Here is a 144,179-nt window from a genome sequence, read left to right on the forward strand (position 1 = left end):
ATGGAAAAACTGGACAGCTACATGTAAAAGAATGAAATTTGAATATTCTCTAACACCATATACAAAAATAAACTCAAAATGGATAAAAGACCTAAATGTAAGACTGGATACTCTAAAACTCTCAGAGGAAAACATAGGCAGAACACTCTTTGACATAAATCGCAGCAATATTTTTTTTGGATCTGTCTTCTAGAGTAATGGAAATAAAAGCAAAAATAAACAAATGGAACCTAATTAAACTTAAAAGCTTTTGCACAGCAAAGGAAACCATAAAGAAAATGAAAAGACAACCTACAGAATGGGAGAAAATATTTGCAAACAATGCAGCCAACAAGGGCTTAATTTCCAAAATATACAAACAGTATATATAGCTCAATGTCAAAAAACAACAACAACAAAAACAAACAACTCAATCAAAAAATGAGCAGAAGACCTAAATAGACATTTCTCCAAAGAAGACATGCAGATGGCCAACAGGCACATGAAAAGATGCTCAACATTGATAATTATTAGAGAAACGCAAATCAAAACTACAATGACGTATCACCTCACACCCATCAGAATGGCCATCATCAAAAAGCCTACAAAAAATAAATGCTGGAGAGGGTGTGGAGAAAAGGAAACTCTCCTATACTGTTGGTGGGAATGTAAATTGGTACAGCCACTATGGCGAACAGTCTGGAGGTTCCTTAAAAAACTAAAAATAGAGCTATCATATCATATGATCCAGGAATCCCACTCCTGGGCATATACCTGGGAAAGATGAAAACTCTAATTCAAAAAGATAATGCACCCCAATATTCATACCAGCACTACTTACAATAGCCAAGACATGGAAGTAACTTAAATGCCCATTGACAGATGAATGGATAAAGAAGATGTGGTACATATATACAATGGAATACTACTTAGCCATAAAATGAATGGAATAATGCCTTTTGCATCAAAATGGATGCAGCCAGAGGTTATCATACTAATTGAAGTAAGTCAGACAGAGAAAGACAAACACCATATGACATCACTTATATTTGGAATCTAAAAAGAAATGATACAAATGAACTTATTTACAAAAAAGAAATAGACTCACAGACATAGAAAACAAATCTATGGTTACCAAAGGTGAAAGAGGGGAGGGATGAAATGGGAATTTGGGATTAAGAGATACACATTACTATATATAAAAATAGATAAACAACAAGGACTTTCTGTATATACAGCACAGGGAACCATATCCAATATATTGTAATAACCTATAATGGAAAATAATCTGAAAAAGAATATGTGTATATATGAATAACTGAATTACTTTGCTGTATACATGAAACACTGTAAAACAACTATACTTCAAAAAAAGAAAGAAAAAAATTATAACACACAGATCAAAGCAGAGCTTCAAGAGCAGTAAAAATTTTTTTGGAACAAATTAAAATCAAACTATAATGTATCACCAGGGAACTGCAAACTAAAACAACGAGATACAACTACATAACTATCAATATAGCTTAAAAAAAACCTGACAGTATCTATTGGTGAGGAGGCGGAACTACAGGAACTCTCATTCATTGCTGGTGGGAATGAAAAATGATACAGTTTTGGAAGACAGTTCGGCAGTTTTTTACAAAGGTAAGTGTACTTTTATCATACAATCTAGCAATCACTCTTTTTTTTTTTTTTATCTCTCTTTTTTTTTTCACACACACACACTGTATTTTATTTTTACAAGGGATAAACAGACTGACACCAAGTATTGTACATGGATGACCACAACAAAAGCAACAATGATTGCAATTACCAAACATGAAACACACTCATACTATGTCATAATATTTACATTCAGTCCAGTAATCCTCCACTGTAACAGCTCCTTTACTTTGCAGTGAAAATTGATTTGTATATTCTTTGCCTCTGAGTCCTTGTGGGATTTTTTTTTTTTTTAATTCAGACAGAAAGTCACAAAAATTATACTCATCCTCATCAGTTCACTCAGTCCCATGTAATTAATTTTTTTTTTCATAAGTTCATAATAATGCAGTTGACAAGAAAATTAGTTATTTCTGAGATATACATTTTAAAGTAATAACTAGGATTATTACTTATAACATTATACCAGAACATATAAGATTTTTAGAAATTTCATGTAATGTCTGAAACATTTATATTAACATATTTCCATACATATTTCCATACACATACAAATATAAGATTTTTAGAAATTTCATGTAATGTCTGAAACATTTATATTAACATATTTCCATACAAATAACCCAATGAAAGTTTAGTATTAGTTGTTTTGTTTGTTTTTTTATACTGCAGGTTCTTATTAGGCATCAATTTTATACACATCAGTGTATACATGTCAATCCCAATCGCCCAATTCAGCACACCACCATCCCCACCTCACCGCAGTTTTCCCCCCTTGGTGTCCATATGTCCATTCTCTACGTCTGTGTCTCAACTTCTGCCCTGCAAACTGGCTCATCTGTACCATTTTTCTAGGTTCCACATACATGCATTAATATACGATATTTGTTTTTCTCTTTCTGACTTACTTCACTCTGTATGACAGTCTCTAGATCCATCCACGTCTCAACAAATGACTCAATTTCGTTCCTTTTTATGGCTGAGTAATATTCCATTGTATATATGTACCACAACTTCTTTATCCATTCGTCTGCTGATGGGCATTTAGGTTGCTTCCATGACGTGGCTATTGTAAATAGTGCTGCAAGGAACATTTGGGTGCATGTGTCTTTTTGAATTACGGTTTTCTCTGGGTATATGCCCAGTAGTGGTAGCAATCACTCTTTTAAGTATGTACATAACTGAGTTGAAAACTTGCCCAAACGAAAACCTGCATATGGATATTTTAGCACTTTTAATCATAAACACGAGAAATTGGAAGCATCCAAAATGTCCTTTAATAAGTAAATGGATAGAGATTGGTTCAAGATGGTGGAGTAGAAGGACGTGCTCTCACTCCCTCTTGCAAAAGCACCGGAATCACAACTAACTGCTGAACAATCATCGACAGGAAGACACTGGAATGCACCAAAAAAGACACCCCACATCCAAAGACAAAGGAGAAGCCACAATGAGATGGTAGGAGGGGTGCAATCACAATAAAATCAAATCCTATAACTGCTGGGTGGATGACTCACAAACTGGAGAACACTTATACTACAGAACTCCACCCACTGGAGTGAAGGTTCTGAGCCCCACATCTGGCTTCCCAACCTGGGGGTCTGGCAATGGGAGGAGGAATTCCTAGAGAATCAGACGTTGAAGGCTAGTGTGATTTGATTGCAGGACTTTGACAGGACTGGGGGAAACAGAGAATCCACTCTTGGAGGGCACACACGGAGTAGTGTGTGCATCAGGACCCAGGGGAAGGAGCAGTGACCCCAGTGGAGACTGAACCAGACCTACCTTCTACTGTCGGAGGGTCTCCTGCAGAGGCGGGGGGTGGCTGTGTCTCTCCGTGAGGACAAGGACACTGGCAGCAGAAATTCTGGGAAGTACTCCTTGGCGTGAGCCCTCCCAGAGTCCGCCATTAGCCCCACCAAAGAGCCCGGGTAGGTTCCAGTGCTGGGTTGCCTCAGGCCAAACAATCAACAGGGAGGGAACACAGCCCCATCCATCAGCAGACAAGTGGATTAAAGTTTTACTGAGCTCTGCCCACCAGAGCAACAGCCAGCTCCACCCACCACCAGTCACTCCCATCAGGAAACTTGCACAAGCCTCTTAGATAGCCTCATCCACCAGAGGGCAGACAGCAGAAGCAAGAAGAACTACAATCCTGCAGCCTGTGGAACAAAAACCACATTCACAGAAAGATAGACAAGATGAAAAGGCAGAGGGCTATGTACCAGATGAAGGAACAAGATAAAACCCCAGAAAAACAACCAAACGAAGTGGAGACAGGCAACCTTCCAGAAAAAGAATTCAGAATAATGATAGTGAAGATGATCCAGGAACTTGGAAAAAGAATGGAGGCAAAGATTGAGAAGATGCAAGAAATGTTTAACAAAGACCTAGAAGAATTAAAGAACAAACAGAGATGAACAATACAATAACTGAAATGAAAACTACACTAGAAGGAATCAATAGCAGAATGACTGAGGCAGAAGAACGCATAAGTGACCTGGAAGACAGAATGGTGGAATTCACTGCTATGGAACAGAATAAAGAATGAAAAGAAATGAAGGCAGCCTACGAGACCTCTGGGACAACATTAAATGCAACAACATTCGCATTATAGGGGTCCCAGAAGGAGAAGAGAGAGAGGAAGGACCAGAGAAAATATTTGAAGAGATTATAGTCAGAAACTTCCCTAACATGGGAAAGGAAATAGCCACCCAAGTCCAGGAAGCGCAGAGAGTCCCAGGCAGGATGAACCCAAGGAGAAACACACCGAGGCACATAGTAATCAAAATGGCAAAAATTAAAGACAAAGAAAAATTATTTGAAAGCAACAAGGGAAAAACAACAAATAACATACAAGGGAACTCCCATAAGGTTAACAGTGGATTTCTCAGCAGAAACTCTACAAGCCAGAAGGGAGTGGCATGAAATATTTAAAGTGATGAAAGGGAAGAACCCACAACCAAGATTACTCTACCCGGCAAGGATCTCATGCAGATTCAATGGAGAAATCAAAAGCTTTACAGACAAGCAAAAGCTAAGAGAATTCAGCACCACCAAACCAGCTCTACAACAAATGCTAAAGGAACTTCTCTAAGTGGGAAACACAGGAGAAGAAAAGGACCTATGAAAACAAACCCAAAACAATTAAGAAAATGGTCATAGGAACATCCATATCGATAACTACCTTAAACGTGAATGGATTAAATGCTCCAACCAAAAAACACAGGCTCGCTGAATGGATACAAAAGCAAGACCCATATATATGCTGCCTACAAGAGATCCACTTCACACCTAGGGACACATACAGACTGAAAGTGAGAGGATGGAAAAAGATATTTCATGCAAATGGAAAGCAAAACAAAGCTGGAGTAGCAATACTCATATCAGATAAAATAGACTTTAAAATAAAGAATGTTACAAGAGACAAGGAAGGACACTACATAATGATCAAGGGATCAATCCAAGAAGAAGATATAACAATTATAAATCTATATGCTCCCAACATAGGAGCACCTCAATACATAAGGCAACTGCTGACAGCTATAAAAGAGGAAATCGACAGTAACACAATAATACTGGGGAACTTTAACAACTCACTTACACCAATGGACAGATCATCAAAACAGAAAATTACTAAGGAAACACAAGCTTTAAATGACACAACAGACCAGATAGATTTAATTGGTATTTATAGGACATTCCATCCAAAAACGGCAGATTACACTTTCTTCTCAAGCGTGCACAGAACATTCTCCAGGATAGATAACATCTTGGGTCACAAATCAAGCTTCAGTAATTTAAGAAAACTGAAATCATATCAAGCATCTTTTCTGACCACAGCGCTATGAGATTAGAAATGAATTACAGGGAAAAAAACGTAAGAAACACAAACACATGTTGGCTAAACAATACGTTACTAAATAACCAAGAGATAACTGAAGAAATTAAAGAGTAAATCAGAAAATACCTAGAGACAAATGACAATGAAAACACGACAATCCAAAACCTACGGGATGAAGCAAAAGCAGTTCTAAGAGGGAAGTTCATAGCAATACAAGCCTACCTCAAGAAATAAGAAAAGTCTCAAATAAACAATCAAACCTTACACCTAAAGGAACTAGAGAAAGAAGAACAAACAAAACCCAAAGTTACTAGAAGGAAAGAAATCATAAAGATCAGAGCAGAGAGAAATGAAATAGAAACAAAGAAAACAATAGCAAAGATCAATAAAACTAAAAGCTGGTTCTTTGAGAAGGTAAACAAAATTGATAAACCATTAGCAAGACTCATCAAGAAAAAGAGGGAGAGGACTCAAATCAACAAAATTAGAAGTGAAAAAGGAGAAGTTACAACAGACACCACAGGAATACAAAGCATCCTAAGAGACTACTACAAGCAACTCTATGCCAATAAAATGGACAACCTGGAAGAAATGGACAAATTCTTAGAGAGGTATAACCTTCCAAGACTGAACCAGGAAGAAACAGAAAATATGAACAAATGGATCACAAGTAATGAAATTGAAACCGTGATTAAAAATCTTCCAACAAACAAAAGTCCAGGACCAGAGAGCTTCACAGGTAAATTCTATCAAACACTTAGAGAAGAGCTAATCCCCATCCTTCTCAAACTCACCTCACACCAGTTAGAACGGACATCATCAGAAAATCTACAAACAAGAAATGCTGGAGAGGGTGTGGAGGAAAGGGAACCCTCTTGCACTGTTGGTGGGAATGTAAATTGATACAGCCACTATGAAGAACTATATGGAGGTTCCTTAAAAACCTAAAAATCGAATTACCATATGACCCAGCAATCCCACTACTGGGCATATACCCAGAGAAAACCATAATTCAAAAAGACACATGCACCCCAATGTTCATTGCAGCACTATTTACAACAGCCAGGTCATGGAAGCAACCTAAATGCCCATCGACAGACAAATGGATAAAGAATTTGTGGTACATATATACAATGGAATATCACTCAGCCATAAAAAGGAACGAAATTGGGTCATTTGTAGAGACGTGGATGAATCTAGAGACTGATACAGAGTGAAGTAAGTCAGAAAGAGAAAAACAAATATTGTATATTAACGCATATATGTGGAACCTAGAAAAGTGGTACAGAGGAACCGTTTTCCAGGGCAGAAATTGAGACACAGGTGTACAGAACAAACATATGGACACCAAGGGGGGTAAGCGGCGGGGGGGGGGGGGGGGGGCGGTGGCAGTGCTCTGATGAATTGGGAGATTGGGATTGACACATATACACTATTATGTATAAAATGGATAACTAATAAGAACCTGGTGTATAAAAAAATTAAATTAAAAAAAAAAAAGTAAATGGATAAACAACCAGGATGCATTTATACAATGTAATCTTATTCAGCAACCGAAAGAAATAAGCATTGCACCATAAAAAGAAAGGAAGAACCCTAAATGAATATTGCTAAGTGAAAGAAGCTAGACTTATAAGGCTACATACTGCATGATTCCAACTATATGACATTCTAGAAAAGGACAAAACTATGGAGATAGTAAAAACACCAGTGGCTGCCAGCAGTTAGAAAATTGGGAGGAGAGGAGGCAGGTAGGGAAGCGATACAGAAGTGAAGTACAGGGAAATTTTTAGGGTAGTTAGACTATTCTGTATGTCACTGTAATGGTGGATACACAACAATATGCAGTTGTTAAAACCCATAGAACTGTTAAACACAAAGAGTGAATCTTAATGTAAACTATTGACTTTAATTAATAGTTACGTACCAAGATTGGTTCATTAATATAACACATATGCCACACTAATGCAAGATGTTATTAGAGAAAACTGTGGGGAGAGGAGGTATATGGAACTCTCTCTCTATACTAGTTGCTCAAATTTTCTGCAAATCTAATAGTGTTCCAAAAAATAAGTCCAATAATTTAAAGATAAAATAAAGGAGAGCTATATCTCCAGTTGTTTTACAACAACTGTTTCACAGCAGAATCTTTCTTGAGATAGTTGTTATTTTGACATTACAGTCTTTTGCCCTAAGCCTTCATGACTAAGCTCCATAACTCCATGAAATTTCCTGCCCTGGGTGTCTTTATTTTATGCACCAAAGATTCCTGTCCTTAGCATATTGTCCGCTGACCAAAAGTTTAATCATGGAATGTTTGGCAGTATATTTAATCATTCTTGACACGGTTACAGACAGTCTTTCCGTATGTTTTGAGTCATGGATAGGCTTAAGAAGAGTTGAAAGGCAGGACAGTGCTCTTTCTTCTTCTTTCCGAGCACGGTGCTTGTTATTGACACCTCACTGCCTTTCTTCCCTGAAATCTTCTTCTTTTCAGTTGTGGAAAAGGACATATTTAACACGAGTGAATTGACCTATTTAAAATGCATCAAACTATAAAATCTTTAAATTCTTGTCAAGACCAGGCTTTCCTCAAGGAAGGTACTTCATGATCCAATGGTTTTACTGCGGAAACATTTTTTGTTTTAACCTGAATTTAAGCAGCATGAATTACATGCCATTTGACCTGCCTATTTCTTTTTTTATTCGAGCACTGATTCATATCCTTGGTTAGCTCTTTCCTGTGTGGATAGAGTCACTTTGCTCTTAACTGAATACATATTAGCATATATTTCGAAGAAAAATATTTTAGTTTCTTCTCCTCCCTGACACTTTTTTCTTCATAATTTCCGATTTTCTAGTTCTTTCTCATAAGTTATACAAAAAGTCTGCCAAATCTCTCTCAAAGACAACAAACAAATACGCTATATCTTTCTCCTTGAACGGTTAGATGGCTTTGAATGTGACAAATCATAAGGCACTGGAAGTACATTACTACAGTGTAAGTTTATATGCTAACTTGATTGGATTTATTAAAGCCAGGCTCAAGCCGGGCCAAGTTAAACCAGATAGTCTCTCAGCTGAGGCGAACTGGGAACAAGCACCACTCAGAAAATATAAAGATAACAATCATTTGGTGCTAAAATGTGTACAGACCCAGTTAGGCCTAGATGCTGCCACATTTCTTCCCTAATCACTTATCAAATTATATTGCAACTGTCTATTTTTCTGTCTCACAATCATTAAGCTTCATGAGAACAGAAATCATGTCTATCATTTTTACCTTTTTATTCCTAGCACCTAGCAAAGTACCTGGCTATCTTAGTTGCTCATTAAATAATCGTGCAATAAAGTAAGTAGGTATGCAGACAAGATTAAGCAAATTGCACAGATTCTAGCGGTGTGCCAGGGAATCATACCCTACTGAAGAATCTCCTCTATCCATTCACTTCCAAGAAACCCTCAAGCAAGCGTAACTAAATATTTCTTGTTGTTTAAAAAGTATCTAAAACTTTATTAAAATATTCTGAAGCACAAAAAATGTCTCATTGATCTTTCATATTTTTTCCACCTTTACTTTACCTCATGTGCCCATTTCTTAATAGATCCACAGTCCTCTCCTAACTCCCTCTATACTTGTTTGCTAGTATATTCTGTCATATTCTTTCCAAGGGGATACTGTATTTAGGCAACAGGGTAACAGAAACTAGAAATCAGGAGTTTAGTGCTGTTAATGGCAAATATCTTGAGAGAGTATCAGGCAACTCTTAATACTAAGATCCCCGGAAGACTACCTTTGTTGTTTTCCTTTCTGAGTCCTTGGTTGTTCAATTTTTCCTTCAATTTTGTGTTATGGTTCAATATCCGTCTACTAAATTTGCCATTTTCTTTAAGATAAGCAGAGATATTTCCTTATTTATAACCTTATTATTATAAACACTAATAAACATCATTTAAAATAGTTAGCAGAGTGGACTGGTCCAATGTCATGAAAGATATTCCAGTATTTGACTTCTAGGGTCCTTATTTTGCCCACTGCTTTTTCTTTCCTCATACTCTACTAGTGGATAATATGATATCACTTATTTATTTAAAATATATAGGCAGGTTTATAGATGTGTTTTGGGACAAAGCAGTCAATTTTTCTGCCAACAGTCACAAGTGGTTTGATTTTTGTTTAGTAAACATACCTGGCAATTATACTAGAAGCACAAGATGGTGATTTTGTTCTCCCAAATAATGTAAGAAGAAATCATTCAAGAGTCCAAGTTAAGAAAGGAACAGGAATAAATAAAAGAAAAAAAGAGTACTTGGAAAGGAATTATATTTACCAAATTATGTTTATTGTACTAATAATTTTATGGGATATTACTTGGTATACCAGGAAAAAAAAGTATCCCTTAATAATTAAGCTGGAGAATTGTTGAATTAAACCAAGTTCACAGATCACTCTAACGCTGATCTTCTTCGAGTCTTTAATATTCAATGCATAGTATGAATCTCCAGTAAGCAGACAGTCTACAGAAACATTCTATGAAACACTTTCCTTGTGGAACATTGGGAAGGATTAAGGTTCTGATGTATACGTTTTGTGGAGTGCTCTGCTTAGGAGATAAGAAATTACTGAAGTTCAGACTCTGTATTCTCCTTACCTTTGAAGAACTAAGTCCTGGAACATAATGATGGATAGTAATTGTTGAAAAAAATGGGTATTTGAGTTAATATAGTTAAATTGATATCATAATGATGAGAAGATGTGACTATTTGATTGTTTTTAGCATTTACATCTTTTTAATGAAAGTAGTTGAATGATTAGAATGTATGGGTACTATACAAGTATTTGTAAGCTTTATCAGTATTAACTCATTTAGACCTCAATCAAAACCCTATGATGTAAATATTACCATGATTTCCCATTTTACTGATGAACAAATGGAAGCTTAGAAAGTTTAAGTAACTGTCCAAGGATACCAAACCAATAGGTGGAAAGCAAGACTAAAAACTCAATTTATTCTGCCTCTGGATCCTGCATTCATAACCAGCATGATAGTATCTCTGTGCTTGTCTAAAATTTTCTGGCATTTGAGAAAACTCTAATAGGTATAAGAAATGAACAAGCCAGTTTTTCTTTTCTTTTGGAATTGAGGTAGAAAATCAAAAAAACAGGACCAGAGATTAAGTGATATCTATCCCTTACTTCCTGTTCAGTGAGGCTGAAAGGTATAGTGGAACACCTCTGGACAGGAGCTAATGAAAACTGGACTCTATCTCTGAAAACTACTTGACTTTCAGTTTCCTCATCTATAAAATAGACACAAGGCTTACTTTAGAGAGTTGTTCTGGGGATTAAAAAACCATACATATAAAGGAACTCTAGAGCCAGACTACCAGGATTTGAATTCCACCCCTAATATTTTCTAGCTGAGTAATCTTGTGCAAGGTTTTTAACCTATCTCTGCTTAGTCCCCTCTTCTGTAAACTTGATTGGCAATAGTCTCTACCACACAGGGTTGTTGAGAGAATCAAATGAGTTGATATACATAATGTACTTAAATCAGTGTCTCACTCATGGAAAGTACTGTGTACAGGTTAGTCATAGCAGGTAATATGCAAATGGTACCTTTTATATGTGTTTGTCCCACCAGCATGTGCAAAAAAGCAGGAGGCTTTGATAAACTTTACTGATCACAAGCACTGCCATTACTAACTATATGACCCTATCAACTTGTTTAATCTTTCTGGACATTAGTTTTTTCTTTTGTAAAATGCAAACAAAAAAAAACTATGTCACAGGGTTTTCAAGAGGATTAAATTACTCATCATATGCAAAGCCAGGTACACAGAAGTTTTCAGTAAAAATTAGTATTTTACTTCCTTCCTTTCTTCCTTCTTTCATTCATTCCTTCCCCTCTCCCTTCCTTTCACAGTAGTCTTGATCTTTGAATTTTAAATATCACATACAGATATATCTTCAACAATTTGTGGTGAATCTTTCAAAGACAAAATCACCAAGCACAATAATGCTTTCAAGAGGGCTTTGGATATTAATTAATTTAACTCTGATACTGTGATTTTGAAATATATCAAAATATTTCTTTCTTAGAGGCATATATACTTTTTTCAACTGGTATATTATATTAATAAATTTGCTCCTTGCCTTACCAGGATGCTTATAAGTGGTAAATAAAGACCTGAGAGAACTAGGTAAATATTCCCCAAATCTTGAGAATATTTTAGGGGTGGCAAGAATCTGGTCTTCATGATCAAAGAGTAGATTTTCTTCCAATCCTCTGATTTAATCTAAGTCTAGTGAGGCAGAAAAGTCTTGAGTCAAATGATCTCTTATTAATTCTAAACCTCCAGGGTCCTGTGAACTTACAGATGGCTTCACGTACAATCCCCAACACAAGCATTATGGAAAAATTGTCATTATGAGTTGTATTGATGCTGTGATTAAAAGCAATCTTGCTTTATGTCCTTTGAGAGACCTAAAATATTACAACCTGAAGACATATAAAGATGTTCTAACCAATCAGGACTAATAACACCTTACATGTATATTCAATCTTACAGCTCACAAAGGAGTATTATGTGTATTATCACACTTCATCTGTGAAGTAAGCAGCACAAGTATTCTGATCTCAATTTTATAAATTAAGAAAATAAGACACAGACAGGTGAGATGGTATGCCCCAAATTTCACAGCTTGTAAATAGAGACACAACAAGAATACAGGTTTTATCTTAGTCTAAAAAATGTTTTTTCTGCTGTACATGCTACTTCCCAACAATGTAGGGAAAAAATATAAAAGAATTGAGTGGTGATATATTATACATATAGTCATTTATCATTGCTTGTGATGAATCCTGGATTTGGCTTATTAGCCAAATTAATTCCCTTTGGCTAAGGGAGCATCTCCTGCTCTAGCCTCACTGTCAAATTCTCCCTAATATTCACTCACACTGAAACTTAGAATACGTCAATTGTCCTTTGAACCTAACTTTCCCCTTGGAACCATCTCTGTGAGTCAAAATAACACCAATTTGCCCAATTTGCTTCAATATCCCCCTCCCCTTAATTTTAAAGGTATACTACAAAGTACCTTTGAAATCTAAAATCTTTATGAAGGGATATAAAAATCTACCAATAATCTTTACCCCGTACAGGGTAGTTGAGGACTGCTTCATATTCCCTGTGGTCGACTGACAGTTGATGAGTGATGGGAATGACTAGAATTAAAAACAAATAAGGGGAAAAAAACCAATTTGTACTGAGCATCAACTTCCTTTGAGAAAAATAGTAACAGTGTCAAAAGATTTTAAAATAAAGTACTTTCAGTCCTAAAGATGTCTTTTAAGCAACATGTGAGTGAGTGGGTGTGTATTTTTTTCCTCTGTGCCTCAGTTTTCTCATATTAAAGTCATTTTAAGAATGATGATAGCAAAATTTATGGGACATGCCAGCCGCTGTAATAAACGCTTTACATAAACATATTATCTACTTAATCCTTAGAACAACCTTTAAATGTAAGCATGATCATTAATCCCATTTTACTCATCAGGAAACTGAGACAGAGAGTGGTTCATTAACCAGCCCAAAGTCACAGAGCGAGTAGTAACAATGCTGAGATGTGAACTCAGACAATCTCTCTCCAGGGTCTACGCTTTCATTATAATCTACTAGCTCCATATGACTATTAGCACTATTATTATTATTGTAAGTTCTTATTAGAAGGCAGGCACTCTCTGCTCAATTAACTTACTCAATATCTAGATCTTTTTGCACATATTGATCTCCTCTTACCCTGAGCCTTAAGCAGGTTGTCTCTTGAACTAGACCTTGGTTCTTACCTCCCTATGCAGGACTCTGGCTGGCACCTTCCTCCTTTAGTGTCTCACTCCCTCTCCAGAACTGCCTCTAGCTGGATGCTCACTTGTACCTGGATTTTGGTGTCTGATCAATGTTTCCTTTGCTCAGTTCTTTGGGCTTAGCTAGTGTGTGTGTGTTTCAAATCAAAGAGAGTCATCACTTAAAATTAAAAACCAAAAAAATCCCACAAACAAACAAACAAACAAAGACAAAACAAACCCCTTGCATTTAAGAGCAAGAAGGAAAGCCCACATCTCTGGCACATAAAAACTTTTACATTCAAAATATTAGTTATTAATTCACTTTTTCTATCATTGCTATTCCCTCAACTGTCCCTCACCCTTTACAAACAGGACATGACAGGAGCACTGGTTACACTGGTGAGAGAAACCCAGAGAAGAAACAACCTTCTTATTTTTACAGCTCTAAGTTTCTCTCCCTAGGTTCACAACTTTGGAACTACCATCTGTACTAGGAAGAGAGAGCCGGGGGAGAGTAGTGAGAAACCATTGAGAGGAAAGGCAACGATGCCAAAGGGGAAGCTAAATCATCCACCTGTCAGGGTTTTAGATGATGAAAAAGTCATTTTAGAATATTCAAGACTCTCTCTCCAATCCCAAAAACGTGCCTTTGCTCAGGGCCCTTACCCCAACTGCTGCGTGGGGGGAGGTGACTGGCAGTGTAGCAGGGGCATCACATCTGACCGTGAAGCCCGCTTTGCAAAAGCTCAAAGGGCCTCACTGCATAGGACAAATGGATGCCTTTTTTTTCTCCCCAGAAAAAAAAAAAACTGCCTCACTTGAATGTCTCTGGTCACCTTTACATTCTCTTTTCAGGGCTGTCAATTTAAAATATTTATCCCTAGTCAAATATCCCTGGCACAGAGAGGAACCTCCTTCCCCCAGATGCATTAAGGGTAGAGAATTCAAAGGGGCAAGGAGTGTAGCTGTAATTTAGAATCATAATAGTTATTTTAAATCTCATTATATTTATTTTATTATGAAAATACATTAGAGTGAAAATTTAAAGCAATCTCAGCATAACTAAGAAACCACCTAATTTCACATTTTCAACAAAACCTAGAAGAAAGGGATACAAATAATATGATCAAGGCAATTTTAGAAGAACAATTCTATGATAATGTAGACATTTTCAGCTACAGGGATTTGATAGATCATCTCGTATTACCTCTTTACCTCTCACCCTTTAATTTACAGAGTTAAGGTCTCAGGCCCAGAAACCATTCCTGACTTGTTAATTAATGGCTGAGCCAGATCAAGAACCCAAGTGTCTGAATCTTAAGACTTTTTTCTTTATACCAAGTAGCATTACTTAAATAAAATGTAACTGTTAATTTATATACCAGTCATCAAACCAAATTAAATCAATCTAAATTTTTCAGTGAGCTGAAAATATTCTTTCTATGGTTTACCTAGAATCAAGAGGTTAAACACTTGAAAATTCCCTTTGACACTGAACACGTAGGCTTATTATACTCCTTATTTTTTTCTAATCAACAAAAAATCGGTGTTTGGTCAATTAGAGATTAGGAAAAAACTTCACATTTTTTATATTTAATTGTGATAACAACTGAGTTTAACCTTTTACTATAACTAGGAAAATTAAAGTCAGGATGGTAAATTTTAATAGCATTTTATCATCTTCTTAAAAAATAGATATAGCAACTTCATTTTCTCTGAAGCCTCACACACCTCTGCACGCATATAGATTTGTCAGTTGGGCCATTCAGGGGCTATTGGACTCAGACTCCCATACGAATGTAGGAAATAAAACTGTGGCTCTTGATCAAAAACATTCTGAATGTGCTTATGAAATAGCAAAAAAATGAAAAGAAACAATCTTCCCAAGCACTGGGCTTGTTATTACCTTATTTTCAATGCCATATGTCAAATGGAATCCTGGAGGGATCAGATATAATACCAGAAATTACATTATAAAGGAAGAAAGCTCTCTATTAGCCTGATGATAAAATTGGTGAACAACCACCTCTTTTCCTTCTCTAATTTTCTAGTATGGCTTCCTGCCTGCAAGTAAATGTGTAAATTACAAACAGAACCAATTGAGTATTTATCTATCTGTCTATTAGTTTATGGTCACCCAGTCAATTTAAAATGAAATGTTCAACGTTTTATCTTATTACCTCCAGCAGAAAGGAAAAAACAACAAAAAATGTGTTGTGTGTAATTTTAAAAGCTACTGAAGTAGTATCATCACAATCTCAAAATGTTTTCATTCATAGAAAAATTTATGATCAATCATCATATCAAAATGATTGTTAAAAAAAAGTCCAGGTAATTGAGGGAATTTTTCACTTTCCGTTTGATGATTTAGTAAAATGTAGATAGTGTTGAAATTCATTGTTAAAAAGAAACGGTTTATTAATGAGTCATGAATTAAAGTCTGGAATATTTTAAGTACAAAAAAAGTATAAATGCAAAATTTATTATCAAGCTTCACGCTATGTTAGAAATTTCTGAAGTTGCTTAATTTCAGTTCTTGTATAAGGCCATGCCTCACTCTCAATCTTATGAGATCAGACATTTAGAAATGGACCTGGTCTAGACAGATGTGTCCAATTAGAGCAAATGGTTTTAACCATAGTAAGAGTCAGTAATTTTAGTTCTTGAAATTACTAGTACTTATTGATGGTAAGTTTGGGAAAAGAAGGATTTTTAAAAATAAGATTTGTCATGAGGTTACTTTATGTTCATTTGGTCATTTTTAAATATCAGTTTAAAAATTACCAGATATTAAGTTGCATAAATCTGGAAAGGGCCTTAAGAAACGCTCAACCAAAATGCGTCTACAATTAGTGTCTCTGGCTCTGTTTCAAGGTTGGAATGACTTTGAGAAGTGCTATAATCATAGTTTCCACAAACTAGACCTGATGGTGGGTTGAAACCATTGTCTGGTAACCAACAGTTTGAACTGGAATGTTCCAATTCTACCCCATTTATCCTGAGAAAGTACCTCGGGCATTACTGTCCACCGTATTTGCCTTCTGCCTTGCCTTTGTCAGATACTAGCCACCGACAGTATGTCTTACCATTTAGCTTAATAAGCCTAGGTTAGAGGATGTGGTCTGACCAAGCAGCATTAAGATATTCATGCCAGAGCTGCTATTTGGCATCCAAGGGTCAAGGATGACGAAAGGCAGTAGGCCAAAAATGCAAGAGAGGTGGTGGTCACTAAATAATGTTTGCTTCTTATGGGTAGGGCTCACGTCTGTCTTATTCTCTACATCACATGTCTAAAACATTCTTAATAAACATCTGTGGAGTAAATAAATGAATAATATTAAGCAGAAGGCAGGACTGAAGAGAAAAAATAAGAGGAAGAAATGTCATCCTGATGAGTTTTGCTCCTCATTAAAACCCTTTTCAAACTACGTATCATAATCTTTCTTCTTAGGCAGTCAAGAAAAATAATAGTCATTTTTATAAAACATCCATTTTGTGAATGTGTGATAAAGGATACATAATACTATCAATTTCTGTTTCCTTGACAAACATTATTCCCTAGTAAACGTGGAATTAGCTTCAGAAGTTTTCTTTACACAGTGCACCAGGGATCCACTACTTGTAATACCACTGCTAAGTGAGAGAAAACCTAGCCATTCCCAATGTGGAGGAAACACGTAGATTGGTCTTCTATACAGTTCTAGTTTCACAACAAAAACACAAGCAACAAAGTAGATAAGTTGGACTTCATCAAAGATAAAAAACTTTTGTGCTTTGAAAAACATCATCAATAAAACAAAAATACAACACACAGACTGGGGAAAAATATTTGCAAATCACATATCTGAAAAGGGATTGTATCTAGAATACAAAAAAGAATTATTACAACTCAACAATAAAAAGCCAAATAACCCAATCTAAAAGTGGGCAAGGGATCTGAATAGATATTTCGCCAAAGATATATACAAATGGAATATGAAATGATGTTCATCATTATAACTCATTAGAGAAATGCAAATCAAAACCACAGTGTACCACTTCACACCCGTTAGGATGCCTAGAATAAAAAAGACAGACAATAGAATGTGTTGGTGAGGATGTGGAAAAATTGGAACCCTCACATGCTGACAGTAGGAATGCAAATTGGTGCAGCCACATTGGAAAACAGTCTAGCAGTTCCTATAAAGGTGAAGCATAGAGTTATCATATGCTCCAGTAATATACTTCTGGTATATACCTAAGAAAAGTGGAAACATACGTCCACACAAAATATTGCACATAAATGTTCAGGACAGAATTATCTATAATAGCTAAAATGTGGAAATAACCCCAGTATGAATCAACTAATGAAAGGATAAATAAAATGTGGTATAGCCATACAATGGAATATTATTCAACAATAAAAAGAAATGAATACCAATACATGTTACAGCAGGATAAACCTTGAAAACACAAGGCTAAGAAGCTAGTCACAAAGGAAGAACTACTGTAGGATTCTATTTATATGAAATGTCCAGAATAGGCACCTCCATAGTAGCCTAGTGCTTGCCTAGGGCTGTAGGATGGAAAGATGGGGTAGAAGTGCAAAAGCTAACGGGTATGGGATTTCTCTTTGAGCTGATAAAAAATATTCTAAAATTGATTATGGCGATGATTGCACAACTCTGTGAATATACTAAAAGCCATTGAATTTTACACTTTAAATGGGTGAATTGTATGGTATGAGTGTTATATCTCAATAAGACTGTTACAAAAATAACTCCAGTTTAAAGGACTCTCAGAATCTTCTTTTCCAGTCCTCACCTAGACAGGACTTCCATTCTCTCTGTGTAATGAAACTAGTAATGTTTAAAGAGGACCACATATATTTATAATATAAACATGTGTCTGTGGATACGTATACACCATACACTCAAATTTGTATATATACACACATATAACAAATATCCTGGGACACTGTTCAACGGGTTGAGCATTCTTTCTCACTTCAGTCAATCACAGCCACTTTTCCAATAGTCTCCCTACGGGTTTTATGACCAGGACCAATTAGGCAGTATTGTTTAATTGGATCGTTAAGGCCTGCCAACAGTTTAATGATTTACACAGCTGTCACATAAGTACATGAGTGATAGTTGGCAGAGAGACAATGACAGTAACAAAAGCACCCAACGTACTAATCACAGGAAAAAGAAGAAACAAACTGTTTCAAAGTACCCATGGAATCATTATGGGGAAAAATGCACACTCTAATTTCTGGATATTTTGCATATGGAAGCAAGTCAAGAATACAATAAGAACTCAGTAAGTGCCTGACCTCACTTCACTCCTCCCATGGCACACACTAGGATCACTTTAAGACCTTAGAGTCCCTGAAAACTCTTTCCTTACAGAGATTACACCAAACAAAATATCAAACATGTAAGTATTACCCACACTCTACCATCCCAGACAGAGATAAAGAGATAGAGATAGAGCTATAAACACACATAGATATATTATGTCAACATTTATCTTTCTGTAGATCTGTAAAAACAACTTGAAAGTCTCTTATAATGTTCTTAATTAGTGGTTTGCTCTGTGAATTAGTGCAACTTCTCTGAGAAGTCCATTGTCAATGCCAAGACAGGAATAAATGTACAAGGAATTTATTAGGGAAAACATCCATGTGAGAGAAAATGGGATGCTGGGAAGATGGGTGCCAGGAGAAGCTGGAAGCATCATCAGACCACAATTATAGTCTGACTCCAAAGGAGAGAGGGAGAAAAATTTGGGTGGAAAGCTCCTCCGGTACTGTACAGTCTAAGAAAGTTTTGGCAAGGCTACTGCGAAGTTCTTGACATAAAGTTAGCAATCAGAGGAGGCCCATGTCTCCCAGAAACTGGTCTGAGTTAGTATCTCTGTCTTGCTCAGTCACTGGTTGGGAGCAGTTCATGGGAAGCATGGCTTCAGTGAAAATGCAGAGATGGTTTTTAGGGCACAGCAGCTGGGGGCCTTGGTCAATTACACTCCCTGTAGTTGAAAGTCTACAAGGTATATTCTCCCGGCCACCACACTGTGATTCACAAGCATCATCTGTTCTCAGGAATACTTGTACTTTGGTAACCTATTTTTTCAAATGCAAAGGACGATTTATTAATACTTAATATGGCAGTAATGAAGTTGAAATAATGCTTGATTTGTGGATGAACATTTGTTAATTATGATTTTGTAATTTTCCTTATTAGATGCAGTAGATTAACTGCAGAAATGACCCCAGTCCTTCACTCTGTCCTGTATCCTCCACTTTTGCAGTATGATTTTGCAACTTCTCCCATCAAGAAGGGTAGTCTGTCTTCTCACACCTTACATATGGACTAGATTTTCTTTTTTTTTTTTTTTTTTTTTTTTTAATTGCTTTGGCCAATAGAATGTGACAGAAAGGCTGGTATGTCTGTTCCAAGTCTAAACCTCAAGAGACTGTGGGCTTCCAAGCTCTCTTCCTCCTCTGTGTTTGCCATTACAACATACGTGGGCTAGCATCTTAGAAGATGAGATGTGTGCAGGAAAGCCAAATTGGCACAGATATTCCAGCTGAGGCCCTATACATAGGGGACAGTCCAGCGAAGATCAGTAAAGCACCTAGCAGTCCCACAGACACATGAGAGAGCTCTTCCCGGCCCATCTCAGAACTGCAGAACCATCCAGCTGACTGTTCAACTAATGATCAATAATAAATGATTGTTATGTTAAATTTCTGAATGGTGAGGTGATTTGTTATTCAGGAGTAGCTAACTAATATGATAGTTATCAAACATTATAAAGCTTATACGTTGAAGCCCTTGACTGTAGTACTTAGTGGATTATAACCGTGCAACTTGTGAAATAAAATTCTTATTTGATGGCAAGACAAGAAAAATTTAAACATCAAAAATTTTCTCTGCCATTTGGCCTCCTCTTTCCCACCTACTGAGAAGTGTATCTGTATTGTGGAACGACCAAATTTACCCATCAGCAGAAATACCTGCTCAACCATAAAGAGCAACATTCTCCTAGAACCAACAAGACAGCTCCTTAAAAGATAACATTCCCTCTTGATTTTGTAAGGGCCACAATGACACTTAGGTCTGGATTGTGTAACTGTCAATAATACATCATTTAATGTATAGCCCTCTGCCTCAAAAAATTTATATAACTGTGCCTTGACTTCTAACTGGTGGGACAGTTCTCAGAGCTTTCTGATATGCTCTTCCCAGGTTATAATCCTTAAATTTGGCTCAAATAAAATTTTCCATTTTTGTCTTCGATCAGCTGATTAATTTTTCATCAACAAACCAAACATACATACATACACACACTTGCACAGCATGTCTAGGGACCAGTGAATGGGGCTTTTACCTGAGTTCTATGCCTTGAGGGATATTCCATTTGTAGCTATGACTTCCACCATCCTGAGTAGGTTCCCTGTTTAGCTGCCCCATTTATCCCATCAGCTGATGCAGTGACCAGGGAAAAGGCCTGGAGACCCTGAGTCATTACTGCCATTGGAGGATGGTACAGAAAAAGATCCCCTTAGATCTCACCAAAAAATGAGGAAGAGATGCTTTAGATTTCACTCTAAAAGCATTGAAAACCAATCATTTCCATCTGCCTATTTTGCGCCTTCGTAGTGTGTCTGGGAACCCAAAGTGGTATAAAAGTAATCCATTTCCATGGCCGATATTTAAAGTCAAATGAATAAGAAAATTATTATTATGGCATTAAAAGTTCCATTTTCATCTGGAAAACACCACAGCAGTAAAATAAATCTAATCTTAGCATAGTACTTGTGTAAGCAGATAGGGTAGGGTGTCCCCGGAGAAAGAGAACTAGGCCATTTTTTGCCTAAGCCATTTTGTGATCTAAGTCTGGCCACAATGCTTGTCCTGAAACAGGTCTCAGTAATTAATGATCTTAAGGGAAGTGAGAGAATGCAGGAAAGAAAAGCAGTCAAGAAACAATAGTTCAGCAAGTGATAAAAGAGAGCCTGAGTTCCTCCTCAAGGGATATACATAATAATCTGATACATATCTTTGAGTTCTGCAGGAACTAAGGCCCCCACCCAGGTGGAGGATGGAATGATGATGTTGACCTTTCTGACCCTCAAGACTTCAATCAACTAAAGCTTGGACTCTGTCAGCCTTTGCCCCAATTCTATGCTGAATTCTCTTCTCAAGCTCCTTCATAAATATGCTTAAAACTTCCCCTATTTTGCTACTGGGGAGATGTTACTTTGGGAAAGATCCCCAGGGTTCTCCTTACTTGCTGTAAGTAATAAATCCTTCTTTCTCCCAATTTTTGGCTTGGTTGTCTTTCGGTTCCATACCCACCAAGAGAAGAACACAGTTTTTGTGTAACACTTACAATCTTAGTTTTCTACTAGGTCTTCAGTTTTTGTATCTTTACCCACAATGGACTTTATATTAAATAAATTAAATATTTTAATTTTACCAAGGCATGCTATATATCTAGGCTGCCAAGACTGGTAGTATTTTTTTTTAATTTTTGAATTTTATTTATTTTTTTATAAAGCAGGTTCTTATTAGTCATCAATTTTACACACATCGGTGTATACATGTCAATCCCATTCGCCCAATTCATCACACCACCACCCCCACCCCGTGGGCGCTTTCCCCCCTCGGTGTCCATACGTTTGTTCTCTACATCTGTATCTCAATTTCTGCCCTGCAAACCGGTTCATCTGTACCATTTTTCTAGGTTCCACATATATGCGTTAATATACGATATTTGTTTTTCTCTTTCTGACTTACTTCACTCTGTATGACAGTCTCTACATCCATCTGCGTCTCCTCAAATGACCCAATTTCGTTCCTTTTTATGGCTGAGTAATATTCCATTGTAAATATGTACCACAACTGCTTTATCCATTCGTCTGTCGACGGGCATTTAGGTTGCTTCCATGCCCTGGCTATTGTAAATAGCGCTGCAGTGAACACAGGGGTGCATGTGTCTTTTTGAATTACGGTTTTCTCTGGGTATATGCCCAGTAGTGGGATTGCTGGATCACACGGTAATTCTATTTTTAGTTTTGTAAGGAACCTCCATACTGATCTCCATAGTGGCTGTATCAATTTACATTCCCACCAACAGTGCAAGGGGGTTCCCTTTTCTCCACACCCTCTCCAGCATTTGTTGTTTGTAGATTTTCTGATGATGCCCATTCTAATTGGTGTGAGGTGACACCTCATTGTAGTTTTGATTTGCATTTCTCTAATAATTGGTGATGTTGAGCAGCTTTTCATGTGCTTCTTGGCTATCTGTATGTCTTCTCTGGAGAAATGCTTATATAGGTCTTCTACCAATTTTTGGATTGGGTTGTTTGTTTTTTTAATATTGAGCTGCATGAGTTGTTTATATATTTTGGAGATCAATCCTTTGTCCGTTGACTCGTTTGCAAATAGTTTCTCCCATTCTGAGGGTTGTCTTTTCGTCTTGTTTATGATTTCCTCTGCTGTGCAAAAGCTTTGAAGTTTTATTAGGTCCCATTTGTTTATTTTTGTTTTTATTTCCATTACTCTAGGAGGTGGATCAAAAAAGATCTTGCTGTGATTTATGTCAAAGAGTGTTCTTCCTATGTTTTCCTCAAACAGTTTTATAGTGTCCCATCTTACACTTAGGTCTCTAATCCATTTTGAGTTTATTTTTGTGTATGGTATTAGGGAGTGTTCTAATTTCATTCTTTTACATGTAGCTGTCCAGTTTTCCCAGCACCACTTATTGAAGAGACTGTCTTTTCTCCATTGTATATCCTTGCCTCCTTTGTCATAGATTAGTTGACCATAGGTGCGTGGGTTTATCTCTGGGCTTTCTATCTTGTTCCATTGATCTATGTTTCTGTTTTTGTGTGAGTACCATATTGTCTTGATTACTGTAGCTTTGTAGTATAGTCTGAAGTCAGGGAGTCTGATTCCTCCAGCTCTGTATTTTTCCCTCAAGACTGCTTTTGCTATTCGGGGTCTTTTGTGTTTCCATACAAATTTTAAGATGATTTGTTCTAGTTCTGTAAAAAATGCCATTGGTAATTTGATAGGCATTGCATTGAACCTGTAGATTGCTTTGGGTAGTATAGTCATTTTCACAATATTGATTCTTCCAATCCAAGAACATGGTATATCTCTCCATCTGTTGGTATCATCTTTAATTTCTTTCATCAGTGTCTTATAGTTTTCTGCATACAGGTCTCTTTTCTCCCTAGGTAGGTTTATTCCTAGGTATTTTATTCTTTTGGTTGCAATGGTAAATGGGAGTGTTTCCTTAATTTCTCTTTCAGATTTTTCATCACTAGTGTAAAGGAATGCAAGAGATTTCTGTGCATTAATTTTGTATCCTGCAACTTTACCGAATTCATTGATTAGCTCTAGTAGTTTTCTGGTGGCATCTTTAGGATTCTCTATGTATAATATCATGTCATCTGCAAACAGTGACAGTTTTACTTCTTCTTTTCCAATTTGTATTCCTTTTATTTCTTTTTCTTCTCTGATTGCCGTGGCTAGGACTTCCAAAACTATGTTGAATAATAGTGGTGAGAGTGGACATCCTTGCTTTGTTCCTGATCTTAGAGGAAATGCTTTCAGTTTTTCACCATTGAGAATGATGTTTGCTGTGGGTTTGTCATATATGGCCTTTATTATGTTGAGGTAGGTTCCCTCTAGGCCCACTTTCTGGAGAGTTTTTATCATAAACGGGTGTTGAATTTTGTCAAAAGTTTTTTCTGCATCTATTGAGATGATCATATGGTTTTTATTCTTCAATTTGTTAATATGGTGTATCACATTGATTGATTTGCCTATATTGAAGAATCCTTGCATTCCTGGGATAAATCCCACTTGATCATGGTGTATGATCCTTTTAATGTGTTGTTGGGTTCTGTTTGCTAGTATTTTGTTGAGGATTTTTGCATCTATATTCATCAGTTATGTTGGTCTGTTATTTTCTTTTTTTGTAGTATCTTTGTCTGGTTTTGGTATCAGGGTGATGGTGGCCTCATAGAATGAGTTTGGGAGTGTTCCTTCCTCTGCAATTTTTGGAAGAGTTTGAGAAGGATGGGTGTTAGCTCTTCTCTAAATGTTTGATAGAATTCACCTGTGAAGCCATCTGGTCCTGGACTTCTGTTTGTTGGAAGATTTTTAATCACAGTTTCAATTTCATTACTTGTGATTGGTCTGTTGATATTTTCTATTTCTTCCTGCTTCAGTCTTGGAAGGTTATATATACCTTTCTAAGAGTTTGTCCATTTCTTCCAGGTGGTCCATTTTATTGGCATAGAGTTGCTTGTAGTAGTCTCTTAGGATGCTTTAATCTGTTTGACTGATGATGGGTGGGGCTGGGTACCCTCCCTGTTGGTTGTTTGGCCTGAGGCAACCCAACACTGGAGTCTACCTGGGCTCTTTGGTGGGGCTAATGGCAGACTCTGGGAGGGCTCACACCAAGGAGTACTTCCCAGAACTTCTGCTGTCAGTGTCCTTGTCTGCACGGTGAGCCACAGCCACCCCTGCCTCTGCAGGAGACCCTCCTACACTAGCAGGTAGGTCTTGTTCAGTCTCCACTGGGGTCACTGCTCCTTCCCCTGGGTCCCGATACACACACTACTTTGTGTGTGCCCTCCACTTGTGGAGTCTCTGTTTCCCACAGTCCTGTCAAAGTCCTGCAATCAAATCACACTAGCCTTCAAAGTCTGATTCTCTAGGAATTCCTCCTCCTGTTGCCGGACCCCTAGGTTGGGAAGCCTGATGTGGGGCTCAGAACCTTCACTCCAATGGGTGGACTTCTGTGGTATAAGTGTTCTCCAGTCTGTGAGACACCCACCCAACATTTATGGGATTTGATTTTACTGTGATTGCGCCCCTCCTACCGTCTCATTGTGACTTCTCCTTTGTCTTTGGATGTGGGGTATCTTTTTTGGTGAGTTCCAGTGTCTTCCTGTAGATGACTGTCCAGCAGCTAGTTGTGATTCTGGTGTTCTTGCAAGAGGGAGTGAGAGCACGTCCTTCTACTCCACCATCTTGGTTCAGGCAAGACTGGTAGTTCTGAGAATGCTCTCATACCTTCATTTAATTTCTAGATAGCAATTTCCTCTGTTAGGAGAACGACAAATCATATTATCTACAGTCTTACTCACCAAGCTTGAAATGATGTCTGAAAATATGAAAACCACACAATCACTACAGTGTCCTCTCCCACACTTATTAATATTTAGACAAAATCATTCAGATTCTGGGCCCATAAAACTAGCACAAACACAGCCTAGCCCATGGTACTACTTTACATATGAAAGAGATGCATTTGGAGTCCTGTTTTTAGAAAGAACTGTGGAGAGACAAGATCTGAGCAAATCAGAGACAGAAGGCCACTAAAACTCCAGCCAATCACTCTTTCCGCTGTCCTCTTTCTTCAGTCCTTTACATACTGACAGACAGAATAACTATCCTAAGGCATGGCTCATATCATGTCATTCCCAGCTCACAAACCATCACAAACTGTCAAAGTCCAATTTCCCAAAGCCTTCTAAGATTTGGCTATTGATTCCCTCACTAGCATTAACTTCTGATGAATTCACCCATTAACAAGACATACCAAACTCTTCATTGTTCTCCCAATTGATTTTTCAAAGTTTCTTTCTGCTTATGGTAATCTCACTGCCTACTGAGAATGCCTCTTCAATTATTTCTGTTTGCAGAAATCTTAGATTTTCCAAAACCCAACTCAATAGCCTCAACTCACATAATGAAAAGTTATTTGTAAATGCATCGATTTTACCTAACACACAACAAACTCCTTGTGGTTAGGGGAAGTTTAGTTCATTTTTGCATACTCAATAAAATCTGGATTTGTGCCTGAAGATTACAATAATAATAGTAATAATAATAATGTAATGATTATGTGAATATGCATATAAATACATATATATGTGTGTATATATATTCCATTTTGCCATCTTCAGATTTAAAATAATATCACGTCTTTCGATATTTAGATCAATATAAATATAATCCTCCAATACACTATCGAAAAATTATCCTTATTCCTTTCCTGCTTTCCCCCTACTTATCCAGATAAACTCTTATTCCCTCATAAATAACTCAGGGAAGGGACTAGTCATGGATACAAACGCTTCATGGCGGAAGAACTGAAAAGCTTTCTACTGTCTAAGAAATCTCTATTCTCTAGTATGCTTGCATTATTGCTGTAAATGGAAAGAAAAGGAGGTCACTCTTCTTGCAGTTCATTTCAGTCACTGTTTCCTTGTACCCCGATAAAGGAGACTTTGCAAAGTTACATTTTTTGTTGTTGAAAGCATCTTAAATTCACATACATTTGTATATTTTTCACATTTTTCTCCAAGGAATATTCAGAACACTTGCATTGTCAAGCTTTAGCCTAAGGCATTTGCATGGAACTATAGGTAGTTACTCCCCTAACCCAGCTCAGACCCAGATATTGACCCCAGGTCCTAATCCTTCCTTCCTTCTCCTCAAGCTGAGTTTCCTTTCAGGGACCCATGGTCTCTTTTCCTCCTTGATGGCCTCAGTAAGGCCCATACTAGTGTGTCAGAGATGCCACCTAATAGTTTGAACATTGAAAGTGAAAGGGTCAAAAAAATACATGTAAAACTCAGGATTTTCTTGCATGCACATTATACTTCAATGAAGCTGACTTTCTTAAAAGATGACAGGTCAGAGTCTTTCGCCCCAGGAGTCCTCCTGGTTTTGTTACCAATTTGATCACCTTTTCCTCAGTGATCTGAGATCTCGACACTGCAAATGTTATGGGGAGAGAGAGCCTCTGGTAGGCCAAAGAAATCTCCAGTCCCACCTTTTCCCGACAACACACTGACATGACTAATATCTTTCAAGTTTTGTTCTTCCAAAAGAGATTTAATGTCTCTGACTCCAGATATAAAGACAAATAACAACTTGTAAGCAGAAGATTCTCCAATTTAAAAATAACTGAAAGAAATGAAGGAAAAAAAGGAGATGAGAGGGAAGTCAATAAAATATAATAATTGATCATCATTTCTATATTTCCTTAAGTTCTATAATGTGAAAGGCATAGTATTAAGCATGTTTTGTATAGATTCTCTTTTAATCCTCTCAACCACCCTGTTGTCCTTATTGACTGAGGAACTGGAGAATCAGAGCAATGAAGAATGTCCCCCAGATCACCCAGTTGGTGAATGTTACACTGAAGAGTAGAATTGAGATCTGTCTGATTCCACTACCTATATTGTTAGTCACCAAACTCAACTGCCCCATTATAAGTACCCAGTTTATTGAACTAGATGGAACGTAAGCAGCTTCACACTCCTTTAAAAAGGATAAACCAACTTCATCCAGTTTATTATACATTTTTCATATATTGATAAAGATATATGGAACAAATATATATTGCTTATTCAGGGCACTCTTCTAGGGTTAATTAAACTGGCTCCTCTCTGTCTCAGCATTTTTGTATCGGCATTTACTATATACATGTTTTCTTTTCTTCCCTCCTCTTCCTGTTCTGTACCACCAGGGTCTGATGAGGCAGCGATATTATCTTTCCACTAAAAGCAATTCCTTCGTTCCACAATACTGAATCACTGTATTTTAAAAAAAAATAACAATTTTCTGCTGTCACATTTTACAGTGGCTGCATTTGCCATATAGCCGTTATAATCACGGTGCATTCTGCAGATCTCTTATGCAACCAGCATCCCTTTCATTCGGTTTCTTTTTTTTTCCTCTCTCATTTCCTGTGTATGACTATTTGGTGAAATTGTATTTGGATTTGTGAACTATGTTCTTGGATTCAGCAGTTTAAAAAAGATGAAAAAAAAAAAAGTTTTTTTTTCTCCTGCATTGCCAGCAGCTCTATCAAGTTTTTACTCTTGCCTTGGGATCTTCTCTGGTGTCTAAAACAGTGACTGATGCAGTGCCTTCTTGCTTATACAAGTACTAAGAACAATGACCACACATTGAGAAGCACTCATCCTGGAATAAAATTCCAAGTGTTTTTGATTTAGAAAACCTCTTGTACTTTTCCATCATATAGGCAGTAAAGCTAAAAATAATACAAGATGGTAAAAAAGTCCACATACTATTTCATAAGATGGAAAATGACTCGTATATAAATAAGGAATTGGGAGATTAAGACAATGTGACTCATGTTCATTAGCACAGGTTCATTAGCACATGATTTCTTGAAGGTCATATACTTCTTTCACAAATTTGCCTATCGTGTCTGCAAAGTACATATACATGTGTTATTTTTCATTAATTTTTGAAAATTTAATTTTCCTTCACTAGAGGTTAACATTATGTCCTTCAGACAGTAAAAATACACATGGAAAGACTTTTATTTCCAAAACCCATGGAAAAGTGCTTTGTGATTTGAACCATGAGCTGCTGTGTTTCACACACCCACTGATCTCCACTGCTTTTTTATATGACAAGTTACAATGAAGGGGAAGAACTCGTGGCCAGTTGCCAGACAGCCCTGCCACTTACCAAATGTCAGAGAGCAAGTTACTTAACCCGCTGAGCCTCAGTTTTCTCACCTTGGAAATCAAGATAATAATATCTACACTCAAGAGTTCGTGAGAAGATTAAATGAGATAATAAAGCACATACACAAAAATCCTCCAATTCATACAGAATTCTCAAGAATGGTAACTATTAGTATCACTGACTATTGCCTTTAAGGTTGTTTTCAAAAATATAAATGGTCATATACCTAGAACTGTTTTGAAAGTTTCAAAATTAGTTATTGCTGCCTAGAGCTACATTTTCTGAACCCTAATGGCTATTTGTCAAGTATATCAAAGGTTGACTAAGTAAAATTCCAATGATGAGAATTTTTTTGATCAAGTTCAGCAGTTAACTATAGGATTGCTGAGGAGAAAGTACCTTTTCACTCCACTGTCCCTAAACCAATCAACAGTTTTAAATTAGAGTCATACTTCTTCCACTGACTTGCAGAAGGGAGGGTGTTCTTTTATATTACATACATGTGTACTTATGTGCGTGCATGTGTGCGCGCACATACACACACTTTAGTCAACTTGCTTAGAAGTTAGATGATAAATAGAGCTACAGAGGAAAATAAAAGAGGAAAGAAGATAGATAATGTTGAGGAGGGAGGGAGTGCTACTTTAAATAGGGTAGTCGATGAAGAAGTATCATTTGAAAAACTGAAAGAAGTGGAAAAGATATTCATATACATAAAATTAAGGAAGAGTATTCCAGGCTGATGGAACAGCCAATGCTAACACCCCAAGGCAGAAATGTGCTTTCTCTGGTCCAAGAAGAGCAAGAAGGTCAGCATGGTTGGAGCCAGTGGTCAAGCTGGGAGGAGCAGGGCCCTGATCTCTAAGAAGGGCTTTCATTTTATTACAAGGTAGGAGGCCAATAGAGGTTCAAGCAGAAGAGCAACATGATCCCAAACATTGTTTAAAAGGATCCTTATAGCTTCTTTGTAGAGATAGACTGTAGGGTGGAAGGAGAGAGACCCAGCGAGGAGATTATTGGCAAAAATCCAGGCAAATGAGCAGAGGAAGTAATGAAAAGTGTTTGGATTCTGGATATATTCTGAAGGCAGAGATAATAGGACTTATGAACAGACAGGATGTGGCATATACTGAAACAGGCTAAGTCCAAGATGTTTTGTTTGAGCAATATGGAGGAAGACATAATCATTTATTCAGACAGGGAAGGCTGATGAGAAGAGTTTGGAGAGAAGATCAGGAGCTCAGTCTGGGACATGTTGATTCTGAGATTTTTATGAGACATCCACTTACTTAATAGAAAGTTAAGATATTCAAGTGTGGATTTTAGGGGAGACATGTAGGCAGCTATAGAAATTTAATTATCAACAGCATACAGATGATATTTAAAACCTTGAGGATGGATAAGATCCTCTGGGAAGCTGCAGGCGCAAGGAGGATTCTTCCCTGGGATACTTCAAAAATTAGGGGTTGGGGAACTAAGAAATCAGACTTAGAAAGTGTTGCCCCTGAGATGGATGTTAAGCCAGGAGCTTCATGTTTTTCCAGAAGCCAGGTGAAAATGAATATCAAAGGAGAAGGTACGATAACTCAGTCAAATGCTGCCAATAGTTGAAGTAAAGGGTGGGCTGTGAATTCACCGTTGGACTTAGCAAAGTCCAACTAAAAGTTGGATCAAAGTCCATTACTAACTTTGACTGGAACAGCTTCAGCAGACTATTAGGGGAGAAAACCGGTTTAGAATGAATTTAAAAGACAATCTGAAAGAGACAGCAAGTACTGACAACTCTCTCTAGGCATTTTGCTGTAAAGAGAGGCTATGAAATGAGGAGAGCTCTGGATTAGACTGTGAAGTCAAGAGAAGGTTTACTGTTGTTTGCTTTTCTGTTGTGGTGATTATTATTTTTTGTTTGGGGAGTATTTTTGTATTGTTTTTCCGAGAAAGTGTAATCTCTTCCTTTCTCATTCCTTCCCTGTGTCCTGAGGGTGAGCATGAGCTGGAGGATGGAACTAGTGGAAATTGACTCGAAAAGCTTTTCACAAATAAAAATCTTTGTAAAAAATCTTTCTTTCCAAATCTGTCTTTTCTGGAAACTTTTCCTGACTGCCATGTGAAGGGAATGGCATTAATACATAAAATTTTCTAAAGTCGTTTGGCAATGGGAGCCCTCTTACATATCATAGAAACCATTAATATTTCTTAGTTGTTTATATTGGTTAGACACTGTTTCTGGAATCTTTTTGTTATTGTTTTAGAATCCTTAGGATGAGAAAATGCTTATTCCAGTGTGGAGTAATAATTGCCACTTTAATCTCTGCCCATCGCATCTTAGGGGACTTCCTGTTTCTGATGGCTCAGAAGTGCTGACTTACATGGAGCCAAATCTGACCCTGTTGCTTACTGCTTTATAAAAAAAAAATCCTTCAAACTGTGTTGCAACTATTGCCATGCAATTCCCTGGACTCGTAAATGAAGAAAAAAGATTAAGGCAATTTTTCAGAGGGGTCCAGCTAGCTCACAATTTGTTGGCTTTCAGAATTTTAGACTATTAATAGAGCAGTTAATAGAATTTGGATAAAAAGGCTGCATATTTTACTAAACTATTAATACTTTAAGGCAGACACAAATATGATTCCATTGCTCCCAAACCTGATGATACCAGCTATGATTATGTTTGTAATACATAATGATATAAATCAATTAGGTAATTTAATTACATAATAATGTAATGAAATATTATATAAACTTATGAAATATAAACATGAAAGGGGGTTGTTATTTCTATGAAAAATAAGCCTAATCCTTTGGTAAATAAATAAAAACATTGAAAAATTTACTATCTAAATATGGTGAGATGTCTTCAAATGATGTGGACAAAACAATTATAAAAATGTACAATTCTACAGTCAAATTTTTTGTTAGTGTTTTAAGTTCTCACTCTAAAGGAAAGTAATGCATTCTGTACACATGACCTTGAATATTGATGACAACTTGAATATTTAACTATAAGTCCCAGATCTATAAAGAATGCTTGCCTCATTAAAAATTGGTAAATGGATATACATTTGAATGTTTTACATGTAAAAAACTTTATCTCTTTATATACTCATTTTTATGATTTCCTGCTTTAACCAGTTTTTTGATTAACTGACTATGAGTCAAGGTTCTTCAGAGAAACAGATCAAATAGGAGATATATATATCTATGCCTATCTATCTATATATACATATATAGAGAGAGATAACAGATATAGAAATATGACATTATTATAGATAATAGCTGTATGACATTTACTATAGATTATATAGAGAAATATATAACATATATAGACATTTATTATAGGGATTGGCTCACATGACTGTGGAGCTCGAGAAGTCCCATGATCTGCTGTCTGCAAGCTAGAGAATCAGGAAAGCTAGCTTTGCAATTTAGTCTGAGTCCAAAGGCCTGAGAGCCAGAAGAAGTCGGTTTAAGTGCCAGTCCATATCCAAAGGCCTAAGAACCAGGAGTGCTTATGTCTGAGGGCAGGAGAAGACGGATGCCCCATCTTAAGCAAGAGAGAGCAAATTTGCCCTTCCTCCACTTTTGTTTTATTCAGGTCCTCAAAGTGTTGGATGATACGTATCCATATTGGTGAGGCCATCTTCTTTAGTCTACCGATTCAAATGCTAAACCTTTCCAGAAACAGCTTCACAGACACTCCCAGAAATAATGTTTACCAGCTATCTGGGCATCCCTTAAGCCAGTCAAGTTGACACATACAGTTAACCATCACACTGACCATCAAAATGTTCACAGTTTTTACTCTATTTCTCAAGAATTTTATTTTTAAAATATTCAAGTGGCTTTCTAAAATACAGGTAAATGAATCTTTAGGTTAAATTTTGCATTCAACTCTATTGAATAACCTTATATCCTAGGTATTTTTCAATGTTATAATAAGTCTTATATAGATATTATTTAAAATATATTATCAGTTCAACAGAGGCCAAGCCAGTTAGAATAGAATGCTGGTCAATCAGAATTTAAGCCAGTCGTACACAACCTGTATGCACAGAACATACCTATATGTCCAAAATCATCATTTTAATAATCATCTTTCAAATAGATAGGCCATATTTTACCTCATCACAGTACTAATCTTAGACTTGAAGGTTGTTTTTTTTTTTCCTGATACTAACATGTAACAAACACACATGCCAATCACTTTACTATATTTTTGAATAGAAAATTAATTCTTTTCTTTATGACAAAATGAAGTGAGAAAGAGACGAAGACACTATTGTTTGTCATTGACTAGGCTTCTTGCTTGCTAGCCATTTATTGCATTATTTCCTTCGGAAAGTATTTAAAGTGCAGTGAGTAGTAAGTGTTACAAATAAATCCTTTCACTTCTTTTAAATTCAACTGTATTCCCTAAGATTCAGGTTTATATATGTAGTAGCTATACTTTCCAAAATTCTCCAAATAATTATTTGAACCTCACTTCGTTTTGGCTATGAAGAATTAGAAAAATGACATGAAAGGTATTTCCCCCCAATTAAAGACAGAATGTAAAATTCATAGTCCTTAATTATCCTGCTTTCTGTGCTTGAATTTTGAGTGGAACTATATGTATTTTCATTTGAAAGTACTAATGATGGCGCTATGTCAAAATTTGCCTATGCCATCCCAAAGGATTCAATAAAAACTCTGTTTCTACAATAACTTAATATTTTGATATTAATAGTTTCCCAGACTGTAACAGAACATGCCTGATTGCTGTTCAATGCATAAACAACATTTTTAGACTGCATTCCTAAAACATTTGTATCCTCAAGAATTAAAAACTGTCTAGGGCATTTTTAATTTCCTCCCAAGCATCCTTAATTCATACTTCCATGTCATAGTTAAATATCTCATTAATTTTGAATATGTCAAACACAAAAGATTAAGACAAGAGCTTTTTGAAGGCTTCTAAATTTTACACTTTCCTTGGAAGTTCATGCAAAAAGTGTCTGGCATTTTTGAAAGTTTTCATTCTGACAGTTTATAAGCTAACTAAGAAGGAATATTTCTCCTATTCTCTTAGCCTAGCACAGCACACACATTTCAAAGTGGTAAACATGTAAACCTGGGACTCAACAAATTTTAGGACTTAGAGTAACTTCACATTATCATAGAGTCCATCTTCATTTTATTAATGAACAAATGTATGTCCAAAGACTCCAGAAAATTATTCACAGTCACACAGCAAATAAACTCCTAGTCCAGCTTACTTTCACTGCAATGTACTATCAGGATCCTGTGACTGTTACCCCAAAATAACCAACTAAAAAAAACAAAACATCATATGTATTATATCTCCATAATGTTATACATTCAGTTTAACTTTTTTTCCCTACTCAACATATTGGTTGCCACAGCATTCTGGAGAAAAAAAAACCAATAGTACCAAACTGGAAGTAAACTAAGTCCAAGTGCTGGTTTCCCATTCCTGAGATTTCTTGACTGAATCCTCCTTTCCCCAGCTACTTGTGCTGAGGGGGCAAAAACTGAACTCTATTTTACAGAGCAGAGACCTACACATACCAGAAAGTAGGATTTGAATACACATTGTACTGAGATTACATTTGATGCTGTTTCTCTTTTACCTATAACCTCCATTAAAAGCAACATGTGGTCCAAACTGCTGGGGAATTGATGAATATGGATAAATTCAAATGAGTAGTACTGAAATAGCCAATTAATGCCTCATGGAAAGTTCTGAATGCCAAAGTGCTCTCAAGTGATATACTAAAGAAAGCTGCTTTCAATGGACAAAAGTTTTCCCCACCATACTCTCTGTGGGTCTCCAGTTTATTGAGTAACTTTCTAATATCCAGAACTACATTCCTCCCACCTCATACCAAAGCACTGAGGGTGTCATCTTCTCTATCTGTGTTACCTTCTTGATCAGTACATTTTTCCTAGGTTCATACCCAAAGCAAGGAGAAGTGTAAACTGAAGTGATTGGCATTTCAAAGAATTAGAGGCATCACCCTGAGCTGTAAGGTACCTTATGAGCAGTGGAAGCCACCTTAAATATAGAAACACATTACCAATTTTTTCCCTTGCCAAGAGTGCTTAGTTTTCAAAATGGAATCTTGAAGACTCTTTGTACCCTGTGTGACCCTTCATTTCTGGGGTTGTACTGGCAGATCATTTAAAGCCATCTAGCTAAGCTGTATAATATTATAATTATACTGTCACATAAGAAGATTTCATATGAAATTAATGAAACACCATTTACCTCAGACAAGAGCTGTGAAAGCTTAGAGCACTCTCCCGGGGTGTACTTTTTCTATACCAAGTCTGTCTTAAGGAGAAAAAACAAAACAAAACAGAACAAAAAAAGTTAAATCATAATGCAAAGTACAATTCCAGAAACCAGTTTTGCTAAATGTTTTCCTCTGTTTTGTTTGTTTTCCTTAATTTGAGGATATTAAATTTCCTCTAGCTTCTCATAAACATAGAACTGTTTAATTAAAATCAATAGAAAAAAATTAAAGAGAAAAATAAAAACAAAGAAACATGAAAATGTGATATCGTGAAAATATTCATTACCTCTCATTGGTCTCCATGTAATTACAAAATGGAAAAGTAATTAATTCTTTTGAGATCCCAAAACTCAGTATGCTCTCTCCAGATATAAAACAGAACATATTTTTTTCTTTTTTATGTAGCATGTATGAAATGTAAATAGCTATATCTAGTTAGGGGATGCAGAAAAACAAAATGCACACCAATGTCAAGAAAGCAGTTAAATTTCAGTAACGCGCTTACTCATTTTAATCTGCCAAGATGAGTCCTCTTTTTATGGGTTTTAAGCAAACAGAAAGAATGTGCAAAAAAAGCATTTGCCCTTTTTAACTTGTCCAACTCTTCGTGTTTGGTATTGATATTTGTCTCCCACAGTCTCCTTTGTTTACCAACAATTATTTTTTTCCAATTATTCATTTCACCCCAATACGCGGTGCATATATATGTTAGATATCTGGGCCACTATTCTATTGTACTTAATTAGCAATAGGATTCATGTATCTATGCATGCATACATTTACCATTTATCACCCTCCTTCTGTGTGACAGATGTGGGCTAAGCACTTCTGAGGGTAACGCATTACCCTCAGAAACCTGGAGTACAGTACAGTAGTTCCCAACATATATTTATTTTTCAGTATAAGAACCACTTTTAAATATCAAATAATTTTGAGTACCACCCCAGATATCACAGTAGTTATACTTTTACAAGAGAAAATACGGTGAAAGTAAAGCTACTATGAAATCACTGTCTCTTAAAACTAGTTAACATTTAATTAATCATCGTAGCTATGTGTTTTTAAATGGGAGTACTTATATATGTGAGAAGTAGTATTTCTTTTATTTGTGTAGAGGGTTAAGCGTCTAGAATTTTGATTAGACTGTTTTGAATCTGATTCCCAGCTTGTCCATGTACTTGCCAAGTAGCCCTGGACAAGTGTTTTGACTTTTTAAAAACTCTTTTCAATATAGAAAAACGGGCAAAATAGTACTCTACTTCTTAGCGTTATCGTCAGGACCAAATAAATGACACATGTAGGTAACTGAGAGAGTCCCTGGTACAAGTTGTTTTTGACAACGGGTATTTTTTAAAATGTTTATTATTATATCTACAGACAATGGCTGAGAAGGATTTCAGAGTCTCGTGAATAAGGAATTGCCACCAGTTGAGTCTCAGGGGTGAAGCATGTGTTTTGAAAGAAAGAGAGCAGCCTCTAAAGAGGCTGCGGTGGATAAAGACTTTGCCAACAAATCACAACCCTAATTGTAAGGATGAACTAATTGTAATCCCCAGAAGAACGTGGATTTTGTGTCTTCGCTATTGCCTAGGGCAGTTCTTGGCACATTGTAGAAACACAATGAATAGTTTCTGAATTCATTAACTTCTGCCAAAATTTGAAGATAAGGTGGAGGGAGGAAGAGCCATTTCTAACCCCGTATCTGTGGATGAAGAATCTCACAAAACTATTTTATCTAAATCTGGAAAAATACATATAGGAATTTGATTTTTCCCCACAATGCAGAGCAGAATTCAAGCTACCTCCAAAGATAGCTTATTTCTCAGCTGTATTGCAAAGTTTTGACTATGCCCCATGTCCCCAAATATAATATTTTAATACCTGTGTCTTCATTTTTTTCTGATTTTCACTAATTCACACCACCAGTTTAGTTCAAAAACCCCATAGGCTTCAGTGTAGCAGGGAAATCTTCGAAAATACAACTTTAACAATTGAACAGTTAACCCACACACAAAAGAAGAAAACAAAAAACAAAAAAACAGCCTACACACCAGAGAAGGGCAGACTTGAACGGTAAATCTTAAATCTTAAAATATGGATGAACTCATTTTATGAAAAATATATGAATACTGTGAAGTAGAAGTAAAGTGGGATTAATTTTCAATAACAACACACTGTGACCCTAATGTTCTCATTTCCACTTCACTTTCCCAGAACATACAACCAACGGCACTTTAAAAATGCATTTAACTCCTCTCCAGAGAGTATGAAAATTTTAAAGCATTAAAAAGTGGCTGCCAATGAAAAGGAACTCATCTACAACTTGAAGATTAGTAGCTTTCCCACTGAATCCTAAGAAGCAAATTTTCTCTTCTCTTCACTCATATTGCATTCAGCATACCTGTGAATTAATTCAGTACAGTATCTCACATTTAACTTCTGGTTGGTATGATATTTCTTCCTTCTGTAGTCAGGGATGATGTGGGTACAGTAAGGATGTCTCTTATTCAGCCTATGCCCCAATGGTACAAATGTCATTAAAAGGTCACCCACTGGAGCTGTGACTAACAGGAATCTGAGTTTATCTTTCCACAGTACCAGCTTCCCAAAATATTGTCAATGAAAATGGAGATGTTCCTTATGTCCCTTTCAAGGATTTCTCAAGGTTATCAGAGTGACTTGTAAATCTAACGAATGCTAGCGTATACCCTCTGGACATGTCTAGAATGCATAAAAAGTAACAAAACTAGTAAACAAAGGATTCTGGTCTAGGGTAAGTTAATAGAGTGTGATTTAATCTGTGACAGGAATTTTGTAAGGTAGAGGTATCCTGATTCAACTGGTCCCTTACTGACAGGGAAATATACCAAACAAACCAGAATCTCTCTGGACAGAATCTGGATCACTATATTTTATTTATTTATTATTATTATTATTATTTTGGCCGCACCACGCAGCATGCAGGATTTTAGTTCCCCGACCAGGGACTGAACCTGTGCCCCCTGCAGTGGAAGCACAGACTCTTAACCACTGGACCACCAGGGAAGTCCCTGGATCACTATATTTTAAAAGCTCCTAGGAGATTCTAATATCCAAATATCTTTGTAAACCATCAGTAGTAATATTACTAAAGGGAACCATTTATTGAAGTTCTCAATGAGCTAGGCACTATCTTGAGAAATGTATATACATTATAATATTTATCCTTAAATGTCTATGAGTCAAATATTATTTTATTTTATGAGCAAGGAAAATAACACTACAAGGGATTAAGTAACTTGCCCAAGATCACAAAAATAGTAAAAGTCTATATTAAAATTCAAATCTAGGCATGCTTGATTCCAAATAGATTTTGGAATTTACATAAGTTTGTAATTCTATGAAAATGTCTGTCATCCTTTTGTCCACTCATAGATGGTTAAATTTTTTTTTAATTTTTAATTTTATATTGGAGTACAGTTGATCTACAATGTTGTGTTAGTTTCAGGTGTACAGCAAAGTGATTCAGTTATACATATACATGTATAAATTCTTTTTCAAATTCATAGATGGTTAAATTTTTATTGCAAAATGCATTGAATAATTGTATTGTCAGTTTTCTTGAGCTGCGAACTGTTTCCCAGAAAACTTTTTTCTGTCTGGTGCTGGTTAGAATTAGCCAAAAGAAAAATTTGTATGAGATTTGGAGAGGAGGGAAGTAAAAGAAGCAAAATAGCACAAAATTACTCTCTGATGTCTTCATCAGTAGTTGCAAGTGTATGCCCAGCAGATCCATCTTTCTTTTCTTTCCTCCACACAGCACCCTGCTCCTCCTCCCCAACTGCAGGCTCCACTGACCAAGAGATGGGCCAGCTGACCCACAGAGGCAAAAGCTTCTAGAGGCTTCTCCAACTCCTCATTCCCATCCTACTTCTGCTATTGGATGAGCCTGGCTTTTCAGATCAAATGGTTAGCAACCAGCCTTGTATAAAATTTCAGTTGCTCCATATCCTTGTCAGCACTTGGAATGTCAGTTTTTAAATTTTAGCTATGTTAATTGGATTATAAAGGTATCGAATTGTTGTTTTAATTTGTGTGTCTATGATAATTACTATAGCTGAGTAATTTTTTCCTGTATTTATTGGTCATTTGGATATCCTCATCCATGAAATGCCTGCTCAAATCTCTTGCTCATCATTCTGTTGGATTCTGTCTTTTTAATATTGACTTGTAGAAGAACTTATTATAATGTGAATACAAGCTATTTATTGGGTTACATGTGTTATAAATATCTTCTATTCCCTATATAAAGTTTGTAAGTCAACTTCATCAATCTTTTTCAATATGGTAAATTTTGCTTTTTCTATCTAAAAGTCATGACTGTATTAGCTTCCTGAGGTTTTTATGTTTTATTTTTTACATTTAAATCTTCAGTCCTTCTGGGATTGATTTTGGTGTATGACGTAAAGTAGGGGTTAAACTACATTTTTTTTCTTATATGCCACCCTATTATTCAAACATCATTTATTGAAAAGCCTATTCTTTTACCCCAGAGCTCCTCAGTGACAACTTTTTTCATAAAACAAATGTCAATATACGCTTGACACTCTTCCTGAGAATTCATTTCTGTCCTATGGATCTAGTATAGTAGTCTATCCTTGTGACAATACTGTACTTTCTTAATTACTACGTATTTAAAATAATCCTTGTTATCAGATAGAGCAAATCTTTCCCACCTGTTTTTCATCAGCCATATCTTAGCTAGTTTTGGCTTTTTTCCATTTTCCTATAAAAGTTAGAATCAACTTGTCAACTTACATACATACATGCAGATTTTAAGAAAATACTCTTGTGATTTGATTGGGTTGAAATGAAACTATCAATCAGTTTGGGGAATATTGATAGGTTGACAGTACTGTGTCTTCTAATGCATGAACATTCTTCATTACTCCATTTATTTAGGATTTTAAAAATTCCTGTCAATAATGTTTTATATTTTCTGCATGAGGGTCTATTACAGTTATTTCATTTTTTTCTCAGATTTTGAAGTTTTTAATACTACTATAGGCAATATCATTTAAAAATTGTATTGTCTGCTGTTATTACTACTCATTAAATCAAATAATTGATTTGAAGAATCTTTTGAGTTTTCTAGGTATAAAATATATTATCTGAGAATAATGATAGCTTATTTCTTGCTTTCCAATCCTTCTACTTATTATTACTATTATTATTTTTTCTTCTCTTACAGTCTTGTATAGGTCCTAAAGAAAAATGTTAAATAGAAATGGCTGTATCTGCCATCTTTACCTGACACAAATCTTCAAAAGGAAGCTTTCATCATTTTGCCAATAAGCAAGACGTTGCTGTACATTTCTTTTGAAGATCTATTTTTTGGGGGGGGAGGAGAAATTAAGAAATTTTCCTCTTTTTCTAGATAGCTAAGATTTCATACATAAACAAACATTTATATATAAATATATTTAAATACATTTGAGATACTTTTCCTACAACTATTGAAATAAATTATTTTTTCCCTTTACCCTATAAATAAATTGCATTGGTTGATTTACAAATCTTAAACAAGCTTCCATCCCTGGTATAAATCCAACTTTGGTTTGTTAGAGAACACTTTTAAGATATTGTTGGATTAGCCTGAGGATATTTTACTTAGCACTTTTACATCTATGTTAATGAATGAAAACGACCTATGATTTTCTTTTCTCATTGTTTCTATTGACAACTCCGATGTCACTCTAACTGTTGTGCCTTTGAGTTCAATCTGCTGATTTTTCCCTGGTTGCTTTTAATATTTTTCTCTTTATTTTTCTGAAGTTTCTTGACTAAGATTTGATGTGATTTAGTCTGGAATTCTTTCTATCATTCTTATGATTTGTAAAACTTCTTTGAAACTGAAATATTTAATTATTGTCTCTTCAAATACAACTTCTGCCCCATTCCATCTTTCCTTTTATTCTGGGACTGCAAAGTGGCATATATTAGCCTTCCTGGTGTATCCTTTATGAATATTACATTTATACTGAATCTTTTCCATAGTTTCTTCTCTCTGTTCTTAATTCTGTGTATTTTATTCTGATCTAGCTTTTACTTCACTGTATTCTCTCTTTAGCTGTATCCAATATGCTGTTAAACTCACCATGTAGGTTCTTAATTTCTATTATTATATTTTTCAGTTCTTTAATTTCTGTTTCCATTTTTCATATTTAAATTTTTTTTTTTTTTTTTTTTGCCAAATTGTTCAATCTTGTCTTAGCTCCTTGAATACAGTATGAAGTTATTTCTTATTTTGTATCAGATAAATTAGGATATATGGAGCCCCTTTTTCTATTGTCTTTTTCATTTTTTCAACTCCTCCCTGTTCACAATGTCCTTGTCATTTGTCCCATTATTTTTTATTTTTTGCTCAATGTTTTATTATAAATATTTGGGAAACTACAAAAGGAAAAAGAGGCCAGGATGATTTTTCCACCACGATTTAATTTTGCTTCTGCCAGGTACCTGGGGGCAATATCACTCAGGGATTACTTTAAGTCGCTTTCAGGGATGTGAATGATAATAAGCTGAGGCACGGTCTCCTGCAAGGCCTTGATGAATACCAGTTCACACTTAATGCGCACAGCTCCATTAACCTGCCCTGGCGTCTCACCTGCAGCCCCTGGCCAGATCATTCTTCACTATGTTATTCAGAATTTAACATCTTTAAGCAGATGTTTTCATAATATTTCCAGACTTTTTATCTGTGCTCAGTAGAGAATTGGCATAAATTACTTAGTTTGCCATAATGGGAAATAGAAGTTCATTAACCCTTTATTTTTTGTGATATTTAGGCAAATTGCTTATCCCCTCCAAGCCTCTGTGTGGAAAAGGGAGAGTCTTATGTAGAACGTGCCCCTTTTATTTCATCTCAATACACTTTGTAATGACTCCATTTCCAGTTCAGGGGTGAGATAAGATGACTATTGTTTATGATCATAGATTTTTATGTGTAAAACATACAAAATGGGAAGTCATTTTTATTTATTTATACTTATTGGGAAAATACCATATGTATTCTAATAGAAACACACACACACACACACACACACATAAACCAACTAAAACGATGGCAAGACAAAGCTTGCATTAAAAATGTTACAGATAAGATAGGGAACTGACCTACTCATAACTCATCTTCTCCTTGCCAAGGGTCCATCATAACCATTCCAAATTGAGATAAAAATCTTCAAGCAGAACACCCAAGAGAGAACAACTTTACAACAACTATCTACCTCAAAGTTCCATGAAGAGTCTCTCTTGTCTACTAATTTACCTGAGTACCTTCTGAGCAGCTGAGACCTGTGCAATTTGCAGTAAAGGGTCTCTTCCTTTAGCTATATAAATAAGGCAGGAACCAGCTCCTACCTCTGTATGTTAAATCTCCTTTTCATTGTGAAGTAAACAGTTAGGGAACATTGGAAAAACAATAAAAATTCAATTAAGAAGCCCCCAAGACCTTGGCTTTGTTTTCAGTTGTCAGGCAAACCTAACAGTGTACAATGGAGGAAAGTTAAAAACCAGTAAACTAGGTGTGTAGTCCAAGATGACAGTGTAGAAAGAGCCTAAACTCACCTCCTCCCTTGGACAAACCGAATACTTTACTATATACAGGGCAAATCTTCCTGAAGGAAAACTGAGGGCTGACTGAACAGCTTTTGCACAACAAATGATAGCGGGATCACATGTATATGGGTAGAAGAGATGGAAACAGGGTATTGATGGCAACCCCACTTCTGAATCAGTGACCTGTAGTAGAGAGGGTTATCATTAAGGGATTGCAATATTCACAAATCAATCAACATGATACACATTGGCAAAAAGAAGGATCAAAATCATATGATCATCTCAATAGATGCAGAAAATGCATTTGACACAATTCAAATCCATTAATTTAAAAAACTCTCAAAAAAGTGGGTATAGAGTGAATATACCTCAATACCATAAAGCCCATGTATGACAAATTCACAGCTAACATCATACTCAACAGTGAAATGCTGAAAGCTTTTCCTCTAAGATCATGTTCCTTCAAGGGAACAAGAAATGAATGCCCACTCCTGCCACTATTATTCAGTATGGTATTGGAAGTCCTAGCCATAGCAATCTGACAAGAAAAATAAAAGGAATCCAAACTGAAAAGGAGTAAGTCAAACTGTCACTATTTGCAGATGCCATGGTACTATATATAGAATATCCTAAAGATGCAACCAAAAAATAAAAAACAACAACAACAAAAAACCATTAGAACTAATAAATGAATTAAGTAAACTTGCAGGATACAAGATTAATGTACAAGATCTGTTGCATTTCTATACACTACTAATGAACTATCAGAAAGAAAAATTAAGAAAATAATCCCATTTTTTTTCCAAAAAGAATTAAAATACTTAGGAATAAATTTAACCAAGAAGGTGAAAGATGTGTGCTCTGAAAACTGCAAGACATTGATGAAAGAAACTGAAGATGACTCAAGTAAATGGAAAGCATGCTCAAGGTTTGGAAGAACTAATATTGTTAAAATGTCCAAACTACCCAAAACAATCTATAGTTTCATTACAATCCTTATAAAAATGTCCATGGTGTTTTTCACAGAACTAGAACAAATGACTTTAAAATGTATATGGAAAGAAAGAGAGGAAGGAAGGAAGGAAAGAAGGAAAGGAGGGAGGGAGGGAGGGAGGAAGGAAACTATGAATAGTCAAAGCAATCCTGAGAAAGAAGAACAAAGCCAATTATCATGCTCCGTGACTTCAAACTATACAACAAAGCTATAGTAATCAAAACAGGTAATCAAAATTGTATGGGCACAGAAACAGACACATAGATAAGTGGAACAGAATAGAGGGCCTAGAAGTAAGTCCATGCTTATGTGGTCAATTAATCTATGACAAAGGAGGTAAGAATATACAATTGGGAAAAGACAGTTTCTTCAATAAATGCTGTTGGGAAAACTGGACAGCTGCATACCAAAGAGTGAAACTAGACCACATTCTTATACTATATACAAAAATAAACTCAAATTGGGTTAAAGACTTAAATGTAAGACCTGAAATCATAAAACTCCTAGCAGAAAACACAAGCAATAAGCACTTTGACATCTGTCTTAGCAATATTTTTTTTGGATATGACTCCTCAGGCAAGGGCAACAAAAGCAATAATTAAGACATGGAACTACATCAAACTAAAAAGCTTTTGCACAGCAAAGGAAACCATCAACAAAATGAAAAGGCAGCCTACAAAATGGAAGAAGATATTTGCAAATGGTTTGTCAGATAATGGGTTAATATCCACAATATGTAAAGAACTCATAAAACTCAATATCAAACAAGCAAACAATTCAAGTAAAAAGTGGGCAGAGGATCTGATTATTTTTCCAAAGAAGCCATACTGATGGCCAACAGGCATATGTAAAGATGCTCATCACCACTAATCATCAGGGAAAGGCAAGTCAAAATCACAATGAGATATTACCTCACACTTGTCAGAATGGCTATTATCAAAAAAAAAAAAAAAAAAAAAAAAGAGAGAGAGAAAGAAAAATAACCAGTGTTGGTGAGGATGTGGAGAAAAGGGGACCCTTGTGCACTGTTGGTGGGAATGTAGATTGGTGCAGCCACTATGGAAAACAGTAGGGAGGCTCCTCAAAAACCTAAAAATAGAACTACAATACGATCCAGCAATGTCACTTCTGAGTATTTAACCGAAGAAAAATTTAATTTAAAAATATATGCACCTCAGTGTTAGCATTATTTACAATAGCCAAGATATGGAAGCAACCTAAGTATCCATCAATAGATGAATAGATAAGGAAGATGTGATATATATATATATATATATAGAGAGAGAGAGAGAGAGAGAGAGAGAGAGAGAGAGAGAGGGAGGGAAAGAGAATGGAATAACAGAATATTACTAAGCCATAAAGAGAATGAAATCTTGCCATTTATGATACATGGAAGGACCCTGAGGGTATTATGCTAAATGAAATAAGTCAAACTGGGAAAGACAAATACTGATGAATTCACTTAAACATCAAATCTAAAAAACAAAATAAGTGAACAAAAATAACAAAACGAAATAGACCCATAGATACAGAGAACAAACTGGTGGTTGACAGAGGGGAGGTGGGTGGTGTGGGAAATAAGAGAAGGAGCTTGAGAGGTACAAACTTACAGTTATAAAGTTAATAAGTCACGGGGATGTAATATACAGCATATGGAATATAGTCAATAATAGAGAAATAATTTTGTGTGGTGACATATGGTAACTAGACTGGTTGTTATCATTTTGTAATGCATAAAAATAATGAATCTCTATGTTGTGTACTTGAAACTAACATAATACTGTAAGTCAAGTATACCTCAATTTAAAAAAAAGGAAATTCTATTTTGAAATTCAAAGCCATGCTGTTCCGATTCTTCAAATGTAAAATGAGGTTTTCTCATACCTACCTTACAGGTTTGTAAGGGAGGATTAAGTGTGGAAATTCATTAAAGCACTTCCATAATTCTCGGTACTTTGGTCTAAAGAAAAGTTAGGTTATTACTATGATTATAATGTGAATTACAATATGTTGATTTTAAAAGTGTACCCACATAAGAATTACTGGTTGTCAAAATAATTAATTAATAACCTTACCTCATGTTTACAGAGATCTACTTTTTGCAGTCTATAATTTAATCCTTGGACAAAGCCTGTGGGAAGCAGCTGTGACTCAGTGTAAAAAAATTTTTGCTTTGTGTTAGAAGATCTGGCTTTAAATCGCCATTGTGATATCTGTTAGTCATCAAACTTAGCAAAAAATCATCTAGTCTCTGCCTCAGTTTTCTTATATGCAGACTGAGGATAATACATTCCTCACAGGTTTGTCAGGAGTAAGTAGACAGCACGTGTAAAAGTACCTACCTCTATGGGCAAGGAGGCACTCAAGAATGGTCATTGTATTACTAGCCCCATTTCAAAGATGAAGAAACTGAGATTCAGAGAGTTAGACGTGTCAGAGTTACTACATGAAAAGGAAATGATGGCACTGAAAATAAAATGCAGTTTATATGAATGTCTATTCCAGCACTCATCCAAAGAACTATGCTATATTTTTGCATTTGTGAACAACAGACTTCAGCATAAAATATATGCTGAACGTTACTCAACTTGTTCTATATGATTCAGCAATCATTATGTGCCCCAAAGACCCAATTAGAGTAGCAATTACCCACAAATAAAAATACAAATATGGGGCTTCCCTGGTGGGGCAGTGGTTGAGAGTCTGCCTGCCAATGCAGGAGACACGGGTTCGAGCCCTGGTCTAGGAGGATCCCACATGCCGCGGAGCAACTAGGCCCGTGAGCCACAACTACTGAGCCTGCGCGTCTGGAGCCTGTGCTCTGCAACAAGAGAGGCCGTGACAGTGAGAGGCCCGTGCACCGCGATTAGGAGTGGCCCCCGCTTGCCACAACTAGAGAAAGCCCTTGCGTAGAAACGAAGACCCAACACAGCCAAAAAAATAAAATTAAATAAATAAATAAGTCAGGAGCTCTTAAAAAAAAAAATACAAATATGGAATCATGATGTTACACTGAAAGCATCCTAGTTGTCTATCAAAACTTATCTTACTCATTTTATCCTGAGAAAGCAGAGCTTGTAGTCCATTCTGGGAATGTGTGGATGAACTTAGATATTGAACTGTGTATTTTAGAGGATGGAAGGAACCCTGAAAGTCACTGAATCGAAAGGAAATCCCATTATCAGCTTGTTTGCTTTTCTTTTGTGTCTTCCTCATAAAAGTCATGCACAATATGAAAATAAATAGTTATAAAAGCATTATCAGTTAAGCAGGAATGGGGCTTAACTGACTTCATAACCTCTGAATGTGCTGTATGGCTTAATGAAGATTATTGAAATTGAAACGATGGCTAGAAGCATTCTCAAGCATAAAGAAAATTTTCTGTTTAATAAATTCTTAGCTGTGAAGCTACAACCATTTGTAGGGCCTCAAATGAAAAGTTTTCTGATCGAGCAGTTAACTTGTAACCAGCACAGTGATGATCTGACATTTATTATGTTCCATTTGCGAAGACAATTTCGTTCGCTCAAAGCAGGTAAATTCAGTTCATATCCTTTCAGAATGAGACTGGACCCAGCGAATGAACCACTCTTCGCGCCTGGTTGCTCAGGATCCTCACTTTCTCGACCTTTCACCTCCCCTCTGGGCCTGAGAGCCAGAGAACCCCCATGATTTCATTCTAGTAAATTAGATGTCACAAGCTGTTGTGATCTGTCAGCCAAGTGTAACCGCAACACTGAGGTCTTCTTGCTCCTCTCCAAGAAATCAATAATGCGTCTCTGCAGCAGGATCCTGAGTTCTGATCACTTTGTCACATTTCAAAGCAAATGACACAGCATGTGGAAATGGGTAACAGACAAAAAGCACAGAAGTACAAAAGTACTGACAGCGCTCAATCCAAGGAGGAGAAATTAAGATCTTATAAAGGAGTTTCTAATTACATTCTCTCTTACTGACTTTCAAATGGGCATCCAGAGTCTTTTATGTTTTTAAAAATCAGAAGATAGCACCTTCAGAATTTCAAATTAGCAAATTTCTGATAAAGGGTGTTTGCTTTGAAATAGCAAAGTCTGCTTCTGAAGAGGTAAATAAATAATTCGAATGGCCTCGTGGCCCAGGGCAGGGTTTCAGAAGATAAGGAAGCCATTCTCTATTTGTCCTGTAAATTATGATTACATGATGACTGTTGCTATTATAGTCATTGGTCTTATTATGATTTCTAATTCACAGATAAGATATATACAACAAGCAGAGCAAAGTCTTCTGAAGTATTTTTTAGAGATGGGAAGATTTGATTCACCTCTATTCTTCACCTTAACCTTGAAAAAATTATCTTGTGTGGAGGTGAAAAGAAACAGTGTAAATCATGTGTCAGCAAACTACAGACCACAGAGTAAATGTGGCTCATTGTCTGTTTTTGTAAATAAACTTTTATTGGAACACAGGCACACTCACTAGTTTACATATTTCTTATGGCTACTTTCCTGCTATAACTGCAGAGTCGAGTAGTTCAGACAAAGATCTTATGAACTACAAAGCCTAAAATATGCTATGTAGGTCTTTACAGAAGAAGTTTGCTGGCTTGTGGTCCAAATGATGCTGAGTTTATCTAGCTCTCCTTTTGTGCAAATGAAAATAGCAAAATCCCAGCTCAAGTGGCCAGACTAAGTTCTATCTTAGGATAGATTTTGTAAGAGAAGTAATTGCTGGAGATTAGAAGAGAACACAAATACATGGAAGGATTTTGGAAGCAGAAGTAAAATATATTATATATCAATTATTTACCAAGGACTGTGCTAGGCTTTTTACACATTACATTAGTTTCCAATGGCTGCTGTAATGAATTACCACAAACTTGGTGGCTTAAAAGACAAATTTATAATCTTATAGCTCCAGAGATCAGAAATCAAATATGTCTCACTGTATTAAAAGTCAAGATATTGGCATTCCTGTGTTTCTTCTGGAGGCTCTATGGGGACTCTGTTTTCTTGCCTTAGCCAAATTGTAGAGGCTGCCCGAATTCCTTGGTTGGCTTCCATCTTCCAAGCCAACAAAGGCCTGTCAGGTCTTTTCCACAATGCCTGTTCCTTCCATATTTAAGGGCCTTGGGATCACCCTGGCTTACCCAGATGATTCAGGATAATCTCCCCATTGTAAGGTCAGCAAATTAGTAATATTAACTGCATCTGCAACCTTAATTCCCTTTTGCTATGTAACCTGATATATTCATGGTTCCAGAGAATAGGACATTCCCATCTTGGGAGGGCAATTATTCTGCCTACCACAGACACATTCTATTATTTAATGTTCACACTAATCTTATGAGAAAAAATATAATTATCTTTATTTTACAGATCAGAAAACTAAGGCTGAGAGAGGCTAATTAACCTTCCCAAGGTCACAGGACTACTAAGTAGTAAAGATGAGATTTAAATCCAGTTCCTGCTGATTCTGAAGACTATGCTCTATCATACAATGAGTAAGAGTACCACTAAGAAGAAATTCTGTCTCTCACAGAATACCTTCTTTTCCTCTCAAAAAGCACCTGGAGCAGAGAATATCATGTTTGCCTAGACATGATTTCTCCTCTACTCTTCTGACATTGCATGAACATGCAGTGACATTTAGAAACAGATTCAGATTGATAGGAATTGATTTCTTAAGCTCCATTTTAGCCAGATAGACTGAACTTTAAATAATTCTTTAAAGAAAGTTCATTGCTGATTTCTTCACTGATTTCAGAAACCAATCACTTCCATTATGGATCAGCATGACAAAGATACACATGGGCCCAAAAACTTAAGCCAGGAAAACTTAAAGACAGGACTGGAGTTAGTGAAAAGATATTGGGCTAGCAACTCTTTGGCTAAGTGCTTCACCCACAGAATAAAATATTTCACTTACCACTAGATACACTATATAGTTCAACCTGTGTGGTTCAGCTGTGACTTGCTCCAGGTCTCAGCCTGACAATACAGATAACTTTTATTTTTCCAATTAGTTGCTCAAATAAAAATTGGGCAATATTTGCAGAAATACCAATATCTCCCTCTTGAGATGTCTTCATCTAAATTATCCAAGAATTTAGGGTGCTGATTCAGACTGAAAGGGGTTAGTTCAGTTACCAAACTATCCTCTTAATTCATCGGGTAGGATGAATGCCTCTAAAACTACTGAAGATTGAATCCACATATTCTGAGGGCCACAGGCCCACAACTGATGTGATGTCTTTGGTGATCCAATTCTCTAAGGTAGTAGCTCTTCTTACTTTATAATTTCATGTTCAGGCATCTTTACCAAATGTAGGTTGGATCTGCAGGGACCTCTTGTCTCAGCCATCACTGTGGATTCATTCCACCTAAACTCACAGTGGTCTTTGGGTGCCCTGTCTTATCAGAAGACCTCAGTGACTCCTTGGTCCAAGCAGAAAAAATTTCCACCTCATTTCTAGTGAGTAGCTCTGTATCCCAAATAGTACTGTGAGGGTCTTTGACAATGCCACAGAAGACCCCTTCCCATGTCAGCTATTCAATTAAATATAAGCTATGGCCTTATATTTAATTGAAGGACGGCATGCAAAAACCTTTTCCATAAATGAATTCTCCAGTCTGGTATGCTGTCTCCATATTGACATGAAGGAGAATGGCGTAATTATTAATTATGTTTCATTCATTTCAGAATGTTATTTCAAATCTCCTCAACAATTGTTTTCATCCTTAAGGAACTGAGAATTAAAAAGAAAAAAATAGCCCCTTCTTGTTATATTAAGTCAAATTCATTAAACAAGGGTTAAGAGAGTCAATTTTGATATTCAGTCTAGTCATGCTGTTCTCTCTGGTTAGATGAGGTGAGGAGCATTAACTTACAAAATTCTGCCCCCCAAAAAGAGACTAGCCCCATAAATGAGTTGGAGTGTCTCTAGTATTTTATTTTGAAAATTTCTATTTTGAAATAATTTTAGAGTAACACAAATGCTTCAGAGTTCCAGTATACCTATCACCCAGCTTCCCTTACTGTTAACATTTTACCTAGACATAGCAAAATTGTTAGACTTTAACATAAAAACAATACTATCAGTTAATCTAAAGACTTTATTCAAAAATTTCCAATTGGCCCATTAATGCCCTTGTGCTGGTCCAGACTCTAATCAGAATCCCCCAAACATATTATGTTTCCCTAGTCCCAGCACGGTGCAATTCCTTAGTCTTTCTCAACCTTGGCATGTTGAAGGGTACTGCTATTTTGTAGAATATCTCAGTTTAGGAGTTTGAATCTGTTTATTTCATTCATTATTTTGGCAAGAATATCACAAAAGTGTTATTTGCAGACCTGACATTACCCATCTCCACAGTGCATCATATCAGAGGTATAGGATGTGGATAAGACTTTTTACTGGTGACATTAACTTGATTAACTTAAGGTGCTGTCTGTCAGGTTTTTCCACTGTGAAGATACTACTTTTTTCCAATTGTAATTAATAAATATCTTTAAAGAAATTACTTTGAGAATATGCAAATATTCTGTTTTTCTTCATAATTTTGGCCATCAATTTTAGCATTCATCTATAATTCCTACCTGCAACAATTATTACTGTGGTGTTTGCCAAAGAGTGGTCTTCTATTTCCATCATTCCTTCTATATTTAACAAATTAGAATTCTACTGCAAGGAAAAACTGTCCTTTCTCCCACATTTATTTACTTATTCAATTATTTATTTATACTCTTAAAGGCTCATAAATATTTATTTTATCCTATAAATTACAGCATATTACTATAATTAGTTATTTTTCTCAAAGTGTCCCAGATGTGGTCATTGGAAGTCCTTTTGTGTAGACTTCTATGTCCTTTCAGCTCCCTTCATTTTGTGAACACTTTGTTATTTTCTAGCACAACAAAATATTCCAGGGTAATTTTTGTATTTTTACTAGCTCAGCTTGGATTCAATAATTTCATTGGTACTGAGTTGTCATTGTTTCATGGTCTACTTAGTTGACAGACCTAGGAGACAGGGAGAGAGAGAGGGAGAGAGGGAGAGAGAGGAGAGGTGTGTATTATCTACACATATATGCATATACAAAAATATGTACATCCATATATGTGCATTGTACATATATGTCTATATATACAGAAATCTAGTCATTATACATACATGTTCATGCATGTAACATTTATACACATATATAATGCATCTACATCTCACTCTATGTTCGTGTGAATATATAATATATACACAGAGAGAGGCATACACACACAGAGCAGGGGGTTCATTCTAACCTTCCGTTTCCTTACTTATAGGTCTCTCCTTTGCGTGAGAAATCCAGCTCTAAGTATTCACAATGTATGTACTTATTTGTTCAATTCTGATATACATATAAAGTAGTTTCAGAATTGATATCCATAGCCCTATGAGAAATAAGTTTAATATCTGTATAGTATATATTTGTAAAATATACCTATATTATGGTATGTTGGTGCACAGTTATTTTGTGAGTATAATAGAGCATAATGCTTGTTGACAGTACTTTTTATCTTTAGCCTCAAAGTATATAGTAAAAATGCTGTTCAAAATCACTTAGGTTAGTAATTTTCTTCCCACAGTCTTTAGTGTGGTCATAAAATTGTATTTGTAGTGCTTGATTAACTTTAGTGTGTTACTCTTCGTATTTCATCTTCAGTCTCGCCCCCCATTAAAATTCTACTGAATTTTAATTATTTAGATTTTGGGATATGTGAAGAATTACCATAGCTTAAAGCATCAGAACTTTAAAAAAAAAAAAAAAAAAGGTGTATTCAGAGACACATCACTCCTCCCTCATCTTTTATGCCTCATTCCCATTCACCCATTCTTCCCACACAGTTTCCTCTCAACCTCTGTAGACAACTCCTTAGTTTCTGGTTACTCTTTGTATTTAATTTTACATAAATGAGGAGGTATATACATTTATATATATATATATATGTGTATATATATATATATATATATATATATATATATACACATATATATACATATATATATATATATATACTTTTTTTTCTATATCCTTTTTTACATAAATAGTACCACACTATGGATACTCTTTTGGACTAACACCACACCCATAATGTTCTCTCCCATACAAGATTTCTCATCTTTTACAACATGGATAGGCTGAAAGTTTTCCAAATCTTTACATTCTGCTTCCTTTTTGGTTATCAATCCATCTTCCAATCATTTCTCTCTTCTTGCAATTTACTATAAGAGTCAGGAGGTGTGGCCTCAATACTTTGCTTAGATGTAACTTCAATACGTCGCTTAGAAATTTCTTCAGCTAAATATCCAATTTCATCACTCACAGGTTCTACCTGCCACAAAACACTAGGACATTAACACAATTGAGCCAAGTTCTTTGTTACTTTATAATAAGGATGGCCTTTCCTCCAGTCTCCAGAACATGTTCCTCATTTCCATCTGAGACCTCATCAGAGTGGCCTTTACTGTCCGTATTTCTACCAATATTCTGCTCAGGTAGAATGCTGAAGCTTTCTCTATGATAAGGCTTTCTCTACAGCTCTCCTATGTTCCTCCTGAGCTATCACCAGAATTGCCCTGAACAGTCCTTTCTTTCAGCCTCTCCCTATAACCCAGTCCCAAAGCTACTTGCACAGTTTTTAGGTGTTTGTTACAGCAGCACTCCAGTTCTCAGCACCACAGCATAGGTGGCTTATGAACAACAGAAATCTATTTCTCACAGTTCTGGAAGCTGGGAAGTCCAAGATCAAGGTGTCAGCAGTTTAGTGCCTATGGAGGTCCACTTTCTGGTTCATAGATGGCCATCTTCTCACTGTCTTTTTGCAGGGCAAATGGGGCAAGGATACTTGCTAGGGTTACTTTTATAAGGGCACTAGTCCTATTCCCTTGTAACCTAATCACCTCCCAAAGGCCCCACCTCTAAATACCATCACATTAGGAATTAGGATTCATCATATGAATTTTGGGGAGACATATACATTTGGTCATAGCATTATAATATACTGATAAATTGCCTTTTTTGAAGGTTGTACCAGTTTGCATTCTCATCAGCAATATATGCAATTATCTGTTTGCAATCTCACAACTATGATGCATCATATTTAATTTTCACCAATCTGACAGGCATTTATCTAATTTCTCTAATTTTTAATATACCTAAAGATTTTCATATGTTTAATGGACATTTTCTTATACATGTACTTTGGGAAATGTCTGGCAATATCTTTTTGTTTTTCTAGTGGGTTTGGATTTTTGTCCCTCAGTTTTAAAGCATTCTTTATATATTAGTATATCAGCCCTTTCTCTCAATTAAGTAGAAAATATTTTCTCAGCCAGTTGGTCAGTATTCTTTGATCATTTTTATACTGTTTTTGCTGTGAAAATATTTTGTATTTTTGTAGTTAAAATTTTCAGATCTTTGCTTTTATTGCCTCTGGATTTTGAGACATGGAAAGTCTTTCCCTAGATGAAAGTTAAAAAGGAATTTACTCATCTTTTCTTAGAATACTTGTTTGATTACATATTTTACATCTGGATCCCTGATCCAGTTGAAGTTTCTTCTTGTGAATGGTATGAGGTCTGTATCTAATTTTATTGCCTTCCAGTGGCTACCCACTTTCCCACCACCGTTTCCTCAGGTGTCTGTCACTGTCCCAGTGAATAGAGATGCCACTTCTATCATTTACTATACTGTCATATGCATAAGAGTGTTTCAAAACTTTTAATACTATTTCACTGGCCCATTTGTCTATTCATCTGCCATTACCACCTTGATTTGATTTTGTACCATAATAGTATACTTTAATGTCTGGTAAGGATAGACTTCCTCATAGTTTTGCTTTCACAGCAATTTCTTACCTACTCTTGTGTGTTGATTTTTCCATCTGTTTTTTTTTTAACTTTCTTTTATTTCAGTGGTTACTTTTCCCTTGACATTTCTTCTTTGCATATTTGCTCCTTCTCCCTTTTTATCAAGTTATCTAGTAACATGTATATTTTTGTAATTAAAAAAATAATTTTGATTAATTAAATAGGTCTACCATTCTTTTCTGTCCTCTCCCTCCTTAAATTCTGTTTTTATATTTATTGTTCCTTTCTTATACTTTCTTTTAGTTTACCTTGTTATTCTTTCCCTTAACCTTTGAGCTGGATATTTAATTAATTTTTAGTATTTCATTTGTACTGATAAAGTTGTTTAGTGAGATGTATTTTCCTCAAATCACTACTTAAATAATTTCTGTGATATGTAGTGGTTTCAGTTTTTTTTAGAAATTCTGTCATTTCAGCTCATGTCTCCCTTTCAACCAATGATTCCTCAGTTAAAATTTTTAAGTGGGAGAGCCTTTACATATTTTGTTTTTCTTAATAATTTCTGATTTTATTCCACTGTGATACAAGAGTAGTATTTTATAATATTTCTACTTAATGGAACATACTGACAATTTCTTTGTGACCTAACATGTGCTTAATTTTTGTCACAAATATTTCACAAGATAAAACATTTATACATTAGTCTTCCTCTCCCATTCCCATCTTTCCTCTAGTCTTAGATCTTTGTTTGTACATATAAAAATGCTCACCAAGAGACCTTTCGCTGGTTTTGCAGCCAACTCTTGGTTGGATATATCTCCTCCTTTATTAGATTCCTCAAGAAGGGCTCATGGGTGCAAAATTTCCTACATTTTTATACGTTAAAATTGTTTTTCTATATCTGTCTTACTTCTAAGTACACTTTGACAGGATACAAAATCCAGGGTTCATACTTTCCACTTTGTCCAATTAGGACTTTTTCATTTTTTACCAATAATATTAAAACTTGGGCATTGTCTGTATTTAAATTATGCTGAGCACATGGTTTTGTGCAATTTAATTTTTCACTCTTGTAGTTCTCTATTATTTTGGGAGGAAATGTTAGGATATATGGACCTATGCAGCCATCATTGTCTTTAGATATCGGAAGGCCTTACTTGCAAAATTCTATGCCATCCATTAGTCTTTTCCACCTTGCTCCAGTAGCTTTAGAACTTTGTCAAAATTCCTTTACATTGTGGGAGAGAAAGACAAACAGCCTAGGAACAACATTTACTTTGTTCTTACTTCCCCAGAGCTGAACATCATGGGCTTTAATATGCCTATCCATGTTATTTTAATTTACCTCAAGGCAGTGTTCATTAATAGCCCTGGGGCAGATATGACAGCAATATGTTCAATTAAACATGTCATCAACACTTACGCAGATAATGCCAAATTGTTCAGTGTCTAGTTTTAGCCAGACATAAATGCTCCATTGCTATGTTGAAAGTTGTTTGCATTGTATATAGCTAATTACAATATGCCTTAGGTTTCCCATAATGTTTTTTCTAATGAAAGAGAATCCTTAGTGTCTAACCATAACCATGATTTAAATTAGCCTATTGTACAGAATAGCTAAAATCCTGAAAGGTACAACTCTGGGTAACAAATCCCCTCTTCCCATTGTCTCTGCCTTCAGAACCCTCAGTGGTTGATACACACTTTGCAAATATATGTCCTCTTAAAGTAAGGCCATGTGAAAAAGAAATATTAAAATTAGATTGATAACATATATAAAAGTTTTAGGGAACACAATTTCTGCTCCAAGGTTTAGGAAGAAATTGTTCACCTTGTTATGTGCTATATATGGAAACTTTGCTTCCAAAACTTTTTTTTACTAAATAATGAACAAATGTTCAATATTCAAGCAATGCTTGTCAAGTTATCTGTTAAATAAATAAATAAATAAAATACAAGAAGGGAATTAAAGAAAGGAATTTAATATTGCAATATGTGTGAATACTATTAATAAATAATCAATAACTTGATTATAAGCTTTATAGAAACAATTAATTCATAATATACCTTTTAAAAGCTAGTTTTAACTAGAAAGCATTGAATATCTATCTTGGGAAATTTTTATCACTGGTAGCTGCCCAGAACCTATACATCAATCTTTACACATGTTCTTTTTTTAATCCAGTAAGTAAAAATAGACACACACACAAACACAAACACACACACAAAAGACCTCAGAAATCATTAGATTCATGCAATTACCTGAAATGCTTTCTAATATGAGTATTTGCAAAAGTGCATTTAAATTGTCATAAAAAATAACGATTTCTTGGGATTTATAGGTTACATTGCAGCATTCGAATCCTTACACTGGCCCTCATTATAGGAAGCCAGGATGTGCCAAGAAAACTATTCTTAGCCTGGTTTCCCAGCGAACCAAGGTGCACAAATTTTCTGTGTGTCAGTCTCTTTCTATCAAACCATTTGATCTCATGAGCATAAAGCAAAGTTAGTTAAAATTGGAAAGAGAAAATACAAACTAATCAGATTTTCACTAACTTAAAACATCCAATGGTCATTAGGTGATATCAGAGACTAGCACTCTATTTTCATGGTTTAAAATTATTTACTGATTAAGCTTCTGGCCAGGATTACGCCTACAGCCACACTGGTTGTATACTGCATACTTCCAAGAGAGGTACTCACATAGATTATAGAGACACGGTACCTGTGGAGTTATGCAGTACACAACCTACCCAACCTTAAATACAGTGGGTCTGCAATCTGATAACATTACCCAGCATAACTAAAGTATGCAAGGACAACTTCCACAGCACCACAAGGAAGGTCAGCTCATCCCAAAACTAAGAAAAACTGAAAAACAAATTCAGTTAATATCAGATATGTCTGAATAAGAAACCAAATGTTCAAAAATACACACTTTGAAAATAGCTAGACATATAACAACACAAGTTGCTCTTATAACCCACTTTAATTAGTTGCTTAACAATTACCCCAAATATAATTGATTACTTTAATAATTGCAACTGGTTTTCAAAATATGTTCATTCCTGCATTTATTTAGCACAAATCAATTGAGCCCTTACATGTGTACTAATAACATCTGTAATATGCATGATAAGAAATAAACCTTATTTCAGGTAATATTCTGCCTCCCTATTCTGGAGGCTGAGAATACTAAATGTTCTCTTGTTTCAATACTAAAATAATAACACTTAATTCTATAAATATCTAAGTAATTAAATATCCACAGGATACAATGGGAAATTAATGTGGCCTAAAAAGTGGAAAGATTTTATTTGGGTTTCTTTGTTGCTGTTGTTACTGTTGCTATTGTCATATATATAGAACTCACCCAATACTAATACAGGTGATAAACATGTATCTCTGTAAAATAGTAGAGTACTGAGAATTGTTACATAATAAGATGGGCTACATGAGAAAAAAGATAAGCGGTCATATTGCTTGAGACAAGAAGTTAAGTAATGAAAATAGAGGTGGCCAAGAAGGGAAAACCTTAACCAGAAAGACTAAGGTGGAAATTCCTTTGTGAAAAATGGTAAGAGAGAAAAATTCAACACTATCTCAAGATACACGATAAACCTAAAATGATAGAATTCACATATAATTTAGATAGACACTCTGGTTTACTGAAGGGAAACAATATGTGAAATTTCAGCACAGTTGAAGGTAACTGGCTGTCTGATTAGGGGCCTGCAGGATCAAAGGAACAAATGAAGTTTCGGGTAATTGATGGGAAATATCATAATACATGGGCCTAACGTTGCTAATTAAAAGTTGAAAGGGAAGTCTGATTATTGTTGGGATCGTATAATATGCCACTGGAGATCTGTGTAAATAAAATTTGAGACCATTTCTCTATTTCTCCATGCACAATGAATAAGTAGAAGGTGACTGAAGCATGTCATAAAAGCTCACCACAGACAGAAAGTCACTGAAATGGACAAGACTGAAGAATGAGAGCACATGGGAGACATTCTCAGCAGCCACTCAAAAAGATGCTTAACTGTGGGATCGATCCTGGGACTCATCAGAGAACTATGATGGCTTAATCCATGGCAAACTACAAAAATCTTGTGCTGTCTCTCTCAGAAGAAATTCTTAAAGGGCAGGCTTCAGCTCTGACATAAAAGGAGTCTTATTAAGAGAGGTTCTCCTGAGGATATCGCATACCTACTAGTGTATGTGAACACCCTTAAGAAAATCTTATGGATTCCTGGACATCTCAGGAAAATAGCATAAAACCTACATAGCCCTTTACCTTCACAGAAACAGAGAAGTCTTTCCTCTCCTTCTACATAAAGGAGTGGATGAGGGTCCCCATACATGGTCTTTCAAGGACTTCAGTAACCTTGGTCCCAGAGGGCAGGGAGTGGGGAGTAAATATGCTATTAAAACCCAGTGCAAAATCTACTCATCTACAATTGGACTAATGCCACATGACTCAATATTACTTTAAATAATAAATTTATTTTAATAATGTATGCTATTGGAATCATTGGTTCTGACTTACATAAGCAGAACAAATCTGTGCTTGTAAAAATAATTAGGCCATATTTCTCTCCTCTCCTCTCTGCCTAAATCTGTTCTTATCAGAGAAATACTCAAATGTAAATCTCTAAACTGCTTTATAGTGCATTTTATTGTTCTGGATTCCTTTGCTTAGCAAATGTAACAAGTTACTTCATTTTATGTTTCCTCAAAGTGTGTGGCTATTATATTAATTAGGATTCTGTTTGAAAATAACAGAACCAACTCCCACTGGTTTAAAGCAGCAGCAGCAGAAGGATACAGAAGGAAAATGAGTAGAAAGAAAAGCATGGGAGTATATTTATTATAAGGCAATCATCAATTATAAAGAAACACTGGACTCTCAAGTAACCCAAAGTCCAGACTCTATCTGGGCTATAAGAAAGGAAAAGAACCAAGAAATATAACACTCTAAGACTCCAGGGAATATTTTCTCTCCATCTCTCTGTAGATCTATTCTCTCTGTAGATCTTCATTGTACATGAAAGTAAACAGCTGCATCACTACTCCTGAGCTTTTTGCATCTTCTCTATTCAATTAATTCCGGAATCATGAAAATGAACATTTGATCAGCCCAAGTTTGATCAGGTTTTCACTCTTCATAACTAAGCTAAAGTCAGATGAAACAAGGTTGCCTCAAGCTCATGCCTGTAAAAGTGTGGGCAGTAGTCAGGAAAGATAAATTGAACATAAACTCAGGGGTTTCCATCACAATTTATAGTTGGTATGATCTATTTCCTGATGTTATATTTTTAAGAAAGTAGTGGCTAAACAAATCTAACAGATATTGTGGGAACTGCCTGTCCCACTTACTAGCAGAGAAAATAACTGAGGAATGACAATCACTTACTAGCAGAGAAAATAACTCTTCCCCCAAAGTGTTTAAGTTGGAGTCTAACTTGTTAAAACTAAGTAGGAGATAATTGTTAAAGTTTTATAATTATTTTCATAATATGTTTTCTTAAAGTACACTAACAAGAATACTAATCAATGTGCCAGCACTTAAGGGCACTGACTTTTCATTCCTAATGTAAAGAATATATTTGCAAGGATGTAGTTTTAATATATGCTTAAGAAAAATAACAGAATATTGAACTACGTACTCTAGCTGATACAATACCAGATGAAATATTTTTTATCAGGCATCTGGGTATCTGTCCTGATGTTTACAAATTTTGAACTATTCTGAAACACCTGAATATTCAACTGTATTTCTCTATTTTAGTATTTCAAATAGTGAACAATTATATGTAGATATTATTTTCTGATATTTCCAGTTTATCATCAAATATCACACATCTGTAGGGGACTGCTAGAAGTGAAGTGAGAAAAATGGAGAAAAAGCTGAGATTCTCAGACCACAATACAGAGCTTCTGACTTCAGATGCTTCACTGTGAACCTTATTGAACTGCTGACAGTCAAAGATTGAGTTTAATTCCCAGGAAGACTTAGTGAGAATGTGCCAGAACAGGCTTAGCGACAGAGCATCCAAGACCACACACCTGATTCTAATATTTAGATAGGACCTACCTATACCCTTTCACATAGAATTATACAGAAAAAAAAATAGCCTTCTCTCATTCAATAATTGGAAGGACTAAGGAAAATACACATAAAGAATATTCATCACAAAAGGAAATGGGGGAAAGTGGTGAGGATTTGAGCAAATTTTCTATACTCTAAAAACGTTAGCATTGTTGTTTGTAAACAGAAGTCAAATAAGAGATTTAGAGAAAAGCAGAAATTAGACAAAAGTAGGAGATAAAAAATATGACAAATGATTGAAAGTATGAAACTCACACTAGAAATAATAAATATTGAAAAGAATACAGTCAGGAGCATGTTTGTACTTTTATTTTTTGGGAGGTTTTTGATTACTGATTCAAAGTCTGTTCAGATTTTCTATTGCTTTATGATTAAGTCTTGGTAGGCTGTATGTTTCTAGGAATTTATCCATTTCTTCTAGGTTGTCAAATTTGCTGGCCCTTTTATTGTCTTAATGGTATCTTTCAAAAAGCAGTTTTTAATTTTTAATTACATGAAATTTATCAATTTGTTCCTTTATAATTTGTGATTTTTTTCCTCCTATCTAAAACACATTTGCCTGTTCCAGGGCTGCAATACTGTCCTTTAGACACATTATAAATTTAACTTTTATGTTATATTTAATATCCATTTTGAATTTGTATATAGTATGATAGGAAAATGTTTATTTTTTTTTCCATCTGAATATCTAGTTGTTATAGCATCATTTGTTGAAAACTCTAATCTTTCTCTTTGAATTCCCTCCAGAAGAAGCCTTTAGTCCAAACACCACTCTGATTCATGACAAACATTCCCAGGGAAGTATGAATAGAAGAAAAATTAGTCTGATATTAATATATCTTTTGCAGTTTTTTGGGGTTTTATTTATCTGTTTGTTTGTTTATGGCTGCATTGGGTCTTTGTTGCTGTGCGTGGGCTTTCTCTAGTTGCGCAGAGCGGGGGCTACTCTTCGTTGCAATGCGTGGGCTTCTCATTGCGATGGCTTCTCTTGTTGTGGAGCATGGGTTCTAGGCGTGTGGGTTTCAGTAGTTGAGGCTCACGGGCTCTAGAGTGCAGGCTCAGTAGTTGTGGTGCACTGGCTTAGTTGCTCTGTGGCATGTGGGATCTTCCCGGATCAGGGCTCGAACCTGTGCCCCCTGTATTGGCAGGCGGATTCTTAACCACTATGCCACCAGGGAAGCCCTGCAGTTCTTTTTTAAGATAAGTACTTGTAAGGTATATCATTTCCATCCATTTATTTTACCCATATATGTCTTTGTATTAAAGTGTGTTTCTTATAGATAATACATAGTTAGATCTTGCTTTTTCATCCAAACGGATTGTCTCTGCCTTTCGATTGGAATGCTTATTTACATATTAATTATTTATTTATATATTTAAGGTCAAATCTACCATCTTGATATTACTTTCTATTTGTGCCATTGCTCTTTTTTCCTCATTTTCTCACTTCTTGATTTCTTTTAGGTTAATCATGTAGTTTTTAGGTATTTCATTTTACTGTTCTATTATTAACTGGCTAGCACAGTTTCTGATGAGGAATTTGTAATAATTCTTCTGTTTTGTCCCTATATGAAATTAATCAGCTGTTTGAAGGCATTAGTTTTTAGCAGTTTTAATTATGATGTGTCTTAGAGTATTTGTGTTTATTTATACTACATCAGGTTTACAGAGCTTCAAGAATCTGTGGGTTTGTTGTTTGGTCAAATTGGGAAATTTTCAGTCATTATTTTTTCAAATTTTTTTGTATCCCTATGTATCCATGTTATACTGCTTAACGTTGTCCCAAACGTCACCAAGGATCTGTTCTCTTTAATTTATATTTTCTCCTTTTGTTTCAGTTTCAATGGTTTTATAAATTCAAGTTCACTGATCTTGTCTTTTGTAGTGCCTAAATTTCTTTTAATTTGATCACATAAATATTTCATTTTAGATAATGAATTTTTCATCTCTAGAAGTTCCATTTGCTTCTTTTTACTTCTTTAATTTGTCTTCTTATTATGTTGATTTTCTTCTTTAAAACCTTGAGCATATTTAGGACGTGTATAACAGGCATTTTACATTCTTCATATGCTAATTCCATTACCTCTATCTTTTCTGGGACTGTCTTTATTGACTTATTTTCCATATTTTGGGATCACATATTCCTTTTTGTATTTAATATTTTAATAGGATGCTGGATATCTTGAATTTTACATTATCAAGTGTTGAGTTCTGTTGTGTTCTTCCAAAGAGATGACTTTTTATGGTAGGCAGTTAACTTACCCGATGGTAAGTTTAATCCTTTTAAAGTCTTGTTTCTTTATCTTCATTAGGACATGTTTAAAGTAGCCTTCACTCTAGTTTACTAGCACTACTACTTACATATGACCCTAATTTGGGCTCTACTGAAAGCACCAAACATTCAAAAATGATTCTCCATTATGGCTGATTTGAACTCAAAAATCCCCCAGCACAGTGAAAGCTCTGGTAATTTTTCTGCTTTCATTTTCCTGGTTGTTCTTGGCCCAGTTTCATAAAGTTTCACCCCCTGCATATGCAGCTTTACATACAGTAATAGACTATAGAAAACCCATGCAGATTTCTGAAACATTTCAATTTGTAGCTTTCTCCTCTCTGGTATTCTTGCCTACAATTTGCAGCTTCTTTAAACTTCTCAGACCTTAGTTTTTATCGCTTCAATTCAATAAGAATCAAAAAACTTCATGCTCTCTTTCTTTGATTCCCGTTACTTCACCACTGTCTGGAAAGTGCCTCTAGGTTGAAATACGGGGCTGTCTTAAATCTCATCTGGTTTGCACTCTCTCTATCAGGGATTGTGTTCCTGTGCTGCCTAATGCCTAGTGTCTGAAAACATTTCTTGTCATTTATCTTGCCCACTTTTCTAGTTGTTTACAATAAGATGCAAGTCCCAGCTACTCCATCGTAGCTAGACCTCATTTCTATTTTATACTGTCATTTGCAGTAATGTGAAAGATGAACTGGGGCTAGTGGTAGGGATAACAATCTGGAAAAGACTCTGACAGTTTGTAGAAGGAAAAAAAAAGCATTTGAATCAGCAGCATCAGTGAGACTAGAGAGAAGTGGAGAGTGTCAAGACAATTTCAAAGAAACATGAAGTTTTTTGTAGCAAGAAGGTTATCAGTACCTTTTAAAAGCTTGCTCCTTGCAATCACATCATTTATCCCAATACAAGTATATAATTAAACATAAATATACATTTAAAATGTATGCTTTATCATTTGTTTTTATGACATGCTTTCATTTTCTATGACCACTCCAGCCGGTGCACTTTAAAATAACACACGAGAAAGCAGGAACCAAGTCTACATAATATTCCTTGTAGGGGACATTTTGTAAACATTCTCCATAAATCTACGTAGAATTAAGTATTCCATTCCTGGATGAAGTCACGCTTGATTATTTTCATGAATAGAGGAGAGCAGTGACACAGATAATGCAAGAGAACATGTAACTCAGCTAGCCTTTATGATTTTTGAAAGCTTGATATGATTTTACTGACAGATTGTTACCCTTCTAATTACCTTTTACTTTATTCCTATTTCATGAACGTACATCAGATTCAATTACATATGCCACTCGAGCATGTTATTGTATATATAAAATCATGATATTTTTGAGATACAGATGTATGCATATACGTGAGTGTGTGCATGCCTATCTACATACACATACATACTAGTAAAGGAAGCAACACAGGCAAAATAAACAAATGATTATAAAAATGCAAGAACTACAGTCTAGTCATGTTACAGGTGTTAGAGATACTACAGAGGTCAAAAATAAAGAGAAGTTTAACTCAATAACAGGTTAGTATTTGAGCTGAACTACGAGGAACCACAGGGAAATAATTAGGGGAAAAAGGGCAATTCTAGGTAGAGAGAAGAAAATATACAAGGAGAAAGTCTGGACTGTCAGCAAATGCTGCTTGCATGTTTTGTTGGGTACATTATCTTCTGCTGCATTGATCTCAATGTGGTCTTTCAGAAAGTTTCCCTACCAGTTTGAGACCACTGAGACAGATGTATTTAGAAAGTACTGGAACTACATTGGAAACCTATATTTTTAAATAAAAAGCTTTAGCAGCCACTCCATTAAAAATGCAAGAAGAATTAAATGCATTAGATAGATAATCATCATTTTCATAATTAACATTTACTAAGCACCTACCACGTGGTAGGTACTGTCACATGAATATGCACATATTAAGTATTTGCTGATTTATGAATACATCATACATAAAATATTGGGTATATTTTCCCAGTAAGTCCATTATTCATTTCACTATGACAATGACAAAGAAATATTTTTTGTGCATTTTCTAGTAACAACACATGTATCATGATAGTCCAAAATGTAACATCCCTTGGTAAATCTCTTAAAGTATAAAAGGTACAAATATGAGCAAACTGGCTACTAACAAAAATATTCTTCACATTTAAAGATATTTTATAACAGTAAACATGCAAAATGCCACCCATTTACAGATAGTAAAATTCTAAAATAATTATGTATCTTTTACGTATTGACTGTAGAGTATTACCGGAAGTTGCAAAAATAAAATATCACTGTCAAAGGCAAGAAAACAGCATGTCTTTTTATGCTTTTGTACAGAGAAGGGTGGAAAGACGATAAGTATTTTTTCAGAAGTAATGACTACATCTTTCAACTTGGTTAAAAGATAGATGAACATGAATAAGTTAATAGCATATTGTTATTTTCTCAAATACGCTTTCAGGTCTTCCTGGTTTAAAAAATTCAACATGTAAACATAGGAAGTTTACTTTGTTGTCCCTTTTCAGGTAGTTTTATTCTTCTGGTTCCAAGAATAAACTTGAAGATATACTGTACTAGTGCCTTCTGTTTGCTAATAGACATTTTTCGAGGCCATTGGTTTCACTCAGCTGGCAGCCACTTTGCTTCTATTTTTCCCCTAAAAGATTTTTGAATTCTTAAGTAGTTTAATGTTATGGTTTTTTTTCCTAACAGAAACTACTCTGAATGTTAATAACTAGAAGCTTTTATCAAGTACTTTTCTGCAGTGGCACTAGGTATGCTATTATGAAAATACGATTTAAACAAATAAAGCTGTTTACCATGTATCAGAAAGGTTAGTTTAGTTTACTTTCTTGGAATAAAATACAGACTCCATTACTTGAAATCAAAATTGTCAATATGATAACTTAGGTAGATGAAACCTCTGAATTATTAAGTTAATTATTAGAACTATCACTGTTTTCATTATTTTTATCGTCTAGAGCTGTGGCCAAAGTTAATCCATGAAAATAACGAGTCATGGCAACGTTTCTAATCTTTTTTACCTTTTTGATAGAAGTTATTTTACTTATTATGCTGTGCCCATGGTCTCTCATGGGACTTCTGATGCCTTAAGCTTAGAAAAGCTTCCAAAGACTTGAAGCTTCCTCTTCTGAAACGGCAATATCAAACACTCTACAGTAGTCTTACTAAATCCAAAATGTTTCTTTTTATCATGTTGACAGATACAATAAGAGTCTAAAGGCCAGCAGGCATAGTCAGAAAATAATGAATTCATGGTGAGACTAATCAAAAACTACTAGCATTCTCTTTTTTCTTCCTCATCATCAAAAGTAAGAACTGGGAAATAAAAACATGAGTAACAAATGACCTTTCCAGAGTCCAAAATGAAAATAGCCTTTTGACTTCTCCAGTAATGAAATCCAAATGCAACGTGAAAAGAATAAATGGATCACTCAGCATATTATTTTAATCAATTTTAGAAATGAAGGTCTTGCTCACATACAAGGTAAAAGGAACTGCTCCCCAACCATTTCAATCAGAACTCTTGGTAGAAAAGATCACAACACACAAAATAATGGACATGTGAGATATTTCCCTGCTCAGCCAGTCTTACCTTTTATAAATAAAACACCATTAATAACCACAACCAAGAGTGTATATTCTTGGTGCTGCTACTGGTATGCTAGTTGAGGTTATTCTGCAAGACTTCCTCAATTCCAGAATTTCCTTGTACTAGTGGCCATCTCACCATCCCCCTATTAGCTAAAATCATCCCTTCAAACTTTATGAATTTCACTGTGAAACATTACGATGGATATTAACAAAGCCTCATAGATTCAGAATCATAGAATACCAAAGCTAGAAAAAAATCTTAAAATCACTGGACAGTATGTCCTCGAGGTTGCTATCTACTTTAGGTAAGCAGGCATCTGAAAATCCATACTTTTGATTCAATAAAAGCATTTTACTTTATGTGTTTTATACATTGATATGACTTAATATTCCTGTTAAAAAAGAGGTATGCCGGGCTTCCCTGGTGGCGCAGTGGTTGAGAATCTGCCTGCCAACGCAGGGGACACGGGTTCGAGCCCTGGTCTGGGAAGATCCCACATGCCACGGGGCAACTGGGCCCATGAGCCACAATTACTGAGCCTGCGCGTCTGGAGCCTGTGCTCCACAACGAGAGAGGCCGCGATGGTGAGAGGCCCGCGCACCGCGATGAAGAGTGGTCCCCACTTGCCACAACTAGAGAAAGCCCACGCACAGAAACGAAGACCCAACACAGTCATAAATAAATAAATAAATAAAAGAACGTGAATTTCTTTAAAAAAAAAAAAAGAGGTATGCCCTAAACCAAAGTATGAAATCTACTTATCTAGTCCAATTATTTTATAGTATAGATGGGGAGACTGACACCCTTCCCTATTCAGAGACTGGGACTTGACAAGAGGCCCACAGCTACTTAGCAGCTAGTTAATACAATTTGTTATATACTTCCTGCAGGAAAAGACAAAAACTCGAGTCAAATGGGCTTAAAAGGAAGGGAAATGTAGTTGACCATATAAATGAGAAATTCAAAAATAGCTTCTAATAGAACTGGATCCAGATGCTCAAAACTGATGTGCAAGTGTCCCTCTCTGTCCATGTCTCAGCACTATTCTTACATGTTGGCTTTATTCCCAGGCAGGCTCTTTCCACAGAACTGCCCTGGAAACTGCAGACTTATATTCCATCAGCCTCAAGTCTAGTAGATGGAGGGCTTCCCATTCACATGAGTTTCATTACATTTGAACCAACATGAGCCTCCTTGGCTTGAATCATCACTGTGTACAGGGAGACAGAACGTGCTGAGTAGCTACCCTTTGAGCAGAAGGTAGCATGAACCTACCTGAACCACACAGATGGACTGTGGAGGAAGGGTAGTGCTCCTAATGAAAACAGTTTCCATTATCAAGAGAAGTAGCAATGGGTGTTGGAAGACCAACAGCTCAAGCAAAATGTACACTGTCACTGGTCATCTAACTCTCCGTCCAAAGCTTGTCTTTTAAGCTACTCCTCATCCTTAAATGAGGGTGGTAGTGGCACACTCATGAAAGACAGAAATGGCTACAGGCAAATGCAAGAAGCAAATGTCTTATCTCTGCTTTTTCCACTCATTGCTCTAAAGAAGAACTCTTTTTCATTCCAGGTACCTTAAGGATGCCTGGATACCACTTGTTATAAGAAAAGCAGCTAATGAATTAACTTACTTTCTCTTTACAATGAGTCCTAACTTCTTGCTGGGTCAGCTACTCCCTGCATATTTGTTCCCTGGGCATGCAGTTCATACCTCTATTAAATCACTTCCAATCTGACACCACAATTTATCTGCTCTAGATACACCTGTGCTCCTCAAGGGCAGACACCCTTTTATTCATCTCTATAACATTAACACTTACCTCAGTGTTTGGCACATTCCAAATGCTGAATAAAGATGGATTTATTATTTATTATTATTATTTATTATTGTTGCAGTCATGATTTAAGACAGGAATCCCAAAATCAGTTCCTCAAATACTATTCTGTCAAATAGTCTACCAAGAAAGGTTACATGGTCAAATAAATTTTAGAAATACTGTACACCGTAAACCATATTAGAAATTCATGATTAGCATATATTAGATGCCCTGACGTGTCCTCTGTTTGAGAAAGTGACTGTTTAAAATTGTTTGGCATATTCATAATTTATTTTAACTTATATACTAATATCCAATGAGATCAATATTCCACGAACAATACTGGGGGAAACACTGCTTTTTTTCACCTTTAGGGGGAGTGTTTTGTTTTGCAGAAGCAATTTGCAAAAGATAACACTTAACTAAAGATAACAGCTTTCTCACTCGCTTATTCATTCAGCCAGCCTGCATTTTCTGTATGTCTACTCCATGCCTTCTCAGAATCTATAACCTGGTAAGTGGAAACAAGCAGGTTCACTTTTAACTCTTAAGTCATTTTATTCTTATTAGAATTTGAGTAATTCCTTGAGCAAAACAGAGCAGGGTGAAGGTCAACATAAAGGGTCTGGCCATGCATCACTGTAGAAACCAAGTGACTGGAAGAATCAGGAATGTTGATTCAAGTTTGCCAATTGGTGTTAGGAAGAAAAAAAGAGGGGGTATGAAGGGAGGGAGAGAGGGAGAGAGGAAAAGGAGGAAGGGAGGGGAAAGAGGAAAGGAGGGGAGGAAGGAAGGAAGGAAACTGTAGTCAGAAATTCACACATATTACCCCTGAAGCTGCATGCTACTACCTGTGTTTCTTTTGCTGTTTCTGCCCTTCAAGATGGCCTCTTTCCACTGTGCACTGAAGACTCAGAACTCTACAGTGGAGCCAGAAACCAAATAGCACCTGGATATATTGTGAGGATCAAAAGGAAGATAACATGAATTTCAAGCAGTCATGTTATTCAAAAAGGCAGCTATTATTTTCTGTTCCTGCTCAGACTCTTAATCTAATTGGCAATGAAGTGTATATCTGTAGATTTGGTTCATGAAATATCTTGATATGGTATAAAAGATTTTGTCAAACATGGTCACTTAGATGTTTGTGGCTATAAAACTATATAAAGCTCAGGGAGGACCTTCAAGATGGTGGAGGAGTAAGACGTGGAGATCACCTTCCTCCCCACAAATACATCAAAAATACATCTACATGTGGAACAACTCCTACAGAACACCTACTGAACACTGGCAGAAGTCCTCAGACTTCCCAAAAGGCAAGAAACTCCCCACGTACTTGGGTAGGGCAAAAGAAAAAAGAAAAAACAGAGACAAAGAATAGGGATGGGACCTACACCAGTGGGAGAGAGCTGTGAAGGAGGAAAAGTTTCCACACACTAGGAAGGCCCTTCGCAGGCGGAGACTGCGGGTAGCAGAGGGGGGAAGCTTCGGAGCCACGGAGGAGAGCGCAGCCACAGGGGTGCGGAGGGCAAAGTGCAGAGATTCCCACACAGAGGATCACTGTCAACCAGCACTCACAAGCCTCAGAGGCTTGTCTGCTCACCCGTTGTGGGGGGTAGGGGCTGGGAGCTGAGGCTCGGGCTTCAAAGGTCAGATCCCAGGGAAAAGGCTGGGGTTGGCTGCGTGAACACAGCCTGAAGGGGGCTAGTGCACCATAGCTAGCTGGGAGGGAGTCTGGGAAAAAGTCTGGAACTGCCTAAGAGGCAAGAGACCATTGTTTCGGGGTGCGTGAGAAGAGGGGATTCAGAGCACTGCCTAAGCGAGCTCCAGAGACGGGCACAAGCTGCGGCTATCAGTGCGGACCCCAGAGACGGGCATGAAATGCTAAGGCTGCTACTGCAGCCACCAAGCATCCTGTGTACAAGCACAGGTCACTATCCATACCTCCCCTCCCAGAAGCCTGTGCAGCCCGCCACTGCCAGGGTCCCGTGATCCAGAAACCACTTCTCTGAGAGAACATATGGCACATCTCAGGCTGTTGCAACGTCATGCCAGCTTCTGCTGCTGCAGGCTCGCCCTGCATTCCGTACCCCTCCTTCTCCCTGGCCTGAGTCAGCCAGAGCCCCCTAATCAGCTGCTCCTTTAACCTCCTCCTGTCTGGGCGAAGAAGAGAAGCCAGAGGGCAACCTACATGCAGAGGCGGGTCCAAATCCAAAGCTGAACCCCAGGAGCTGAGCAAACAAAGAAAAGAAAGGGAAATCTCTCCATGAAGCCTCAGGAGCAGTGGATTAAATCTCCACAATCAACTTGATGTACCCTGCACCTGTGGAATAACTCAATAGAGAATGAATCATCCCAAAATTGAGGCAGTGGACTTTGAGAGCAACTGTAGACTTGGGGTTTGTTGTATGCGACTGACTAGTTTCTGATTTTTATGTTTATCTTAGTGTAGTTTTTAGCGCTTGTTACCATTGGTGGATTTGTTTGTTGGTTTGGTTGGTCTCTTTTTTTTTTTATTACTTTTTTATTTTAAAAATTTACAAATTTTTTTTATTTTAATAAATTTTTATCTTATTTTATTTTACTTTATTTTATTTTATTTTTTTCTTTCTTTGTTTTCTCCCTTTTCTTATGAACTGTTTGGCTGACAGGGTCTTGACGCTCTGGCCGGGTGTCAGGCCTGAGCCTCTGAGACGGGAGAGTCAAGTTCAGGACATTGGACCACAAGAGACCTCCTGGCCCCACATAATATCAATTGGCAAGAGCTCTCCCAGAGATCTCCGTCTCAACACTAAAACCCAGCTCCACTCAATGACCAGCAAGCTCCAGTGCTGGACACCCTATGCCAAACAACTAGCAAGACAGGAACACAACCACACCCATTAGCAGAGAGGCTGCCTAAAATCATAAAAAGGCCACAGACACCCCAAAACACACCACCAGAGGCGGTCCGGCTCACCAGAAAGCCAAAAACAAGCCTCATCCACCACAACACAGACATGAGTCCCCTCCACCAGGAAGCCTACACAACCCACTGAACCAACCTTACCCATTGGGGGCAGACACCAAAAACAATGGGAACTACACACCTGCAGCCTGTGAAAAGGAGACCCCAAACACAGTAAGTTAAGCAAAATAAGAAGACAGAGAAATACGTAGCAGATGAAGGAGCAAAGTAAAAACCCACCAGACCAAACAAATGAAGAGGAAATAGGCAGTCTACCTGAAACAATTCAGAGTAATGATAGTAAAAATGATCCAAAATCTTGGAAATAGAATGGAGAAAATACAAGAAACGTTTAACAAGGACCTAGAAGAACTAAAGAGCAAACAAACAATGATGAACAACACAATAAATGAAATTTAAAATTCTCTAGAAGGAATCAATAGCAGAATAACTGAGGCAGAGGAACGGATAAGTGACATGGAAGAAAAAATGGTGGAATTAACTACTGCAGAGCAGAATAAAGGAAAAAAAAAAGAAAAGAATTGAGGACAGTCTCAGAGACCTCTGGGACAACATTAAACACACCAACATTCGAATTATAGAGGTCCCAGAAGAAGAAGAGAAAAAAAAAAGGGACTGAGAAAATATATAAAGAGATTATAGTTGAAAACTTCCCTAATATGGGAAAGGAAATAGTCAATCAAGTCCTGGAAGCACAGAGAGTCCCATACAGGATAAATCCAAGGAGAAACACGCCAAGACACATATTAATCAAACTGTCAAAAATTAAATATAAAGAAAACATATTAAAAGCAGCAAGGGAGAAACAACAAATAACACACAAGGGAATCCCCATAAGGTTAACAGCTGATCTTTCAGCAGAAACTCTGCAAGCCAGAAGGGAGTGGCAGGATATACTTAAAGTGATGAAGGAGAAAAACCTACAACCAAGATTACTCTACACAGCAAGGATCTCATTCAGATTTAATGGAGAAATCAAAACCTCTACAGACAAGCAAAAGCTAAGAGAATTCAGCACCACCAAACCCGCTTTACAACAAATGCTAAAGGAACTTCTCTAGGCAGGAAACACAAGACAAGGAAAAGACCTACAATAACAAACCCAAAACAATTAAGAAAATGGTAACAGGAACATACAGATTGATAATTACCTTAAATGTAAATGGATTAAATGCTCCAACCAAGAGACACAGACTGTTGGAATGGATACAAAGACAAGACCCATATATATATACTGTCTACGAGAGACCCACTTCAGACCTAGGGACACATAGAGACTGAAAGTGAGGGGATGGAAAAAGATATTCCATGCAAATGGAAATCAAAACAAAGCTGGAGTAGCAATTCTCATATCAGACAAAGTACACTTTAAAATAAAGACTATTACAAGAGACAAAGAAGGACACTACATGATGATCAAGGGATCAATGCAAGAAGAAGACATAACAATTGTAAATATGCATGCACCCAACATAGGAGCACCTCAGTACATAAGGCAAATGCTAACAGCCATGAAAGGGGAAATCGACAGTATCACAATAATAATAGGGGACTTTAACACCCCACTTTCACCAATGGACAGATCATGCAAAATGAAAATAACTAAGGAAACACAAGCTTTAAATGATACATTAAACAAGATGGATTTAGTTGATATTTATAGGACATTCCATCCAAAAACAACAGAATACACTTTCTTCTCAAGTGCTCATGGAACATTCTCTAGGATAGATCATATCTTGGGTCACAAATCAAGCCTTGGTAAATTTAAGAAAATTAAAATCATATCAAGTATCTTTTCTGACCACAACTCTATGAGACTAGATATCAATTACAGGCAGAAAAATGTAAAAACTACAAACGCATGGAGGCTAAACAATACACTACTAAATAACCATGAGATCACAGAAGAAATCAAAGAGGGAATCAAAAAAATACCTAGATACAAATGACAATGAAAACACAACGACCCAAAACCCATGTGATACAGCAAAAGCAGTTCTAAGAGGGAAGTTTATAGCAATACAGTCCTACCTCAAGAAACAAGAAAAATCTCAAATAAGCAACCTAACCTTACACCTAAAGCAATTAGAGAATGAAGAACAAAAACAACCCAAATTTAGCAAAAGGAAAGAAATCATAAAAATCAGATCAAAAATAAATGAAAAAGAAATTAAGGAAATGATAGCAAAGATCAATAAAGCTAAAAGCTGGTTCTTCAAGAACATAAACAAAATTGATAAACCATTAGCCAGACTCATCAAGAAAAAAAGGGAGAAGACTCAAATCAATAGAATTAGAAATGAAAAAGGAGAAGTAACAACTGACACAGCAGAAATACAAAGGATCACGAGAGATTACTACAAGCAACTCTAGGCCAATAAAATGGACAACCTGGAAGAAATGGACAGATTCTTAGAAAAGCACATCCTCTGAGACTGAACCAGGAAGAAATAGAAAATATAAACAGACTCATCACAAGCACTGACATTGAAACTGTGATTAAAAATCTTCCAACAAACAAAAGCTCTGGACCAGATGGATTCACAGGCGAGTTCTATCAAACATTTAGAAAAGAGCTAACACCTATCCTTCTCAAACTCTTCCAAAATATAGCAGAGGGAGGAACACTCCCAAACTCATTCTACGAGGCAACCATCACCCTGATACCAAAACCAGACAAAGATGTCATAAAAAAAAGATAACTATAGGCCAATATCACTGATGAACATAGAGGCAAAAATTCTCAACAAAATACTAACAAACAGAATCCAACAGCACATTAAAAGGATCATACACCATGATCAAGTGGGGTTTATCCCAGGAATGCAAGGATTCTTCAATATATGCAAATCAATCAATGTGACACACCACCAGCTCCGTTTTTCTTTCTCAAGATTGCTTTGGCTATTCGGGGTCTTTTGTGTTTCCACAGAAATTGTGAAATTTTTTGTTCTAGTTCTGTGAAAAATGCTATTGGTAGTTTGATAGGGATTGCACTGAATCTGTAGGTTGCTTTGGGTAGTACAGTCATTTTCAGAATGTTGATTCTTCCAATCCAAGAACATAGTATATCTCTCCATCTGTTTGTATCATCTTTAATTTCTTTCATCAGTGTCTCATAGTTTTCTGCATACAGGTCTTTTGTCTCCTTAGGTAGGTTTATTCCTAGGTATTTTATTCTTTTTGTTGCAGTAGTAAATGGGAGTGTTTCCTTAATTTCTCTTTCAGATTTTTCATTATTAATGTATAGGAATGCAAGAGATTTCTGTGCATTAATTTTGTATCCTGCTACTTAACTAAATTCATTGATTAGCTCTAGTAGTTTTCTGGTAGCACCTTTAGAATTCTCTATGTATAGTAATCACGTCATCTGCAAACAGTGACAAAGGAAGGTTTTTTTAATGTTTATTGGCCATTTGTATTTATTTTGTCTTTGTTTCACTGCCTTTCTAAGCCTAAGTCTAACTCTAATTTAACCATTCGCTTTTCTTATATATATTTTTTCCACTTCCAACTTTGTGAAAATTTTCTGTTGGCCTAGAAAATATACTCCTATTTTTCATTCGTAATAAGCTACCCATAATAAGTCCCGCATTCAGAACAAGTGTGAGAGTAAGGGCACCAAATGGCAATGGTAAGAAAATCCGACCTACAGGAGGAGTTTATAATTTCATGTTTAACCTCCCCCCAAATAAGCAAACAAATAAATGGAGCATTAAGCCGAATATGTATAATTGAAAGTTAAAAGACATAAAGTGCAAATTGAGCAAATAGCTTCAGGGGACATGTATTTATTCATGACCATTAGGGTTCTAAGCCATAAATCTACTTAATTACAATACTGCTCAAGACAACACAGAGATTATAAAATCTGAGAGTGGCATTTTACATATTGCTAGAGGGATTGTCTGTGTGTGCAAATAATGGACATATCTTCACTCAAAAGGACTAACTGATGAATGGTTTAAGACTATATAGCTAATAAGCGGAGTGAAAAATTAAAAATAATTCTGAATTCTTCAAATTTCAAAGATCTTAACCCCTCTTTTCTACTGGGACATTTGGCCCATAAGGCAAAATACAGTAAAATGATGTAACACTGAGGAAACACCGAAGAGCCTCATGTTTCTGAAACATTTTAACTGCTCCCTGCCTAGTTGTTATTACTATATTTATTTGCCTATTATATTATAATTTATCTATTTACAGGTCTTCTCCCCCTACAAAGCTCTGAGTTCATTGAAGGCCAGTGCTGTGTCTGGTTCATCGTCTTACTCTTCGTGTCTGTAATAGTCCCTGCTACATGAGAGGAATTCAGAAAAGGTGTTGAATGTAGGAATAAATGGGCACTAGGAACACATTAAAATGCCAATAATAAGAGCCTTCGTTTTGGTCATCATTTCTAACTTTAAAAAAACAGTTCACCCCTTGTATATATGTACCGCGTCTTCTTTATCTATTCCTCTGTTGATGGACATTTAGGCTGCTTCTGTGTCCTGGCTATTGTAAATACTGCTACAATGAACAATGGGGTGCATGTATCCAATGGATTATTACTCAGCCATTAAAAAAATGAAAAAATGCCATTTTCAGCAACATGGATGGACTTAGACGTTGTCACACTATGTGAAGTAAGTCAGACAGAGAAAGACAAATATTATATATTGCTTACATGTGTAATCTAAGAAAAGGCTACAAATGAACTTATCTACAAAACAGAAATAGAGTTACAGATGTAGAAAATAAATTTATGGTTACCCGGGGGAAAGCGGGGGAGGGATAAACTAGAAGATGAGATTGACACATACACTCTACTATATATAAAACAGATAACTAATAAGGACCTACTGTATAGCACAGAGAACTCTACTCAATACTCTGTAATGACTTATAGGTAAAATACTCTAAAAAAGAGTGGATGTATGTGTATGTATAACAGATTCACTTTGCCATACACCTGAAACTAACACAACATTGTAAATCAACTATACCCATATAAAAATTTAAAAAAAAAAAAACAGCTCACCCCTTTACTCATGTGTTCTAACATCAAAACCTACCCTTGATCATTTCAGTATATGTCCCTTGCACTAATGATAGCTCCATATAATTTCTTTATGCTGTCACAGTCAATTGACCATAATCCATGAAAGAGGAGAGCTTTGGGGATCAAGAAGCAAGCGATAAATAAAATATCAGACCCACGTACACAGAGTGACCGTCAGACACTTAAATCTCCAGCCACCACTTCCCGTTACAATTGTGAGGAATAAGCAAGAGACCTTGTCTGTGTGTGCTAATGTGATGTGACATTTGGAAAATACTGATTAGTCTGTCTCTCCGCACACTGGATTGTCTAACTAGTCACCTTGGGCAAGATATAAACGAATTCCCTCAAGCATTTTTTGACAATTCCAATCTGCTGCACAGTGTACACACCTAGCTGTTACCCCCAAAGATGTACCCTCTTCATCAAATCTCCCATCTGTGTATCATGGTTGCTCATCCTTGTGTTCATCCATACTACAGATAGTAACTGAACACTTGATACTCCAGCACTGTGGTAACCACTGATAACTGTCATTTCTAAGCTTGCCAAGTGACACTGCAGAACCAAGACACAAAGGTAATCAGCCAATATATCCCAAGCTTTTGCACCTCATAACATACACAGAAAATGCAGATATTGTCCAGAGGCAGATAAGGCTGCTCCATCTGGCACCCTTGCCCTGGTCAGCTGCTCCTAGGTCCAAGGAATGGGGCACACCTGTATAATTCTGAATAGGGCAGATGCAACTTCACAGGACACAGCTTTAGACTGAACCTAATGTCTACCTCAAGGTCCCATTTGTCCAGCTATCAGGTAAACTTAGTCAAATTCAGTGATGCCTGAGATAGGAATAAAACACATTTGTGATTTTTCTCCCTTTTCCCTTCTTCACTCTCATGCTCAGGGCTGATGCTCGGGAGTCTTAAATGCTGCTAGGACATCAGTGCGTATGTAAGGACAAATAAAAATTAAAAACAAGAAGCTTAATTCTCCCTGCTACAAATAAGGGAGGGGATATCCCCCTCCCTTTTCTTAGAACATTTTATTTTGTAAACTTGTAATTATAATTCTTAAAAATCTCTTACAGTTTTACAACCCAGGAACGTCTTTCTCAAGTGCCTGGGAGCCATCCCTTTGAAATGCAGTCATCAAATGGGATTGTGCCCATATCTTCTGGTCTCTGTGGGAGGAGAGGGGTCTCACTTCCACAGGTACCTGGCTCCAAATTGCAAAAACTTCTGTCATAGAGATATGAAAAATTTTCATTTTGTAAAGCTAAAAAACTAACACAGATGATGATCCCAAGTAGCAGGTAAATTTAGGATGAACTATGTGTGACTAGTAAGCGTTTATCTTGGGAAGACATATGCGGTGGGTTGTACCTGCCTATTTATGTGAAAGAATGAAATTTCTGTCTTTGTAGTATCTTAGCAGAATGCCTGTGATATGCATCAAATTCTGGTTTAATGCTTATTCAAAATGCTTATTCAAAAATAAAAGTGTTTTCCTTCTCTATCACTTTTGTGTAGAGGTTTGCTGGGTTGGGAGAAGATTTTACTTTTGATTATGTTTCCAACAACAGGGAGAAGTCATTTGCTCCTTCATCTTTGTCTTGGTTCCAGCTAATCTCTCCATTTAGATGATTTTTTTTCCCATCTGACCCTTAAGCATGTCCCACACCAGGCTGGGGATCTATTAGGGTACAGATATGTCATCGGCCCATCTCTTGTGGGGCTGATCCAGCTGCCTCTGTTGTCCTGTCCTGACCATCAACTCTCTGCACGTGTGAGGGCTCGGTCCCTCCCACCACTGTCCACGTGAGCTCAAGGAGCCGCAGACACCAGGATACCTTCCATCACACTCCCATCACACTCTGGGAAACTTGTAGGCAGGCTCCAACCTCCTCATGCCTGGAAACACCCCATTGATATTTCTGTTCTCTGTTTCACTGTGATAACTTAGAGAACTCTTCTGTAAGCCTCACTTTTTCCTGGGCCTTACCTATCTCAGATCTCTAAATTCTCCCATGACTACTGTCCAGACCTGGCTCAGGCTAGAGTGAGGAAGTAGGGCACAGAGCTCCCATATCACGTAACACTCCTTTTGAAACTCTTCTCTCCTCTCCAGCACTGCAGGCCTTTTATCTTGTGCAGAGGAAGGGGTAGGTGAAAAGACTCTTCTGCCTAATTGTACCTTCCTTGAAATATTTTTCTAACTTACACTGCAATGATGCCTGTTGAACCTTAAAGATAAGAACTTTGACATATTTGTCTTCTATTTCAATGCCACCTAGACAGTGACAAGGTTCTTAAAGTCGTTGTAAATGAAGCATGTAGGTGGGGGAAAATATCACAAGGCATCATCTACTACTTATATTATTGAGGGAATCTAAACCTCTAAAATTCTCTTAAATAAATATCAAGTTCTATGTGTAACATAAACAATCTGATTGTTTGAGTTTCTTCCTTTCTTCCTATAGTACGTGTACAATGACCTTTTATTTATGGCTAAAGTTGTAGACATCTTTTTTTTCTTTTTTTTTTACACTCCACAAAGAAAGAGAACATACTTAGTGGGTTTCGCACGTTTGGACTTTTATAAAAAACAAACAAAACAGCCAGCTCTACCCACCACCAGTCCCTCCCATCAGGAAACTTGCACAAGCCTCTTAGATAGCCTCATTCACCAGAGAGCAGACAGCAGAAGCTAAAAGAACTACAATCCTGCAGCCTGTGGAACAAAAACCACATTCACAGAAAGACAGACAAGATGAAAAGGCAGAGGGCTATGTACCAGATGAAGGAAAAAGATAAAACCCCAGAAAAACAACTAAATGAAGTGGAGATAGGCAACCTTCCAGAAAAAGAATTCAGAATAATGATAGTGAAGATGATCCAGGACCTCGGAATAAGAATGGAGGCAAAGATTGAGAAGATGCAAGAAATGATTAACAAACACCTAGAAGAATTAAAGAACAAACAAACAGAGATGACCAATACAATAACTGAAATGAAAAATACATTAGAAGGAATCAATAGCAGAATAACTGAGGCAGAAGAACGGAGAAGTGACTTGCAAGACAGAATGGTGGAATTCACTGCTGTGGAACAGAATAAAGAAAAAAGAATGAAAAGAAATGAAGACAGCCTAAGAGACCTCTGGGACAACATTAAACGCAACAACATTCACATTATAGGGGTCCCAGAAGGAGAAGAGAGAGAGAAAGGACCTGAGAAAATATTTGAAGAGATTATAGTCAAAAACTTCTCTAACATGGGAAAGGAAATAGCCAACCAAGTCCAGGAAGCGCAGAGAGTCCCATACAGGATAACCCCAAGGAGAAACATGCCAAGACACAGAGTAATCAAAGTGGCAAAAATTAAAGACAAAGAAAAATTATTGAAAGCAGCAAGGGAAAAACAACAAATAACATACAAGGGGACTCCCATAAAGTTAACAGCTGATTTCTCAGCAGAAACTCTACAAGCCAGAAGGGAGTGGCATGACATATTTAAAGTGATGAAAGGGAAGAACCTACAACCAATATTACTGTACCCGGCAAGGATCTCATTCAGATTCAACAGAGAAATCAAAAGCTTTACAGACAAGCAAAAGCTAAGAGAATTCAGCACCACCAAACCAGCTCTACAACAAATGCTAAAGGAACTTCTCTAAGAGGGAGACACAAGAGAAGAAAAGGACCTACAAAAACAAACACAAAACAATTAAGAAAATGGGAATAGGAACACACATATCGATAATTACCTTAAACGTGAATAGATTAAATGCTCCAACCAAAAGACACAAGCTCGCTGAATGGATACAAAAGCAAGACCCATATATATGCTGTCTACAAGAGACCCACTTCAGACCTAGGGACACATACTGACTGAAAGTGAGGGGATGGAAAAAGATATTCCATGCAAATGGAGATCAAAAGAAAGCTGGAGTAGCAATACTCATATCAGATAAAATAGACTTTAAAATAAAGAATGTTACAAGAGACAAGGAAGGACACTACATACTGATCAAGGGATCAACCCAAGAAGAAGATATAACAATTATAAATCTATATGCACCCAACATAGGATCACCTCAATACATAAGGCAACTGCTAACAGCTATAAAAGAGGAAATCGACAGTAACACAATAATAGTGGGGGACTTTAACACCTCACTTACACCAATGGACAGATCATCCAAACAGATATCTAAAAAGGAAACACAAGCTTTAAATGACACAATAGATGAGATAGATTTAATTGATATTTATAGGACATTCCATCCAAAAACAGCAGATTACACTTTCTTCTCAAGTGTGCATGGAACATTCTCCAGGATAGATCACATCTTGGGTCACAAATCCAGCCTCAATAAATTTAAGAAAATTGAAATCCTATCAAGCATCTTTTCTGACCACAACGCTATGAGATTAGAAATGAATTACAGGGAAAAAAACGTGAAAAACACAAACACATGGAGGCTGAACAATACGTTACTAAATAACCAAGATATCACTGAAGAAACTAAAGAGGAAAATCAAAAAATACCTAGAGACAAATTACAATGAAAACACGACGATCCAAAACCTATGGGATGCAGCAAAAGCAGTTCTGAGAGGGAAGTTTATAGCTATACAAGCCTACCTCAAGAAACAAGAAAATATCTCAAATAAACAATCTAACCTTACACCTAAAGGAACTAGAGAAAGAAGAACAAACAAAACCCAAAGTTAGTAGAAGGAAAGAAATCATAAAGATCAGAGCAGAAATAAATGCAATAGAAACAAAGAAAACAATTGCAAAGATCAATAAAACTAAAAGCTGGTTCTTCGAGAAGATAAACAAAATTGACAAACCATTAGCCAGACCCATCAAGAAAAAGAGGGAGAGGACTCAAATCAATAAAATTAGAAATGAAAAAGGAGAAGTTACAACGGACACCGCAGAAATACAAAGCATCCTAAGAGACTACTATAAGCAACTCTATGCCAATAAAATGGACAACCTGGAAGAAATGGACAAATTCTTAGAAAGGTATAACCTTCCAAGACTGAACCAGGAAGGAAGAAACAGAAAATATGAACAGACCAATCACAGGTAATGAAATTGAAAGTGTGATTAAAAATCTTCTAACAAACAAAAGTCCAGGACCAGACGGCTTCACAGGTGAATTCTACCAAACATTTAGAGAAGAGCTAACACCCATCCTTCTCAAACTCTTCCAAAAATTGCAGAGGAAGGAACACTCCTAAATTCATTCTATGAGGCCACCATCACCCTGATACCAAAACCAGACAAAGATACTACAAAAAAAGAAAATTACAGACCAATATCACTCATGAATATAGATGCAAAAATCCTCAACAAAATACTAGCAAACAGAACCCAACAACACATTAAAAGGATCATACACCATGATCAAGTGGGATTTATCCCATGGATGCAAGGATTCTTCAATATACGCACATCAATCAACGTGATAAACCATATTAACAAACTGAAGAAGAAAAACCATATGATCATCTCAATAGATGCAGAAAAAGCTTTTGACAAAATTCAACACCCATTTATGATAAAAACTCTCCAGAAAGTGGGCATAGAGGGAACCTACCTCAACGTAATAAAGGCCACATATGACACACCCACAGCAAACATTATTCTCAATGGTGAAAAACTGAAAGCATTTCCTCTAAGATCAGGAACAAGACAAGGATGTCCACTCTCACCACTATTATTCAACATAGCTTTGGAAGTCCTAGGCATGGCAATCAGAGGAGAAATAGAAATAAAAGGAATACAACAAACAAACAAACAAAACCAACAAAAAACCAGCATGGCTTAGTAGAAGCAAGGACACTACAGGGCCATGTGAGGACCTAAAAAAATCAACTGTAGACCCACAGAGGACTAAAGAATCATCAGCAAGAAAAAGAGATCTCCTGTCCTGTGGACTAAATAATATGATGAAAAACCTGCAAGCTAATGAAAATCAATACATGTTCATCTCTGTGTAGAAAAACCCAATATAATCCGAGCTCCTTTAACTTACCACCTAACAAAATGTATTGCAAAATGTACATTAATAGAGGTGAGATGTGCTAAGGAACAGGACTGTAAGGAACTCAGGAATTTCCCAAATGCTCAGTCACAGAACTTGACTCTAGCTGGTCATGGAATGTGGAGTATGTCCTCATAAGTGGAAAGTGACCAAACTATTTGAGAGAAGGCATGTACCAAGTCATACTCTATCCATCTTCTAAACTGACACCTGCCTTTGGTTGGTCTACAATATCTTTCCCAGGCTCAGGGAATTCATTAAAATCGTTTTAAAAAACTAAATGGAAAGATACTGCTCATGAAAAAGAAATCAGACAATTGGATATCATGGGGCACACCCACGTGAGAATTTTGCAAAGATGAATCAGACAGATAGAAGAAAGTTAGAGAATAAAATATCTCTAGTTATATTTGGCTTAGCCCAAGACAGAGAGAAGTACTATGGAATTTGCAGTATTAATTGGATTCTTTCAAAGTAATTAACATTAATGTTCATTTTGTATTCTACCAGAAGGTTCTGAAAATAGGCAGTCCTGCTTCCTGGGAGCAGGAACTTAACAAGTAATAGGTATTTGTTATTTTTTTCCTTTTTAAATTTTTTATTTAACAAATATGTATCGAGAAGCTGTTGTGTGTAATATACTGAAGATACAGTAACTTTTTTAATAAGTCATGATTCTAAGGAGTTTCTAAACTACAAAAAAATTCATGCATGTATTTTTGAATCAGAAAATGAAAAACTGAAAAGGAGAAAACACACACACCTGGGGTCTGTCAACTTAGCTAGGCAGGAAACGTGTTTCCTAGCATTCTTTTCTCTGTCTGATTCCAGGTGAGGGCTGGACACAAAAGAATACTTGTGAGTTTGGAACAGTAGAAGTAAAGCAGCGGCAGTTCTGTTCTGAAGGTGAGCGCAGGGCTAGTGCCCTCTCTCACATACACACCAGTGAGTGTCCTCACCTTTTCACAGCAGCTGGGTTCTTAGTGCCTCGGCTTCTCACTAGACCTCCTCCTCCCACTTCTCCAAGTCCTGGACCAGGTGAGTGTATAACTCTACAGTGACAGATGCCAGCTCCTTCCACAGGTCAACTGCAACTTCAAGGTCAGTGAAAAACAGATGGGGGTTCCTATTTGACTTTTGTGGATTCCAGTTTGTTCTAGCTTGAACACCCCCCAAATGGCATTTGGGAAGTAAAGGGGGGCCAATGCAACAAGGACTGTTGAAATTGGCTGGTTATCACTAAAATGCATCGATGTCAGATAATGAAAGCTGAAAACTAATTGAAAACCATGAAGGCTAGAGGGCCTGTTGCATAGCCTATAAAGAGGCTCCTACCATGGAAGAGCAGAAAAAGCTAAAGACAAAATGAGAATTTAGTATCCAGAGTTACAGACGTGCAAAAATGACTGAATGCTAAACTGAGGCAGGTGTGTTACCCAAGGACTAGTCTGAGAAATTGGGGATCTTGACATATGGGATGGGCACATCTGGGTGGCTGCCTTTGAAGTTTTTGACTCCCCAGCTCCTCTAAACCTTCAGAGCCTGCAGAGGTTGCCTACACCTTCTATTTAAGAGTTCTAATTACATCTTAGACAATATTTACTGATGAAATCAGATATTTTTAATTTTACAAAAATGAAGAATGTAAAATGATATCTTACTGTGATGTTACTTTGCCTTTACTTTTGCCTTATTAGCAGTGAATTGCATCTCCATAGCTTTTGCCTATATTCTGTTTAGTTACTTCTCATACAGAAATGTGGGGTTGTCAATGCTCTGGGCACTAATTATTTGCAGGTTAAACCTTGCAAATATCTTCTCCCAGAGGGTGGCTTGTCTCTTCACTTTTTAATGGTCTCAGTTGCGGAAAAGAAATTTTAACTGTAATTGAATTTATTAATCTTACTGTTTTTGATTTGTAGGTTTTGAGTTATTTCAGAAATCTCTCCCTAATTTGAGACCATAAAGACGTGCTCCTGTATTTTCTTCTAAGGGTTTTAAATTTTGCTTATTATATTTATGTCTTTAATCTACTTGAAATTCATTTTTCTGTGTGGTGTGCAGTAGGGAACTTTATTTTTCTCATGTAGATAACTTAATTGTCTCAGCATAATTTGTTATATAGTTTATTCCTCCCTCTGACCTAAAATTCAACCTCTTTTATATATCTAATTTTTATATGTATGTGTATATTTCAGCGCTCTTTATTCAGATCCATTAGTCATTTGCCAGTTGAGACTATACTCCAGTGTCTTAATTACTACAAATTTGGTACCTGATGAGTCAAGTGTACTTATTCTTTTTCAAAATTCTTTCGGCTATTCTCAGCCTTTTGTCCTTTCACAGAAATTTTAGAATCAGCTTATTGACTTCCATAAAAAACCCTACTGATTTTTTTTTTCTTTTTTTACTCACATTCTCTTATATGTATTTGACTAGACTTCCAACAGTACAAGCCAATATTTGATTGTCCACTTTGTACTCCCTCCTCCAATCACTGAGTCTCAAGTTGGTTGTAATACATTTTTGTTTCTTGCTCTATAGATCAGGCTGCTGAAGTGACTAGAAAAACAGCAAAATAGAAAAGCTAAAATTATCTAGTGGATTAGCAGCAAGTAGTTTGTCAAAACAAGATCCATAAACTGAAGAAGACACTGAGAGAACTTTTGGCTTTCAGACCCCCTTCAGGCATAAGTAAGATAGAGCCAATTCATTGCCACAGAGTTAGAAACTTATCCCATTAGTGCAACCCCCCTCAAGGTTTCCTAGCCCCAATAATACTGTGCAACCTTCCAAAGGACCCATGGGCGGCCAATTGGTTTCTCTAAGATGGGAATCCAATGCTCTCTGCATACTGGACACTCTTACCCACCTGGGAAATCTTTAGTTTTGCCCCAAACTCTGCCAGAGGAGAAAGCCTTCTCCAGGGCTGCTGGCCTTGTGACTTAGCCTTCCCCCATACCCACAAACAGAGAATGAGACAGAGCAAGAATAAAGCCTCTCACATGTTCTCTCTTTCTGAGAACTCATAGGAGTCCACCTGCAAAAATTCCAAACCTACAGTTGACTGTAATTGTTGAGCCTTGTCAGCAAGGAGTTATGAGGAAAAGAGAAGTCAATAATCTTGCCAATCATTTACTTTTTACTTATTTTCCCAGCTCTAACGTCATAAGGATTTTCCATAAGTTCTGGTACACCACAGTTTCTAGCTGGGTATTTATTTTATTGATTTGGTCTTAACTATATTTTTTATTTTTGAAAAACTTCAACCATACAGAACATGTGTGAAAGAGTAGCACAATGTGCATTCATACACCCTTTTTTTTTTTTTCCAACTGTTAATATTGGCCATGTTTTTGTTTTGTAGATAGCTATGGAGAGAGAGATGAGCAGACAGACAGATATATATTTTTGTTGTTGCTGCTGAGCTTTTTGAAAGTAAGTTTTTGCCATAATGACGTTTCACTGCTCAAAACTTCAATGTGTATCTCCTAAGAATTAGGACATTCTCCTAAATAACTACAATATCTATACCATACTCAGAAAATATAAGTTTTATACAAGATATTATCTTATAGTTGTTAAATTTACTAATTACTCTATACAGTCTATTATAACTATTTTCATTTTGATCCAGGATCCAGTTTTGGTAGCTTAGGTATGTATTCAAAATTATTCACTCTCCTCTCTCTTGCATTTGGCTCTAGCCATGTAACTCCCTGCAACCAGTGAATTATTAGAAGACTTGAAGTAAGCAGGGCCTTGAAATTTGCTTGCCTATGTGCTTCTATCATTGTCATGAAAAGAACTTCCCTGGCACAGCAACAGTACCTTCAACTAGTGGTCTGAAATAAGCACAAATGGAGCAAAGCTACCCAGGTAGCTGAGCCAGAAACCCATGAGCAACATCCATGCATATCATTGGATGCCACTGAGATTTTGTACTTGGTTGTTATGCCACGAAAGTGATATACATCAATAAAAGATCCACATATATTTAAATACCATGTCTTTTTGGTGGCCTTTAATCTACAATAGTTCTCCCTATCCCCCTACTTCCATAAACACACTCCCCACCTCTTTTTTTTTCTTTTCTTTCAGGTCACTGATATTTTTTGAAGAGTGCATGCCAGTTGTCATGTAGGATAGTCCTTAATCTGGAAATGTGTGATTGTTTCTTCATGAGTAGATTCAGGTTCAATGTTTTTCACGAGAATACTGCATTAGTGAGGTGAATTTCCCATGGTATCACATATTATCACATAATAAGTCTCATAATAACAGTTTGTTCAATTTCTAATAATGCTGAGTTTGGTCACTTGGTTTTGGAAATGTTTGCCTTATTTCTCCATTTGAGTGGTACTCCTTTCACTTTGTATTTAATAAATAATCCATGGGGTGACACTTTGAAACTTTGTCATTATACTGTCCCCAAGAACCTTTTTAAAAAGTGCCTTTTGCAACCATTAATTCCTGAACCGATTTTTACATTCATTGGTTATTTTAAAATGGTGATTTTTAAAATTCTAAAATTATTTCTATAATCTTTAACTGACATTCTTTTGTAAAGAATGTTCCCACCATTAATGCTGTATTATTTTAACAATGGACTCACAGATTAAGTTGTGTCAATGGGCAATTAAACATTGATACATTATTGGGGTGCTCATAATGTCCCACATTTGACCAGTTGAAGTTCTGTCAAACTTCAGCATCTTATTTTATCAGTTTCCTGTAGGTGAACATGGACAATGTGTCTAAATTTACCTATTAAAAATAGCGTTCTAACAACTTCATGTATAGTACAGTCATAGAAGCAGAATTGCAAAGTCTAATGATAAATAAAAATGTAGTTTTGCTAGATATTCCCCAATTGTCCTCATTGGGGGTTGTGTCAATCAAAGTCCAATGAGGACACAGAAATCTCACAGTGATTTGAACATAGAAAGTTTAATGTAAAGAATTATTAACTAATAATAGGTGATTGGCTACTAAGGGGTAAAGAAAACTCTAAGGAATATAGGAATAAAAGATACAGGGATAATTACTGTCCTGAAGCTGAATGAAAGTACCAAAGGAAGAAAAAATTTGAGACAGGATCCCACCCCCATGAAAAAGCTGAGATTTAGATCTCACTGGGGAGGAAGTCGATATATCCTTGGATAGCAGAGAAGTTTGCTGAGTCTCTTCAGGCCAAAGTTGGCAAACAGGAAATCACCCACTGTGGTGCAGATGAAACTTGGTTGGGAGCTGTCTATAGAGGTGGCAAGGGGGGCAGGTACTAGCTGGTGAACTAGCTGGGGAGCTGAAAGGGATATTTGCTAGGAGGCCAGTGGGAAGTATCTTCTTGGAGGGATGTTAAAATTTGGGGGAAACCAGCCAGGTTATCTGTGGAACTCATCTGAAACCTGCCTGTGGGGATGTTATCAAAACTTGAAACTCAGTGGAGGTGGGCGCCACTGAGTATCCCACATCCCAGCCAAGCAGCACAGAAGCAAGAAGAAAGGAAAGCACAATGGAAACATGTAGAGAACCTCCTGTCCCTCCAGTGCCCTCTACTTGCCAAGCTTAACATGATGCCAGTGGGCAAAGGAGAAATATTCACCAGCTCCAGTTCCAGTATCATAAGTAGGGCAATGAAGGGGGATTTAGAGATGAGAGGTAATAAACTGCTAACTGGCAAAGGGGTTGAAACATTTTACACTCCACCAGCCTTTTGCATAATGTATGATGATGCATTTTTCCTCAAAGTTCTACCAACCAGAGACAATCTTTTGGATTTTTGTGAATATTATTGGTGAGAAATAGTACTATAGTATATTCTTTAATTTTAATGTATCTTATGAGTAAAGTGGAACATCTTATATATATTTAAGGACCATTTTATATCTTTTTTCTATAAAATGTCTGTTCATGTCTTTTGTCTATTTTTCTATCAAGTTTTCATTTGAGTTTTCTTTATTTTTCATTGATTTTAAAAGCCCTGTATATAATTAGAGAGATTGCCCTTGATCTGTGATCTATGTTATAAATATTTTTTCCAACTCTGTCATTTGTCTTTCACATTATCTGTCATGTGTTTGTTTTTTAGGTTTTGTGGCCGTTATTTATTCAACTTATTAATCTTTTCTTTAATTGAATCTTGATTTTGAGTCCTTATACCTAGAAATTCATCCATGGTTTTTTCTAGTACTTGGGCAGTTTCATTTTTTAATTGAGATATAATTGACATATAACATTATATTAGTTTCAGGTGTACAACATAATGATTCTATATTTATATATATTGCAAAACTATCTCCACAATAAGTCTAGTTAACATCCATTACCACACATTATTACAAGTTTTTTTTCTTATGATGAGAACATTTAAGATCTTAATTTCTTTTTTTTATATTTCTAAATCACTAGGATTTTATTTAGTATGATGTGAGGTCTCTTTTCCAAAGGGACTATTTAGTTTCTATTTCAGTAATTTCTCCAGTGATTTGAGATAATGCCCTTATCAACTATTAAATTTTCAATAAAAGCTAGAAAACTGAATTTAAAAAAGAAATGAGAGGGTTTAGCTTATGAAATGTTAAAAAAAACATATTAAAAGCTTTTATAATTAAAGTAGTGTAGCACTGGTACAGATATAGAGAAATAGAACAATGGAAGAGAATTTGAAGTCAAATGACAATAGAGGTAGGGAAAAGGCCACATCCAGTTCTGAGTTTCAACCTTATAGAGGTAATCATGAAGTAATGAAATTTGTTGAAACTGCTGCACAACAAAATACTCTAAGACTTACTGATTTAAAATAACAACCATTTTATTGTATCTCATGAATTTGTGGGTCAGGAATTCAGGCATGGTTTAGCTGGGCCATATCTATGATCCACATGGCATTCATAGAACAGTATTCAGCTGGCAAATGAACTTATATGTAAGACCCCGAGGCTTCGTTCACCCACTTTGATAGGGATGGCTGAGATGCTGCCCTCAGCCAGGGGTGTCATCCAGAGCGCCTACATGTGGCCTCAGTCAGAAACACTTCATGGCAGTAGGCATCTTAGACAGCAGCTCAAGGTTTTAAGCGAGAGTGCTCTAAGAGCTCAAGAAGGAAGCTGTAAGGCTTCATCTGAACTAGCCTCAGAATTTACCTCAGAATTTATGTCTCTTCTACCACATTCTATCAGTTACCAGCAAGTCAAAGGTCCAACACAGATTCCAGAGGAGTATATGAGCACTAGGAGGTGTGGTTCGCTGGGACAGGAGTATATCTTTGGAAACTGGCTACTACAAAAATGAAAAAAGTCATAGGAACTATATTGCAGAAGAAAGGTTTGAAAATGCCTATATTGTTAACGGGCAAGGTGAAGACACCATTTGGAAGCATACCAAGCCTACTCAGCAAAAAAAGGTGTAAAAGAAAGTCATAGGAAACTATATAGTTTAGGAAAATAAAAGGAGTGGAGTCAGGAAGAAGGACGGTCCACACTGTCACGGGCTGAAGAGGAAAGATGAAGGATGGGGACTTTGAAGAGACATTTGGGTTTGTTAATGAAGAGATCATTGGTAGCTTTTAAGAGAGGTTTTTGTGTAAAGTGATGATTAATAATTGTGAAGGTAGATGATAAAAAGTTGTGAGTAGATAATGAAAAGCAACTATACCCTCTCTTTATTATAATGAAAAAATGAAATAAATCAAAATCTCAAGCTCTGAATAATCTTGAGCTAAGACTTAAACCAATGATTGTATCTCTATCATTGGCTTTATCAAAACGCTTAAAAAAAGAAGATTGTTACTGAAGCCTTTTCTGATTAGTTTTGGAAAAGAATATAGTGCACAGAATGGAAAATTTACTAGATATTTTAGACCTCCAGTAACAAGTCAGTATTTAATTATCTCCTAATGTGAAACATTAAACAAACACCAAATGGAAAATCAGTGAACATGTTAACAGTGGGTATTTATTAAATATCTATTATATCCGAGATGTAAAAAATAATCATTTTTGTATATGAATTACAAGGATCAAATGGTACGTTTATTATTCATCTCTTAATACAGAGGCACTGGAACTTACTGTAGCATATAAAGATTATCTATCTCCTCTAGATCAGTTCTGAAATGAATTTCAGAGGCTGTTACACTGCTATACTACTCCCGTGCCACTAGTCACTGGTGTGATGTGGAAGAGCTTAGCACAGAGACAATGCGTGGAGATTCTACAGAGCTCATAAAGTAAAAATCACAGTCAAACCACTTATCTGGATTTAGGCAAGTCAAGGAAAACTCAGTAATTACCACATTTTATGTAGACAGTCTTCTATTATACTATCTATAATGAATAAAAAAAAACCTTGAGTACAACTGTAAAATTATAGTAGAAATTTTCTTTTTCACCTAAATAGAGTAATTTAGGGAGTCAAACATTTTCCTTGAGGAAAAAAAAAATCCAAATTTCTATATCATTTGCTCAAATTGCCCCAGCAAATTTAAAAGTAAAAAGTTCAGTTAATCAAGCAACTATTCTGTCTAAACCAGAAGTTGACGTTAAGCTCCCTGAATACAATGTCCATAACTATTTCTTCTATTAGAGGAGTAATATTATATAAAGTTTTAATGTAATTTTCTCTTTTGCCTTTTCTAGACCATTGGAGACATCCATTTGCTTGAGGGTAGATTAGATCTTATCACAGAAGAAATGCAAAGTAAAAGAATAAGATAATATTCAGTATTTGGTATATAAAATTACTGTTACAAAAAGAATTTTCTAAATTTCTTTATCCTTCTACCAAGCATCCCAATTTATATCATAACAGCAAGTAGGCATGAAGGATTCAGATCATAAAGTGCTCTTATACTGCAGAGAATATTCCTCAAAGACCACTGTATTCCTAGTACAGAAAAGGGCAAAAGAGGAGGAGACAGGAGGAAGAAAGCAAGTAGTTATTTCTGCTATTTTCCCTCTTGGAGCCTCCATCTAGAAAGAGAGGAGGTATGGGAAATACAACAGAGAGAGGTAGAGGGAGATGTTTCTGTTTGTGAGTCTAGGAGGAAGTTGGTTTGCTGAATGCCCAGTACATATTTTGGGGTACTGATACCCCAAGGTAACCTTAATTGTACAGTACGGTCAGCCCTGGAGAGTAGCTCACTGAGTCAGTGTTGGTTCCTCAGCAGCGTAGACTGAGCTCAGAAGGAATGTAGAGATCGACTAGGGAGTTTCCACACAGATGCCTCCCTAGGGAAGGGAGCACAGCAAATCACCCGGATGGAATTGAATGCAAGTCATACCAGGACCTCGGCAGAATCTATAGTGCTGTGGGGAATAAGAAGAGGCCAAATCATCCAGGGAACACTAGTAGGCCATGGCCAAGTGGACAGAATCCAGATCACTAAAACTGGTGAATCAACAAGGAGGTAGTCACCAAATGGACAGAAGACACTGTCCTTGAGGAAAACAAAGACAGAAGGCCTTAAATCTCCCTTTTATCATGAACTTGCATAAATCCTTACCTCATTACCCCTGTTCATACACACACTTTCTTAGAGAATATCCAAGGAGAGAGGGAGAAGATGAGAAATTTGGGACATTCAGGTTTGCTTTCTCCTTTGAAGACTTGAGTATTATTGAAGGGGCTATTTAAATTATCCAGTAAGGGGTGAAAGCGGGGGGTGGGGGGTGGGATGAATTGGGAGACTGGGATTGACATATATACACTAATATGTATAAAATAGATAACTAATAAGAACCTGCTGTATAGCACAGGGAACTCTACTTCACTTTGTTGTACAGTAGAAATTAATACAACATTGTAAAACAACTATAACCCAATAAAAATAAATAAATAAATAAATTATCCAATAAAAGGGCAGTGACATCATCAGTATGATGCCACAAGTCATTCCAACCTCAGCATCCCTCACAAGAACACCAAATAGCAACTAACCATAAACAGTCATCACTGTGAAAATCCCGGAACCCAGAGGTGAGGCTGAAGCACCCAATGGACAACAGAGGTGGAGGACCACGTTAGAAGGGTAAGAGAGGTGCTTCTACTTTGCCCACACTGCCCCTCCCCCTGGCCAGCACAGCATTGCACCAAGAGGGTTTCTCTTGGTTTCTCCAGAGGAAAAAAGAGAACCCTAGGTGACATTCAGCTTCCCCAGCATTGTGGAATGCTTCCTGGAAGGTTCACTGAGGTCTCACCACCCAGGGATCACCACAGGAACCTGCAGAGCCTGACCATATTGTATATTTGAAAACTGCTAAGAGAGTAGATCTTAAAAGTTCTCACCACATTAAAAAAAAAAAAAAAAAGGCAACTACGTGAGGTAATAGAGGTTTTAACTAACATTATTGTGGTAATTATTTTGCTATATATATGTATATCAAGTCATCATGTTGTCCACCTTAAACAATGTTATATGGCAATTATATCTCAATAAAGCTAAAAAGAATAAGTTATCCACTAAAACTAATTTTAAAACAAGTTGGACATTTAGTTATTTTCTCCTAAAAATCAGAGAAAAGGACTTTGTGTTGCTTCCATAGACAATATTTAAAATATGATCTCTACACACTCAGGTATTTCTGTTACAGTGTGAATTAAACATTTTCAATATGTGGCCAACATTTTCTTCTGTTGCCAACTTTCCATAAAATGTTGGACATGTAAGTGGCAAAAGGAAGTTGGAAAGGAGTATGCAAGGAAGGAGAAAGAATAAAAACAGGTCTTCCCTTGATTTTTACTTAGAACTGATATCACTAAGTGTTTTGTACCATGTAGACATGTCACTGATGATTTCCTAACATTTGCTAAGTATCTCTCCTTTAGTAGATGCTAATGACAACAAGTCAGCAAACAGTGTCAATTTGAAATAATGTTATTATTTACTATTCTGAAGAGTTCCACTGAAGGCTGTTGTATTTTTTCTGTTTAGCTGAATAACAAGAGCTGCATAGAATAAATTTTAAGGCTAATAACTCCCGGAATCACTAAACTTCAAACAAAATTATTACCCTAGAGAATGTTCCATTGTAGGAGCTAATGCTTCTCCTCCCTTCACAGATCTGGATTTTAAATGACTTAATGAAGGACTAGACAAGAATATAGGACTAAAATATATCATAATAATAATTCCAGTGTTCTAGAAAAGAAACTCCTGATAGAAAAAAAATAAAATAAAAGGAACATATAAAAGAGAAGAATACAAATAAATTATTAACCCTGACACAAAGCTCAATGGTTTATTAGTTTTCATCCCTGGGAGTTTACAACTCATAAAAAGAAAAGTTCCAGTCGGAGTCCTATTCAGATTATATACTGCCCAAGGTTATCACAAAGAATGAATTAAATTTAGTATCACTAAGAAGTCTTCTGGTCATACAAAGGTATAATAATTTACTCCCAGATTTCAAAGGCCCAACCTAAACCATATGGTAAGAGAGAAGAGTACAGGCAGGGAGATAACACGATATGCATGGAACTATTTCAGGCACTGTATGATGATTTACAGGTTAATTAGATCTTACATTCAAGGAACCCATATCCTATCAGGGAAGAGATGTATAAAATAAGAGATAGGAAGTTGCAGTGATGTTATAGGGTTCAGAGGAGTCAAGAAAGTGATCACTCTTAAGCTGGAGCAATACAAAAAGCATAATGAAGGAAATGGAAACTAGCTAGTTATTAACTGCATTAAAAAGACAGAGAGGGAAACACACTGCTAAAAAGCAAGGAAAATTTTAAATATAAATAAGTAAAACTAAAGAAACATGAGTAAAAACATAAAGGCAGGACAGTGAGAAGTGTGCACTGTTACCTGGAATGTAGCAGCTAGCTCACAGTTGGGAAATGAGCTGACACTCACCCAATTTTACTTGTCAGGTGATAGAAGTGAGAGAATGCAGTTGAAGGAAGGGGTAGGTAGAAATGTGGTAAGGATTGGGTTATAAATGACCTGCGGAAAGGGACTGACATTATATACACAGTATCTTCTCAAAATAGATGCTTAGTAAGTTTGTTAAATTGAAATAATATTAATGAATGACCTACATTTATTTAGCACTTGTCATTTTAGGCATACAGTTTCTGTTGCATCTTCTTTCATTTTTAAAACCCTCTAAATATGTAAAACCGATTCTTAGCTTGTGGGCCATACAAACCAGGCTATATGCTGGATTTTGTTTGAGGCCACAGTTTGCCAGCCCCTGCTAGACCAATCTTACTCATTGATATAAATGAATTAAAATAGTAACAAACAGATATAATGAGTAACATGAAACAATTATTTCTCCATAATCATATAGGCTATATTTCTAGTAAAGGAGTTAATGGTAGTATTTCAAAGAATACAGTTATCTCAACAATAGATTAAATAGGTTCTCTGTCACATCAATAAATGAACAAACTACATTTAATAAAATCCAGGATACATTCTTAATCTGTGATCCTTTGAATACCCTTGACCTAACCACCTCTGAGGATCCTGGCAAAGAGTACCCTAACAGCTGTGCCTATAACCTTCAGGCAGGAGACTGGAGAACTCATTTGTAGAAAACACAGGGTTGTCCAATAGAAAAGACCTACAGTATTTCAGCTGAGGTTGATCTAATAGGCCAAATCCCTAACCAAAAATCTACCGGCATCACAAGGTACTTGGGCCCTCAGCCAGAGTTTCCAATCAGCTTGACCATCAGCATGATGTAGTCATGGTAAAGAGCAGAGACTCTGGAAGCAGAGCACTTAGATTCAAATCCTGGATCTTTTACTGATGATCTGTGTGATCCTGAGCAACTTACCTAACTTCTTCATGTCTCAATTCCCTCACCTTTAAAGGGAGATAATAATAATGCTTACTACATGGGGTGTTAAGAGCAATAAAGGAACTAATATTTGTAAGGTGATTAGAACAGTGCCTGGAACATAATAAGCATTTGAATAAGGTCTTGTTAATTAAATATAAGGAAAAAAAGGAGGAAGGAAGGAAGAAGGAAGGAGGAAGGAAAGTAGAAGGAAGGAGACAGATCAAAATAGAGGAAAAGGAGCAGAAAAAACACTTCAAAATAACTAGAATTATTATCCTCTGAGATCAAAGAGATAAGGCTGAATCCATAAAATAAGAATAGAATGCTACTTTTAAAGGATGAAAGAATATTCATTTCTTAATTTTTATAATTTTACCATGGTATGTAAGTTGTTAACCCTAGGGGAAGCTGGGTAAAAGGTAGACAGGAACTCACTGTGCTCACTTTGTAACTGTTTGAAAATTACTTAAAATTTTTATTTTAAAATTTAAAAAAATTAAGGAAATGAAAGAAGAAAGAACATGAAAATTATGTACATATATATAATTTTCAACTTTCTCTTCTTCAAATGTATGTGTAAGTATACACACACACCCCTTTCATTTCTCCTTTTCTTTCATTCCTTTCTTAGGAAAAAAATATACATATAAATATATAAATATTTTTGAAAAATTTGATAATTTGGAAGACAAATTTAATGAAATTCCCAGAAAATAGAACAAAAAGATAGAGATGACCCTTCCCTTCCCCTTCTGGCAGGGAGTAGGAGTTAGAAGGTGGAGTAGGGCCAGGAAGGGTCACCAGCAGCATGCCTGATGGTACAAAGGAAAAAGGGGTGTGGAGCCCTCTGGAGACACGTCAATGGCATGTCCACTGGCAGTTAAGAAGGTAAGATGACTGAGCACTTTTGGGTGGTGGGAGGGATGAGATGGCAGGCTGCCTAGGTTGAGGGATTTGTAACACTGGGTAAACCAGTAAATTGAGCAAATAAGCAAATACTGAGGGTAAGGAGATCTAAGTTTCTCTTACTATTGGAGAATGTATTCACAAGAATGGAAGGGGAAAGGTCAGCAAGAAACCTGAGGTTATAGATTAAAATAGAAAGTTTTAGTATAAATTCGTTATTTTTGAATATATTCGTTCATATACAGACGTAAGTACCCAGATCTTGGTTTCTAATTACTGTCCTCTACTAAAAGAAACCAGGGCTTCATGGAGAAATGGCTGATTCCAAGGCAGGAACAAGGACAATACAATATGCGCACCAGGTATCTTACAGTGCCAGACTATTACTTTCTTACGTAAAGAATGATGAGACCATATCAAAAGACGTAGGAGTGACCGTGGAGGTGCTTCTATTGGCCTAATCTGGGACAAGTTTAGCACCAAAATGATGGCAGTAACTAATTAAAACTCGATTACAATTTCTATTTTAATTGAATAAAATAGAAATCCATAATTTCATTCTGATATAGATAAGTAAATGAATAAATAAAAGGGAGAGAAGGAAAAGCTCTTCATTACAGAAGAATAATTGAATGCCAACTAATGAGTGTTTTTGAAATAGTGAAAAAAAGGTGGTTGCTAGAAACAGGGGGCGGGGGCGGTGAGGGTGGGAGAAGTGGCTAAAGTTGGTCAAAAGGTACAAACTTCCAGTTATAAGATGAATAAGTTCTGGAAATGCAATGTGCAGCATGGTGACTATAATTAACAATACTGTATTTTATATTTGAAAGTTGCTAAGAGAATAGATCTCAAAATACTCATCACAAGAAAAGAACTGTTTTAACTGTGTGAGGTGATGGATGTTAACTAAGTTTACTGTGACAGTCATGTCATCTCTCAAATCATTATGTTATACACTTGAAACAAATACAATGTTATATGTCAATTATATCTCAATAAAACTGGAAAAAATAATAAATAATAAAAATAGTAAAAATAGAAATCACCATTATATAATCTTCATAGTAATAGTTAATTCAAGCATAGGTGTAAGCAGAGAGAAAGGGATCAGTACAATAAAAGTCTGGGCCACTTGTTTGTACAGTTTACTTATGCCCTCAAATCTTCTTTTGCTCAATTTCATCTTACCGCGAATTGATTCTGGGTTCAATGGACCTTTTGAAAGAGTATGACAAAATCCACTTCATGCTGGATATTTCTGACCACGTTTCCCTTGGTGTCCCATGGTCAAGCACTCCAACTCTACCACAGCCTACTACCATGCCAGGAACAGTTACTGAAAAGGTGTGTGATTGTCTATGACATAACACAAGACCTTGTTCTAGAACCTGAGCAAGCAGTTTACATTGTCACTCTCCTATTGATAGGGGCTTACCATAAGCATCCCACATCTTTTTTCACCACAGACACCTCCAATACCATAGGTTATTCTGGGTTTATGGCCCCTCTCACTACAGCATCTACTCCTGGTAAGATTCTTATTTGCCTTTGTTTATGTTTAATCTAAAATGATAAAATATCATTTTGAGAACAAGGGAAACAATAGTTCTGTTAAATGCTCAGTTGACACGTGAGATCATGAATGCAGATCTGGAGACCAACTTTAAAACTTAAAGATCTGTGAGATTTTTCTTTCTTTGTCATCCTTGGCAGACCAAGGATAACTGGAATAAGCTGAAGAGAGGCAGATTTCAGCTATACCTAAGGAAGATCTTTCCAACAATCACAGCTGTCCGAAGAAGGAAAGGACATGCTCTGGAGATGAAGATCTCCCTGCTGTTGGATAACCATTTGGATGATTCAAACATCAAATGGGAAATTGGACTTCAATGAATGGTTTGTAACCAAGAATCAAAATCAAAATTACCTGGAGAGATTTCCTTTCAAATTATATAACCCAGAACCTAGTGACTCTAATTCTGTAGATCTTGAGGCTTGCTAGTATTCCTGATGAGCACAGTAAACAGAAACCTATAAACTACATGACCTTGATGTTTCTTCTAACACTGAGGTCTTTGGTTGTTATTGTTGCAGTTGGAAATAGAAATCAAAGTGCTAACTATACCATACTCAAAATAATATAGATTCAAAATGAGGACTCCGAGTTTTCCCAGCACAAACAAGTAAACTAGACATTAGAAGGGAAAGTGATTGTAAATGTGGAAAAAAATAATTTATCTCCAGTCAATATCCTCACTCCCTATTCCTTACCCAAATAATTGATTATTCTCTAATTTTGCATGTGATCAAAGGTAGTTTAAATGGATAGAAAAAGATAATAAAAGAACAGACAGCTATTCAATAGAAATCCTGGAGCTATTGCAAGCAAATATGGATAACTAATTAAATTATATTAATTTGAATTATATTAAATTATATTATTAAATTATTAAATTATATTATTTAATAATATTATTAAATTATATTATATAATATATATTAAATTATTAATAGTATTAAATTATATTATTTCCCTATGTAGCTGGAATAATTGGTCTCAGTAGAATTTGGTGTGTTTGTTGAATTCCCTCTGAAAACAGTTATTCTTTATTTCCTGTGAAGGCTAAATTATCTTATAAATATAATGTACATCATGTTTAAAAAATGCCCTACAGGGACACATAAGGAAGCTCAGACAGGGATGCAATCCTTAAAAAAGAGGATTTTTTTGCCTTACCAACCTATAAACATTACAAAATTACAGCCCCATGATCCAAGTTTTAGATGTGATTAAAATATTTCTTTGGGCATTTTTCAGAAGATCATGAAATAAAGTAGATTTAACCACACTGAACAATAAAGCTATAAGCAGACTGCAGAAATACCTCCCTTCTCTGCCAGAGCAAAACAGGTATTGATAGAGAGTCTAGATACTACTTTGCAGTATCTGAGAATTTCCTAAGAACCTTGGTGATGACTGAAGTTCAAAGGTCTATGAAATAGATTTTAAATGAGCATCCATCTGTCAAAATTTAACTGGCCAGGCTCTGGAGTCAGAAACACTTGAACTGCACATCTGAGTTCCCACACTTTCAGTGTGAAGTTGGACAACCTACCTCATTCTGCTAAGTCAGTCAGACATTCAACAAACACTTAATGTGAGGGCTAAGCACTAAAATTTGCGTATCTTGGTAACAAGCTTGATGAGTGTATACATTCATTCAAACTCATCTTTTAAAATCTGTGAATTTCATGCATGTAAATTTTACTTTAAAAAAGGGTAGACTGCAATATTTTTTAGGATATGTCTCCTCAGGCGAGGGTAACAAAAGCAAAAATAAACAAATGGGACTACAACAAGTTGAAAAGCTTTTTCACAGCAAAGGAAGCTATCAATAAAACAAAAAGGCTGCCTACTGAATGGGAGAAGATATTTGCAAACTATATATCTTATATGGGGTTAATATCCAAAACATACAAAGAACTCATACAACACAACATCAAAAAAAAAAAAAAAAAGATTAAAAATTGGGCAGAGGACCTGAATAGACATTTATCCAAAGAAGACATATTGATTACCAGCGACACATTAAAAGATGCACAACATCACTAATTATCAGGGAAATGCAAATCAAAACCACAATGAGATATCACCTCACACTTGTCAAAAAGACAACAAATAGCAAGCACTGGTGAGGACGTAGAGAAAAGGGAACCCTCACGCACTTTTGGTAGGACTGTAAATTGGTGCAGTCACTATGTTAAACAGTATAGAGTTTTCTCAAAAAATTAAAAATAGAACGACCATACCATCTAGCAATTCACTTCTGGGTATTTTTCTGAAGAAAACAAAAACACTAATTTAAAAAGATATATTCACCCCTATGCTCAGGGCAGCATTATTCACAATAGCCAAGATACAGAAGTGACCTAAGTGCCCACTGATAAATGAATGGATAAAGAAGATGTAGTGTGTATATATATATATATATATATATATATACATATATATATACACACACACACACACATATATATACACAATGGGCTATTACTCAGTCATAAAAAAGAATAAAATCTTGCTATTTGTGACAACATGAATAAACCTAGAGGGTTTTATGCTAAGTGAAATAAGTTAGACAGAGAAAGACAAATATCATATGATTTCACTTATATGTTGAATCTAATATACAAAACAAGTGAACAAAAAATAACAAAACAGAAACAGACATATATAAAGAGAACGAACAGGTGATTGCCAGAGGGGAGGGGGCATGGAAGATGAGTGAAATAGGTGAGTGAAGTTAAAAGGCAGGATTTCCAGTTACAAAATAAACGAGTCATGGGCATGAAGTGTACAGTGTGGGGACTATGGTCAATAATTATGTAATATTTTTGAATGGTGTCAAAGGTGGTCAGAGGTACAAACTTCCAGTTATAAGATAAATAAACTCTAGGGATGTAATATACAATGTGATTAATGTAATTAGCACTGATATATGTTATATATGAAAGTAAATTTAAGAGAGTAAATCCTAAGAGTTTTCATCACAAAGAAAAAATACCTTTTCTCTTTTTCTTTTATTTTGTACCTATATGAGATTATGAATGTTCTCTAAATGTATTGTGGTAATCATTTCATGATGTATGTAAGTTAAATCATTATGCTGTACACCTTAAACTTATACAGTGCTGTATGTCAATTACATTTCAATAACAATGGAAGAGAAATAGATAATCTTAAAATAAAAAAATAAATAAGACAATATTAAACACAACTGAAATCATAAAGGATAGGAGTATTGGTAGATATAGATTTATAACATAACCTTCCACTTCTCAGTTGGAGATCAAATCTGATCTTACTAAACTGAATATGATTATTATACAGGTAAATTTTATCTAAAATTATAATTATTTACTGATTTTTTAAAAAGACTCTGAATTCCTTTACTTAAAGCAGAATAGATTGAGAAGAGATCATCAAATCAAAGTTAAACAGTTTACATTGGAAAAGGCAAAAATAAAAGCCACTTGAAGACAATATTCCATCACAGCGGCTCCTTCTCTTAGTTCCCTCATCTTGGATACCAGAAGCTTAATTATAATAATCTGATATAATTATAATAATCAGATAGGAAGCAGTCTACATTATGTAATAAGATACACAGCACACCTGTGCACATGAAACTATCACAACATTGTTAATCGGCTATACTCCAATATAAAACAAAAAGTTAAAAGAAAAGATACACAGGGGCTTCCCTGGTGGCGCAGTGGTAAAGAATCTGCCTGCCAATGCAGGGGACACAGGTTCGAGCTCTGGTTTGGGAAGATCCCACGTGCCGCAGAGCAACTGAGCCCCTGTGCCACAACTACTGAGCCCACATGCCACAACTACTGAAGCCCGTGTGCCTGGAGCCCGTGCTCCACAACAAGAGAAGCCACTGCAATGAGAAGCCCGCGCACCACAACGAAGATTAGACCCCCTTGCCACAACTAGAGAAAGCCCACGCGCAGCAACGAAGACCCAATGCAACCAAAAATAAATAAATAAATAAAAAAGAAAATTCCATTTAAAAAGAAAAAAAGATACACAGCACACCTTACTTTCAGAGAATTATAAATGTTCAATGCTAAATTCAGACACAAGTACTCAATTTTATCTCACAAAGGAGGCGGAAGGACAAGTTCTGACCCATTCTGAATCCTCTTACTGTGTGTCCATATTGCTTGTTTTGTCCTGATCTGGCCAGAACTTCTATTTTATGTCTCAAGGTCCTGATTGCTAACACCAACAGTTACTCATTTGTTTCTTACTATTTCTGGAAAACAATGCATGCGTCTATCACTCTAAGAAAGGAGCTCAGGGTAATCAACAAAGTTTTATACCAGTGGTTATGAGTGGCTGTATGAACCAGTGGTTATCTGTCCACTCTGTACACGGTGGGGAACAGCTGGACAGAAGGAGTGAAGAGCCCTTGGTGGGAAGATGTGCTTCCTGCTTGGCAGATAAAGCTGCCATTTCATTACCAGATGTCCCTTCTAATGCCAGCAAACATCCAGGAGTCACGGTAGCCAGGACCATCCAGGGCAGGAGTACAAATGGAAGCTCATGTACCATAGAGCTACATGTTTAAATATAATAAACCAAGCTTTTACACTGTCAAACACAATGTGAGTGGACAAATGGACAAATATCCATTCATAATGCCAGAACTAAAATATACATATTAACATATATAAATAATAAGTTGATGTACATATAAAGTATGTAATTAAGTTTATATATTTATAAATCTATGCTTGTTATATGAATGAAAAATGCCAAAGACACCTGAATTTATTATTGCTCATGTCTCAGTGCTCTACTCATGGGCCAAAAATATTATTTTATATTCATTCCATAAATTTTCTTTCATATCAACAAAACCACCAATCATACTGTTAAAATTGAAACTTTCACACAACTTAGGTTTATAATCATGATGTAAAGGATTTTAAAATGTCAAGTGTATGAAGTGTATAAAATTTGAAAATATTTTATAAAATATTTAAATAGAAAAGATTATTTTTCTGTTTCTAAAAATGTTTTTCCTAGAAGATTCAAAATTATCCATTAATATTAAAAGGCAAAATAATTATAATCAGTTCATATTAAAATTTTAAATCAAAGTTATTTAAAGAAAGCCAAAAATTTTGCATTTCATTTTTTGAAAATTTAATTAAATCATATTAGGTATTATTATAAAAACACTATTCTCAAACCTGGCATTGAAATTCCATCCAGTTACTAATGTAAAGAATCAGTACCACATTTCTTGAGTTTCATGTCTAGATCTACCCATGTACAAATTTAAGACCAATATGAATTGCTTAATTCTGCAAAATGTTGCTATCAGCAAACATGAGCAATTGTTGCAAACCCGATTTGGAGCACGAAGACAAAAAGTAGCAAGATAATGGCATTTGGCACTATGGGAATAATACTTAGTTTTTCCAAGAACGTATTACAGTCTTGCTGTCTGAGAGGGTTTGACAAGTTGATTAACTTTCCTTTTATCTAGTGCTTGTGCTGTTCAAATCCTTCCTGTGATCCAAAATATTGTCCACCGCCAACTTCAGCATAGGCACAACCCAGGAACCATCACAAAATTCCAGAACAGGGGTGCTATGTCTTATGAATGTAAGGCAAGAGATGTGAAGTGTTTCCTTGGGGCATCTCATGCGACATGAGAGCAAATGTTTAAGGTTCCACATCAACTGTTCCTGAGTGTCAGAAGCAGCCCTGTGTCTTTAAGTAAATTCATTTTGTTTTTGTTTGTGACAGTAGGACTGAAACCAAGGACAATCATCAGTAAGACCCATTAAACTATAACTTGCTTAATATATAATAAACTGTAACCTACCTTCACTGGTCAAGCTCACTTTGTTTCTACAAAAACTTACGTATCCTCCAAGCCTCATGTAGCCTAAACTTGAAGACACAAGACCCTTTCACTGCCACTATAGAATGTCTGACATAGGAGTCTTGTTTTTCAGGAACTTGGAGGCAGCTGTTGTCCGGTTCAAGTTCAAGCTGGTTAAGACTGGTTGGGATCACTGACACCCCCAACATGACATGTGTAAGCGTCCAACTGGTGACCCTTTTAGTCAGAGGGACTAAAATTCCACCCTCAGAATATGCTAATGTTGTCATTTTCTGAACATGTCTCCCATGAAGAAGCATGGAGCTTAGTTGCACCTGCTTTTTCTTACCTCACCTTTTTCTTATCTCCAATCACTTTTCCCATACATCAGGCCAAACTGCTTCTTTACTTCATAAATATCTCAAGCCTCTCCTCTTCAGGGAGGCAGATTTGAGACTCGTTCTCCTATCTCCTTGCTTGGCTACCTTGTGAATAAACCCTTTCTCTGCTGCAAACCTTGACATCTCAGCTTTTGGCTTGTTGCACTTCAGGCAAATGAACCTGGTTCAGTAACATGACCCTGCCATCATGCTTCAGAGTCCTCAGGCCTGGGGTTGCAGGGGTTAAAGGACATTTACATTTTTCAAGAGGAAAAACTGGCCTTAATATCCCATTTGCTTAATGTCCCATTTTCCTTAAGGTCTATAAGAACACTAGTTCCCAGATGGGTTAGAATAGAAGGGGCTCTTCAAAACACAGAAGTTCTGCAGTTAAACAGTAGAGGAACTACTGTATAATAACTTGGATCTTGAGAATTCACAGCGCACATTATCATCTTATGAGCTCAGAGAAGCCCTAAAGGAAAGTAATCTGTTTAACTTTCTTTCCCTAAAGCATTTGACCACTGAAGACATCATTTTTCAACTGAACCGTTACTGACATGGGTGCTCCTCAAACTCAGTATAGAAAATACTCCTTTAACGTTTAAATGTTTAGTACTTCTTTTTTTCCATATGTCTTTTCAACTAGACTTTCTACTAATTAATTCATTAACACAGGAAGGAATTTACATTTCTATCTATTGCCTAAGTCAGCAACTGCCGTGATAGAGCAAACTGACAATTTTAGATCTCCAACAAGTAAAACAACCACCATTAAACAAGGAAATCAATTTTAAGTTCAGAAAAGACTAGATGAAATATCTCTTCACTGCTGACTTGGGGGACCATTGCAATCTGAGAACACATGGCTTGACAGAAGGCAAGGTTAAGAGCAGTAGGTTTTCACCTGCTTGCCCACAATGTCACCTACTTAATAGGTGAACACAGTTCAGTAAGAAAAGAGACGCCTGTCAGTGTTTCTTCCTCCATGACTGGTATTATTTGAAATCAATTGGTTTGTCAAGAATCTTTCATTAAGACTTAGGTCACAGGGATCAAAACCATTCATCTCTAATCAATCCATCTGTTTCCAGCCATCTGAACAACCACTGTCAATAAGACAGTAAATTATCATATTAAAGAAAAACTTCAGTGATTTATAATTTTGGGTACTATCAGGAACTGCAAGAGGCAGACTCCCAGAAGAAATAAATTTGCCACCTAAAAGTTACAGAAACGGAGAGCTTTGACTTGGAAACTGAAATAGAACAAAGCAGAGAACACAGCCTTACAGACCAAGAGCATCTTCCAATGAGCAAGAACCGAGAGTGGAGAGCAGAGTGGAAAGGCCATGCACGGCTTCATTTCCCTCTCATTTACCCAACTATAATGTCAGAAATTCCATTCCATTTAAATGAGACAAGATTCCAAGCTAAAAATAAAATAAAATAATAAAAAGAGATGAGCAGGGGCTTAAGAAGTGTGACTAGAGCAGCAGATTTTGACTGACTTGAGACAAATCAGTCCAAGACTGAGAGAGAGAAGCTGATGTATTCCCTCAAGTATTTGCCATGTTCCTTCTGTGTGTTCTGTGTACTTAATTTTAGCATACGAAGATTACAAACCTACTTGGGAGTGATCAGTGGTGAGGTACAGGGACAAGGAAAAGATGTTTGCAAAGACTGAGTTATGAAACAAAGGGAAACTTCCTTTTACTCTTTTGCCTTTGATCAGCCTTAAATATATAACTGGTGGATTTAAATGTTAAAGATTTATTTTCAAAGTATCACAAATAAGTGGCATTTCAATAGAATAAGGGAGGGTATTATAATACAGGTGGATAAGAAAGCAACAGAAAACCAGGAGAGTAGAAAATCTACTCTCCACCCCCAACACCAAACCTGGTCCTCTGTTTCAGTGAGTGGCTGAGCCTCTGTGTTGGTAGCTGGGAACTCTGAGAATAGAAAATCAGTTTAGAATAGAAGAGAGGAGAGGAGTAAAGAAGAGAACGGGAGGGGAGGGGAGGAAAGAGTCCAGTGAAAACAAGAACAAAGCCAAAATAAAACAGACCACAGATTAAGCAAAGTCAGATCCACAGAGAAAGCCAAGAGTCAGCATCTATGATTAGAGCTAGTTGGAGCAATAGCCTCCATGACTTGGAGAGGCACCAGAGATAGTAGACTGTTCTGGAATGGTCTCACCCCACTTGGAATTGTGGGACCACATTCTCACATTGCTACGAAGCTTTTCCTGGTCAGATCCAAGTTTCAGGTGCTGTTGTGGACCATAGAAAAGAAAAAGTGTTTCCTCCATCTCCACACTCCAGTCTCCACTGTCCCTTGTCTTGTCTCCTTCTAGCTACAGAGATCTAAGACTCACTGTGCTTCTGTTCCTTTTACACAGAAACTTTTATGGAAAATAAACCCTAGAAAATGGTGAGGGAAACAAACTGCACTTTGTCCCTGAGAAAAGTTCAAGATTTGGATGAAAAATATAGTCTAGAGCAAATAAACATTTTTCTTAAACATATTTACTCTAATTGTATACGGTGGAAGAGGCAGAACCACATTCCAGGATAGTAGGAATTTTTATGACCCAGGGTTGTACATGAGCCGTTTTTACCTTTTCCCATTTATAACTGAGCAAATAGCTTCAAGTCTTCTCATAGCTCAGTCACTCATCCTGTACCTGCTTTACTGATGGAACTCCTGCTAGCTTATCTTTGTGTATGTTCATTGGATCCTTAGGCCTCTGCTATTGAAACACAAATTAGGTTTACCATTCCATGCCACCAAACCCCACAGCTGCGAATGGGGGTGTTGCTTTAGTACTTCAGAGTGTGACTGTAATTAACCTTGAATATGACTGTACTATTGATTTCTCTAAGTCTGACTCCCTTTTCCATTTTCTCTTCAATCTCTATTTTCTTTGCTTTTGAAAATTCATCTATTAATCTTGTGGTCTGGAATTTTAGATGTGTCTTAATTGAAGCTGAAGTGTACATTTCTGGATTTTGTTCCTTTTTTTCCCTTTTAGTTGATTTCTGGCAGGAAAAACAGAAAATTCTGTCTTCATTTACTGACTGGAAATTCCAGAGCGGAAATGAAGAGTTAACTAAAATATAGGCAAAGGAGGCTTTAATGTGGCCACCTAAGTAATAATAATAATAGTAATGATATAAATAGCTACATCTAATATTTATTGAGCATTTATGATATGCCAAGAACTATTTTAAGCAGTTCACATCTCTCAGATTCATCAGAACAGCACATTTATGAAATAGCTGCCATTATTAGCCTATTTTACAGATAAGAAGACAGAGGCATCCAAAAGATTAGGTAATTTATACAAAGTCACAGCTAGGAGGTGACAAATTCAGAATACAAACTAAGGAGTTAGGCTTCAAAGTCTTCACTTTTGAACATTATACTACATTGCTTCTCAATATCTGGTGAGTTAAAATTGCATTTTGGTGATCCTCTGACTTTTCCTGGATTCAGGAAACATGTAATTGTGCTCTAATCAAAAGCTATCTGGCGGGCTTCCCTGGTGGCACAGTGGTTGAGAGTCTGCCTGCCAATGCAGGGGACACGGGTTCGAGCCCTGGTCTGGGAGGATCCCACATGCTGCGGAGCAGCTGGGCCCGTGGGCCACAATTACTGAGCCTGCGCGTCTGGAGCCTGTGCTCCGCAACAGGAGAGGCCGCGATGGTGGGAGGCCCGCGCACCGCGATGAGGAGTGGCCCCCAATTGCCGCAACTGGAGAAAGCCCTCGCACAGAAACGAGGACCCAGCACAGCCATAAATAAATAAAAAGCCAGACCCTTAGCTCTTTAAAAAAAAAAAAAAAAAAGCTATCTGAATGGACTGTGTAGTTGGGGTTGAAGAGAACTGACTGGTTCTAACAGCAAAGTACTGCCTGTGGTCCATAAAAAGAGACATAACAGGTTCCCAATTAACTAAAATTCCATGTACAGTCAGATTAATGGGGAGAGGGAGGAGCTCATAGTTTAGTTCCTTTTAGGACAACTCCTTCCCAATACAGTTAAATGAAAAATGGTGTCCAATGAATTGAAATTCAGTGAGTTCATTAATTGACTGACTGATTTTTAACCAGTAAAGTTGTTCATTAGTCAAGGCAAAAGCCACATGTTTTAACCTTCATAAAGTCATTAACAATTTCTGTTCTCACCATCATTACCCATATGACTTAAACAATGCAACATATATAATATTAATATCTTAAATATCAGCCAAATGATCCTCTCTCTTTTGGCTTTCCTGAACAATTTATTTCATCCAGAGTGTCTCCCATAGGGGGGGAAAAAATGACAAAGTCTGCATTCCCATGAGGGTCCACGACCTCATGCCAAAATTTGTTGTCCAAGATCTGCCTTCTAATATCATGAGCCTTGTGCTTTGCACCAAAAAGACAACCTCTTATTTTATGTTAACATATATTCTTCAAAGAGATAAGTGAAGAGAAATAGTCTATTTTTGTGTTATGTATGAGAAATTAGATGGTTAAGTTTCAAGGGCTGCTTCAATAAATCCCAATTGAATTAACCAGTATTAGCATGTGAAAGCGACCAAGATGCACTGCAAAAACACAATGCAAAATGAATACAAATGATTTGGCTCCAGATCTGATCAAATAAAGTAGAGGGTTGAATTAACTAGTGAACAAAATTAAGTGGAAATGGCAGTATTTCACAGCTAGTTAGCTGTGGCCATGAAATACAGTACTGAAAAATTCAGACACCCATTCTGAACCTTTTATTTTTCCCACCCAGATGTATCTAAAATTACATCTCTGTATGTACTAATCAGACTTGAACTCATTATACAAGTGATCTGGTGTTTGAGGTCATATTTATTTATCTAGTCTTTTATAAGACATTCAAAGCAACCAAAAACAACAATAAATATCTACTGAATAGCTACTGCATTCTATATCAACCATAATATCAATTGATTTTTTTTTTCATTTCATTTAAGTCAGGTGGGAGTAAAGGAGAGAGGAGGAAAGAAGAGAAGAAATAGATGAAAATCTTCACAAGATTTCTAAACTTTTGACATGTCTGTAATTTTCATGTTGACATAAGAAGCACAGTGTAACATAACAGGAAGAGCTTTGAAGTCAGCTCAGACATTCTTGAGTTTCAATTCCAATTCAGTCACTTACTGGCTGGGCTACTAAGCCTTATTCTGCTCATCTTTAAAAAGACATTGTAGAAGCCTACCTCAAAAAGTCATTTTATGAAATATAACTAATATAATTAAACTCTTCAGCCTGCTATTGGAACATAACAGAGGCTTCCCCCCCCTCCTTTGGCTGTGCTGCACAGCTTGTGGGATCTCAGTTCCCCCACCAGTGACTGAACCCGGGCCTTCGGTAGTGAAAGTGCCGAGTCCTAACCACTGGACCGCCAGGGAATTCCCAACAGAGGCTTATTCTTATTATTTCAGAGTTATAATGACTGTTTCCTGGGATGCTAGTGTCTCTACTGGTGGACAAATTTTTCTCCACATCCTAATGCCATTCTTCCAGCATATTAATTGAAACTATATTTGATAAGGGTGACTACAAGTAAAGAGAAAGGAACCTTTAAATGGAATTTGTAATGATTGAAGTCTGATGCATAAGAATAACTCTTCAGCTGGGGAGACCACCAAATGATAACCATTATTTTATTAAGCTCAAAGCATTTGCCAAGCTTTGGGAATGATACTGTAACAAACACTGTAGGAGAAAGAAAATGCTCAGAGGCTATTAATACCACATGGATGGAAAACACTTGGCTCTCATGGAACAAGGCTTAAAGCAAATAAAGGCAGCTTCTGAGGTAGTTAAAAAATTCTTTTTGAGTCTTCTTTAGGGACAAAGGGCAGTAAATACAGAAAGTTTTCTTAAAATGCCAAGTCTTCCCAACCTCTTATAAGTAATGGAGATTGAAGTGACCTCTTATAAGTAATGGAGATTGAAGTGTTTGCTTTCTCTCCTATACTCAGTGCAGAACTTATTTATCTTTGGCTGAAAGGCCAGTGTATGGTGCTACCTTAGGCTGTTCCACTGCAGTGAAGTCAATGAAATAACCTTCTGCAATTAATATTATTTATCATCAATGCTAAGTGTGCAAATCAACTAGGAAAGAAGACAAGTCAGAGTCTTAACATCTTGCAGTAGTAGCAATATAGGCATAGGCAACTTTAAATAGATCAATTTTTCCTTGCAGTGCCTTTCAAATATTTCAACAGTGTCAACGCCAGGCTGAAAATCTTGAGACATTAGCTCTGTGATTGCTGTGTGGTCTTGTATAATTTCATCTGGTTCCTGTATTACAATGAATGGCCTAAAGTTGAAGATCAGCACTTCTGTAGATATTAGCCTTCAACTGACTGATGACATTCTGTTCTTGAAAGATTTTTAGTTTCCACTCAGCCCAAACCTCCCTCCAGAAAATTGGAGGAGGAAACAGCAACAAGGAGGTGTTCTTGATGGTTCTTGCTTTCACACTCTCCACACTTATCTTGACAATATCCAATACTTCACTTTTATTATCCAACATTTCAGAAGGACCTAGCTGCTTCTGGCTCTTGCTTCATTCTTGATAGTCATTTCCTGGAGGTAGTTGCAGACAGCTAATCTATATGCAAATTGGCCTTCAGCAGTCAGTCTGACTGAGATTCACAGAGGTGAAGTTTAAGGCTGGAGTGGACCCATGGGACTCCCAGAGTGGGATCTATTAGCAAGAGTATAGTAATCCAAGTCACATTTCCTCCTAAGCAATTAAAGATTTCTCTGAGGGGGTTCATTAAATATTGGGTTGGCCAAAAAGTCCGTTCGGGTTTTTGGTAAGATGTTATGGGAAAACCCGAACGGACTTTTTGGCCAACCCACATAAATTCATGCAGAAATGGATTAAGATGGTGGAGTCATGTATGCAAAAATACTCTACCTGTATGACACTTTTGTGGAAAATTATTGCCATAATTAAATTAGTATAATAACAATAAACAATATAACCTTTCAACTCTTCAAATAAGCAGTTGAGTGACCAAAAATAAAAGCAGAAAAATAAAACCAAAAACTAACCTTGCAACCAGTTATTCTGAATCATGCATGTCTAATACCCAATTCTTTGAAGAAATTTTCTTCACTGTTTTCTCTTTGGCATTAATGTCCTACAACACAATCTTCCAAATGGATACCAAAGGAGTTTGTGGGACTCTCTTATTTTAGAGACAGCTCCTAAAAGCCTGAGGCAGTTATTCAGAAGTTTTTACCCCCAATCTTTTTGGCATTACAACTTCCTAGTTTTTATTTGATGTCAATTCACTTTCACCTGTGTGAAACCCAGAGACACCCTTAAGCATCCCAGGATAAGTTACTCATTCCGGAAGAGGTATCCCAACATTCTAATTATCAGACTCCTGATATTGCTATTTGTAACCCTCAATGAGTCTATTGAAAAATTCTCCCTGATCAAGTGGAAATATGAGTTTGAGTCTCAGAAAACGAATGTGACAATGGGATACTGAAAAATGTGAACTTGAAAATCCAGTCTTCACTTAACTCGTAAATTCCTGAGTCATTTAACTTCCACTGGGCTCAGTTTCCTCATCTATAAAATGAGAAAAACTAGACTTAGGGAATCTTTAAGTCCCCTTTCAGCCCTGATATTCTTTGATTTTATAATCCTATGACTCTTGCATTCCACCATTTCTTCAACCAGCCCCACTGCAGTCCCCTACCAATGCAGAGCTAGACAAAATTTAATATTTACACTACAGTAAGATAAATGTCGGGAGAGGCTCTCCTCTGGGATCCAAATTCATGTTCTCTGCTCTGTAATGCTGTCCCTTCCACATACAACCCTCTCAATCTCCTGACTAGTCTAAATTTTCAGCACCTATTTACTTCTTCCTCTTGATGACCTCTGACTGGCAGATTTCCTAACTCTTCTTTAACAACATAAACCATGCCTTCCTTGACCCTTATATGGAGGTCTTGACTGTTAAATTTTCAATGTCTATCAAATGTCTGCTGCCTTTTGCTGGACACACATTTACCAGCCCCACTATACTGCTGTCAACTTCAGCTCCATACTAAGAGGCTAGTGATGAGCAATTGAGCAGTTTATTTTGTTTCTCAGTTATTTTTCAAGTATTTAATGAATTCCTTCTATATGCAAAGTATTGTGAAATATCCTAGAGAAATAATATCTAGAGAAGGCAAAAGTCACTACACTCAAAATAAGTTTGAGTGTTAAAATACAGAGAGGACCATGAAAAATACAATGTACAAAGAGAACAAAGGGTATAGGCTGAGTACAGGAAGTGATCTTAACAGGACAGGAGGTGCCGTCATGTAAATTCTTAATAAATGTTAAAGCTGTTGGAGTTTCTTTCTAAATAGGAAGCATTGGTTTATCTTTATTTTGTTTTACTTTGTTTTGTTTTTTTTTCTCCTTTCTATTTTTCAGTTATTTGAATAGGTGTTATATGCACATGATATGAAATTCAAATTTTACAAAAGATATACTGTGAAAAACAGTCTCTCCCTCATTCTCTTGGTTCCCTTCCACAGATGCAACCACAATTTCTTAGAAACACAGCTTTAAAGTTTAGTTCCAGTTTTATAATGAATGCTAAATCATCCTCCTGATTCCAAGGGCCAGTGTTGCGTAATCAACTGAAGATGTTAGCTAATTCTTAAGTCTGCAACTTTTGAGTCTGAAAAGAGCTCCTGTTTTTCCAGCTCCATGAGTGCATGTACATTTTGCATGATTATATACTTGAGCAAACTATTTATTGGCCAGTAGAATTCTCCTGCTGTCTCCACTAGCCATGTACTGACCTACACCATCGGTATCTCAAGTTACATTTACTATGTCACCACAAATTTAATTTTAGCCTAACATTTAACTTTTGCAAGATCCAAATCAATGCAACTGGTTGGATAAAGGAGCATTTATCTGTGTTTATCATGGGACAAGTATAAATCTCAACAAAATTAAGATTTATTCATGCCTGCTAATCTAATCCATTCTGCTCTAGCTGTTCCGAAAGCAGTGAATCAAAATTGATATCCATTCTGGCCCAGAAACGTATGACAAATGAAGACCTGTGCTGTCAAATATTGTTGTTTTCTTAACATTTATTGATCATCAGTTGAGAGGCAATGGGGAGGGTGCTTGCAAAAATTAATACTAAAACCAGTATACAAAATGAAACCTGAGTTTTTGAAGCCAATTCTGCTTAGTTTCTATATATAATTGTTATTCATTATTGTCTTTTTTTTAAGACCTAAAACAGTTCTCAAGTAAGTCTTAGCAATTTCTAAACACATCACTAGCTAGTTTGACACATCTTGCAGTAAGTTAGAAAAAAGTAGGATACTAACACTAGTGAAATGCCAAAGTCCAGAGGTCTAAGGAAAATAAAAGGATCTATATGAAATATTTCCATCAAAAAATTTGATTTTTAAATTAATTTAGTCTGGCAGTTATAAGAAGTCTTTTACAGTTACTCACTGAATTTTATGTAAGATGAATATTTGCATATTACACTTGCTGTTTTATTCGGGGTTTTTAAAACTGGGAATTATTAGTATTAGCTTTTGCAAATTATTCTCCTAAATGAGGGCATTTCACTAAACCAAATGATTTGTGGATATAGAAAGAGAAGTTTGTGACTTAACTTGACCAACCATGATTTGTGGGAAGGGAGATGAGTGCATAGTTAAGGGCCTATTTTGAATACCTCTGGGCCTGTTTTAAATCCCACAGCACACTGGTGCAGGCCTGTAAAAGCTGCACATTTATGGCCGATTCAGCATTATCTCTGAAAGATATCATCTAGGAGTATCCAAGTCCCTAGCCAACTGCTTCCTCCAGTGGCATGGCGAGGGCAGACACCAGATTTCAAAGAATTAAGATAACCACTGGGAGAAAATTTTGAGTTGAAGATATTCACTTTACAGATTTAGTCAATGAAAAGAAAAGAAAACATAAAGTTAGTTGTTCTATATTATGTGAATATTTTATAAGGAGAATGTAGACGTATGTTGTTTGTGTAAAAAATATTAAAAATATAGCTGATGGAGTTGGTGTCTTACAGAATAAATATTTGAGGGCAGAACAGAACGAGCATCGGAAAAGAAGATAGATATTGAAAGGCTGAAGAGAAGGGAGATTTTTATGGGAATAAGACCCCCAGGAAGTCTCCTCACGCTGGGTCATTAGATCTGAAATGTATGGAGAGCCTGTGATCTGTACATATCAGTTAGGATTGTTGTTTTGCTGCATGCAACAAAAATCCTACTCCAGTGACTAAACCTAGTGATTTTTTTCTCCCTTGTATAAGAAAAAGTGTGGACTTGACCGTCTAGGGCTGGTGTCTTGACCACACAACATCAGCCGTGCCTCTCTACCTTCTCTCATTTCACTCTGCTGTTTTTCACATGTGGCTTCTACCCTCACACTTGCCACTATAAAAACAAGAAAGAAGAAGGAAGAGGGAGCATAAATAGCTTTATCAAGGAAGCAGAATAGCTGGCTGATTTTTGCTTAAATCTCACTGCAAGAACTATGTAACACCACTATCTCCCAGGGAGTCTGGGAAGACAAATTGTATGGCTGTGCACATTACTGATCTTCCCTTTAAAACTGAGGTTCTTTTAAAAGGGAAATGAGTGAGTATGTATATTGATCAGACAAGTAATGTGTGACATATTTCAAACCTTTGTCTACACAACATTGAGATATACATTTTCTCCTTTTGCCCAACTCACATAATCCCAAAGTTTTACATAAGCTGGTATATACCCAGTTCAAATCTCAGGTTCTTTTGGTACTATAATAGGTCTGAATGTCTGACAACCTTGAATGCATAAAAATGTTATCTGCCCTCAACACACCCAGTATGAAAAGTACAAACAAACAAATAAAAACTTACATTCAGAACAGGGATGTAACCGGGAAGCATACCAACTGGGCAACAATTGCATGGACTCACTGCCCTGGTCGTGGGGACCACTCCTTCACTGTCTCTGCCCCTAGTATCTCTCTGGTTGGATCCCCTTTGTCCACTGCTCTCATGACCAGCCATCTTGGAGAATCTCCCTTTCATCACCCTTCATGGCCACACTTGATGTGAGCATTTTGGAGGAAGGAACCACTTCCTGGAGGCTCCAGAGGTTTAGCAGCATACTTCTTCCGGGTACATGTTCGGGTACCTGAGGACTGCCTTCCCAGCTTGAATAGTCAGACACCACTGACAACCACAAAGACGTTTTCAAGCCACGGTCTAAGAGCTATGATGTTCCCATCTCTGGGGCAGAGTGAGTGGCTCTAGTTCAAGCTCATCCTTTTGGTTGAGCTTTCCTAAGAGCATCCAGAACTGCATCCAGAAACACATATTTTTCTACCATTTCTTCTCAAACTACAGTCTTGGTCAGCCCATGGTAAGTTTCCTAAGGAACAACAGGCAGCAGTTTGGTCAAATACTGAACAAGGGCTGCCAGCTCTGTCCATCCTGCAATATGACTCCTCAAATAGCCTGTAGCCCTGTCTTCTCCCCTTTTCTACCTCACTCACTCCATAACTGCTTTTTTTTTTTTTTAACTTTCAAAACCCTAAATACAGGAACCAAATCCTACATGTACTGGAGTTTTTGGGGACTACATGACACAAAATCCCAACTAAATATATTTTTCTTATCTAAAGAAGAAGAATGTATTTTGTGTATTTTTCTTCCAAGTATACTTTCCCTCCAAAAAAAATTTTGCTCATGTAACAAGAACTATCTGCAGGTAGACAGTCCAGGTTTGTAGCTCTGGCTTCATAATACAATTAGTGTTCCATGCATTTCTCTGCTTTCCACTCTGCCATCATTATGGGCTTCTGTTTTTTTGCTGCCACCTCATTGTCACAATGGCTGTTCCATTTCCAGCAAGAGGAAAGATAGAGAAGAAAGGGTTAGGACTTATTGGGAAAGGAAAACCTTTCTCAGAAATTTGCAGCAGATTCTTAATGACATTGCAAAGGTCAGAATAGTGTCCATTGGTCTGTCTATAAGAAAACTCTGGTAAGGCAAGGTTTTCAGCTAGACACATTGCTGCATCAAACAAAATGTGAGCTCTCTAATGAAGACAGGAGAGAAGAATGGATATTAGGTTGACAATTAGTGGCATCTGCCACACTCTTTCTGCCCCTCCACAGGGCTGGGACATACAAGAAGCACACATCAGCAGTTGTGGAACTGAGTGGAAGCCCTGAAGAAAATTCCCAAGGCCATGCTTGTAAGGAGGAAGAATGATGAGTGGATAGCTTCAGGCCATTGATAATCCAGTGAGAAAGTAAACATTTATGAAGAAACACTCTTTATAGCTTCAACTGTCTCCATGAATGAGAAAGTAAGGAAGTTTCTGAGTAGACAGACCAGGTAGGAATGTGGAATGTCCAGTGGTGTGAATAAGGAGTAACTCCAAAATACAATGAGCAGAAGCGACAGCTCAAAGTATAAGAATCTGTCCCCAACTATCAACATCTTCCAGGTTTGACCCTTCCCTCCAATAGCAACAGTCTCTTCTCAGAACGAAAAGTTGTCCAGTCATACTTCCTGAAAGACAGTCAGGTCTTGACTGGACGTATCATCTTCCCAAACACTCACTGCTCAGTTTCCCCAACTCTCTTTGGTTATTGTTCCCTTTAAAGACACTATTTTCTGTAGCCTGCTCTCCATCCTACTGCTTTACTCAAGCTTTTTCTTGAAGTCACTTCAATTATCCTCCTTTCCTTATATCTTAGCATGGCTCATGTTATGTGGTCATGAAAAAAGTAATGTCAGTCGAATTTGGATAATACTGTGGTCAAAAGCAAATGGATGAAAGCATGATATAATAAGTGAGTTGATTAAAAATGTATTGGGTTACACATTCTGATGGCAGGACCCTCATATTGCAAGTTTGAGCTGACAAGGACATCTTGCCTCATTACATCTTGTCATACTATGTTACCAGAGATCTAGTAAGATTTGTAATGCATGATGATTTACAGAGACAGTATTTCCCCTTTAAAAAATCTTTCATGTAAGGTATCTCTCACATATTCGGCAGATGATTTCATCTGCATCTGAATCTTTTTCTTTGTAAAGAGGAAAAAATACATTGCCATTGTTGCATTTGATTCTTCCTCTTTCCTCTCAATCATAGGCTTTACACTCTAATCATGGTAAAATACTTACTCTTCATAGGCACCATACTGTTTTACAAAACTGGACCTTGGTTAATGCTCTTTCTTCTGCTTTCAAGGTCTTCAATTAGCTTAACCCTCACTAGCAAGTTAATTCTCAGAATTTGTTCTCTACTATAATAAGGAGATTCACATGATTTTATACGGCTCTGACTGTGAGATGAGGAGCCTCTGCAAGCCTAAACTTTTCATGTTTTTATTTTCAAACAAGAAGTAACTTTTGCATGAAGTTTTTGCAATTTCCTTACATTGAGAGATAAAGGACCATGAGACAATTTTATTACCATACAATTTCCATGGGGGAGCTTTTTGGACATTTACTGTGACCCTACTGTCAGAGCAAAAAAGAAGTATCACTCTTGAGCCTGGGTTCCCAACAACCTGCAGTCTCTGAAGTTGATGAGACAGTGACTATATTTTGAATCAAATTCCATAAATTTTAGTTGTCCTTTTTCAATGTCTTAAGTCAATCTTAAGTCAAAGAAATTCATCTTTGCCTTCAGCACAATCAATTTTCCCAAAGACACCTTAATCCTCTACCAGTTTTCAAATATGTTATTTTATGGGAGTTAGAGTGGGGGGAATCCTCTGGGGAACAAAAGACTTCGAAAATACAGCTCCCTTTTTTTTCTCTTATAAATCTAAGAAGGTTTCTTTTTTACAATTATTAATCAATTCATCTGTAAAACAAATGCAGAGAAATCATAATCCTTCAAATTCTAGTTTCTTGAGTCTTCTTAAAAAAGTTACATGATTCTGCTCATTCACATTCTTTAATTCCAACATAAATACCAATATGGATTCAAAAGAAAAAATAAGAATATAAAATAAAATATTCTCAGTCCTAGTCCATGACTACACTAGGAAACACACACACACACACATTTTAGAAGAGAAAAACTCTCTCAGGTAGGATGTTTTAATATTCAAGCCATCCACCATTTGCTATTAAGTTCTATCCAAACCAAAACTGTAAACAAAGTAAAGAGGTTTCGTGAGAACTAAATAAGGCAGAATAAAGTGTCTGATCCAGAGCCTCATTCATTAATTCAAAAGAGATTTGGGCACTGAATATATGTCAGCTACTGAATTAAGTATTAGGAACACAAGGATATATAAGATGCTATCCCATTTCTCAAGGTTCTTACCACTTTCCTTTCCTTCTCTCATCTCCTTCCTCTCTTTCATTCTCTTATAGAGAAAACTACTTCTTAGAAATAAGACATCAAAACCAGTTCCAGAACTCTTTATTGTTTCCTGAGTAGACCTTATTAAAGAAAGATCTCCTCGGGATTACTTCACTTTCCAAAAAGACTGGAGAATTTATGACTTCAAGGATAGTTTTAACGGACAAATTTCTTTTGGTGTGTTTTTTAAGAAAGTTGTACCCTTTACAGAATAAGAGTACAAAACATTATAATCATTAATATTTAAGGTGACAGTTTGACAGCTTAAAATAGTCTTTTCAAGGACACATGAAATAAAGCCTTAAAAAGATGACAAGTGAAGATATGACAAAATCTTCACAAGAAAAATTTGCCATCAGTGTTAATCAGCAAAGTCAGTTATTTACAGTGACACAACAGTGAGCAAAGGCAAACAGTGCATGCACATATTAAACTCCTGAAAACTGTCAAAAGCATGGTTTTATAAAATTGACTCTAAACATAACAAATCATTTTATATGAAAGGACTCAGGCTTGGGCACCTAGCTTCCTATGGATATGAGTTCTTTGGGAGCAATCTTGAAGATGTATTACACAACACTTCCCTTGGCACTGCTCATCAAGTTGATCACTAACATTTATCGAGCCCTTATTCCTACTAGCACCTGATGCTGTACATTACAAACCACATGTGGACAATTGTGCATCCTTTTTTAAAAGCTTGAAATAAGAGGCTAGAGGTGTAAATCAAAGGAGTCTCTATCCTTCTCTATAATATTTCTTTTAAAAATGAGACTGCATTTATATTATACTTGTGTAATTTGAAATAAATTTTAAAACCATATCCTATTTTCCTGGAAAATGGTATGGTATAGTGGCTTATCTCTCTTTCTCTCCCAGTAGATTTTTGCCACAAATCAGATTTCTCAGAAAACAGACCCAGGGAGAGGGAGATCTGCATGAGGGAGGTTTATGAGAGAGCATTCTTTGAGAACACCTTCTATGAGGGGTGTGGAAAGAATTAAGCAAATGGAAGAGTTTGGCTGTGACTGCAGGTAGAGCACAGTCCTCAACCAATCCTACAAGGAATCTGCAGTTGGGATGGTTGCTCAGGGTTTGCCCTCCGAGGGGAAAGTGGCCTTTAAATCCCAGCCTTTAAATCCCAGCATCAACCAGTCAATGGAGTGGGTTATGTCTCTTTAGCTGAGGGCAATTGCTAGGAGGGGCTCATCTAAGAGGTGTCAGTCACCAAGACTTGCAGCAGATAGGGCATGAGCACATGAATGCTCTAATCCTGATGTGCGAGTGGTAAAGAATCTGGACAGTGTCCATGACAAGTATGTAAGTTCCTTGAGGAGAGCAGTTGTGACTTCAACTTCATTTTCTCCACAGCCTTTTGCATCATTTCTGGCACAGGACAGAGATTCAGTGAAAGCTTGCTGAATGAATAAAATAACATGTCTCATAACTATAAAGTTCACTTTTGCTTGAGTATAAAGAGAGAGATGAAGAGTGATGAGAAATGAATCTAGAAGAAGTAAGTAGAGTTCTGTTATGGTTAATTTCATGTGTCAACTTGACTGGACCATGGGATGACCAGATAGCTGGTTAAACATTTCTAGTTATGTCTGGGAGGGTGTTTCAGGAAGAGATTAGCCTTTCAATTGGTGGGTTGATGGAGACAGATTGTCCTCCCAGTGTTGGTGGTGGGTATCATCCAATCTGTTGAGGGCCTGAATAGAACAAAAAAGTAGGGGAAGGTTCAATTCTTTATTTCTCTGCCTAACTGCAGGAGCTGAAACATAGGTCTTCTCCTGCCCTTGGACTGGGACTTACATCATCGGTGCTCCTGGCTCTCAGGCCTTGAGAATCAGACTACAATTTACACCACAGCCTTTCCTGGGTCTCTAGTTTGCATTCAGACCAAAGACTGTGAGACTTCTCAGCTTCCATAATTGCGTGAGCCAATTTCTTATAATAAATCTCATATATATATCGTATTGGTTCCGTCTCTCTGGAGAACACTAACTAATACAGAAATTAGTATTGAGAAGTGGGGTGATGCTATAACAAACATCCTAAAATATGGAAGTGGCTTAGGAACTGTGTAACAAAGAGAAGATGAAAGAATATAGAGGTACATGCTAGAAAAAGCGGATATTGCTGTAAAAGGACTGCTAAAGACAATTCTGGTGAGAGCTCAGAAAAAAAAGAATTGTAGAGAAAGCTTCCATCTTCTTAGAAATACATAAATAATCACGAACAGAATGTTGGTAGAAATATGGACAGGAAGGGCCATTCTGATGAGGTCTCAGATGGAAATAAGGAACATGTTATTGGACAATGGAGAAAAGGTAATACTTGTTATAAAGTGGCAAAGAACTCTGCTGAATTGTGTTTGTGTTCCACTGTTCCATGGAAGGTACGACTTGCAACTAATGAAACTGGATAATTAGCTAAGATTTCTCAGCAAAGTGTTGAAGAAGCACTTTGGTTCCTTCTGACTGCTTAGAGTAAAGTGCAAGAAGAGAGAAATGAATTGAAGATAGAACTGTTAAGCAAAAAGGAACCAGAATTTAAAGATTTGGAAATTTGTTAGCCTATCCAGAATGCTGAGAACAGTCTGTTTTGGGGCCACGACTGATAAGGAAATGAGTATTGGTATGATCCATGGACCTAATCAGCTACCCGAGCAGAAACATTGACAGTTAGAACTAAAGAGATTAGAAACACAATGAAATGAAGGAGGGCTGCAGGACTTCTTAGATCCCACAGGACTGGACAATATTGCTATTCAGCTGTGCACTGTACTCCAAGACAAGGGAAGAAGGACCTCAAAGACAATCCAGAGATCACTGAGGCTGCCACTCCCACCACAGGCCCAGAGGGCATGGGCCCAGTAAGCAAGGTTGCCACCACTTTGGTTTCAAAGGGCAGGATCACTGCCCGGTAGAGCTATGGGGACATGACCCCAACCCCATATCTGAAGGTGGGACTGCCACCTCAGTGGGCCCAGAGGGAAGATCATCAAGCCAAAGAGGATCATTCTCAAGCCTTAAGGTCTAATGGAGTTTGCCTTGCTAGATTTAGGACTTGCTTGGGACGCATCACCCCTTTCTACCTTCTGATTTCTCTCTTTTGGAATGCCTATCTCACCATTATATTTTAGAAGCACATAACTTATCTACTTTCATAGGTTCACAGGAGAGGAATTTTGCCTCAGGATGAATTGCACCTTGAGTCTTATCCATATCTGATTTAGACGCTATTTAGATAAGACTTTGGACTTTAGAGTTGATGCCAGTTGAGTTAAGACTTTTGAGGCTGCTGGGATGTACTAAGTATATTTCACAAGTGAGAAGGACATGAATTTGGAGGATCCAGGGGCAGAATGTTATGGACTGAATGTTTTGGTCCCCTCAAAATTCATATGTTGAAAGTCTAATCTTCAATGTGATGGTATTTGGAGGTGGGAACTTCCGGAGGTTAATTAGGATTAGATTATATCATAAGAGTGATGCCATCATGATGGGATTAATGCCCTTATACAAAAGAGACATGAAATTGAGACCTGAAATTCTCTGTGTCATATGAGGATACAGCAAGAAGGTGTCCATCTACAAATAAGAGGGCCCTCACCAGAACCAAACTGACCAGTGCCGTAATCTTGGATATCCCAGCCTCTAGACCTGTGAAAATAAATATCTGTTGTTTAAGCCACTCAATCTATGGTATTTGTTATAGCAACCCAAGCTAAAACAGGTCCCTATCACAGTGATATTCATAAACTGTGTTAATCCACTGTAGAGCGTATGGGCTGTATTTTATGCACCTTAGGAATCCTTAGAAGGGTTTTAGCCAGTCTTATGATCAAATTTAGATTTTACACTGATCACTTTTGCCAACAATGTAGATGAGAACAAAACAGGAGGAATCAAGACGAATCACAGCTAATTTAATAGTTTGGGTAAAAGTTGATGAAGCTCTGAAATAGAATTGCAGCAGTAGAAATAGAAAAAAAAATATTTAAGAAATAGGACTTGGTTCTGTGTAGGGGTAAAGGGAGAGAGGGGAATGTAAAATGATCCCAAGTTTTCCAGCTAGTGTGACTAGATGGTGGAATTAAGTGAAATCTGAAACCCAAGAGGAGTTACAGTTGTAGAAGAGGAAATCTAGTAGGTCCTTGAGACCAAAGAATATGTCTTGCTCACCATTTTATTCCCAGCCCCTACTATATAGTGCTAAGTATGAAGAAGTATTATGGACAGAGGGATCATTAGAAAAGTGAGGACAGTGGGTGAAGTGACATTCACTTACTACACACTGTACACACTGTAATACTCTGAAATCACTTCTTGAGAAAGTAACTGGTAGCATGCAGCTCTTCAGAAGGAATGTTCAGAGGACATACTACAGAGGCCTTTCAAAAGTTCAACAGAGATGCCTCAGGCTTCTGCAAAGACTTGATTCCAATAGAATTTGTCAAATGTATTTTAACTATTTTTAAAGCTGAACTTGAAAATACACACTCAACTGTGAACTAGAATCATATCTGAGCAGTTTAGAGATCACTAATATATTGTTTGTGTTTTTATTTTTGACGGTGAGAGTAAATGTTACAAATTTGGATTAAAATGTAAATCCATACTAACATAATAACTTCTTTATTTATTTATTTATTTATTTTTTACTATCTTTGGGTACACTAAATAATTTATATAAGAATTGTTATGTTGTTTAAAAAAAACCCACCAATTTAGCCTTATCTCTTATTTTACAGACAAAGAAATTTAGGCCTAGAGAAGTAAAATAATATGCCCAGGATACAGAGCACATCAATGGAAGAGAAAGACCTAGAAAGCAATTGTGTCAATTAAGAGTTTGATGCTCTTTCCACAGTACCACACTGCTGGGAAGAGATGGGATTTTCATTCAGAGATTGCCTTGCTACCACTGTTGTGTAGTTATCTTACCCCCTTGTAGGTAATGTGACTGAGTGTTCAAAAGCACTTATGTAACATATAAAAGGTCAAGAAAAACCGTATCATTTATCTGGAAGCAAAAATTAAAGTCTATAAATTATAAACAAGAGTAATGACTCTGATATAAAGGAGAGTCACAGTGCGTGAATTAAATCCATGAGTCTGTAGAAAGAGATTGATGGACAAACAGGTTATTGAGGTAAAGGCCAGGCTGGTGAATAAATGGGGGAGAAAAAAGTTTTCTGCTCCTTCTGTTTTCTAAGGAAAATGCCTCTTATTTTCAGTTTCTCTTGCAACCTTTCTTCAGAGGTGCCTTCCTTTCATCAGCCAACCAAATGGCATTCACCAAAATGCCCACTGTAGACTATTCAGTCAGCGGCCTTCTGCTAAACACACTAAGCCCTGAAGTCACAGGGAGAAAGAAGCAGTCCCTGCCCTTGCAGAGCTCACACTTGCAGAGATAAAAAGTAGATTCACTTTTTGCCCCTAATTATTGAACCATAACTATTTGCTCCTGCCTTCATCATTTTTATTTTTTTGAGAAAAATAATAGGATCAATGAATTGATTGCTTAATGAGGCACAGTCAATGATAACTTATATTCATTTTTACCTATCCATGTTTTTAAAATATCTATCCATGGTTTTTATTTTCACTTTCACTAAACCAACAAAGTCCTTCCTCCATAGAGTACCATAAGCACTGTAGATTATATGTGTTCACTTGATTCTTCTTCATCACAAAATGACATACTATTTTTCTCTCTTCACAGTAAAAAGTGATTAAATTAAAACAGGGTGAGTGTACTTTTTCTGTAGAAATCCAGATAGTAAATATTTCAAGCTTTGCAAGTCTCTGTTGGCTCTACTCAACTTAGCCATTGAAGCATGAAAGCAGCAATAGACAACAAGTAAATGAGTATGTCTATGTTCCAATAAAACTTTATTTATGAACACTAAAATTTGAATTTCAAATAATTTTCACATCACAAAACATTAATGCTTCTTTCGATTGTTTTCAACCATTGAAAAATGTTAACCCAGTATTAGTTTACAGGCCGTATAAAGCAGGCCAGATTTGTCTTGTGGGACATAGTTTGCCCACCCCTAAATTAGAATTTTAACTTCATTAACAAACGTCACCCCTAAATTAGAATTTTAACTTAACAAACGTTACCTAGGGCTTCCCTGGTGGTGCAGTGGTTAAGAGTCCACCTGCCAATGCAGGGGACACGGGATCTAGCCCTGGTCCGGGAAGATCCCACATGCCGCTGAGCCACTAAGCCCGTGCACCACAACTACTGAGCCTGCGCTCTAGAGCCCGCGAGCCACAACTACTGAGCCTGCGTGCTACAACTACTGAAGCCCGTAGCCTGGGCTCCACAACAAGAGAAGTCAACGCAATGAGAAGCTTGCACACAGCAACAAAGAGTAGCCCCCGCTCGTCGCAACTGGAGAAAACCCGCACGCAGCAACGAAGACCCAACACAGCCAAAAATAAATAAATAAGTTTAAAAACATGTTTAAAAAATAAAACGTTACCTAGAGATTAACTTTGTTTCAGAGATATTTTTAGAGAAAGGCTAACTACTTCAGAATATACATTTGATTTCAATAAAGTTTGAAATCATTTCCTGTTTGAGAATGAGTTGGTTAAGAAACAGCATCTTTCAAATAAGAGTAGTTCAAATAGGGAAGAGCCCAGTACAGCCAGCAAAAATTGATTATGTTAAAAGTAATCTTCAGTGCTTCAGTCTCTGTTCACATTTATTTTTACTGGAAAAGTAGCCGAATCTTGGTCTTGAGCTTGCCAGCCCTGCTGAGAGATCATGAGTCATGCCAAGCTTCTCAGGAAGTGGCTTCCTAAAAGCATTTATCTGGTCAACTCCTGGTCATCAATTCATGGATTAAAAACAAAACAACAAAACAACCAAAAAACCTCACCTGCAAACTAAACACGCCTATTTATCACTCATCTAATACCTTGGTTACACCAATAAGAAACTTACACTGTGGAATCCAAATAAAATTTCTGTGTTGGTTCACATAGCCAGGACTCACAGAAAGAAGAGCTCAGAATTTGATAGAAAGTTGTCCAAGTTTTAATTTCATAAGCCATGCAAACATCTTTAAGTGTTATTTAAATTCTCACATTTAGGGAAGCCAGTAGGAAAATGTAGGCATGCCTACATTATGGCTAAGCTCCAAACTCCAACTAAAAGCAAAATATTTTTATCACTTCACACATCAGTGAGAATTCTTATATCTTGGAGGAACTAACGTAAGTCTGTTTTACCATTCTCTCTAATTGGTACTTTGAAGAACCAGGTGTTATTAGCACTTAGAGAGAAAGACGCGTCTTCCCAAGCCCTAATAAACCAGCACTCTACTGCCTCTTTGAAAGACTTATCATCAACCAGCTGCTGAATAGTACTGTCATCTTGCTTATCTCATCCTTGGCTGGAATTTAGACTTTGATTATAACATCAGTTATAGAGATCAAGTTTTAAAATTTAGAATCAATTCACATTTGGGTAAATGTGATTTTTCCTTCTCCCTATAGCCACTGCATCAAAAGAAAGAGGCCTCTAGAAATAGAGACACAGATGTAGAGAACAAATGTATGGACACCAAGGGGGGAAAGTGGTGGTGGTGGTGCTGGGGGTGGGATGAATTGGGAGATTGGGAGTGACTACAATATACACACTAATCTGTATAAAATAGATAACTAATAAGAACCTGCTATATAAAAAAATAAAATTTAAAAATTAAAAAAAAAATAAAAAGAAATAGCCCTCTGCTTCAAACAAGTTAGGACCAACACAAAGCTTATAAGAGGCAGAGCTAGAATATGAACTCGAGCAGACTGACCAACCCAGTGCTCTTCGCTATGCTGCTACACTGCCTCCCTCTCTGCATAGCTGGTTACCTCTATGTTAGAGAGTACGAAGAACTTTCAGAAAGATTTAACAGTCTAAGACATAGATTGATAAGAACCTAAGTTTGGACTGTGATTATAGGAACTATGAAGACACGATAAAGGTGACAAATATTCCTGTAGGTGAATCAACCAAACTTGCTAGAGAGATTTGAAGGCAGGAAAAAGAGAGATTACAGAGACAAGAATAATATCCGTATTTTATTTTGCAAATATTTATTGAGCACCTACCATGTGCCTGGAACTGTGCTAGATGTTGGGAAGAAACTGTGGACAAAATAGACCATGGCTCTATGGCCCTGCCCTCTTGAAGCAAGATCATGTTAGTAATAGACAGCAGATTATATATAGAGAGAGACTATGTCTAGAAGGGTACATGGGCAATTTAATTTTAAAATGTGAATGTATTATCTATTTAAAAAAATTGTTTTTTGAATCAGGCAATTAAAAAAAATGAAACCTCATTCATATTCAGTGTTTCTTAGGAAAGCATGTCATTCTGTGCATTCTTTCACCTGAATAAGAATGATTTTAATTTTATATTTTCAGGCATGTTTGCCAAAAGATTTCATTTGTAATACTTGGTGCATTTACAAATTGTCACTTCACTTTTTAATTCTGTAGAGTATTTTCTGACCGTTTTTCTTCAGCCTGATAAAGACTGTGAAATGACAGGCCTTTGGTCAGCTCAGATTGGGGGAAAAATAAAAACTCTAGAGAGAGGTATATGTGTCTCACTGTCTCTCATGTGGCCAGGGTTAGGTTTTACTTACTGGGGCCAGTAAGAGAATGTGGAGTTAGTACTTTAGCAAGACTGTTGCCCAGAGCCAAAGAGCTAACAAAGCCAGGTCAGTTTGGTACAGAACAGAACTGGAAAACAGATAGACCAAGACTGATACAAACACCAGGAGGGAGCGGTAAGCTACAAATCAAAATATCTACAGAGACAAGATCAAGAGCAGATAGAGGGAATTCTCTGGTGGTCCAGTGGTTAGGACTCTAAGCTTTCACTACTGAGGGTGTGGGTTCAATCCCTGGTCAGGGAACTAAGATCCCACAAGCCACACGGTGCAGCCAGAAAAAAAAAAAAAGAAGAGCAGATAGAGATGGGTAAAGTGATTCCCATGAACACTGCTAGATACTACATGCTAGATGTTCACAGCTGTCTTTTGGGGCAAATACGCATATATTTCCATGGTGAGTTAAGCTGGGGCAAAGAAGGCAATATTGCTCCTAGAGATCTCAGGTTTCAAAGAGAAGAACACTATTCAAGATCCTGAGGACCACTGGGAAAAATTTACCCAGCTTACACTTCACTGGCATTACTTATGTGTGCTATATACTATACTACATGGCTTTATCTCCATCCTAAGTTCATTTTTAAAAATATGTATTATACCTCTCACTAGTTAGTTGTAAAATTATTAGACATCACAAAACATCTTGGACAGTATGCCAAATGATATTAGAACTATTACATATGTAAATAAATATATTAAGAGTAGGAAACACAAAGCCTATTTGCCCTGTCAGACACAGTGCTTTTTAAAACATTTAACTTGAGTATGATATTTTTTTAAAGAAACTTTTGTTGTGACCATGACTAAAGTAATACATGCACATCAATAATCAGTGGGGGGAAAAACAAGGAAGAAAGGAGGGAGAAAGCAGGAAGAGAAGGAAGGAGGGAGAGACAAAACATCTCCACTGGTCAAATTGAGGCATATCTCATGTTAGTGTTTTTTATTATTTTTTTTGTTCACATGTACGATTTACATGGATGGATGGATGGATAATTATGCATCTGAGAGTTTTTTTCACTAGACCTAGATACTCTTCTATTTTACTATAAACTTTTCCTTAAAATAATTTCTATATTAAAATCCATTAATTATAGATTTTTCATAAGTTGTACATATCTGTGGCAGGTTGGCTTCTCCAAGAAGCTGACTCAGACTCAGTTTACGTTGTAGAATGTTTAGGAAGGAGGGTTTTAGGGTCAACACCTGGGGCAGAAGAAAGCAGGATTGAGTAGAGAGAGAAGTCATGCTGCAGTGCTGGCACCACAACAAGCTTGGTCGACACCACACTGAGTTCTGGGCCTAAAATTTGTCCCATTATACCTCCAATTCTATAAGTCAAAGTAGATGGGTTGCCTTGAGAAGGGTGGCTTTCTGCAGCCACCTGAAATCTGTTCGTCTGCCAGGAGACTGCCACCTGTAACTGTCTGTTGATAGCAATCCCAGCAGCTGGGGCAACAAATCCTTCCTTGCAGGGAGATTTGGATAGCATATCACCATGTCCAACACAATATCATATTTAACTTTTGTGTATTTTTATATTCTTACCAATTTTTCTTTATTAAAAATAACTCAATACGTATTTTTAAACATGTATTTAAGGTTATATATCCAAAACTAGAGTTACTGAGTTAAAATATTTGAATCTTCCTTGAAACATATGACAAACTACCTTCCAAATAATTGTTCCAATTTGCACTTGTACAAGCAGTGTACCAGAGCTGCCCATTTTACAAGCGTATTGGCTTTGGATATTTTCATTTAAAAATGGTAATCTGACAGGTTAACATATTACTTCTTTTAAAATTTACTTTCTATGGATTATTAGTGAATTTTAACATTAATTTATGTTTCTCCAGTCAATAATATAGCTTCCGTTGCAAACTGCCTGTTTATTCACTTTGCTCATTTTCCAACTGCTGTATTAGTATCACCATCATTAGAAAGGAGTTAAGAGTTCCCCATTAAGGTACAGTAATCAAGACAGTATGGTACTGGCACAAAAACAGAAATATAGATCAATGGTACAGGATAGAAAGCCCAGAGATAAAACCACGCACATATGGGCACCTCATTTATGGCAAATGAGGCAAGAACATACAATGGAGAAAAGAGAGCCTCTTCAATAAGTGGTGCTGGGAAAACTGGACAGCTACATGCAAAAGAATGAAATTAGAACACTACCTAACACCATACACAAAAATAAACTCCAAATGGATTAAAGACTTAAATGTAAGACCAGACACTATAAAGTTTTTAGAGGAAAACATAGGAAAAACAATCTGACATAAACCACAGCAAGATCTTTTTTGACCCACCTCCTAGAGTAACAGAAATAAAAACAAAAATAAACAAATAGGACTTAAACTTAAAAGCTTTTGCACAGCAAAGGAAAGCATAAACAAGACAAAAAGACAACGCTCAGAATGGGAGAAAATATTTGCAAATGAAACAACAAAGTATTAATCTCCAAAATATACAAACAGCTCATGGAGCGCAATATCAAAAAAAACAAACAATCCAGGTAAAAAATGGGTGGAAGACCTAAACAGACATTGCACCAAGGAAGACATACAGACGGCCAAGAGGCACAAGAAAAGATGCTCAACATCACTAATTATTAGAGAAATGCAAATCAAAACTACAGTGAGGTATCACCTCACGCCAGTCAGAATGGCCATTATCAAAAAAGCTAGAAACAATAAATGCTGGAGAGGGTGTGGTGAAAAGGGAACCCTCCTGCACTGCTGGTGGGAACGTAAATTGACACAACCACTATGGAAAACAGTATGGAGGTTCCTTAAAAAACTAAAAATAGAACTACCATATGACCCAGCAATCCCACTACTGGGCATATACCCTGAGAAAACCATAATTCAAAAAGAGACATGTACCACAATGTTCACTGAAGCACTATTTACAATAGCCAGCACATGGAACCTAAATGTCCATCGACAGATGAATGGATAAAGAAGATGTGGCACATAAATACAATGGAATATTACTGAGCCATAAAATGAAATGAAATTGAGTTACTTGTAGTGAGGTGGATGGACTTAGAGTCTGTCACACAGAATGAAGTAAGTCAGAAAGAGAAAAACAAATACCCTATGCTAACACATATGTATGGATTCTAAAAAAAAAAAGTGGTACTGATGAACCTAGTTGCAGGGCAGGAATAAAGATGTGGACATAGAGTATGGACTTGAGGACACGGGGTGGGAGGGAGAAGCTGGGGCAAAGTGAGAGAGTGGCATGGACATATATACACTACCGAATGTAAAATAGTTGGCTAGTGGGAAGCAGCAGCATAGCACAGGGAGATCAGCTTGGTGCTTTGTGATGACCTAGATGGATGGGACAGGGAGGATGGGAGGGAGGCTCAAGAGGGAGGGGATATGGGGACATATATATGCATATGGCTGATTCACTTCGTTGTGCAAAAGAAACTAACACAGTATTGTGAAGCAATTATACTCCAATAAAGATTTAAAAAAAAGTTCCCCGTTAAACTATTCTAGTTTCAAAATTTGAGGTTGGTTACTTCAACATAATCAATTCTTCCCTCCTACCTAGACCACTTCATTCACTCATCTATATTATTTGAGACTATATTTTTCTATCTTTCTTTCTATCTGGTAAACCAAAGGAGATGAAGATTATGCTGCAAAATAGGCTCACCCACAGTATAGTGCAACAGCATGTATTCTAGAAAAAGCCTTAGAGAGATGCTTAAGGAAGTTACAGAAACACCATTCATTAACTATATAAATAGATAAAATATACTGCCTACCAATATAGTATTTGTCAGCAGCTAAGATATAAACTGAAGAATTGAATGATTTTCTTTTAAAATATATGAGCAATTTTTGGTTTGTTATTAACTGACACCTTCAGTGTGCTTTGGAAATCAAGAATAAAAAGGCACTAGTAGATGTTTATTTTCTCCCTGTAAGCTTTTCATCTCTGATTTTGCCACAAGAGCCTATTTGCTTGGGGCCTTTCCATTTTAATTCAATCGGCTGCAAATTAATTTTCTGAGGAACAAAAAGTATTCCTGAGAGATGTTGTATGAGTTCCATATTGCTTTTATTTTCATCTTTAGGTTTAAAAAAGAAAACAGAGTTAATGAAATTGGTAGTAATAACCTTCCTTTCATGTATTCTTTTTAGATCTCATTATGAATTTTTTAGTTCTTTGCTTTTTTTTTTTAATAGTCAAGTTTCACAGCTACTCAAATGAACATCCACCAGAACACCAATGTGTTAATCATGGCATATACAAATGATGTGATAAACTCTAGAAATCAAAGTGAGTTAGCTGTAATAAGCAGTCTCCATATGGAATCTGCTTTACAAATATTAAATGCAACACAGACTTTCTTTCTTTTTGTGTCCAAGTTTTGTTTTTGTGTTTTTTTTTTTCTTTCATTACCTACTTCTCCAACCTACAGTTAACTTTTCTTATGGATTTTTCAGAAGCAAAAGAATTCATCCCAAATATGTCACTTAATTAGAGTTAGTACATACAACTAAAAAGTTGCTAATTACAAGAGAGCTGAAATACTTATTAGCAAAGTAGGTACCCAGTTTGTGTAGGCTTAGCATATTATCATGGTCTTAGTGAGCTCACATTTGTCAGTGATTCAGAATCTATCTACTTGGAGCACAACTAAATGAGAATTCAGAGGCTACGTATCTCCAGTCCTAACAACAGTAATTTCTACCAGATTTGGGGGGTTTGTATTTACAGAAATGGAGAATGCTCATTCAAACCATTTATGCACACTTACTCATTGCTCAACGGATATAACTGTTCATTCAACTGTTGGTAAGCAAGGAGGGGCAGTGCAGTCAGTTATTAGGAAACTGGGAAGTTTTGATATCCTGTAACCACTGCTATATGATAGCTATCACAAGTGGTAGTAAAACACAAGTCATAAGACAAAGATGACAGTATCATCAAAACCGAAAGATTTCAAGGGAACAATGCACTCTTACTCTTTCTCTGAAACCTCTGTCCAGTTTCTCTTTAGCCTAGGAGTGGAAGCATTTTTTCCTGGTTTCAAAGACACATTGGTACTAGGATAAAAAGCAGCCTTCCTGTTCCTTCTTAGAAGTCTATATGACAAATGCTGTGAGTGCCCACACGCCCACGAGTGTGTCTTGTTAATTTGCTTGTTCCCAGGCTTCACTTGCTTGACTTCCCAAACCATCCTGTTTATGTTGAACATGTGGACTTGTGGAATGACAGCACTATGGTGGTAGACTCTTCATTTATCAGCTGTATTCTTGGAGAAGCTGCCTCTGACAACCTTAACTGAGAGTTTACAGTTTTCACCCTCAGAAATAAACTAGGCCCGTCTTCCTTGAAATCACAGATCATAAGATGATTTGAATAGTGGTCTCAGAAAGACAATTTCTTTTCTTTTCTTTCTATTTTTTTAATGTGGCAGTTTTACTGGCTGCTTAGCATTCTGTAATCAAAAGTAGTTAAAAACCATTCAAGATTATCCTTAATATTTAGAACCTTTTTCCTAACTGTATATCCCTCGGGCATCTAAAGCGCATAAGCCATATCTGTAGGGCTGGTCCTTGCTGACCCAATTGGAGTACTGGTAATGAGGGAGAGCTCTCCTGAGGACCTTATGACCCATACCAGCTTATCTAATAAATGAGTATTAGTAACTAAGTAATTGATTCCTCAGGATACAAGCACATAAAGCATGTGAAGCTAAAACAAATCTCCTTTTTTTTGCCTTAGAAAATACAAAAGGCACAAGGTTGATTTCAGAAAGTCAACAAATCCATGAATATTTCATTTATATATATACATATACATATGAGAGAGAGAGAGAGAGAGAGAGAGATCCCTATATTTGGGGGATAGATTTATGGTTTGCAATTCCATGGACAAGGGGATTTGGATGAGAAAGGAAAGACATCAAAGGGCAAACCATTTAGTCTCAGTTTGTGGGACATAGTCAAGACCCAAGCCAAGAATACTGAAATGGAAGAACAAAATGAATACTCCCTCTATCATCACCAAACAACAAATGCTCAGTAGGTAACAGGCTTCTTTTTGTGTGTCTCCTCTACCAAATAACAATGGACTTAATGCTCCTTGATGCCAAGCCATTTAACGTGTGTGCTTTGCATTTGGTGGGTGCTTAATGAGTGCTTCTGAGCAATTATGATTTTTCATGTAAATTTTCAGAAAAGGGGATATATTGACACATTGTCATCAATATTTGTGAAGTGGGTGGAGCCCCTTCCTCCTTTTCTCTGCCTTGGTTCCCACTGTCACTTCAAGTGACTTATCTTATGCCATCAAAACTATCTCTTAGGAAAGGATATGTGATAGAGGGGACTTGAGTCAGTGCAATTTCTCCTCAGTTAGAATGGCTTCAATCAGCATCAAGTGAGTATTTTGGGGTCTCTCTAAGAAAATTCTCTCTGATTCAACAATGTGAAAACCATCACAGTGGTGATGAAACAGCCATCAGGTCATAACCTATACTTCCTTTGTCTCAGGAAACATCAGCTTTTTCCTTTTGAAATGCAAATCCAATTTGTTACCACATGCCCCATGAATGCATACACACAGAAAAAATATCCCACAGAATTCCCCTTAAATCCTTGCTTAAAGCCCTTTAATGTCTTCCCTTTGCTTATGGCACAAAATGTAAAACCCTTAATGAGACTTCATGATCTCACTTAACTACCAGCTCATCTCAGCCCAAATGCCCTGGTTCTCTGTGCTCCAGCCACACTATTCTTTCCCAAGTTCTTCAGTGGAAGGGTTCCCCCTCACCTCGGGGAAAACATGCAGAGCCCTTCCCTGTCCTACCACTGCCTTGGCCAGCTTATGCTATCTATCAAGTCTCCTTTTAAATATCACTCTTATAGCACATTGAACTTACTGTAAGTAGAGGAACAGGATTAATAGGAAGATGTTAAGGAAATTCTGGATTGGGAAATTAAAATGTATTAGGTTTAGTTAATACAAAAAAGAATGAGTTTAAACAGTGAATTTAAGGGAGACATTGAGAAAAACAGACAAGCTAAGGAAAACAAGTTAACATTTTTGAAACCTTAAGAGAGAAGGACAAGGACAAATAGCCAGGAGCGCACAGAGCCCAGCCAAGACTGAACTATGTCTGAGAGCACCACCCCGGTCCAGGGACCCCTCTATGTATTAATAATGAAATGCAACATATAAATAAAATCAACAGGAACTAAGGGCAGGATAACATGTGGACTAGCTACCTTCGCTTTGGGGGAAGCTCAGAGGGGGCATTTGGGAAGGATTTATCAAGTGCACAAAGCACAGTTGACAAAAGAATGGACTTGCACTGTAAATAAAAGAGACTGAAGGAGCCTGAGAGCTTCTGATGTTGTCATGTTCAGGATTATCCACAATGCCCCACCTGTTCTGCCTGAGGCATTGTTTCCTGGAAGGAAAACCTAAGGCTCAGTGGCTGTAGAGATCATTTTCAAAAAGATTTAGTGAATCAGCTTGGGCTATCAGTATTTGTGTTAGCTTACTAATAGACTTCTCTTCCTCTTACTATCAACAAGGAACTCAGCCAAAGGAGTTGTAGTGATAAATACAAGAGGAGAGCAAATAAACCACTGATTACAATTGTCATTAAATGTTAATGTTGACATTTTCAAGACATTTGCTCTGGCTCACCAACTAGACTGTAAATACCCATTGTGTAGAGTCTGTTTTCCTCACCATTGTATCAATTGCTTATGGTGTTACCTGGAACATAATCGGGACCCAATAAATGCTTAGATGACTGACTGAATGAATGGCACAGAGAATATATATAACTGTGGGTATTTTCCCAACCAATGTATGCTAGACATAGAGGGCTATCCCCAGTCTAAGAGGAGCACAAAAAAAAAGTAGTATCGGCAAGTATATAGAAGAAGATATTCCACAAAAAATCTTCCACTTAATGGCAGCAATAGGGACAAGCCTTCTATCTCATAAAAACGTCTAACCGCAACCTTCAACAACATCCCACCTTTTCTTAATATGTGAGTTTGGAATTTGTGAGGTGAGAAAGGGATAGTTTTCTTTCTTATGTAAGTCTTATTTGGAGTGACTGTTTGAGATGTGTGTGACATAGAGCAGCTCCCTTGATGATGCAGCTATCTATAATCTCCGTTAAAGGACTCCAAAAAGAGAAAATCTCTGAAAATGGCTGGACTTTGTTTCTTTTAACAAAACTCTCTGAACATCAGGGCAACTGAAAACGGGGGTGTAGACAAAGGTCCTGAAATGAAAAACTTCTTCTCTGCCTTTAAACAAAGAAAAAAAATTTTGTTTGATATCAGAGTTTACCAAGCTGAGCAGAGGAAAAACAGGGGACCAAGAATTCTGCCCTGAAGTCTCAAGGCATCTTCCAGCATCTAGGTCTGCGTATTTCATCCATACGGTCACCTACTGCCTTACAGTAGATGTGGTTCACAGAGCAGCAGCAACCACGTCACCAGGGAGCTTAAGAAATACAGAATCTGAAGCCTCACTCCAGATCTACTGAAACTGAATCTGTGTTTTACCAGGCAATTCATGTGTCCATTAAAGTTTAAAAAGTACTGACCTGGAACCTATGGTATATGATGAAGCCCTGGGGTTTATATGTTAAACTGTACTTTAGAATATTTTTAAAGCTAAGTTTTTGAATTGATGGTGGAAAAGATGATTCTTCAGACACACATAGATGAAATAATTTCTTTCCATAGGAAGATACTAAAATTTAGAAAAGGTCAGAAACTACATCCTGCAGCTCCAAAATGGAAATTCAAACTGGTCTAAGCAGAAAGAACAACAAAAGCATTAATCATCCTCTTCCAGGTCCTCTAGCTTCAGATCTGTTCACAGATAAGAAAGACACAAGGAGAATGCTCTATCCCCAGAGGAAAAGTCAAAAAGTCAGACAAAGCCAGGTGCTCAAAAGATACTTGAAGAGAAGCCCAGAAATTAGAAGTTGTACTCTTGATAATACAAAAATAGTAATTCTATTTCTGATCCCTCTTTTTCCCTTCCTATGTACTTTAAATTTCTCTATTTGTATGTAGTTATAACACATTTTATGTCATTCCTCATTTTCTCCATTAGATTATTAAACCCATAAAGAAAATGACAGCTTGTCACCTGCTCATAATAGTTTTCAATTGTTTGTAAAGGCTTAATAAGTACTTTTTGACCGCTCACTGCCTAAAATACAAGGGACAATTAAATTTCCCCAAGGGGAAGCATGTGATTCAATTTCTCTTGCAATACTCAACTACTTTTTCTATCTCCCCAAACCCTTCAAACCAACTCAAGTGTCACCACTTTAGAGAGATATTCCCTGGCTCCCCCACTTCTTCCTTTCTACTCTCCAAGCACTTACACTGTGTTGTGAATCACCTACTGTCTCCATACTCAACTATGATATCCTTGAAGTCAGTACCATAACTCAGATGTAACTAGAGCCTCCCAGCTTAAATCAAATTTGAATCAAATGTCTCACTTCACAGCCTAGGTGAGTCCAACACCGTCCTTTTTCAGTAAATTTCTGTTCTTTTTTCACAATGTTGCCTCAATTTATGTTTAACCTCTGTCCAGTGGCAGGTCTCTGTCCAGTGTTTATGATAATTAATACACTGACCTCAGTTTTACAGACATTTACCACAAGAACTCAATATTATTCATGACTGTAGGACCTTTGCTCAAGACTTGGTGACAGCAGACAGATTGGAGGACATTGCACAGCACACCATTTTTCTCCATCAGGTGACTAGTCTAGTCCCTTCATGTCCTCCCACTGTACACAGCCTGAGCTCCATTATGTGATCTAATCTACTACCTCCTGGACACACAGTCCAGACCCTGGCCCCAAAACCAGAGTCCAGGTTAGTCTGTCTTCTCCAGCATTCAGAACATCTCTTAGATGTTCTTACTCTAACCCTTTGGAATGTAAGTAAATCTCTCCATGGAGAAGATAAGACCAGAACATTCAGCTTAGCAACCTATGGATTTCTCCCTGAGCCGGGGGTCATCCCCCTTGAAATGTAACTATATAACTCTTACCTCTGCAGAGGTAAATATCTCTGGAATTCTTACTATCTAACTAGTCATAAATTAACTTCCAGCCTTGTTTCTTAATGCAAGTCTCAAGTTTCAGTAAAATTTAGATAGCCCTAACTCTGCAGAAACAAAAATGTTTTCTCTATAGTCCCATGGTTGTTTATTCTTTATTCACATGCTTAAGAGGTTTCTCTGTTTCACAGAATTTAGAGTTTTGTCGACCTATGCCCAGGAATATATCTTTCTCATCAAATCTGCCCAGAAGTTGGTGCATCCTCTCAATCTGCAATTCAAGTATTTATGCAGTATGAGAACTTTTTAATAATTGTCTCTCCTTCAGATGATCCTTTTTATCTTTTATCCTTTTATCTTTTTATCTTTCAGGAACAGTGGTTATTCACATATTTGTTCTCCTAGATGCATCCACTAGGTCTTTGTTCCTTCATGGCTTTGAGATATTTCTTCCACCTTATCTTCCAAGATATTAATTTGACATATAGCTAAAAACTGACTCTAAAATAAAACAATGTTTTAAATAAAAAGAATGGGGTTCTTCTGCTATACCTCAATCTGCTTATGTGTGCTTATGATCTTTCTTGTTGTTAAAGTGTTACTAGTCTCTTTTAGCAGATCTATTTGATCTTCCTATCTCTGGCTGTTGAGTCCCCCTAAAATTGTGACTCAGGTATGATAGTTGCAGCACTCTAAGTAGCAGTACGTCTATAAGTGGCAAAAGGTAAAGTGTTTCATATCCCTACGGGCCAGCAGTGCAGCAGCAGGATGACTCCCAGTCCCTCAGTAGATGTCATGAGGAAGCCACCTTTTTTCCCAGATTCCCTGCATATTCCCAACTCAAGCGTGGGGGAACTTGGTTCACTCATCCATCTTCTCCTGGATTTCTTGAAAACTAAAGAATCTAGGCAAGCTGACATGGGGCTCATATTAGCCTTCTATCGAGGGCCTAAGATCTGTTACATTCAGAATCTCTTCCTGGAGCTCGTTGGCTTTGGCACCTGAAAGAGAAAACTGGTTCCAGCTATCCTGTCTGGATTCTCCCAGGGTCCAAGACTCAATTCCTTCGAGCCCCAGTGGCTGTTTTGCTCAAGAGAAGAAGCTGGATTAGAATTGGGGAGTGCAAACAAACTACCAAGATATGCTTTGAACCCATTTCCTGAATGAAGGGAGCAGCAGTTCAGTCCAAGAAGCCGGATAGGTTCAAAATATGTAAGGCAGGTGGCAAACTGAACAGTGTTTACCAATGATTATAGGTTGGAAGTAAGGGGGAAGAATCAAACATAATCAAAGACTTCTAGGTTGGAAAATTAATTGGGTAAAGTAATCAAGAAATCAGATGTTTCAATCTAGTAAAATCTCATTCCATCTCTGAGTTCATTGCTACTGAATTATCTGTGGCTCACATATTCTTTGAACTATACCTCTTCTTTGAAGGAACAAAATGACTGTCAAGAAGAATGGAGGATATTTAAAGATATTTTTACCCACTGGTCTACTTATGGTCAGGATTGCCCTGACCCCAGTTTCTAAATGTATCCCCCACCATCGTACTTATCATCTTGCTGCCATTAGACAGATGTCAGCTAAGGGCTAGAGAATAAACTTCTTAGCATCAAAATCGATGCCAATTTGAAGTTGAGAGGTTTTTTTTAGGCATGCACCATGACACACCATGATAGACCGCTTGGCACAGTGGTACTCAGAGGGAAATTTTATAAACCTAGCTCCAGCACTGCCAAGTGTACTCTCAGATAGGGTTAATAAAGTCAACTGGGATTACTGATACTTCATCAGTAAGAGGAGCCTCACTCCTGACGGTTTCAAAATAGTCTGTTTTATCTTGTTATTTGTCACCATATGCCTGAGAAAACGTGGGATTCATAGCACATTTTGCTCTCTGAAAGTTACAAGACTATTCTATTAGCATACTTAAAATTTATATTCATCTATGTTCTTTTGAATAGGAACTGTTTTTGAAGTAGACATATGTACTGTGTTCTTGCCAGTAGTCGACTCTCAAAACATAATAATGACAACGACAATAACAATAATGATAATGTTGTAACATCAAAAATGCTAAACAATGCAGGAAAAGATTAAAGGCTGAGTACTAAGAGACCCAGCTAAAGGAGAGGAAGATAAAAGGAGAAAAATGTAGCCAAACAGACAAAATTCATCTTTCCTGCAATGAATGCTGAGTTAGAGGAGAGCTGGAATGTAGACTAGCTCTTAGTTATTTGCTTATTTACTCTCCATATTGTTCCAGAAAGAATTTAAGACTCCTTACATACACTGGGTAAAAAAACATAAAGGAAAAAAAGAGATTAAAAATGAATGCCAAACAGGGATAAGTGTGCAAAATTGAGTTAGAAATAAGTTTAAGTTAAAAATGCCTATTATAAAACTAACACACTTGCTATAGAAAGTCAGTCATAAGTTTGACTCTGAGATTTTCAGTAGTCAATTCTACAATAAAAGGGAAACATTGTGGTCAGTTACACAATTCCCAGTGCCTGTATATAGAAACTGTCCAATTGTTCAGGAGCCCCACAATGATTCTGGAGGGTGAAGTCACACAGGAATATTTCCTGGGACTCCTTGTAAAGGTAACTGTGCAATGTAATGACCCATATCTTCAACAGCATGCTTACAACAAAAGAAATAGCAAGATTTGTAAAAACTGTTTATCTTGTCCCTCAGCTAGTGTGGGGCAAATAAAAAAAAAGCACATTTTAGTCAAAAAAAAAAAAAAAAAAAAACTTTACAGGGGGTGCTGAGTAGTATTAAAAAAAAAAAATAGCAATTGTCCTCAAATGTTCAGAAATTCTTAGTAAAGACAATATGATGCTGCATTGCCCCAGTGCCTCTGGGTCTCCAGAGGGTTCTCTATGACCTTTCAGAAACAGCTCATAGACCTCCATTGGGCACAAGTGGTTTTGAAACAGTAAGAAGAGATGTTAAATGGATTCAGGAAAGAAAACGTGCTAGTTGGATGATGAACTAATGACTTGACTAAACTTCCAGTTTCTTTGGACCCAGCTATCTTTGGACATGTTTCTGATTTTCCTAAGATGTGAAAAAAGCTTGGGGCGGGCACCAGGATTAGGGATAGGGCAGAGGGTAGCAATGCCTCACGAGGCATTTATAATCTACAATCTCTAACTCAGAAGGAAGGTTCATTCTTTTCGAAGGAAAAGTCCCAGTTTGGGGCTCAGAGTCATTCAATAAAAACCAAATTATGTGTTATCCTTAAACCAGAGAGTATGGAAGCAGATATTTCAAGTGAACAGGAAACAGATCAAGAAAACAGCACAAACCTTTTCTGGATCTGAAGGTAATTTTAAATGAAGTAATAAGCAAGAGAAGGTTGATGGCAGAAAGAGCAACAAATCTGTCTACTATTTACAGAAATCTTTACAACTCGATAATGACAGATCATCAATATTAAGTGAGAAAATTCATATTAGTAAATAGCAAAATAAGAGTTGGGGTAGTACGTGGACAGATTACTACAATTTGTTTTTTGTCTCATTCTCAAGAGTATTACTTGAGACTTTATAAAGACTTGTTCATGGTAATTGCATACCTCTACTTTCTTCTCTAACTTTAGGTGCTAGATGCAGAAACCTGAGCCAAAGGTAAAATAGAGCATATGTGGACCTAAATATTTTTACACTGCTACTTAAAGTTTTGAAAGCTGAATGAATGGAGAGCAATTCATTTTAACTTCCTAGTTTCTCTGCTGTCACCCTAGCTTTACCAATTTTTTCAGTCATTAAATGATTTTACCTAATGGCAAAAAAATATTCATGAATCATATCTTAAAACTAAGAGGCTAAAAAAGAAATGGTCTCACCCATGGCCCTAAGATCCACTCTCCATTTAGACTAATATCAATCTTAATTTAATCATGTTGAAGGCCAAACATCCTTTGATCAATGGTGTCTAGGTGACTATCAGATTAACTGTTCAGTAATAGTAATGACAAAGACCAATCTCAGAGCCAAGTTTTAAAGTGCCTCAAGAAAGTAATGCCAAAGACAAGATTTAAAATAACAATAATAAAACAAAAACAGATACTAGGGTCTGCAGAAATCTGAATTATGTAATTTGAGCATCTATTTCCTGAAACACATTTTCATTTAGGAAATCCAAAAAAAAAAAGAAGAAAAAAGGAATAGGTTAGCTTAGCAATTAAAAAGAGCAGTTTCCTGCATTACCACCTGGTATAAAGGTTTCAAAGTTTCCAAATTAGAAGTCAAAATCACTTGCAAACCATTAAGAATAATTTTCCAATACAACAGCAGCAAGCTAGAAGCAGTTTCTGTTCCTCTGAGGACACGCCCTGTCATCAAATTCTGGCACTAAAGATTAAGAAATTTAAGAAAGACTTAGTAATTATATAAGCTTCTAATTGCACACATTGTTCTAATAAGATTAGGTGGTCAATTCTGAGACTGAGCAAACGTTTTGAAAAGGCCTTACCAGGGATCTGCATATAAGAAGTCTTTTTTGTAATCTTAGTCCTAATCCTGTTTTAGAAAATATCTTATTGCAGCAACTGATGAAACTATTTCAGTATCGGGTGCTTGCTCTCCCTGTTTCTAAACAAAAGCCTCATTGCAGGCAATCATCCCCAGCAAGCCAGTCAGATTTCCACCATGCATCCTTTTAAATATTTTCTCTGAAGCATGTTTCTAAATTGGTATGCTTTCAACAAGATGCTAATAGATGTTCTGTGAGGAAAAAAATAAGTTTACCTAGTTGACTAAGCTTGAGGCTGGCTGGTGAAACAAACTTAAATAGATTTCTTAATTACAGGAATTCTCTTGAGCATTTAGCCTCCCCTTGAAGAAGAGGCAACATTTATCATCAGTTAAGCCCCTCCTCCCTCTATTTTTCCTCAGAACACTATTTTTAATCTTTCAGACTTAATTCCCATGGGACATAGTTAGGAAGAACATCTTTGAAACACAGTAATAAGAGAGAGACTGTAGGGTGGGATTAGCGAGCCTCACTGAGTAGAATGTGCCTGTGTTATAGAAATGCGCTGCTTGAAGCTTTATTCCACAAGCCAATTCTATCTAATGACAAGCTTCTCATCCACCCTTGATGGAAAAGCCTGATTCTAGGTCTCTGACGCCCTGTGTCCCAGGAGTTAAGTCTGTTTTATGCCTCTACTGAATATCTGTCACCTTTGCCATGTCACCAACCTCAGTGAAGAGTTGGGATTGCCATCTGTCCCCATCTGGCTGTGGGTATGGGAGTCTATAACTATATAGCTACAGAGGGAGGTAACGTGCCAGATTGCCACCCACAGCCTGGTGGGGTTGAATAATGTCCCTCAAGCATTAGGCTCTCTTACACTGAGAGTGTTACCTCTCAGTGAGCATTGGACGAGAATGGGACAATGAACATGGATGAGAAGCCAGGCCTGCCTACTCTCTCGAGCTGCTCTCTGAGCTCTTTACCAGTGTGGACTCACCAGGACTCCAACATCACTCTAGAGCTGTCCAACAACAATCTACTTTAGAAACATTCAGTTTGGGAAAACTTGTCCAATGAGGATGAAGTCTGATTAGAACTTAATCTACTAACACAAACATATGCTGGCGAATAGAACCAAGAAATGGTATCCACAGAGGCTAACAAACTTATCCAAGGTCACACCTCTGGAATTCTTTCCAACATACCATGTCACCTAGTCCATTCAATCCTTCTCTTCATTAAGGTATGTATCAGCCCAAAGTCCCTTCCTCACAGAGCCATACGTAACCAATGTATCTAAAGCATCTCTGTCCCCATCAAGCTATTCTTTACCTTCATACCAATTATCACAATTTGAAATGATTTTATTTGTTTATGTATTTGTTATCTATCTCACCCCATTGGAATAAAATTTTATGATGCAAGTATCTTATTCTTTTTGTTCTGCTTTATCCCATACACCAAAAACAAGTGCCTGGCACTTATTAGAATTAAATTAAACCAGATGATCAAGGAAGGGAAATCCGTGCTTTTAAGTTAGCAAAAACCTTAATTCCCATGATAGGCTTTCCTTCATAGCAATGTTCAATCTATAAAGGGAAACTGGGATATCTTATGCCATGGGAACTTTTAAGAAGATAATCACCTGCCTGAAATGATTAAAGGACTCTTCAACTTGGATGCAGGAGGCTGAACCTCATGGTCTCCAGGGGACTATCTGCTTACATCTGTACAAACAAATCATTTCTATTCACCTTTTGTGACCCCAGTCTTCGATCTCTCTAGTTTCTAGCAGTTAAAAGGACACAAACACTCTTCCAAATTTCTATTCTGATGAATTACCTGGTACATCTCACAATATTAATGCTCGTGATTTTAGCTGACAACAATTCTGGTGTAATGAATTAATTAGTGTTAGACTTGCTGCTCACCTGATCGGTTTAATAATATTTTTCATGATAAAAGAGATATATCAAGAAAATAATTTAAATAAAATAAAGAGAAATAAATATTTAAATCATTTCAATGATTTTTAAGAATTGGAGAACACACTAGGGTTATGTCTTTAAAACCAATGAAAAAACTGTAAAATGCTATAAGCTCCTAGCTATCCTGCATTCCTAATAAGAAATCTCCAGATATTTGAGTATGAGTGTATAACTGACAGATTTTTACTTTTAACCTGACTATGAGAAAAGTCAATATGAAGGAAAAGACAATTTTTTAAATCAAGTTTGCTAAACATAATGACCAAAGAAATATAATAGAGGGCAAGGACTTAGGGCCTGTTAGGTTTAAGAAAGGAGGATCAAATTTGAAAAGACAGAAGAATAGACCAATGGGACACATCATTTAATTTTATGGATGCATACCAATGTGGCCATTCAAGCTGTCTCCCTCAGCTAATGAAGGATAAATTCATAAGATTTACTCTCCAAAAGCCCCTCTGCCATTAG

The sequence above is a fragment of the Eschrichtius robustus genome, chromosome 7 (genome assembly GCF_028021215.1).
Source record: "Eschrichtius robustus isolate mEscRob2 chromosome 7, mEscRob2.pri, whole genome shotgun sequence".
Classification (NCBI taxonomy): Eukaryota; Metazoa; Chordata; class Mammalia; order Artiodactyla; family Eschrichtiidae; genus Eschrichtius; species Eschrichtius robustus.